Source organism: Marmota flaviventris, chromosome 17 (assembly GCF_047511675.1).
Source record: "Marmota flaviventris isolate mMarFla1 chromosome 17, mMarFla1.hap1, whole genome shotgun sequence".
In the NCBI taxonomy this organism is placed as follows: domain Eukaryota; kingdom Metazoa; phylum Chordata; class Mammalia; order Rodentia; family Sciuridae; genus Marmota; species Marmota flaviventris.
Window position 1 is genome coordinate 14,049,019 of NC_092514.1, and position 144,179 is coordinate 14,193,197.

Genomic DNA, 144,179 nt, shown 5'->3' on the forward strand with positions numbered 1-144,179 from the left:
ATGTTTTACAAACAGAAAAGGAAGTAAGGAAACAAGCTCTGTGGAAAATACTTTCTAGAGGGAAGAAGCAGAGAGTACAAAGGCCCTGAGGTCAGAGTGTTCCTGGCATGTTTAAGGACAGCACGGAGGCTAGTGTGGCCAGTGAACCAAGTGAGCAAGGAGGAGATAACTGGAGATGAAGTGGGGAGGCACAGGAACAGATCTTGTAGGGCTCAGTGGGTCAGGATAGGGACCAGGACCTTTCTCAGGGGGAGATGGGACCCCATCAGAGTTTTGAATAGAAGAAAAAGCTCCCTCTGGAGCTGGGTGTGATGGGACATACCTGTAATCCCACTGCCTCTGCAGGCTGAGGCAGAGGATTGCAAGTTGGAGGCCAGCCTCCGCAGCTTAGTGAGACCCTGTCTCAAAATTTAAAAGGGCTGGGGGTGGGGGTGGGGGCTGGAGCTGTGGCTCAGTGGTAGAGCGCTTGCCTAGCATGCCGGAGGCACTGCGTTCTATTCCAAGCACCACATAAAAATAAATAAATAAAATGAAGGTCCATCAACAACTAAAGAAAAAAATTATAAAAAAGGGCTAGGGGTATAGCTTAATGGTAGAGCACCCCTGGTACAATCCCTAGCCCCCCCACCCCCCAGAAGATGTTCCTCTGGCTTCTATGCTAAGACTAGACTGGGAGCAAGGACTAGAGCAGGGAAACCAGTTGACTGCTACAGTAACACACATGAGAGAATGGTGGCAACAATGGCGGTGATGAGAGGTGGTTCGATTTCACAGAGCCACCAAGTTGTCCTGTTGAACAGAGGTAGAGTTTGAGATAAAGAGGAGTGAAGAATAAGACCAAGGCTTAGCCTAAGCACCTAGAAGTAGCATAGCCATTGTCTTTCTGCAAGAAGACTATGGATAGAAGTCTAATGATTCTTGGGAATCATCACCATATGACCACAGTGAAAGCCATTAAACCAAGGAGATCACCATGTACAGGTAAAGGAGCAGTCAAAGATGTAGCTCAGGACACTGTGACATTATAGAGGGACCACCAGGTTGACTGATCAGGAGCCACCATGAATTACAAAGCCCTATAGGTGATGGCACAGTGATGGACTCTGTAATCCTAATGACTCAGGGGGCTGATGCAGGAGGACTGCAAGTTTGAGGCCAGCCTCAGCAACTTAGTGAGACCCTGTCTCAAAATAAAAATAAAAAGGTCTTGGGATATAGCTCAGTGGTAAAGTACCCCGGGTTTAATCCCCAGTACAAAAAAAGAAAGAGCCAAAAAACAAAGCCCCATGACACTATGGTGCCTCCAGAAACCAAGGGAAGAAAAAATATCAAGAAGCACATTGGTCAGTTATGGTGACACCAACTACTCAAAATATTCCTAGAGGTCCTAGGCCAAAGGTCTGACTCCGGGGGTCCCAACAAATCAGGCCTGGCCACTCACCCATTACAAAAAGTAATGATGAATAGCAGGAAGGAAACTTGACTCAATATGGCCATATTGGGGAGATAAGTGAGATGAAGCATCTTAACCCAGGGGTACTGCCATGAGCTTCCAGATTATATAGGTAAGGGAGCCAAAAGTAGGTCTAGTCAAGCAGCTTGAGTCAAATGGTGGTCCAGTTGATCATTATCTCAGGATTGGGGGTGGGAAGCTTGTGGGGATAAGAAAGTTGCTGTTAACAGGGGAGTAGTTTCTACTTATTGGAAGATGTTTCCCAACCAGGCCTGTTCCTGGAATCCAGGGTGACTCAGGGAGGAGACAGATGCAAAATGGGGGCAGAGATACATTTGCAGGCACAAATGAGGAGTCCAGTGTTTTTTGGCAAAAGCAGCCTCTGAGTCCTCATGATCGGAAGACTGAGGCAGGAGGATCATTTGAGCCCAGGAATTTGGGCCAGTTCTGGGCAACATAGCAAGACTCCACCTCAAAAACAAACTAACAACCAAAAAAAAAAAAAAAACATGGAGGAGAAGGAGAGAAAGAGGAAGAAGATCAACAACTTCCAGAATCACTAGTTCTGTCAAATGCTGCTAATGGGTCAAGTAGAATGAGGACAGAAAAATGACTTGGAGACAGCAATGTCAAGGCCACTGTTGTTATTCATAAAAACCCCTTTGGTACAGTGATGGAGCCAGACTGGAACAGGTTCCTGTAAGAATGGCCAGTAACTCCCAGCAGAGGACAGACTGCAGCCAGTGAGGGCAACAGCTCTTTCTTTCAAGGAGTTTGCTGTATGGGAAGCAAAAAATGGGTAGGTAGAGGGGAAAGTAGAGTCAAAAGACTGTGGTGGAAAAATAATGCACATATATGGGAATGACCTAGGAGGACTAGTGCTATAGGAGTGAGAGTACAAACACTGCCACTGCCACTTCCTGCCATAGCAAGAGTAGATCAAGTACCTGGTGAAGGGCTGGCCTCTGGGGTCACCACATCCTGATGGGGGACTCTGCATAAAGTTTCCAGGCCTAGGAGGCTCTCCATTCCCTCTGGAGGTTCAGGTTTGGGTAGAAGGTAGATGAAAAAGCAGTCCTTCTGACTGCCTGCCCGAGATAAGGGGTGGGAGCTGTGTGATGCCTTCATCTCAGGCCAGCTGTCACTGTCATTGTCCCCACAGGGTCTAGAAGAGGGGATCTCACAGATCACATCCAAGAGCCAAGATGTGCGGAGAGTGCTTGTGTGGAACTTCCCCATCGATGTCACCTTTAAGAGCACCAACCCCTATGGCTGTGAGTCTGGGGGGCCCTGCAGTGACGGGGGGGTGGGGTGGGGGGGTGGTGGCTGGAGCTGTTACACGTTGCCCCAGGACAGCCTCTGCGTCACCTTGCACACCACTGTCCACGTCAGATCCTCACTCCTGTCATCTGGGCACCAGCTTTTGATGCACTTGCCCATTTAGTGCCACTTCTTCCTTACTCCCCCTTCTGAGTTTATTTGCTGCATGTTGTGCTGTGACTTCTGAAAGTTCAGAGGTGGGTCAGGTTAGGCCAACTTGAGAGGAAACCTTAAAGAGCTGCCCTGTTGTAAGGAGAGATGGAAACTGAGCTACCTCAGGATTGCAGCCCCTGATTTGGGATTAAAGTTCAAGACTATTACAGCCCAGCACCTAGAAAAAGCAAATAAGAAATCTCTTTGGAAATTACTTCCATGTTGTTGTTGTTTTTTTTTCAAAAATAGTTTTTGGTATTCAATAAAGAGGCACACAGGAATCAAGACAATATGAATGATAACTAGCAAAAATAAGATAGTATCTCCAGATACTGGAAGGTCAAGTACATTCTTAACATGATCAAAAGAGATAAAACACAGTACTTTCATGCTCTGCATAATGATACTTCTGTCAGCAATGGACTGCTTAAATGATGGTGGTCCCAGAAGATTACATTGGAGCTGTAAAACTTTGCCTAGTATTTTTACTGTACCTTTTCTATGTTTAGACTTTTTTTTAAATTGGATCCAGGGACACTTTACCCCTGAGCTACATCCCCAGCCCTTTTTTTAAATTATTATTATTATCATTATTATTTTGATACTGGGTGATGAACCCAGAGGCACTCAACCATTGAGCCATATCTCCAGCCCTCTTGTATCTTATTTACAGACAGGGTCTCACTGAGTTGCTTAGGGCCTTGCTAAATTGCTGCAGCTAGCTTTGAACTCTTGATCCTCCTGCTTTAGATTCCCAAGCCACTGGGATTATAGGCATGCGCCACTGCACCTGGCTTATTTTATTTTCAGACAGGGTCTCACTAACTGCCAAAGCTAGCCTTGAATTTGTGATCCTCCTATGACTGCAGCCTCCTGAGTTCCTGGGATTACAGTCATGTGCCACCACGCCCAGACTGTTTTACACAAACTCATACAAGAGAATTGAAAATCCCAGAGGCTAGGGAGGCTGAGGCCAGAAGATTGTGAGTTCAAAGCCAGCCTCAGCAACTTAGCAAGGCCCTAAGCAACTCAGCAAGACCCTGTCTCTAATAAAATACAAAGACACTGGGAATGTGGCTCAATGGTTAAGTGCCCCTGGGTTCAATACCCGGTACGCCCCCCACCCCCCCAAAATTTGATTTCTGTGTGCTAGCAATAAATTTTAAAATGGTATTTAAAAAATATATTCTTTACAGGGCTGGGGATGTAACTCAGTGATAGCATGCCTGCATAGCATGCATGAGGCCCTGGGTTTACTCCCCAGTACATACCAAAAACAACAAAGATTATGTAATTTATAATAATATCAAAGTTAACTGGTTCTACCAGATATCAAACGTCAACTATAAAGCAGTTATACTATTACAATAATAAGATAGTGTAAATGGTTTGGGCATGGGAAGAGATAAGCATATTCCTAGAGAGCACCAGGACAGACTTAAGTTTATGTAGAGTTGATTCACAACTAAGGTGGCATTGCAGAGTGGGAAGGAAAAGAGGACCTTTTCAATAAATGGTGGTGAGACAGTTCGATACACATAGAAAAGATGAATACTGACCTCAGGTGAATCTAACCATGAAAGCAAAACAAGCTTTGGGAGGATAGCCAGTGGCCATGATACTAAAGTAAGGGAAGGTGTTCCAGGAGCATTCTGTAATGGAGGAACCAATGAAGTTGACCATATTAAAATTAAGAGCTTCTGTTCATCAAAAGACATTAAAAGTGCATAGGTAAAAGTAAAGGTGTGGTTTCTACCACTCTCAGTGGTAGAGCGCTCACCTAGCACGTGTAAGGCCCTGGGTTCAATCCTCAGCACCACATAAAAATAAATAAATAGATAGATAAATAAATAAATAGAATTAGGACTCACACACATCCGTACTATAAATCAGTAAGAAAGCGGCCATCTAGTAGAAAACTGGGCAAGAGATTTGAACAGGGTTAGCTTTTTTGTTGTTGTGACCAAAATACCTGACAAGAACAACTTTGAGAACAAAAAGTTTATGTTGAACTCACATGCATGGGATTAATTAAACTCAATTGCTCTGGACCCAAAAGGGCCACAGGGAAGATGCCCCTTTCCAGAAGATGCCCCTAGTCATCCACCCCCTCCAGCCACGCCCCACGTGCCTACATTTACCACCCACAGTCCATTTCAAACTAGGATGCACTGATTAGGTTACAGCTCTCACAGTCCATCCATCTTACCTGGGAATATTTCTGCATTAACACAGGAGCTTTGGGATCCACCAGATATCCAAACTACAAAAAGCAGGTTCTTTACAAAAGAAGACATTCAAGTGAACAAGAAACAGGGGAAAGTCTCAACCTTATTAAGAAAATCTTTAAAATACTTGGGGGCAGGAAATGTAGCTCACTATTAGAGCACTTGCCTTACCTGTGGGGCCCTGGGTTTGATCCCAGGTGGACGGCCACTTTCTTGCTGATTATACTATGGATGCATGTGAATCCTGTGACTTGTCTTTGCACTTTTAATGTCTTCTGATGAACAGAAGCTCTTAATTAATGCCTGTAATCCCATGAGCAAGAAGAGATAACAAAAAAGAAAGAAAATGTAAATTAAAGCCACAGTGACCTCCCACTGTTCACTCCCCAGAGTAGCTAAAGTTTAAAGAAAGATATGCCAAGACCAGTGAGGGTGTTGAGTAGTAAGGACTCAGCAAGCACTGCTGGTGAGCGGGACATGTTGACACCATCCTGTTGGAAAACAGATATGCAGGCCTGCTCTGTGCAATTCCCTTCTTGGGTTTATACCCAACAGAAGGGTGCACAGAGCCTGTGCAAATATGGTTAGCACCTCACTGCTTATAACAGCCCCCAAAGAAGAACTAGCATGAACAGTTAATGCCTTATATTCCAATGGTGGAATATTATACAGCATCAGAAATGAACAAACCCCTGTAAATGAAACCATTGGGTGAATCTCACAAATATAACCTTGAATTAAGGAGTCTGGGTATAAAAATGTATATACTGTATGATTCTTTTTATATAAAATTAAACAGTGGGTAAAACTGAAGTACTGTGTTTGGAATACATTCTTTGGCAGGGAAAGCTTAAAGAAAAGTGAAGGTGTGGTTTCATAAAATTCAGAATTGCAGTCATCTTTGGTGCAGGAGCAATGATAGGAAGAGAACAAACACCTCTGTAATAATAATCGAGGGCTTTCTATGCACTAGAAACTATTCCAAGGGATTTGTTGTTGTGGCTGTACTGGGGACTAAAGTCAGGGGCATTCTACCACTGAGCTACCTCCCTTTTCATTTTATAGAGACAGGGTCTCACTAAGTTGCCTCCAACTTGCTATCCCCCTGTTCTAGCCTTCTGAGTAGCTGAGATTACAGGCACGTGCCACCAGTCCCAGCTACCAATGATTTAGAGATAAGCCAAGGAGCTGAGAGGTTAGATAACTTGCCTGAGGTTGCTCAGTAGTAGCTGCAGGTTGTAAACTTGGCCAGCCCATACACATAGAGACAGAGGAACTAATTAGGTGAAGGCACTTGATGGACCTTCTTTGGTGTCAACAGGATACAGAGGAAAGAACATTCTAAGTGTAACTTAGTATAAAGGGAGATACTTGCAAGTCCTCTGTCTTAGACATCTCCAAGAGAGCGCCCTCCACCAGGGCCAATCAGAGCAACAGAGGGCCAGTTTCTCTTACGCTGGGAGCTTCATCTCTGATGGAGGTGGTCACACTCAGGTATAATCTAATGGGCTCCTGGGTTCTGAAGCATTTCTGTATCCATCAAGTGTCAGAGCTGGGACAGCATTTTGGCTTCATCTCCCCATGCCCAAGTACCAGCAGAGGCACGGGAAATAGCAGGGTGGGCAGAAGCCCTCAGTGCAGTTGAGGTTTTCATATCCCTTCCTCAAGCAATCTCCTGTCCCCAAGGCTTTGAGTGCCATCCTCTGACTCAGCTGGACACACTCTGTTGCCTGCCTTGCACCTCTCCTGATTCCCACCTGCTGACCCTGGTCTTGTCTTTCCCAAGGGCCTCAGATCGTGCTCAGTGTGTATGGACCAGACGTGTTCGGGAATGATGTGGTCCGTGGCTATGGGGCGGTGCACGTGCCTTTCTCTCCTGGCCGGTAGGTCCTAGAATCCCTGGGCCACAGCCTGTACCTCATGGGTCCTTCATTCCTACTCTTCAGGTTTGTCCTGAGGCAGCCATCCCTGCCTTTTCCATCTTGAGCTCAGACTGGGTCTCCAGCGCCTGGGCAGCTCAGCATGGAATGTGGTTGGTGTGGCCTTTCTGGAAAGAGGCCATAGTGTGAGGCTCGCACTGTCAGCAGACACAGGTGGGGAGGGGAGGAAATGGGTCCTGAAAAGAAAAGGACTCTGACCTCTATAAGGCTGCAGCCACGCAGCCTGATCTGTGAGGATTCCCACTCACGGCCTGGTGGAGGCTCTGGAAGGGCCTTTACTTTCCTGTTCCTCAATATATCCATGTGGGAACATATTCGTTACAGGCACAAAAGGACCATCCCCATGTTTGTGCCAGAGTCTACGTCTAAACTGCAGAAGTTCACAAGGTGAGTTCTCTACCTGTAGTTAGATCACCTCCTGTTCTAGTGGGTCAGTGGCTGTCATAATCCATCCCTGGTGATGTGCCTGGAAACCTGCCAGGCCTTCGGGCTGCCCCATATACTGGGGACAAATGGGTACAGGTCCCCAGGATTTGGGGGCTGCTCAGTTACCAATAACTTTTTTGGCAGCATAAGGCTGTGCACTTTGATGTTGTTTGTTTTGCTGTTTATTTTATTTTTTGGTACTGGGAATTGAACCCAGGAGCGTTCTTCCACTGAGCAGCATCCCAGGCCTTTTAACTTTGAGACAGGTTCTCACTAAATTGCTGAGGCTAGCCTGCAACTTGCAAACCTCCCTGCCTCAGCCTCCCTCATAGCTGGGATCACAGGCATGTGCCACCACAGTGACAAGCAGTGCATTTTTACTCTGTGCTCTGTTAAAACTTTGTGTCAGATGGAGCAGAGGAAAAACTCGTGTCTGAAGGGAAAATGCTCACTCCAGAGTGTGACACCAGGTACAATCCAGCAGTGGGAGTCTTCCTTCCTAAAACAGTAACAATAATCCCCGGAAGCTTTTATCAGTCAGCTACTAAATCCTTTATGTGTGGGAGCCTCAGGGAGAAGGAAGCATTTGAGCAAAGACAAGTGGAGCCAAGCGGCCACCCTGGGAAGACATGGGGGCAGAATGTTTCAGGCACAAGGAACAGCAAGCACTGGCTGTTCCCTGAGGAGAGCGTGGGCTTAGTGCATTAGGAGCAGCCAGGTTGCTATGGCCAGTAAGTGTCAAGGTGGCGGAGTGTTGGGGAGACATCAGGAAGGCAGGGAGGGTCTTGTGGAGAGAGCCCAGGGGACAGATGCTGGAGGAAGCCCAGTGGGAAAGACTCTTATCCCCTACCACATGTAGGTAGGCACTTAGAAGGCGAACCAGGCCTCAGCTGACTGCCTGGGGATTGCAGATGGAAGTGCCCCTCTGCTCACATGGGTACAAGCCACCACTGCTTCCCGGCAGGTTGACAAGAAATGAAGGACCACCAGGGTCCCCAAGCAGCAACCAGCAAGTGGCCTCCTGCAACCTGGCCAGGAGTTGAGTGGGACCTGGTCAAACCCTGCCGGGAAGAGGGACAGCTCAGAGCAGAGGAAGCCATGCTGAGCTTTGAGGTCTGTAGGGAGGAGGAACAATGTTCTCCACTAGCCTCAGGTCAAGGATTGGGAGCCCACTGCCCCTAGGATCCCCTCTGGGAGTCTACCAGGTGGGAAAGGGCTGCTTAGCTAGATGCCCTGGGTCAGTGTCAGTTGGAGGTGCAATACCCACCCCCAGGGGTGTCCAGAAAACCTGGGAATGTCATCAGGCTTGGGGAAGGGCTTTGAGAGTCCTCATAGCCATCCTGCCACAGTGTTGCTCTGCTCCGCAGCCTCCAAAGGGAGAGTTTGGGCCTCCTGATGAGGTCCCTGAGGAATGTGTTCCATGCTGAGGAGGGAGGCCTGACAGCCAGCAGAGCAAGTGATCATCTTGCCTCTACCTGAGGGATGGCAGCTCAGTGCAGTGCCATTTCCTGCCCTTTGCACAGGCTCTCAACTGTTCAAGGCAGTGTGTGCTGCATTACGAAAACAGTGCAGTATAGGGGCACATGCCTGTAACCCAGCAGCTTGGCAGGAGGACCGCAGGTCTGAAGTCAACCTCAGCAACTTAGTGAGGCTGTAAGCAACGGAGCAAGACCCTGTCTCAAAATAAAAAGGGCTGGGATGTGGCTCAGTGGTTAAGCACCTCTGGGTTCAATCCCCAGTGACAAAATTTTTAAAAAAAATTTACATAAACAGGAGGTTCTGGTTAGTGAAGTATGATGACAGAATCTTCTTGGATGTAGTATCCATGGAGATGCAGTCCATCGGTCGGTCCCTCAGGAGCATCCTCCAGAAGCTCCCTTCTCTGCTGTTCTACTACCCTCCCCCATCCAGCTTCCTTCAGCTGCTGATTGGTCCTCAGGGTGGGACTGGTCCCCCTGGCTCAGCCCTCAGCCACCTGTGAGGTGCATGCTGTTAGAGCCTTGTTCTGTGATGAAGATAGGCACAGAGGGGTGGGGCCCCACCCATCCAGTCTCCTGGAATGGACAGCTGCCGGCAGGAACTCTGGCTTCCCTGTACCACTCTGTCCCTCTCCTCAGAGCCTGGAGTCAGTGAGCAACGCTCCCTTGCTCTGGTCTCCACACAACCTCCTGTCCTGCAGCCTTGTAGAACCTGCAGACAGAGCTCTGAGCCCCAAGAACAGAGCCATGCTGGCACCAGGGAAGGGGGTGGGCAGTGGTGTGGCTCGTCACCGTTACCAGGGGGCCTGCCTGGCACTGCTCGTGGTGAGGACAGAGGCTCGAAGGCACGTGAGTTGTTCTCGGGTGACCAAGCTGGGAAGAATCTGCGTCTGCCTGACCCACCCAGCTGGGAATAATGCACCTTGTTTGGCTGAGTGGGTGTGGCTGTGTCCGAGGTGCAGCCTTCATGCTCAGTCCTGAGGCCCTGGAGCTGCCAGGGGAGAGGCAAGTGGTTCCTAGCTACCCTGTCCCTGCCCTGCCACTGCAGAACTGTGGCCTGGAGAGTCACCGGGCATTTGTAGAGCAAAGCTCCTGTGAGGGGAAACTTGACTGCTGGGGCCAGAACCTGTGGCTGAGTGCTGCCCTTAGCAGGGCCTGCCTGCGGAGTCACTACCATGGCTGCCGCTCAGAGCATCCCAGGGCCAGTTCCTACCAAGGAAGGGTAATGTTCAGATGGCAGTTGACAGAGTGCCCTCACCTCACAACCCCAAGAGGAAGGTACCAATATTATCCTCATTTTACACTTGACGAAATTGAGATGAGAAGTGACTTGTCCTAGGATCCCACACTACTCAGGGATGAAACTGAGGAGTAGATCTGGCCCCTCTTTCAAGTGGGGCCCTCCTTCCCAGGGATACTGGAGTTATGCTGTCCTCTCCCCCAAAGTTAGCTGTCAGCTTTCAGGGATTTCCACCTGGGTTCAGGCTCTACCTAGCCCAGCCCAGCCTCACCCCTCAGCTTTCGTCCCTCGTGACTGTGACTTAGACCCACGGAAGACTGAGCCAGAAAAGCCTAACACCAGGCATGGGGCTGCAGAACACCTGAGACCTGGCAGAAGCCCTAGTAGGCTTCCAGTGGCCCTGAGGCCCAGACAAGAGACACCACCACTCTTGGTGTCCAGTTGGACAGAGGGAGGTTGGGCCCAGGGAGATTCTGCCCAGGTCCTGGCTCATAGGGGATACATTGGAGGAGAGATACTGGGTTTTGAAGCCTAGAGAGCCCATTGCCGGTATCTGAGACCAGAATTCCCAGGCAGGGCCCTGCTCACCCATGTTTTCCTGTGTTCCCAGCTGGTTCATGGGACGGCGACCCGAATACACAGACCCCAAGGTGGTGGCTCAGGGTGAAGGCCGGGAAGGTAAAGCTTGGTGCCCTCCACCCCCATCCCCAGCCCGGAGGCAGGTTGGAGCCTGGGGAGGGACTAGGTGGGTCTCGAGCCCAGGATACTTGGAAAGAGATTGGGGATGAAGGCCAGGGATCTGCCAGGCACCTGCAACCTGGTACTTGCAGGAGCTAGCCTGAGAATTTTCCAAGAGCACCTCCCAGATGAGCGCCTGGTTGGAGCAGAGGGCTTGCCATGTCATTTACCCCACTGCAGCCCTTTGAATCCCCATGAGCACTGCCATCCTCATTTTACAGAAGAGAATATTAAGGCTGAGAGAGAAACTCAAAGTATCCTGGGCTTGTCTGCCCCAGCCCAGCCTGGTTGATGTTGCCCCTCTGTTTCCAGTGACCCGGGTCCGTTCTCAGGGCTTTGTTACCCTCCTCTTCAATGTGGTGACCAAGGACATGAGAAAGCTGGGCTACGACACTGGACCTGTGGACACACAGGGGCCCAGCCTGCCATAGGACATCCCCCTGGAGAAGGCATCTTCCACCTGCCCACCCCAAGTCTGGCCTGGTCGGCCCTCAAATGACCAAGAGCTTCTTTTCAGAGTTAGCCACAGCCTAAAGTGCAGCCTGGTGCTGTCGGGGGTTTGGGGACAATAAGATTGTTTTGTATAATAAAGTATTACATTTTCAGAAAGCCTAGCTGCCTTCTCTCCCTTTTAGTACCTCCTGCCATGGGAGTAGGTCACTGGGCTGTGGCCTCCAGACCTCTCTCCTCCCCAGTCCTTCAGGGCACTGTGAGAGGTGAAAACTGCAGTGTGAGAGGTGAAAACACCAGGATGGCCAGTCAGGACCAGAGCTTTGATGTAACACTGGCTCTGCTGCTTACAGCCAGGGTGTGGCCTTTTTGACACCTCAGTACTCATCTCTAAAATGGACACGTCACCCACCTCAGGTATGAAGTAGAGTCACTTGCTCAATGCCTGACGCTGTGCCAATTGCACCCCATGACTACCTGCCTCCTTGGGCAAGGAGAAAGTCCTGTTGGCAGGAGTTTGATGGCAAGATACCCTGAGGACAGTGACCCCCAGCCTGCCCTCTTCCTGCCTCCCCCACACAGCCTGAGGACAGAGTCTGGAAACCTTCCAAAGGTGGGAGGCTGCTCACTGAAATGCAACTTTCTGGAAAATCCCGCAGCCCAACACCCCTGGCATCCATGGGGTCCTGGGCCACCTGCAACAGGTCTCTGTGACCATAGCAGGAATGCCAAAGACTGAGCCTCCTCACCCCCACGCGCATGTCCTGGCATATCATGAGGCAGCATCTCCTGCCGCCTCAGGTGAGCCTCCAGAGATGAGCAGTAGAACTGTCCCTGCCCAGTCCCTGAGCTCTCCTTAGCATGCACACTGCTCTGGCCTGGACACTACCCTCAGCAGGATGTAGGACAGCTCCCATCTCCCCACCTGCAGACTGCGAGACTCACAGCTGCATGTGGCCCCGGACCATCATTGGCACTTGCCCAAAGACCCTCTTCCCCGACCCTTTCTCTCTCAGGACACACCTGTCTCCTTCCCCCAACTCACTGTGCATTCTGGAACTCCGTATCTGTCAACAAATATTCCTGGCACCAAACATCATCTCTGAATGGAAAGCGTCCTGCCTTCCAAAACCTGCCCTGCCCCCATAGCCCCCCTGAACGGTATCTTTCTCTTTTCACCACTGGCCCAGAGATAGAATGTGTCTTTGCTCTTCAGCATTCCAGACCACCACCTCCTTCCTGAAGGCCAAGCCATCAGACCACATCACCATCAGTGTCCACCAAGGTGTGCCTACATGGATCACTTACTCTGCAGCTATTCTTAGTGGCATCATGGTCTTTGAGGATGATCCCTCAAACACTTTTGGCCACTTCTTCAACCTCCTCACTTACAGTGATCTTTTCCTCTATGCCTCAGTTCCCATTTCTGTGGTCAGAGCTGCTTGGTACCAACAACTGCATCACCTGCAAAACCTGGATCTGAGCTTCCCTTTCTTAGACAACTGTTTCCATTGTGGTCCTTCCCTGGGGCTCTCAAGCCAACAGCCCTTCATCCCATTCAGGACCTCCAAGCCACTTGCCAGCCAGCTGCCTTTTGCCAGCTGTCAGCCCCTCTTTCCTTTTGTCTGTCCTATCCACTACAGAACTTGTGGTCATCACTTACATACACTCACCGTATTTCCCCTCAACACCTGTGCCCCTTCTTCCTTTCTGTACACTCACCCAACAAAACCTCAGCCCCAGTGGGGGCTCCCCATCCATCCACCCAATCATGGAGCCTATTGACTGCCCACCTCTGCCCACAACTCAGCCCTCCACAGTGCTCACTGTGCCCAGAGACCCACTGCATTTCCTCAGACCACTCCCTCTTGCAGTCTCTGAGAAAACTCTTTCATACCTTCTGTCTCCAAACTTCCAGGACCCTCTCCATCCCTTCCACCAAATAGTTTCCTCCTGGTCCTGCCACAGCATCCCACACTCCCAGAGACACGATCTTCGTAGTCCTTCCAGAGGCTGCCCCTTGGGAACACACAAAAGCCTGTGCCCTCTGGTTTTTCACAGGTGTCATATCCACAAGGGGGCTCTCCTCCATCCTCAACACAATGATTCCCCTCAGCCTCCACTCAAGAACGACTCAGAGAAACCACAAGAAACAAAACCCCAGGCCCCTCTACCTCACTTCTTTTTTCTTTTTTTCATAGTGGGGATTGAACCCAGGGCACTTTATCACTAAGCTACATTCCTGGTCCTTTTATTTTGTGTTTTGAGACAGGGTCTTGATAAGTTGCTGAGTATCTTGCTAAGCTGCTAAAGCTGGCCTCCAACATGCATTCTTCCTGCCTCAGCTCACAAGTCCCTGGGACACTGCCAGCTGCCCACCAACTTCTTGGCCTTATTTTATTGCAGCTCCTAAAGATGCTGTCTCCTCTGACTACAGCCTCACCCCCACCTAGGCCAGCCAACTTTTCCTGTCATTGCCTGAGACCTCTACCCTCTCAAATCCATGTTCAATCCTAAAGGCTAGTTTGCCCCATCTGTCAGCAGCTTTGACATGGTGGGCCACCGTTAGTTTAATTGTCCATTTCTGCCCCCCAAGATTATCAAATTGTTTAAACAAAGAAAAGTTATAACTTTATAGTGAATACCTCATACCCACCACCTAGATTCTACCAGGACCATTTTCCTACTCTCTATCTGTAGGTTGCACTTACCACAGATCAAAAAAAAATCAGAAAAACAAATCATGTCTGTCCTGAACAGATAGACTTTTTTCTTTCATCATTTCCTAAATAATACAGTATAACTATTTTTAAAATATTTTTTAGTTGTAAATGGACACAATACCTTTATTTATTTACTTTCTATGTGATGCTGAGGATCGAACCCAGTGCCTCACACATGCAAGGTAAGCACTCTATCATTGAGCCACAACCCCAGCCCCATAACAACTATTTGTATATCATCTACATATATAATAAATAATCTAGAGATGATTTAAAGAATATGGGATAATGTGCAATTACTAAACCACTTATGTAAGAGTATTTGTGGGTTAGGGAGTGGCTGGAACACATCCTCCACGGATACTGAGGGGCAATGACTATACTTGAATTTTCTTGTCTGTCCAACTGTTTGTCTTTCCTTCAGTCCATCTTGGTTTTAGTGTACTTCAAAATAAACTGCAGACTTCAGTATACCAGCTGCTTTCTATTTTAGCATGCTTATCATTAACTAGAGTTCAATATTGTTCTTTCTTTTTAAAATGTTTATTTGGTTATTGATGAACACACAGTATCTTAATTTATTTTTATGTGTTGCTGAGGATTGAACCCAGTACCTCACACATAGGAGGCAGGCAATTTACCACTAAGCTACAGCCCCAGCCCTTGTTCTTTCTTTCTTAAAAAAAATTTTTAGTTGACACAATACCTTTATTTTATTTTTTTATGTGGTGCTGAGGATCAAACCCAGTGCCTCACACATGCTAGGCAAGTGCTCTACCACTGAGCTACAGCCCCAGCCCATTTTGTTCTTTCTTTTGAAGATTTATATCCAACAAAATACATAAATCCTAAGTGTGCTACATCTGAGTTTTTACAAATGCATACCCCGGTGCTGAGGCAAAGAACATCACCATCAGCTAGGAGAGTCCTTTGTGCCCCTGCTAGTCACTGAGAACTATGCAATGGGGAACTTGGAGATTGACAGCTTGAATATGTGCCTGGGACATGGGAAGCAAGATGGATGAGTAACCATCTACACGAAGAGCAGTTGAGGCATATGGCTCCTTGGTTCACTCCTGTCACAATGATGTGCTCACCAGACCATTTCCATTTTCTCCTGGGCACACTTTGGAAGACATTGCCCAGGCCCCTTGTAGATCCAAACAAGTGGTTCTGACCAAAAAAATGCTCACTTCTTAGAGGTCTGACCTACTTAACTGCCTGAGTAATCCTTCTTGTTCCTGTCAACAGAGTGAGCCCTTTGAACTATGTGTTGAAGATGGCAGCATCATGAAGGAGAGCTGCGTGTAGTAACCTGTGGCTCTGGAGGCTAAGGCAGGAGATTGCTATTTCAAAGCAAACCTCAGCAATTTAGTGAGGCCCTAAGCAATTCAATGAGACTCTGTCTCAATAAAATACAAAAAAGGGCTGGGGATGTGGCTCAGTAGTTAAGTGCCTGTGGGTTCAATCCCCGGTGCAAACAAACAAAAACACGAATCTCACAGTTCCCAGCTGTTGGGCATTTTGTGAGAAAAACACTTTTATTGTGTTTAGCCTCAAGCAGTTTGAGATGTGTTTGTTCCTACATAGCCTAGGCATGATAATTGCTATTAGGGGTAGATTTCTGTTGTAACCCAAAACAAAAACTACTTTAAGGGGCACCAATTGGGCAGTCAGGAACTGAGCACAGATAACTGGATGGACAGCAGGAAACTCATACCACACAAGCAGATGATGTCACCCAAGATGAAAGTCGGTTTGTGCCAAATCAACAACTCTAGGAGACAGAGACAGATAGTAGAATATACAGTGGGAGCTAGCTGCTGTCAATGATGTTTGTACTCAGGAAAGAACTGACCACTTAGCAAGCAGAAGTGAAAGGGAACAAAAACAATCTCAAGTTTTGGGTCAAAATGTTGAAAAAGGAGACTGTATCTAGAACCAATGGGGAGGCAAGATTGAAAATTGCTCTGAATAATAAATTCCTAATAAAAATTACTACTCATTTGAACAAAATAACTAGTCTTTCATTCAGTTGGATGAGGGGGTGGCCCTCCCATGGTGATCCCATAGACCCGTGAGGACTACCATTAAGTTGAGGGAAGAGAGGGGGAAGGGCAGCAAGGGGATTTGGCAGCTCCTGAGAAAGAACTTCGTATGCTCCTGTAATCTATTGCTGTGTTAACAAATTACCCCCAAACTCTACAATTTAAGACAACTTATTATTGTTGTTCATAGTGGTACTGTGCTCACTCCTAGGTGCTATTATCTGACAGCTTATCTGGGGTCACTGCCCAGAGCACCTCAGTTCTCCACCACTTGGCCTCTCCACGCATTTGAACTTCTCATAGCCCACTAGCCAGGCTGCCAGTAGGTCATACCATGAGGACCAGCCACACGCAGGCCCTGCTTACCTCTTGCCTGCTCTCATGTCCCACTGGCCACTCCAAGTCTGTGTAGGAGAAGACCATACTGGGAGATGCAACCACTGGAGGATCAAAAGTAATTCTCTAACCAAAATAATGCAATTATTTGTATGTGGAACTGATGGGAAGCAGAGAGCTCAGAACACTGCCAAGCAAGACCCACGAGCCTGGTACACTACCTTTGACATGACAGGTCTTGACCAGGAATGTCTACCCGCAGGCAGGGAGCCAAGCCCCCCAGCAGCACACACTGATGCCCACCTTGGCTATAGCAGGCGGAGTACAAAAAGGATGGGCTATTCCTAGAGGACAGAGCCTGGAGTCACGGAGGAAACTGGTCAGGAGACTCTTCCCCTACTACCTCCCTGCCAAAAGAGACACAACTTTATCAGGTCCTTTCCTGTCTTCTAGACAGGTGACCTCACAGGTCACTGCCAAGGACCAGCAGCTGCCAGTGTCCAACTGGAGCCTACTATGGTCACTTACCCCTGCTGCACCATTTGCTGCTGACAGCGGGGAGGGCACAGTGACAGTCCTGCCTTGCTGGAGAATGTGCTCCACCCCCCAGAGATCCTTGACTTCTGAGCTGGATGCAGAGATGGAGGGAACCTTCTGGTCTATGTATGGGAAAAAGAGTAAAGTATTTGATGACACATTAACCAAACCAGTTCCCCACTCCCCTGGGCTCAAAACAAGTCTACCCCAAATGATGAGGTAGCAGCTTCTTCTGGGAGGCCTCTAAGGTAGACGGAAGCCAGGCCTTGGAAAAGGCACACTTGCTGCCGTCTCCTTCAAAACAGGCCTCCACTGGAACACCACTGCAAAGGGGCAGGCAAAGGAAGGGGCAGAGGACTTGAGACCACACTTAACTGCACCCCAAGATGGCAGGCCTCCCCCCGAAGAACACTTGGGCTGGGTGATAACCTCATTGATGGTAAGCCAGGCTGTTTATGGGCAGGAATGTGCTCCCTAGCCTGCCCAACCCTCTGTGGCACAGGATGGACAATATGGAAGGCAGAAGGACACAGCCAGAAACCGCATCATGATACAAATGATAAATTATATTTATACAGTAAATAAGTATCAACAGTCAACACAAGTTCAAAACCAGCCACCGGCCCACAGGGAAATGGCTGGGTGACTTCCTCCACCATGATGCTCATCAGGAGGGGGCACAGTAGCATGTGTGCAACACACGTGGCAGCAACTGGTGGCTTCATGATCAGTGCAGTGGGCAACAGGGACAACGTGCACTCAGGATGACCTGTAACAGGAGCTGGGCGGAGGGAGGGCTGCTCTTGGGTGGCCCAGAGGCTTGTTAGGTTGGGGCCTCAGTCACATAAGGAAGGACTCTTGTCTATTACAAAAGAATCACTGACCCCAAGCAGTCTGGTATACCACCCTATACGCTGGCCCAGGCCCTGCACCTTTTGAGGGAGAGCACCATCCTGGGCAGGCGCCCTGCCTCGGCATCCCATGGTGCCCCCCACCCTCCCCAAGCAAGAGAAACCCAGCCACCTGCCTTCCTGGGCGGCAAATGCACCAAGGCTGGCCTCAGGCCTCCAGTTCTGGGAGGAGTGGCCCAAGCAGGCAGTCCTCACTCAGAGCTCGAGTGGCCTCCTGGCAGCCCAGAAACCATTGTGGATCCCTCCCATGCTGGTGCTGAGGTGGGATCTCTTCCTGGAACAGAGAGGAGCTGGCAGGTGGTCGGCTGCCTTTAGAGCTGGGGGTGAGAAGTCCAAGCTGGGACTCGATTTCAGAAATATCTGCCAGGCAAGTTGCCAGGACACAGGATTCAGGGGACTGTCCCTTCCCTGGGGAAAAGCAAGTCTTTTCTAATTTATAATCTGGGACTTAATACTTTTCTTTACAGTGGTGGATGGGGTAAGAACAGCAGGAGGTTGGGAGTGGGAGATATTAGTGCATGTTAAAACTCGATCCTATGTGAGAATGATTTTTTTTTTTTTTTTCATCTCGAAAATAAGAGACGATTACTTCTCAAACTGCAACCTGTGCCTAGAGCTGGCAGGTAGATGGATCAGGGCCAGCCCTGGTTCCCTGCCTCTGTCTCAGCCTGGGGACCATCCTCCAGGGACCTCTGGGACCCGATCCTGTCGTTAACCTGAGCATAGACCGAGTCAGAGGAGAGCATGGACAAAAGGCTAAGGGAAATTCCACCACTTCAGATTCCCACTGTAAACAGAAGTCCCTAAATCCCTGCATGACATTAATTAAAAAAGGAATTAGTTGGTAAAAACTGGTGAGTCACATTCATAAGTTAGTTTTTTTCAATTTTCAAGATGGCATATTGTTAAGAAATAAAAGCCTCTCTCATGAACTAGCCTTAAAAAGGCTGAGAGTCAACTGGTTTTTGTAAATCACCAAAATAGAGAAAGGAAAAGGCAACTGGAGGCTGTGAGTTTTTGTTGCTGTTGGAGGTTTTTTTGTTTTTTTGTTTTTTTAAATAAACATCATCTTTTTTGTGTAATCAAATTTTCATACTTTCCCCTATAAAGAATTTGCTTTTCGTTTTTCCATAAGGCATATTTTTGTCATCCAAACATCTCTTCCTTTTTAAATTTTCTTACAGTTAAAACCATAAATAAGAGGATTTAAACCACTAAAATGACACGTGCCAAGATCTTAAGTCAGCCTGACCTGGTAAATTCTATCAAAACTAGACAGTTAAATAAGAACCACGTTATAAAAATATTAGCCAAAAAAAGACTATTAGATAATTCTGCAAACTCAAATATGAAACTGTACTAAACAAAATATGTGCAAACGTGTACAAGCATAGAGCCACGTGGCAGGGTTATGCTCAGGTTAGTTTTAAAGCTTGCTCTAGTGGATTTAATTCAAGAGTTGTCCACGGTGGTATTTACTTTGAACTCACACACGAGTCAAAGAAAAAGAAAAATATGCACAACCACTCTCCCACAGGTCAGTGTTGGATGGGAAGGGTGCTTCATCCCATCCACCTTGGGGACAGCCTGCAGTGCCCCTAGGGCTGCGGGGTGGGAGTAAAGACGAGGCGACTGTCCCAAGTTTGGGGCTAGGCAGTAAGCCAGAGACCCTTGGGCTGAGGCTGGGGCCAGAGCAACACTGATGACTTTGCTTCCTTGTCCAAGGCCTCAGAGGAGCTTGGGAGCTGACCACTTGGGAGGCGGCGGCAAGGGCAGGCCTACCCCACACAGCGTGGACAGCTATGTGCTGCTCAGTCTAAGGGTCAGGGCCATAGGACAACCCTTCACCAGGAAGCTGGAACTGAAAAGCCCTAACACTCCACACTCTCAGCCGCCACCCCACAAACGAGAGTCCCTGCTACGAGTCCTCTGACATTGGTACTCCAGGCATTCACTCAGGGAGGTCGAAGCCTGGGGCACTAGAGAAGGAAAGGGTTGGTTGTGCCGGTGGCCTGAGCTGCTGATGGGGGAATGCCCACACTGCCCACCATGTTCATCGCTGCAGGGCCCAGTGATGTCAAAGAGGAGCCACCAGCCCCCACAGCTGGATGTGGGGCTGCTGAGGTCATAGGGGCCACAGCCACGGGCTCTACTCCTGAGCCAGGCCCAAAGGATGCGCTGCTCCCCAGGACTGGGCTCCCCCGCAGCTGGTTCAATGTGAGCGGCTGGGGCTGGTTCACCTGGAAGGGGTTGACTGGGGCCGAGGCAGCAGCTGCACCTGGAGAGAGAGCAAGAGGAACAAGGACTGAGCTTTTCGGAGAATACTATCCAGCACAGCCACCCTCCACAGTCAGCTCTTGTCTAGATTTTGAGCTCCAGGTCAGGGTTTGTATTCTGTTCCTTGCTATGCCCATTACAGTACTGGCTGAGTCCAAAGGAGGCACTAACAAACATCCGATGACCACAGGAATCACACAGGGTAAGAAGACGACAGCTGTGAGAAGCTGTGACTTATCTGGGGTCACAAAGCTAAACAAGGCACTTCTAGGACACACCAGGCTCAGAGATTCTAGCTCCTCTGTAGGGCTGGCACCCAGGACACCATCAGCAGTAAACAGCTGCCTGCTCCCTCATTCTGTCTCCCCAGCTGTGACCACAGATGTCTGGGAGAGAGGAGGGTGAGTGGTGGGGAGATGCGGGGAGCAGTACAGGAACTGCAGCACATGACCTTCAGTGAATACACGACACCGTGGGCCCTGTCCACTGGCACTCTGAAGGCTCAGGGAAGTCCTGACATCAAGAAGCTGAAGTCCCCAAACCTCCCTCACACCAGAAAGTCTCTTCTGCTGCTAGCAAAACATCTAGTGATTCTTTGCTGAGAGACATAGCACTACCAGCTCTGAGTGTCCAGCCTGGCTGTGTCCAGAAGGCATGCCTGTCAAAGGACAGCCTGAGTCACCACCATGGACACAAGGCTGCTACTCTCTGACCCATACTGGGGGAGATGAGCTCCTCCTCCTCGAGCCTGCAATGAGGGCTTTGTAAGTCAACCCTGATTCACGGTAGAGAAAACAAAAGACTGCGGAGCAGTAGACCCTCACTAAGTGTAGAGCCCAGGACCATGTCTCTGGTCCATGTAACTACAAAAATGACAGCCAGGACTACCTGCATGGCCTGGATAATGGGCCTGGAGAATCGCCCTGGATTCCAATAGGGCTGCCCAAACCTGTCTATCTTGTCGAAAGCTCCCAGACCCTGGATGGGTTTCAGATGGCCAAGCTGCCTCAAGGCCCCAACAAGGTGCTCTCAGAGAACTGATGGACAAGGTCAGCTCCTCTAGGCCTCTAGGGGCTCCCTGGCAGAAGGGGACAGGAGATTTTCTGGACAGAGAGACACTCCAGGATGGCTGAGGAGCTCATGTCCTAATCTAGCTTCACCTAAGGGGCCACCCTCCCCTGTGACCACATCCTCATTCATGAGGACCTCAAGCTGGGTAGGTCCCAGGAACTCCAAGTATAGGTCAGTCTGTGCAGCAGGGAAGAAATTCCTAGAAGAGCAAGTCATTTGAGCTAGGTGCTGGAGGAAACGAGGATCTAGGCTGAGGGAGTGGTGAATCACAGCATGGAGGTAATGAGGGGTCCTAGTACAGAGTTCAGTGGAGCCAAGGGCATGTGGTCCACAAGAGAAAAGAGGGTGGGGCTAGGCTAGGGAGACCATCGCCCAGACCTCAGTGACCCTGGATGCTGGATGAAGCAGCTCGAAGCCTGTTCTGCAACTAATGCAGAGCCCCTAAGAGGACGAGAGCAGAATCCTGCACCAGGGTCTGTGGTGAGGGTCTCTGGATCCCAAGGCTGGCTTATACTAGAGGGCCAAGTTAAGTTCCCCCTCAAGGAGGGATACTGTGCAGCAAACTTTGGTTGTTCTTTGCCCCAGCACCCTGCCTACTTCTATCTGACCTCATAATGGCCCCTGCCGGAGGGTCCTCTGCCAGGGGCACTGAGTAGGAAGAGCTTCTGCTCAGTGCTCTAAACTAAGAGGAGGAGCCGTTTCCCCCATACTCTCCCTGCTTTAAACAGCAGCTTCCATGCCCCACCCCATGTGGCCCTGGAGAGAGGAGACAGCACAGGTTCTGGAGTTCCACTTCCTCCTGGCCACAGGCCATGCAGCCCTAGGTGGGGCACAGCAGGAAGAGTCCCCAAGGTGGGAGAGTCAGGTTTAGAGACCTGCAGTACACCCACTCTCAGGCAGAACAGCTGGATATTGCCCAGACATGTGCCTACCTGGGGCCAGGAAGGGGTTGAGGGACTGGGCCGCTGGGGCGGGCCTGGTCACCAGTGAGTCCAAGTTCACCAAGGCCGCGTTGGGGCCCAGGAAAGACTCGGGTGTTTTCCGGGCACTGCTGGGCTTGCTTGAGGCAACAGTCAGGGGCTGAGACTCAAAGGGGTCAGGGCTTGCAGTTCCATTGTTCTGGGATGGCAGAGAGGCCACAGACTCAGCTGCAAGACAGGGACACAAGTGGCAAAATGAGTGTAGGGGTCTAAGACCATGCACCTAATGCTCTCACCCCCATAAGCATCAATGCCCAATGCCTTGACTCCCAGGATACATGCAGCTGTGTTCCCTGCAGTCCCTTTCCAGCATCCCCAAATGGAGACAGCCAGCCACGGGCAGTTAAAGAAACCACATATCCATATAACCCAATAGGGACAGAATGATACATAACGAGGAACAAAGAAAACTATCAAAATGGTTAAGTGGAAAAAGCAAGATACAAAAAAGTACATACAGCACAATCCTCGAAAAATATTAAGATGTTATTTGGGGTTAGTGATAAGGCCCAGATAACTTAATTTTTAATATATCATGTTACATTTTCATTTTCTAAATTTTCTACAGTGAAACATTATGTTCTTGATAGCAAGAAGAAAATAAACTATGTTTTGAAATTCAGCCGGAAGAGGGTGTGCTGAGACAGGCCAGAGGACATGACTGCTTGCTGCCCAAGGGCTTGGGTTCTCCAAAATGGTCATGCTCAGGCATCCCACTTGTAGGGATCCAGCCCAAGGAAAAAATGCAAAATGTGAACCAGGACTTAAGTAGACAGGTGTTCACCACAGAATTATTTGCATTAGCACAATTTGAACTCAACCTAAAATTTTCTCCCCCAAATTGATAACTAAAAATATTGCTGAGCCATAGAGGCAAAAACATATATAAATATATACATATATGTATATGTTTTATTTCTATTTCTAATACATTTTAAAGTCATGAAAAAATGTTTCCAATTGGTTATTCCATAAAACTCAGGAAAGCAGGGGCAGAACTCAACTCTGATAGCAGATCTGAACAAAAAAGACCAATAAGAGTTCAGAAAGATACTGGAGGGAAATATAGTGGCTGAGAAAAAGATGATTTTAAAAAGATGATTTTCATTTTCTTTCATAAACTTTTCCAAATTTTCTACAATAGGAATACTTCTCTAATTGGGAACAAATATTTATAAGTCAACACTTAACAATGGCCAAGCTGCCTTTTCAGAAGCTCAGAGGGAGAGGGTGGGCAAGGACAGATTAGGTTGCACTATGACCTGCATGGATTGTACCCAGGGGCGCTTAACAACTGAGTCACATCTCCAGCCCTCTTTTTAAAATATTTATTTAGAGACAGGGTCTTGCTGAATTGCTTAGAGCCTAAGTTGCTGAGGCTGGCTTTGAACTCACAATCTTCCTGCCTCAGCCTCCCAAGCCACTGGGATTACAGGCATGTGCCACCACACCCAGCACAATCTTGTTGTTTTAATGTAGCAAAAGAAAAAAGGTGAAAACAGCAGGGTTGTTTTTGTTTTGCTTTTTGGGTACCGGGGATTGAATCTAGGGGCACTCGACCACTGAGCCCCATCCCCAGCCCTATTTTGTATTTTATTTAGAGATAGGGTCTCACTGAGTTGCTTTGCACCTCACTTTTGCTGGGGTTGGCTTTGAACTCGTGATCCTCCTGCCTCAGCCTCTCAAGCTGCTGGGAATATAGGCATGTCCCACCCCAAGCCTGGCAAGCAGCAGGGTTTTAAAGCTGCCTCTGGACCTTGGCTGGGAGCCCCTGAGCCCAGGGGCAGAGGATAAGATGGGGATAGGATCGGGCTGCTGTTCCTTTTATCAGGCCAGGGATTGCAGCTGAAGGGGGGCTTAAACAGAAGGGAGAGGCTCAGAAGGGTAGGAAGGAGTAGGATGGGCAAGTGGGAAGGACAAGGGGAAAGCCAAGGACAGAAGTTGCTGTATGGAGCTTGGAGATAAGGACCAAGATGGACAGAGGCTGCCTAGCTCTGTCCTCAGTCTACACAGGGTACATGAGAGTACACCCCAGGACTTCCCTACTACAGCTTCCAGCCAAGCTCAACCCCCATGCCCTCCCAGCCCAGCTGGGTCTGGAATGGATCAGGGTCTCCTGGGCAGAAACTGCCATCTGAGGGAAGTAGACACAGACCATCCCCATTTATACCCAAGGAAACACCTCTAGGAAGCAGGAGGTTGGTGGAAGGAAGGTAACAAGATGTATCAGACCTGGGATGAGCCCACCCTGGCAGGGAGGCCAGAGTGAACACCTGCATGCAGCCTGGGGCTCTGGCCGACATGGATCACAGCCCTGGGAGAAAGGCAACCAGACACAGAACACGGGACTCACCTTGAGGAAAAGTTGAGAAAAACCTCAACCTCTCATGACTTTCCAGCGTCAATGTATGAGTTCATGAAACTACAAGCTTCAGGCTCTTAAGATCAAAGTACTGAGAAAAGGCATAAAGTTGCTGGGTTTCAAGAGCTATTATTTCTGCAATAATGAAGCTAGTCAAATGCACAGAACAGTACAGAAACCACCTTTACCTACCTGATTTTTTTGAAGTTCGGAGGTTGTCAAATTCAGAAAAGTCGTCTTTAATTGTACCATTGAAATTACTGAACAGCTCAAAGGATCCTGGGGGGACAGAAGCCAGTGACTGTGGGGACTTCACAAGACCCTGCAGCACTGCAGTCACCCAGTTTACATCCCGAGGATGGGAAGGCCAGGGGGGCTTCTCCCTCTTTACCCTATCTCACAGGGCAGAACTAGAACTAAGAGCTAAAGACAGCAGATAGGCTCCAGTCACCTGGCTGGGAAGGTGACAGCAGGGAGAAGGGAGCCTGTCCACTTGCCACTGTCTCGATGGTCCTTACCCCAAACATAAGGACAAAGGTACATTTAAGCTGTGGCTGGACGCTGGATGCAGATCTGTAGAAGTGACCTGAAGGAGTGCCCAGGGTCAAGAGTACCCATGGCTGGGACCAGTCCAGACCTCTCAACACCCTCGTGGGTGGCACACCTGGAGTAAGCTGTGGAGCACAGAGAGGGGCCTGTGAACTCTCATTCGTACTGGGGTGTTTGGATCTGGGGATCGGGACCCGAGGTCAGTGTAAGGCAAGCAGAGAAGCAAATGCAGCAAACCAATGGGCAGCTGCCAAGGAGCCAGATGGAGCTGCTGGGTGGAGGCTTTCAGAGCTCGAGCAGGGAGGCGCTCACCCGAAGCAGGTATGGGCTTGGTAGCTGAGGCTACACCCCAGGCATCTGTTGTTTTCCCAGCATTGGGGGCAGGCTGTTGCGGAGCTGCCCAGGGATCTGAGGTCTTGGGGACTGTTTGTGTGCTGGCTGTGGTGGGCACTCCCCACGGGTCCACAGAGGCAGCTGGCTTGGCACCTGTAAAAAGGTGGGGTCAGAACTCAGAGATACCTTCAGAAAGTTCTGAGCAGCTGGGGTTAAGTGGAAAAGGATACTGTGGGCCACAACTGGGTCAGTGCCCTGTGCCAGGTGAGGTAGCCACCAAAAGGGTGCTCTCTCAGACTAGCCAGGCTGGCGGCCAGGGCCCAGCACCTGGAGAGAGAAAGTGCTGGGTGGGGAAATCTAGGACAGACCCTCTGGTAAGGATTGGAGAGGAAACAGCTGAGAGATTCTCTGCACATTCTCTTGCCACATGGGGGCAAGCAAGGGGCTCTCTGAGACAATGCCAATCTCAACAGACTATGGGGAACCACAGGAGCCTGTCTCCCCAGAACCCAGGCTCCCCTTCAGTCAAAGAGCCCCAGAGCCACCCACTCTGTCCTGCCTCTCCAAAGGCACCTGAAGGTATCCTCTCCCAGTGCTTTGAGTGGTTTCTGCTTCCTAAAAGGTATGAATACTGAATTAAGAGGAACAACAAAACAGCGAGATACCACCAGCTTAAGCCATTAGACATTTTCAGATTGTGAGTGACAAAACTGATTTAATGGGTCACAAGTGCCCGGCATGCATCTAATGCTCAGCATCAGTCCTGTCGTGCAGCCACCATGCAAGCACACATGTGAACTAGACCCAGCGTCCCCTTATACTGGAACACCACGACAAACATTCAGACACTGCTGTCACCAAAGCATTACACCCACACCTCACTCACTGTGAACTGTGTATTAGCCACTCTCTTTCCCTTCTAGTTTATAATTAGGGATACTTTTAAATGCTATGCTGCTTAATTGTGCCTACTTTCTAAACTTTATATAAATAGAAATTGATTATGCTTTTTCGTGGCTGGCTTTTGTTCATTCCACATTTAGGACATTTATCTGTGTTGAGGTGTAGCTGGGATTTGTCATCTGAGTGCTGTGTAGTATCCCTTTCTTTAAAAAAAAAAAAAAAAGCCACAGTTAATAATTCTGTTAATAAAGCCACTGGCTCATTTTGTTTTGGTTCTCATTCACATCCTCTGGAACAGGTGCATACACGATGACTGTGGGGCCACAGGTCCCTTCTCCTTCACTTGGTAATGCTGAAGGCACCTCCACAATGGTTGTTCAAATCTACACCCCTCATCAGGGAATGCAAGTCTCGTTGCCCTGGCAGTTGCCTCATAGCCTCTCTGGTGCTTATCATCTTACTTTTTCATTTGTGTTAATCTGGTAGATGAGAAATATTTTATAGTAGGGTTTTCTGTTTGTTCTGTGGTGCTGGTGCTGGGGACTGAATCCAGGACCTCGAGCATACTAGGAAAGTGCTCTCCCAAACTGAGCTACATCCCAAGCCCTTAAGGTGGTTTTGATTTGCGCTTCTTTATCGCTTCATGAAGTTGTGCATCCATCCATATGTTCATGTGTCATTCACGAGTCCTCTAATAAGGTGCTTGTTCAAGTCTTTCCTCTACCTTCCTTTGCTTTATTGACTCATCCCAGCAACATGGATTAAAATCTGCTTGGGACTTTGACCAGAATTGCACTGAATTACAGATCAATTTGGGGAGAAGTGTTATAATAATAAAGGTTTTTTTTTAAAAAAAAAAAAAGATCACAGGATTGATTTGTTTACTTAAATCTTTAATATCTTTTCATGAAACTTAATTTTTTTAAATTTTTATCCTCTATCTCCATAAGGGGTTTATATGATCTTTGTAAGATTTATTTCTAGGAACTTGGTATCATCCCTGGGAAGTAATCTCTTTTAAAATTTTGTCCTTGAATCTAGCAATCTTGCTGAACTCTAACAATTTTATAAGCCATTTTAATTTCTAACTCTAATAATTCTAATAATTTAACCTAATTATCTACCAAATTTTTTATATTACCTGCAAATTTTGACTGTCTAGCACCTTCTTTCTTGTCCTTTACAAATTTTCTCTTTGTTTTACTGCACTGAGTAGAAACCACCAGTTACAAAGTTACAACATAAAGTAGAGGGGCAGATCCCTGATATCCTTGGTCTTACTCTTGATCTTACAGGATCAATTTCAACATTTTGGCATTAAGTATAATGTTTGTTATAGTTTTTTCTCCTTTTAGAAGTGCTTAATCAAGTTGTGAAGCTCCCCAATGTTCCGTTTGCCAAGAATTTTTCAATGAATAGCTAATAAAATGTTGTTACATTGTTTCTGCTTCTTTTAAGATCATCACATGATTTTTCTTTTTTAATCTGCTAATATGGAATATCAGTAAGTTTTCTGATGACTCAATTCTTTTTTGGGTACCAGGGATAGCACTCAGGGGCACTTAACCATTGAGCCACACTGCAACCCTTTTCTGATTATTTGAGACAGGGTCTTGCTAAATTGCTTAAGGCCTCCCTAATTTGCTGAGGCTGTCCTTGAATTTGCAATCCTCCTGTCTCAGCCTCCCAATTAGAGGTGTGTACCACCACACTCAGTGTTGACTCAGTTCTTACAAACCAAGTTTTTCATGATATACTTCATCTTTTTGTACATTTTTCTGGTTTCACAATCTTTCCTTAGAATTTGTGCATCAATATTCATAAGTGAAAGTGGACTAAAATGTTTGTTCTCACACTACTGTCTTTGTCTGGTTTTGTTAAGGTTATGCTAGTCTCATAAAATGAGCAGGAACATTCCTTATTTTCCTGTTCTCTCATGATGTTAGATACAGCTCTCTGGTTAAATCTGGGGATGTGGGTTTTAAGTACTGATTCAATTACTTTCTTGATGATAGGACTATTTTCTACTTATAGGTTTTCTATTATTCTTCAGTCTGTTCTGCCACGTTTTCTATTTTATCCATATCTAAGTTTTTTGATTTGTAAGCACAGAGTTGGATCGGATAGACTCCTGCTATGTATTAACTTTTGGCAGTGGCAGTTATGTTGTTTCATTCCTGTTTGTGCCTTTTCTATTTTTATAAAATTAATCCTACCAGAGATTGACCTATTTTATTACTCTTCAATTGCCAACTCATTTCTGGATACTATTATGTGTTTATGATCTATTTCATTAATTTCTGTTCTTCTCTTTGAAGCCCCCTTCCTTCTGCTTTATTTTGGTGCAATGTCACTATATCCTCATTTATTTTGCAACTTTCTTTATTATTAATGTGAACACTTAAAGATGTAATTTTTTTCTCTTGTTAATTCTTAAACTGTCCCCAAAATTGTTATGAAAATATATAAATTATTTGGTTCTAAATATTTCTGATTTTCATTACAGTTTCTTCTTTCAGTCAAAAATGTAGAAGTGTTTAAGATTTCATCTCACTGCAGTCAGAATGACAATCATCAAGAACACCAGACAGTAATAAATTCTGGTGGATCTCAAAAGAAAAGTACACTCATACACTGCTGATGGGACCGCAGACTAGTACAACCATTCTGGAAAGCAGTATGGAGGTTCCTCAAAAAAACAGGAATAGAACCACCATCTAACCCAGCTGTTCCACTCCTTGGTATTTACCCAAAAGAACTAAAATCAGCATACTATAGCAATACAGCCCCCTCAATGTATATAGCAGCACATCACAATAATCAAATTATGGAATCAACCCAGATGCCTAACAGTAGATGAATGTATTGCAAAAAATGTGGTTGTATATACACAATGGAGTTTTACTCAGCCAAAGAAAGAATGAAATTATGGCATTTGCTGGTAAGTGGATGGAAATGGAGAGCATCATGCTAAGTGAAATAAGCCAACCTCAGAAAATCAAGGCTCAAATGTTCTCTCATGTGTGGAAGCTAGAGCAACATAAAGGAAAGCAGGAGGGGAAGATCAGATATCATAAAGACATAGGGAAGGTCAGTAAAATAGAAAACTGAGAGGAAGAAAGGAGAGATGGAAAAGGGGAGGAAATGTGGGGTGCGTTTTTAAAAATCATGCTATATGCATATATAAATATAACAGAAAATTGCACCTTTATGTATAAGTAGAAAGAACCAATCAAAAATAAATAAATAGACTAATGAAAGGAAAATCAGTAGAGTAGAAGTATAAATTTAATATTTGGGGAACAGTGTTAATAAAGTTTTCTCAAAAAAAAGAATTACAAGTGTTTTTAAAATTTCAAGCACATGGTGTTTTCTATACTTATCTTTTTGTTATAAATTTTTAACATGTAAGTGCTTTGTGATCAAAAAATGTTTCTTACATGATCCCAATTTTCAAAAATTTGTTGAAGCTAGCTTTTTTTTTTTTTGCAAGTTATCTTGCATATAACTACAAAAAATATGTATTCGCCAATTATGGGGAACAACAAATTCATCAATTTATAAGATGTGCCACTCAAAAATTTTTTTTTTGTTTTTACTGTACTGACTTTATTTTTGGAACTGCAGATTGAACCCAGGTATACTTTACCACTGAACTACATCCCCAGCCCTTTTGAGACAGGATCCTGCTAAATTGTTGGGGCTGTAAACCTCCTGCTTCAGTCTCCCTAGTAGCTGAGATTATAGGTATGTGTCACTGTGCCGGCTACAATTTGGGGGTGAGGGAGTGGAACTGGGGATTGAACCTAGTGGTGCCCAACCACTGAGCTATATTCCCTTTTTATTTTCAGACAGGGTTTTGCCAAGTTTCCCAGGCTGGCCTCAAATTTGTGATCTTCCTGCCCAGCCTCCTGAGAAGCTGGGATTACAGGTGTGCTGTTTCCAGCACATTTTTTTATTACTTTTGAAATATTCTCCTGCATTATTTCCCGTTTCCAACACTCTTCATTCTATCCTGAAGATCTGAGTTTCTAATCTGGTTGTTTTTTTTTGTTGTTGTTTTTGTTTTTTTCCTGTTAGCCTGAAGAACTCTCCTCAGAGTCTCTGTGCTAAGGGTAGGAAATTTACTCTAAATTTTCTTAGAGTTCTGTCACCAGGAGGTGCCATCATTTCACCTTCATCGAATACAGAATTCTGGAGGCTGACTTTTTTGTAACTGTTTCCAAATAGAAATGGCCTTTTTCACTACCATCCTCAGAACAATGATTTTGCTAGGAATGGATGTCTAGGTAAACAGTGTTTTTATTCAAACACACTGAAGACACTTCCACTGTCCTCTGTGTCTGTCATGGTCTGGCTGTTATTTAACTATGCTCCTTCCTACTAGATGGCCAACTCTCTGGGTAACTTAGGTACTCTCTTTCCTTACAGTTTCCAATGATAAGGCTAGGTGGGTATCCAATAGGCTTTCTGAATCTGAGTAGCCCTTTCCATAATTCTTGAAAGCCTCAGTTATTATCTTCTCAAACATGATCTCTTATGGAACTCCAAACAGATGCAAGTTAAGACATCCTCATTTCCTCCACCGCCTGCCCCAGTCCCACTGCTCCCCAAGATAATAAAGGCAGCTCTCTGCCTGCTCTTCTGTCTTCCCTCGCCCTTCACCTTCTACCTTCTCTTCCTGTGTTCCTGACTTCTCCGGAATCTTCCACCTCCTTCTTTTAGACTATCACAGAGCACCAAATCTACTCATTTACCTATGGGCCTCCGATCAACTGTGAACTTCTTGGAGTAAAGGGCAACTCCAGCCTGTGACAACCTGGCTAAGCTGAGGCTCAGGGAGGGCCAACAGAAGAAGGCACAGACTACACCCCGTGTTAGGAGCAGGGAAATATTCCCCTGAGCTCAGAGAGCTCCCTGAACTCCCATCTCTACACATGCCCCTTATCAGCCCTAGCATTACTGCTCCTGCATGGCAAAGAGACTCCCTGGCTTTCATGAAGATGAACCCACTACTAATCATCTTACCAAGTTTTCAAGTTTCTAAAATGCCAAGGGGCTTTTCTCTGGGCCTATGAAACCATCCCAAGACACTGTCCTACTGCCTCTTTAACTTTTGGCTGGATCAACTGGCAAACCACGGAGTAGTGCAAGGAGAGTGAGGAAGAGAATGCTGCCTTCACTCCTCCCCAGGCTTGCTGTCGTGACCACACCCAGGAGCTTGAGACAGCCAAGGGGAGGGTACCTCCATCTGCAAGCTTCCCTCCCAACACTCCATGGTCAACTTTCATTTTTTCATTGCCTGACAACTCCTGCTTCACTTGCTCCTGCCCTAGGGCCCATCACCTTTTCCAGAGGCTCCAGAAACACCTGTTTCCCCCCTAGAAGTTCCTTCTGAACCTTCACAAAAAAGTCTTCCAGCATCTCATGCAGAACCACCTCCCCCAGGGCTGAAATTGCTCTCCAAAGTCCACTTCTGCCTCACATAATGAACACCTTTTCAGGAAACTGAATCTGGCCCTTGCTGGAACCACACTGATGGGACTGGCCCTCACTCTACTCCCAAAGAAGGCAACTAGCTCTACCGTGGCTCTCCTTACTGACTGGAGAGAGGTAATGTGGTAGAAAGGGCTCACTGAGGAGAGAGTTGGGATGCAAGCCAGAAGAGCTGTGTGAAGTGTCTTCAGAACTGCCTGTGATACAACGGAGAGGACAAAGAATGCCACCTGTGAGCCATGGGAACATCAGCACGACTTGCTCCTCTTCACTGCTCACCGGCACCTAAAGAACCACAGGAGCAGGAGAGAGCCTGCTGTGAGCCCCACATTCTCTCAGCTGGGCTGCCAATGGAGATCATAGGTGAGAGCCTCAGCTGCCCCTGCAGCCCTGACCACACTGGGCACATCCCCTGTGCAACCAGACAGTTGCTGTCCTTCCCTTATTCTTGCCTGTCAGGGGATGTGCCCAGATTACTTCTAGCCCCCACACCCTCATCTCCTGTGAGGAGACCCTAATAATCCTTGGGAGAACTTTCCCTCACCTACTCCCAGTCTGAGGGGAAGACACACTACACTGGCAACTGGGGAGGGTTCTTGGGGGCTCAAGTTAACCCCAATCCCGTAAGTAGTACATGAGCTGCAGAGAGATCTTTATTTTCTATGCTGTGTGGCCAAGAGGGCACTCAAGATGGCCACTATGCTTGCAGCAGAGCAGAACTTGAGCTCCTAAGGCCACATATGGGCAGAGGAGAAAAGTGGGTTTTGGGGGACAGCGGAGTCAAGCGGATCTGAATCTGGATGAGCATGACGGCCTGAAGACACAGCCACCTGGCTCCTGTCTCCTAAAGCTGACTGCCTCTCCTGACACATACCAAGTGGGTAACTGGCAAGGAAGGCAGGGCACCACCACGCAGCCTCCATGCCATCCCATCACATGCCACCCTAAACATTTGGAGCCCTCTTTTTGTGTGTATATGTTCAGTACTGAGGATGGAACCCAGGACCTCATTCATGCTAGGCAAGAGCTCTACCACAGAGCTATATCCCCACCCCAACACTCATTCCTGCTTAGAGAAGGGTGCTACTGTCTGCCTTAGAATGTGCACTCCACAAGAACAGGGGCTGGGGCTGCTTTGCATACACTCAGAACTGTGTGAACACCAGGTCTATCAAGATTTGGAGGGAAATAACAAAGAACTGAGAAAAGTCAGGGTCTCAGCAGTTCATCTGCTCTAACCCTCAGTGACCAACAGTGACTACTTCTAGCAGGTTCTGATTATATACCTGATGAGAGCTGCTCCTCATCTCTGTCCTGGCAGTCTAAATGGGGAGTTAACAAAGGTCTCAGATTGAGTGACGTTCACTAACATGGTGCTTGGGGGCACTAAACCAGTGTTTCTCAACCATGGCTGTCCTCGAGAATCTTTTGGGGGATTTTAGTCCCCTCCCCAAATAGTGAACTGTTCTATTCAAGCCATATTTGTTCAGCATTCCCCAACCCCAGCCCCAGCCCAGCCCCAGGACAGTCCTGTCTGTGAGAGAAATAACAGACACAAGCCATTGCACCAGCCTGCAGACCCTGGGCAGCCCGTAACCAGTGAACAGGACAGAAGCGGGCCAGAAGACAAGGTGACCCTGTCTTCCTGGGGAGGAACACCTAAGCCACATCTTCAAGAATAAACAGAAGTTTTCCAGGCAGACAATGAGACAAAGATTAAGCAGTGAGGGACCCAGACTGTTGCTAGGCCCAGACTGGCCTTGCAACTCTCCTAGGCCATGCCCACCAGCCTGGGCCCTTAGTTCCACCTTGAGCCCTCAGCAGGTATGCATGTGCAAAAGTAGGATTTTTTTTTTTTCCATCTGGACACACTCTTGCACAATGATGATATGAACATACAGTTTCCCCCAAACTGATAGGCTTGTATCTTTAAGAGTTAAAACAAAGTGTTTTAACATTTCTAGAAAAACTCTTTCCACCCTGAATGCTATGACGCATAGCTGCACCAAAAGGACGTTGTGCTCTCTCCATGAGTCAGCAGGATGTGGAGCCCCTGCCCACCTGGACTCAGAGGCAAGGCTTCCACGTGGAGGGCCCACTCTGCCATGCAGTCCACGTTGTAATTTTTCTAGAGCCTCCTCTGACACTTGCAGTTAGTTCTCATGGCTCGGTCTGCTTTAGAACCTACTGCTGAAATGGCCAAATTTTAAGGTTCAGTAACCTGTGCAATGCATACTGTTGAATTCAACAAGCTCAGCCTCAGAAGGAACTCCCACTCCACTGCTTGCAGGAACAAAGTCTGTCATAAGTCAGAGGGTTTCAGACACAGAATGATATATGTGCTCAGTTCAGATCCTGGCCACCCCCAAATCACCAGATCACCATGGATAAGCTGCTTAGCCTGGATGAGCTCTATCAGGCTTCCATTCTGCAAATGACACAAGAGACACAGAAATACTGAATTCTATGAAAGTTTCTGGGTTGAATTTATACAAAATGAACAAAGTACAGTTGACACAGGTAAATGGTTCTGTGGCCAGACAGACTTTCTTCAAAGGTGGCAAGGGGACAGATAACACACCCTCCTCCTTCCAAGGGAAAGCAGCCAGCATGGAGGCCAGGGTTCAGCTGGTCCCCAGGGAACACTGCTGGCTTGGGGAGGCTCCTCCTCCATGAATGGACAGTAGAGCCATTGCAAGGCTCCTCTGTGCTCTCAGCCTCACAGCCTCCATGGGGTTCAGGCAATGCCACACACCCAATAAATAAATGCTTGTTGAAAGCTCCAGTGAATGAAAGGAGGATGGAACACAGGTCTGAAAGATCAAGCTGTTTCCGGCCTCCTCCTCTGTGGGGTCCATTCACAGGAGCAACATCCCACCAGCCCGGTGCATCTCGCAGATGAATATTCATGTGCACAGGGAGGCAGTTATAGCCATGCAGAGGTCACCAAGAAGCCAGCAGCACCACCTGCTGCTGCTGGGGCGGAAGACAGGGCTCTGTCCTAGTCAGGATGGTGGGCAGAGAGGAGGCCCGGGCTGGCCAAGCCTTCTGAATCACCAGGCTGTGAGGCCTCCTCAGACCAGGTGGCTGCTTTGTGTGTCTAGAAGAAAGGAGGAAGTGCCCTGCTGACCTGGCAGGCTCCAATTTCCCTCCTCTTGGCCATTAGCATTTCCTCCCAAGGCCACTTGGCCCAGCAGCCCCCTGTACTGCTTTTGGAAAAAACTGGTAATGACAGGGCCAACTACAAATGGTGGCTTTGAAGGGGCCAGGGAGCTAGCTCAGTGGTACAGTGCCTGCCTGGCATACACGAGGCTCTGGTTTTGATCCCTAGTACAGCAAAGGAAAGGAAAAACAAAAAAAAAGATGGACAAGTGGTGATTTTAAAAGTGTTTCTTTCATGCTGAGGGTGCGGCTCACAGTGCTATGGGAACAAGAATCTAATCTTTCTAATTTATGAATGCATCTCAGGACTGAGGGGTGGCCATGAAAAGGCACACGATTGGATTTTACCAGAAGGTGAATGGTAAATCCAACCACACTTCTGCTCTGGAGCTGGGGAGATGGCATAAGGAGCAAAGTGCCTGAGAACATGCAGCCCTGAACCTGGAGCTGGCTGAGGCTGTTCTGCTCCGGTAGCACTGCCTCTGAGAAGTCCTCCAAGAATGCTGTGTTATAGCATCTTTTCCTGTTGAAAGCAGAGAGTTGGGACTGTAAAACCGGCTCTGCACAACACTGAGAGAATGATGGCACAGCTATGAAATGCCTTATTAGTGCCACATTATTTGGATTTTTCTAAAGGCCTGGAAATGCTCACGACACACAGCACAAGCTGTAGAAAAATACATGTGTGCATAAATATATACACGCACACATGCAAAATCATACTGACAACATGGCCTCAGCTGTGTAAAAACATAATACCAGAAAAAAAAAAAACAGGAAGCAAATAAGCTCACATTCTAACCATGGCTCTCTCTTGATGCTGGAATTGGGGGTGACTTTTCCAGGACATGCCAGGGCCACAGAAGGACTTTGTGGCAATCCAGGATGAGGTGATAGGGCCAGGATGTGATACCATAAGCATTTAGCCTGCATCTAATTTACTGTGGGACCCTGGAGAAATGAATAGCCTTTCTGGGCTTTGATGGTCTGTTTCCTTTTCCAGTCACTGGTTAGAATGCCAAGTATATCAGAACCAAGAAGGCCCTGAGTGGGCAAGTAGCAAGAAATGGCAAACAAGCAGACAAAAGCCCCATGAGGCCATACTCAGAGAGATTTTGATTAACCAACCAGCTGATTTTTTAAAATCACTGACAACATTGAAATATTAATAGATTCCAAAATTTTGGATTTCAATCTTCTCTTTCAAATCTGGATTCACAATTACCAGAAAGCAGAAGCAGCCCAAATATCCATCAGTTCCTGAATGGTTCAACAAAAAGTGGCACAGTCATCCCATGGAATATTATTCAACCACAAAAAGGAATAAAGAACTACCATCTGCTACAACATGGATGAACTTCAAAAGCATGCTAAATAAAAGAAGCAAGTCACAAAAGAGCACATGTTGTATGATTCTATTCATATGAAATGTCCAGAAGAGGCAAATCCATAAAGACAGAAACCAGTTTGCTGGCTGACAGAGGCTGGATATGAGGTTTCTTTCTGGTGATATGAACATTCTAGAATTAGAGAGTAGTGGTAAGTATACAACATTGTGAGTGTATTAAAAGCTACTGGGTTGTCTACTTTAAAATGATTTAAATGGTGAATTTTATCTCTCTTTTTTAGAAACTGAAAAGCAAGCCCCAGGTACATTCCCACAGGATACTCAGTGCCTCTCCTCAGTGGCCCGTCCTCCTCCAGCATATGGCAGCCTGACATTCTTCTAGCTTCCCACCCTGGAGGTGGTACTGTCCACACCCACCAGGGAGACTCCACAGTTGGACCTCAAGGATCCAGTCCAGGACCCAGACCTCTTCACCAGCCAACAAAAGGACACGACATAAATTGGTCCTTTAAAAATTACTATTGTTCTGTCTCCCCCGACCAGTAGAACTCATCCCTGGTAAACAAATCAACAGAATGCACAAGTAAAGTGTGAAAGCCAAGTCTCCCTCCTACTCCACCACCATGGAGTGCAACCTTCCTCAACCTCCCTGGCTCTTGGTCGCCGTACTTTCTTCCAGGCCGATAAGCTCCTCCTCAATGAGCCATCACACAACCCTGAAAGATACTACACAGTCTTTCCCCAAAACATCCCATCCATGACAAAGTGGCCATTGTTTGACAGAAGAATCATTTTTCAAATTAATAAAGAAAGTCAAAGAAACTCTCTGGAAGGGCCTACTGTCCCTGGGACACATTGTGTATAGCTCCAGCTGACCTGCCTCACACTGTCATGTGTGCTCAGCAAGACCACAACCACCACAGGCTCCCTAGTGCACAAGCACACAGGCCACGGACTGTGAAAACCAACTTCTAAGCAACCCTGGAATTGGTTCAGTGAGTGAGAACTCTGGATAATTCTGCCTACCAAAGTGGGTGTGGGGCTCTGTGTGGTCACCAGGACCAACAGCAATGCCAAAGGGCTGACACCACCTTCTGGACCAAATTCAAGCACTCAGCAAGGCTGAGGTCTGAGTGACCTAGATGCCCCCCTCTCCCCTCAAACCTCCCCTGCTGCCCACTTCACACAGCATAGGTTCCTGCACCTGTAAGACTCTAACATACCTCGCCCCGGGCCTTCTGATGAACAGAAAACAGCTGTCTCTTACCACCTGTCACCTGTTCTTTACTGGAGACTCTTGGAAACAGCCCTCCTCCAAGATCTTTGCTGCTGCACACCCTCAGGCCTTCTGGGATGCCTCCCACCCCTGAATGCCCTCAAAAAACCTCTGTGGAAGCCTGACTCCACAGAACAGCTCTTCTGCTGTGTTTCCATTCTACCCGTACCTGACTGGAACCTGAAAGAAGGGACCATTCATTACCTGTTCGTCTCAGGGTCGTCACATGGCAAGACAGAGCCTGGCACTTGGCACACTTTAGCAAACATCCAGGGAACTGAGCTGAATACAAAAGATGGTTCTAGTTTGGGAAAACAAGGACTCTCAAGAGATACAGGCAAGATGCCACAAAATATGCAGTTCAGGGTTCCTAGAAAGAAAGCCCCCAGATCAGCTGTGGCCAGCACAGTTCAGAGCACCAGGAAGTTCCCAGAACACCAGGCTAGGAAACCCCCTTGAAGCCTGCAAGGCCAAGCCCCTGCCCAGCAATTAAAAAATTCATGTGCCAGAATCATCACCGAGAGCAAACTAAATCTGTCATGTTCCTGTTTAAAATCTCCTGCCAGATATTCTCTTATACTTAACATTAAGCAAAAACTTAGAAATTCACTTACTCTATTATATTGATTCACTATTCCCTTAAATAACAAGTAAGAGCTATAGCAAATGTATCCCCTCTTCATTAGCAGCAGTTTTACTTACAGCAACTTGATCTAGATGGTTCATGCTCTGTATTGCTGCTTCTTAAGCTGGGTGCTAGGTGTGATTCTGAAGCAGAGAGAGCTGATATGTGTCCCACAGTAGGGACAAGTCACTTCTAGTGTGTGTGAGGCAGGGAAGAAGCCAGCATTTCTTGTACCCAAGCAGAAAACCATTCAAAACACCAAGAAAGAGTGCAGTGCCTTGATCCCCAGGGAAGAGGGCAAGGGCTTCCTGGGCATCACTGCTAGGAACTGTACAGCCTGTACCCCCACCACAATGGACTGGGACAGGTGAAAGACAGCACAAAGCCCTGCCTGTTCCCCTCACCCATCCAGCAGGCAAACACAGGAGACCAAGGATGGAGTCTTTACCAAATGATGGCCAGGGGTCCGAAGTGCTCGAGGGAGCCGCCGAACCACCCCAGGGGTTGGTCTGGTTAGCAGAGGCTGCTGGGCCCCAGGGCTCTGCTTTCTGGGCAACAGGGCCTGAACTGGGGAGAGCATCCATTAAATCCAACAGCGTGGTCTGCGGTGGGTGGGAGCCGTGCTTTTGAGACAAAAAGAAGGGGACAGTTTTATTTTGTTACAGTCACATCAAGTACCCATGCATTAGCCATAAATCTCACCAGTCCCTCTTACTATATACAGTAGAGCCCCTTCAAGAGGGGCCCAGCAGGATTGGGAAATTAAGCCATTTCCTCTCCTGCCCCATCCTCACCAGCTCTTCAATATTACTACTTCCTAGGACAGCTCGGTTCCAGACACACCAAACTATTTCCTGTTTGCCAAATTCCTCACAGGCTTTCAGGGTCCTAGGGGCTCTGAAAACTTCCCCCCAAGATGGCACTGGCTTTTTCCAGGGCTTTGACCTACCCCAAGAATAACATCCCTCTCTGCTCAACTTGCGTCTCAGTTGCCAGCCACCACTCTGGCCCAATGACGCTCTCTCCTGGGGGGAGGGGATGCTCCCCCCACTCCCATGAGTACCACATCCATCATCCCCATCCCTGTTATGACAGGGAAGGCCACTAGAGCCCCCATCCTTGTGGTGGCAGTGGTGGGGTCTGTATCCTTACTGGACAACATTGATGATGAGCTTGTCAAAAGCAAAGCCATGTCCTGGTCATCTCTATGTCAAAGTGTGGAAGCCTGGCACAGACCATCATAGTGGCAATGATGGAGACCAGTACTACTCCAGGGCTTATCCTGGCCCAGGAGTGCCCCAAAGTACTGCCATTAAATTAATTTAACAGCTACCTTAACTTCAGGAGGCAGGCACCATTGTCATCCTCATTTTATAGATGAGAGTACTCAGGCACTGGGACACTAAATGTCTTCTCTTAATTTGGGTATTTTTCAGTATCTCTTACTTTGCTCTTGCCTGCCACAGACATGCAGGTTATTTGTGGAATCTGGAGAACCCACTGTGCGTCCCACTCACCTGCAGGGTTCAGGGATATTTAGGGCAACAACTTGCACATCTCAAATATTTATCTCCCAGCAAGCTTTTACCTCTTTTTTTTTTGGAACTTTGACTGTGTCTCTTCGGCTTTCTTCTAGGGCCATCTGTAATCTGAGGTCATCACCCCGTCTGAGGCGTTCTTCCTGTAGAGGGACAATGAGACCTTGAAGTTGATGGTAATGATAATAACATCACAAGAGAGAACAAAGCCACCCTGGCCAGCAACAGGAAATGCATACTGTAGTCTGTGTCATTTCAAAGGACTATGTAAAATCAACCGGTAAAACATAATTACTTTCCAATCCCAAGTGTTTGTACTTAGCAGGCTCTTCCATTACTGTACCAGTGTGACTTCAACCTCCTTGAGGTCCCATCAAACTGGGGAAAAAGAAGGCTTAATCTAAAATATTTTTTCTCAAAATGAAAACGGCTTTATAATTCTTAATACTTACAGAAGCAGTAGGTCTTCTTATAAGCCATACATCTGACTACCCAGGAATGAGTCAGAAAGAGAATGAAAATCATACATCATTCCATTTCCCACTGCAGATGCTCCCAGAAAATTAGTGCATAATTCTGTGACTAATTTTAACAGAAATGATTCACTATATTTATTTAAGGAAAAGTCATTACATGCATAAGACAGGGTTGCCCTAGCTTTATTTGTTTGTTTTCAGTATAGGAGATTGAACCCAGGGATATTTTGCCACTAAGCTACATTTCCAGTCCTTTTTAATAGTTAATGAGACTGGTCTCACTTGCTATTCTCCTGCTTCAGCCTCCTGAGTTGCTGGGATTATAGGCATACACCACTACATCCAGCTTGCCTTTGCTTTTATATATTATAATCATTAATTCTATCATATTCCCTATATTTTACTTGTTAAAATAGTAACTAAAAATGGATCCAACTATCTGCCCATCCCTGTGCTTCTCAGTGAGCACTTCTGAGCACCTTTCTTCCAGGGTGTGGGCTAGAGAGCCACGTGCCTCTACATGGATAGACCACTGTGAGGACACAGGCCATGAATGAAAAGGTCTATTGTTGTTGAGCTTGAGGATATTTCAGTTACAGACACACAAAAAAGGCCAGACAACCATCCCAACATTTTCTCTGAAAGCCAGCTTCTAAATGAGAGGTATCCCTGAGCTACCCTGGCTCTATCTACACTTTTTTGAAAACTGCAACCAAAGTGATAACTTCTAATGTTACTTTAACTGCTTCTTCCCCTTTTCCCCCATCTTATAGTAATGCATGCTTATTAAAGAAAAAGGGGTACTGGGGGAAAAAAAAATCCTAAAACTACAACATGGGACTGGAAGTGTGCCTCAGAGGTAGACCGTTTGCCTAACATATGAAAGGATTTGGGTTCCATCCCCAATACCACCAAACAACAAAAATAAATAAATAATACATATTTCTGTCATTGAAAATATGAGCACTTTCATTTCCAGGAAAACTTACTTCTAGCCTTCCCCCAACCCCGCCGGGCACCTGCCATTTGCCTAACTGCCTCCACAGGGGCTAGGCCTTCCTTTCTCTACAGCCTGCATCTCCGCGCCTGACCTGCCCGACCCTGGAGGCTATGTTCACTCAAGGGACCCTGGACACTGACTGTGTCTGCATATTTGAGTTTGGGAAGCACTTTTTCTTATTTTCTCCTTTGGCAATGTCATTCCTGAAAACCTTTCCTAAATGTAACTTTGCACAGGCCTCTTTCTGCACTGGGGTCAATGGATAACAGGAACACACTTGTAGCCATATGAAGTAAACTCACCAAGCACATCAGAAAGTCTTGAAGAAGGACTCCCTGGGAACCACCAGGAGTCCATGCCCCATCCCCTGTCCAGAAATCACTGCAGTGAAGGCACACCTGGGGCACTAACCTGCTCAGCCACTTCTCTGCTCATGGCAAGTGCCAGCTGCAGCTGCAGCTCCTCTTCTCCACTCGTCTGTGGTCGAGCCTGCTCCAGCTCAGAAGACACCCGGGGGGAGGTGGCTGTGGAAGAAGGCAGAGTTACCACAAGCAAAGACAGGGCTGTCCCTCTCAAGCCTAGCAGTCCCCTATTCAGAGCACATCCCATTCTCAAACCTTCATGGTTTGGCAAGAGCCCAATGATACAGGAGGAGGATAGAAATGGACTACGGATATTCCAAGGTTAAAATCAAGTGATCATCATCAAAACTGGCATCACAACTACTCAAGCCACATGGCACCCATGGAGAGAAGAGGCTCTGGGCTGTAAGCCCCAGCTGGCAGTCAGGTCTCAGGAAAATCAGAACTTTGGTCTTCACTGCTCCAAAGAGAGGGACTAACTCAAACAGAGACCACGATAGTATTCTGGAAGTGCTGACCTTAAAAATCTCCTGCAGTCAGGAACTGGGCACTGGGCACTAAGGCTCCCTTCAAGTTGTAACAAGGTTTGAGAGCTGTACTTCCCATCTTATAGTCTTAAGGACTGGTGAAAATACAGCCCACCTATTTCTGTGGTGACCCTGAACATTTTTGTTTTGAAACACTGTACACAGACTAGAAATGAACACAGGTGCAGGCATTTTTGTGGAAGGTACTCAGCTAGTTTGAACACTTAAAAGCAGCTCTGGAAAGACAGTTTTTACTAAAGGGATGAGATGTGAATTTCTAGCAGATATAACAAACCCCCAATGAAGGAGTCTTTACAATCACAAGACCCAGGCAGGGACTCCCTGGGAACATGCCCGCACTCCACAGGATGCTTGTGGATCAGGGAATGTAGATGCCTCCAGGAACTGATGTAGAGCTTAGGGAACATGAGTCTAAGTGTTCCATCCTCTGCTCCATCCCAGCTCTTCTAAAGTTCTCAGAGCAAGGCCTGAGACAATGTGGGACTGGAAGTGTGATGGAGCTACTGGCTCAGCAGGTTCCTGGCTCTGGCCTCCCCTGGATTCTGTGTAGCTCAATGTACCCACCTCCACCTCCTGCTCCTGGGTTTGCAGATTTAGCCTCCCTCCAGGATATATCAGCCCTCAGGCTGGGCAAACTCTCTCCATCCCTCAGTGCACTTACCCCAGACTGGCAAATACCTACCTGCTGAATGATAGGCGGATGGACAAAGAATTCAATTTCATGGCTTAGGGGTAGTTAGTTGAAAATGTTGTAATTGTGTATTAGTTTACTTCCCTCTTTCATAATATGCATACTAGCAAACCTAACCATCAGGATTTGCTAACCTAAATATTGCTTCTACATTTCCATTCTAAACGTGCTTCCTAGGATCTGCTTTCTTTGGGGGAAAGTAAAAGGTCAGGAATGACTCATGACAAAGGCAGTTTCTAGATGGCCAGGCCCTGGCTACAGTGAATGAAACAGGAGAAGAGGCCTAAATGCAGTTTGGGCCACAGAGTTAATCCACAGAATGATCAGGCCAGGTAGCCAGAGAATGCCTCAGGCAGAGGGCTGGGGTGGGATGGGAGACTGTAAACTTTTCTCTACTGTAATATTGCTAAGCAATTTTACTTAATTTTTTAAAAACATACATCAATAAGATTTAACATGGAATAATACTGGGCATGAAGCATGGTGTATTTGTTGTGATTTATTGTCATCCCCTGGACCCCCCAAAAAATGTCAGCAAGCAATTACCTCATGTCTCCACTAATCAGTACCAACAAGCAAATAAATAAATAAATAGGCAAAAAAGCAAGAAGCTGCAGTTTAAAAAAAAAAAAAAGTTATTTCTCTAAATAAAATAAAGTCAAACCCCATCCTAGTACATTACTTCAATTACATTTTCCACTATTCTTCTTTAGAAAACAGCTAGATAGTTCTGGAAAGTCCTTTGAATACATCTAAATAATTAGATTTCTTAACAATACACTGAAACAGTTTGGGTTCATTTTGTTTCCAAAGTCGCAATGCCAGCTCAGGTACTGGCTTTCCTATGTTCAAGAAACAAAGATGATGCTGCCACCTTGACTGAAGGGAAAAGGCAGCCAGATGTGCTGGGGATACTTCTGGGGGGACTCCCATCCACTAAGCTCTGTTCATGTCCTTCATACCCAGCAGCTTCTTGGCGGCCTCTCTGATGATAAAGAATCTAAAGTGTGATTCACAAAACCCTAGATTTATATAAGACACAGCATCTGACATGCCCCATTTTTGAACAAATGAAGATCATGAGTGAATAAAGGAGAATGCCCCTTACCAACCTACAACCCAGAAAGAGTACTGTGGAAAATTAGCATCACCCTGGCAGGAAAAGCTGCTCCTTGCCCACATGGTCAGAGTCAGCTTGTGGTTCTGAGCAAGACCTGGTCCAGCAAGGAGGCCTCCCTTGCCCCTGAGCTGTGAAGCACACCTGCAAGGCCAGATTCAAATGCAAATGTCTAAGCTGGTTTCTACCATCACCACCACTGGAGCAGTGAGCATAATGCAAAGCCGGCAAATTCGGAAATAGTTCACCACATCAATGTGGAGAATCAAGACAAAGGGTATTCCCCCTCCACACTGTGGTTTTTATAAACGGATGCAGAGCTCTCAGCTCCACAGGTGGCAGAATTCACAGCCACCAAACCCTAAATATCAGCTGCACACAGCGGGTCTCCAGCAGAGATGCCACTGCCTTAGTGACAGCATCTCAGTCCACAAAGAGCCTCTTGTGCCTGGGCACATGACAGGGAACACAGATGTCATTGTGAAACAGGCCTGAATGGACCCTTCTGACCACCTGAGCCTGGCCCTGCTATGAGGATCTGAAGGCTCACAACTCACAGGGACCCAAGGAAAGAGCAAGAGCCACTCTCTATATGCTGACTGCTTCCTCCCCATCACTCTTTGGAGGGAAGAACAGGAATTGTTAGTTTATGTTAATCATACCACCAAATGCATCATGGACCTTCTCCCATCTAAGACAGGCTTCTGTATTACCAGTTCCACCTGGAATAGCTTCAATGTGGCCAAGAATTGTAACCACGGGTGGGACCACTTTTATTTTTTCCAGTCTGTTACAGAATATTTTCCTCAAAATTCAGTCTGGCAAGGAAGATACAAGAAACACCCTGTTCAGATGGGCCAGGATCTCCCAGATTCAATTCCACCCTGCCTAATCCCAGGATACCCAGGTGGGACCTGGGTGCCTGGTACCCTGTGCTGTGGGAAGGTTTTCCTTTCCCTCATGTGCTCCTAAAACTGAAGTCAAGAGATTTCGTACTGAAGATGATTCAGTTGGCTAACTTCAGGTACTTTTGAAAGAAGTGAAGTCAAATTGATTGAAAAAAAAACAGGAAATCGCTTCTTATCAGCTATATTTTGCAAATTTTCCTAGAAAGTACTGAAGCCACTCACATAATATTAAATAAAGGGAATAGATACTGTGTGGGGGACAGGAGCTGTGAGGTCCCCAGCATGACTCTGTGAGCCTCACACAGACCCCAGGGGAGGCAGAGGAAGGGACCTGACCCTGTGTGTTCTGGGTTTGGTCTGGTGATGGTAGGCACACAGGTGTTTTGGGCAAGACTGCAAGGTTGTCAGGCCTCAAAGACCCAAGAAGATCCATGTGTGTCCAAGTGATGCTGAAATCCCTTCTGCCCCCATGCATGTTAGCTGGGGAAAGACCAGCTAGTAGAAAGAGTACTATCTGGACAAATCTTGTTTCTACCATTGACCAACAGTGGAACCACATCCAAATGGCTGACCTCTCTGAGCTTCTGCTCCTACTTCTGTGAAATAGAGACCAACACTGTTTATGGGAGGGGTTAGGAGTACTCAGGACCCAGCTAGACCTTTCCCCAGGATCTGAAGTTTACCCCAAGCTGGTACCCTCTTCTCCAACCCAGGATCCAGAGCACTGTCAGGCACCCACATACTCCACCTCACACAGCAGAAAACCTGCCTTCCTGGCCTCTATGGGAACAATTTGGGCTCTAGCCTGGCTGGTCTCTGACCTTCTCTTTCTGCATGGATGGTGTCCCTTAGAGGAAGGGAAGGAGGAGCCCATATTGAACCCAGGACCAGCTTCCTCCATTGGATGAACCAGTCTCCAGTCCAAATTCCTTCCTCATTACTGAACTGCAGGGGAATCCATACTCAGTCTTCCTCAATGTTGTGACATCTTCCTGTGATCCCCATGTTACTCCTAAGTCAGTGATGACTTCAGCCACTGAGGATACTCCCATCCAGCAGCTCTTGCCTGAGCTGAGGCTTCTAAACACAGGGGATCTTCCAGAGCCCTCACTTTGTCTAATCACAGGGAGGAGCAGAAAGGATTGCTTTTAATTAAAAGAGATATGAGAAAATAATGTTACTGCCTACCCCCAGTAACATTAAATTAAAAAAAAAAAGAAAGAAAGAAAAAGGAGGAGGAGGAATATAAATACATGGGGAAAAAACCAAGGAGGTATAAAATGAGAAGCACCCTAAAGCTGGACCCAGCCAGATCAGTGGCTAGCCGTAGGGCAGATGTAAGTTACAACAAAGGGACAGGCCATGACCGCCTCCTGCCATGTGGCCAACCCAGGACCCCCAGTGGTACGATGGCTGCCTATCAGGTGATGTCACATCACCACCTAGGGCTGCCCCAGCAAAATGCTGATGTGAGTGGAATTAAGGCTCTATATCTGATTTCCAGATCACAGGAAGTTCAGGGTGAGAATCAAACTAAGCAAGGCAAGAGGCAGCAGACAAGAGACTCAGGCCAGGACTAGACCATAAGCCTGTCAGGGCCCTGAAAAAAACTAGGATGAGCTGAAGAGGCAGGACAACCGAGAAACTCATAACCCTAGGTGTTCTTGCTTTGGGCAAACCAGTGGCAAGACACTTTAAGGACAACTACGAGATCTAAATTTGGCCTGGGGAGTAGGATATTACCAATTCCTGACTTTTTGAGGTGTGAAGTGATTTTGTGACTCTTCTGGAATAGACATCCTCAAATTTTATGGGTGGGGAGTGACGATGCCCATAACTTATTTTTTAATACTTCAGCATAAAAGGCAATGAGGGCCGCTCCTCTCACCCTGCACCCACAGCGCTGCCCACAGGAAGCAGCTATTCATTTTCCTGTGATTCCAGAACAGCTTTTTACCACATGCTCTGTATGTGGATGGGTGGGGTGCACTTCCATTCCTGACATTCACTCACATAGAAGGAACTGCATCTATTCTTCAGTGGTAGGGGAGCTGCCAATCAGGAGACATCACAACACTGCTTTAGGACTGTTCCAGTGAAGTGCAGAAATGACTATAATCCAGGCCATAGATGTGATTCCCTTATCTGTGTTCTGCATTTCCTCCTCAGATCTGACCTAGGCTGAGCACTGTCAGAGATAGTACTTATTAGCATGGTAGTTGAGTGGAGATGCTCAGGCCCCAACACCTGGGTTTGGATCTGGGCTCTGCTACTTCTTAACATTTGGTCTAGGAGATTAAATTCTCTGTGCCTCAGTTTTCTCATCTGCAGAATGGAGACAGAGTACCCATCTCCTGGGGTTATTGTGAGGATCAAACAAATTACTATGTGAAAAGCAAGTGACATTCCTACAATGTTCATGGTTCTCTTACTGAACTCTCACTCTATACAGACCAGGGCTGAGGCTTAGGGGCCAGTGACTTGCCCAAAGTTACCCAGCTGGGGAGCAATGGAGTCTGACCCTGAAAGGCTCACTCTTGGGGTTTTTTGTTGTGTTTTGTTTTTGTCTTTTTTGGTAGTTTTAGGAATAGAACCCTGGGCCTCATGCACGCTAAGTACATGCTCTACCACTGAGCAACACCCCCAGCCCTACCCCCTATTAACCCTTTTTACAGATGAAGAAACTAGGGTTCAAAAGGATAAAATGGCTTGCACATAGCTGACCAGTGGCAGAATAAGAACTCAAAGCCAAATTTTAAGACCTGAATCCCACACCTGTTTCCAGCACCCTGAAGGAGATTTAAGGCCCTCAAGTTGGTGCCACTGAGGTATACTACACCATGCCAGACCCTTCTCAAGCCTGAAGAAAGGCCCTGTTCCCATGAGGCTTGTGTTCCAGTAAGGCAAGATCAGAAACAAACAAAAAACAAAGCAAAAGAGAAGAAGCAGCAGCCGGGGAGAAAGTCTAGGAGAAGACTCCGAGACAGAGACCTGGGGGTCAAGGGGTAGGGGTACTTCTGCTCTGACTCTGGTGTAAGCAGAGGGATCCCCAGGGCACATGAGGGAAGAGTCTGGGAGCTTCCACCTTCAGAGGGGCTGTTGGAGGCTCTAAGCAGAGCAGCAATGCCATCTGACTAGTTTTGGGGGCAGTGATGAGAGCCTGGGCCAGAAGTGGCTTTTAAGGAGTTGCAACAGGAAGCTGGATACATTTAATTGAGATTCCCCCAATACCTGCAAATGGTCTGAACAAATGGTCGAGCAAGCCCACAAGAGACTGTCCAGAGTCCTGCCTGGTCCAGCTCAGTTCCTGGTCCAGTAGTCTGCTCCATGTGGTGCTACTGTACGGAGCCGACTCAGCACTTAAAGCGCTTGCTTCTGACCATGTTTTGGGGGGCAGAACTGGGCCTCCCACGGAAAATATGTTGAAGTCCTGACTCCCAGTACCTCAGAACATGAACCAATTTGTAAACAGGGTTGTTGCCAGTGTAATTAGTTAAAATGAGGCTACAATGAAGCAGAGTAGATCCTATATTCTGTATGATTGGTATCCTTATAAGAGACACAGAGGTGCAGACAATGAGGGGAGGATGCCACAGGCGATGAAGGCAGAGACAGGAGTGATGCACCAGCCACCACCAGAAGCTAGGAAGGAAAGAAGGGGTGACCCTGCTGATATCTTGATCTTGGACTTCCAGCCTCCAGAACAGTGAGATAATCCATTTCTGTTATATCAGGCTACACTTAAGTGGAATTTTGTCAAAGCACACCTAAGAAGGCAACCAAAGTCCTTTCCAATACTCATCTCAAGGCGTTCCCACTGTCTCATACTGATATGAGCATCCTTGACATGCAGGGAACAGACTGTCTTGTCCCCTGGCGCCAGAACTATAGCTGCCCATGGGGTTGGGGATGTGGCTCAAGCGGTAGTGCGCTCGCCTGGCATGCATGCGGCCCAGGTTTGATCCTCAGCACCACATACCAACAAAGATGTTGTGTCCGCTGAAAACTAAAAAATAAATAAATATAAAAAAAAAAAAAAAAAAAAAAAAAGAACTATAGCTGCCCACCTCATGGTTACCTTCCCATGCTCCCCAAACACCTGTCACACTATGCTCTTTCCTGCCTTGAGCCCTGTGCCTGCCTGGGCCGCTTCCTTAAGACTATATATTCTCATGATGGTCCCACAATGGGAAAGAGAAGCACATCCTCATCCCTAAAATCCCTAAATGCCACCTCCATTGTTACCTTCTCTGGCTGTGCTACTAAGATGGTCTCTCACCAGACCAGGGCCTCCACAGGGCAGGAGGTCATCAGCTGTAGTCACCACTGGCATAGGCCCTGGTGGGCTTGGAGGGTTGGCTGGCTGGTGCCCATGCAGTGATAGCTCTGTAGTCTTCATTTCCAACTGTGCATTTCACACTGCCCCCAGACACCCACCTTCCCACGTGACTGTCAGCTCTGAGAAGGCAGGGGCTGCACTGACTCGTTCCTGCACAGAGCAGCACCCAACTGTCTATCAGCTGAACTTCAAGTTTAGTTTCTGCTGAAAACTAATAATGGCTGTTACTTTCGCATTACTACCCTGGGATGTTGGCACTGCCACCTCAGTTTATAGACAAGAAAGCTGAAACCCCAGGAGAAAAAAGGCAGATCCCAAACAATGGCCACGTTTAGTCCCCAGTGTGAGGGAGACGGGGGAGGGGAGACCAGAGACAAAAGGCAATCCTAATGTCTGCATGATTCAAAACCCATCCTCAGTCTGAATAAAAAACAAGTCTGTGCTGTTCTCTCTGAGCTACAGATTAAACTCTCTCCCTTACAGATCACCAGCTTGTTGGGTAGGAAAGGAAGGGCTTGTCCAAAACATCAAGCACTTTTTCTCAGTGCTCATTACCCAAGGGTCTCTATGCTATGGCTTCTGCCCACAGTAAAAGTAACAAAGGCACAGTGTGTACCTCCTTGGGTGGCGCGCTGGGATATGGGCCTCATGGTGGCTGGGAACCAGTGGCAGGGAAAAGAGACCCTTCATGCCTTGCCTTAGGGGCCCAGCTCTCCTGATAGGAGCCAGGGTGGGAAAAGGGTCACTGGGCATATTCAGCACTAAGCAAGAATAGGCACCCAAGCTTATGAACACACATCAGGTGCAGCAAGAACTTCAACAACACAACTTATCTCTCTTTTTTTTTTTTTTAACTACAATCATAATCTTAAAGAAATTAAATGCCTATAGCACTTTCTTAGAGTAATATAGGTTGAGCGTTCCAAATCCAAAACTCTAAAATCCAAAACATTCTGAGCACTGACATTAGGCCCCAAGTGGAAATTTTCACATCTGACCTCATAGGAGACAGACAGGTCCTGGTCAAAACCACAGGTGCACAAAAAATACTGTACAGAATTACCTTTGGGCTATGTATATAAGGTGTCTATGAAATATTTTTATAAATGAGTTTCATGTTTAGAGTTAGGTCTGATGCATTTGGATAAGGGATATTCAACCTGGGCTTCAAAACAGGAAATTCATTTTTTAAAATCAGGGTTTTTTTATTTTGATAATAATTTCCATCTATTAAAATGGTAATCATTTTAAAAATTATAGTACTTAGCCAGGCATGGTGACACACACCTGTAATCTCAGTGACACAGGAGGCTGAAGCAGGAGGATCACAAGTTCAAGGTCAGCCTCAGCAACGCAGTGAGACCCTCAGCAACCTTGTGAGACCCTATTTCAAAATAAAAAATAAGAAGAACTGGGGATGTAGCTCAGTGGTGAAGCAATCCTGGGTTCAATTCCCAATACCAAAATTAAGTAATTAATTAAAATTTTAAAAATATATTAAAAATTATAGTATCCACTGTGGGTTCTGGGACAGTCAATAAGCACTCCCATCTGCTACTGGAGACATAATCTACTAAGAAAGCATTTGCAATATTTCAAGAAAGAATTTTGTTTATATACTTCTCCTATTAATTTCACTGATAAGAATTCTACATAGAAGAAATAATTAGAAGAATCCTTAAAGCTAGATGTTGTGGTGCATGTCTATATTCCCAACTACTCAGGAAACAGAGGCAGGAGAATTTCAAGTCCAAGGCCAGCCCAGGCAATTTAGGAAGACTCCATCTCAAAACAAAATAAAAAAGGCTGGGTAGCTCAGTGATAGAGTACTTGCCTAGCATACATGAGGCCTTGGATTTGATCCCCACTTACACACACACACACACACACACAGAGAGAGACAGACAAGGGTGAGAACAGCTCAGTGGTTGCAGACATTCTGCACCACCTGTCCCAATATCCCACACAGCCCTAGGCTGAATCTGGAGAAGAACCAAAGGCTGACCTGGGCTGGGGCTGAGCTCTGGCAGGTGTCTTCCAGTAGCCCTGGGCACCTGAGTACACTATTGATTGCCTGCCTGTCCTACACTGAGTCCACCCAAGGCAAGATCTGTTACCTGCTGCAAACCCCAAGGTAAGATTTCAATTACCAGCTGCAAGCCCCTCAAAGCTTAGAGCTGGAGCCAAGCATAGTGGAACACACCTGTAATCCCAGTTACTCAGGAGGTTGAGGCAGAAAGATTGCAAGTTTGAGGCCAGCCTGGGCAACATAGTAAGACTGTATCTTGAAATAGAAAGCTGGGGGATGTACCTCAGTGGTAGAACACTCCCTGGGTCCAATCCCCAGTTCCACAAAAATGAAACAATAAAATTTTTAAAAAGCTTAGGGGTGGCCCTGAAAAACCCAAATTAATATTTTGGGAAATGTCCTTTAAAAATAACACAAATACTGTCATTTTATCTGTGTAATATACATTTTAGATTTGTTTTTGTAGAACACTCTTCCAAACTGTTGTTCAGATGGGTCAGTACAGCTGATTTTAGGGGTGCAGACCCTGACCTGGCCTTTGGTTCTTCTCCAGATTCAGGACCTGCTAGCTGATGGGTATGACAAAACTGCACAGCCTAGTCCGGACATGGAGGCACACACCTGTAATCCCAGCAGCTCAGCAGACTAAGGCAAGAGGATCAAAAGTTCAAGGCCAGTCTCAGAAACTTAGTGAGGCTCTAAGTAACACAGTGAGAACCTGTGTGAAAATAAAATAAAAAAGGGCTAGGGATGTGGCTCAGTGATTAATGTCCTTAGGTTCAATCCCCAGTATTTAAAAAAAAAAACCCTGCAACCTGGAAGCTCCCAAAAGCCCTGGGTTACAGTTCAGGCACCTGGGACCCTATCACTGAAACCTGCTGTCTAGTATGAACATGAGGAGTGACCAACATTTGCACATCAGAGCAAGGACAAGTTAGGAACCTTCACCCAGTGGAATACAGCTGGCATTCTGCATCCACAGGTTCCCCATCAGTGGATTCAACCAAACTTAGATTGGAAATTTCGGAAAAAGAAATTGTATAGACTTTCTTTCTTGTCATAATTCTCTAAACAATAAAGTAAAACAACTATATAAATAACATTTATATCCTATTAGGTGTTATAAGTCATCTGGAGTTGATTTGAAGTACACGGAAGTATGTGCATAGGTTACATGCAAATACTATGCCATTTATATAAGGGACTTAAGCATCTATAGGTTTTGGTGTCCACTGGGGGTGGATAAGCCAACCTTAGCAAAAATGATGTGCTTGTATATACATTGTGTGCAGCTGTAAAATGTTCACAGGGTAATGATGTTGGATTCATTCTACTGTCTTTCCTATCCCCAGACCCCCTCCCCTCCCTTCACTCCTTTCCAAATCCAAAGTAACTCAATTCTTCCCTAGCCACCCCCACTATTGTGAATTAACATCCACATATCAGAGAAAACATTTTTTGGCCTTTGGGTTTTTTGGGGGATGGCTTATTTCACATAACATGATATTGTCAAGCTCCATCCATTTACCAGCAGATGCCATCATTTCATTCTTCTTCAAGGCTGAGTAATATTCCATTGTGTATATATACCACATTTTCTTTATCCATTCATCTATTGAGGGACACCTAGGTTAGTTCCATAGTTCAGCTACTGTAAGTTGACCAGTGTGATTCTACATCACATACAACCAGAAGAATGAGAAGTTATGCTCCATTTATGTATGATGTGTCAAAGTGGATTCTACTGTCATGTATAACTAATTAGAACAAATTTTAAAAATTGCAATAAAGAAATGCAATATCAACAAATTGAACACATAATAGAATATGGGGAAAAAATGTTTACAGGGTTATGTAGGAAACAGAAAAAAAATGCTTCTGTTACAATGTCATGAGACAAAAAGCAGGGATGCAAAGTTACACTCACAGTGCAACAGCAAGGGTAGAAAAGAACAGGCTCAGGCCTGGCGCAGACACCGTGGCACACACCTGTAATCCCAGCAGCTCACTCGGGAGGCTGAGGCCAGAGGATGGTGAGTTCAAAGCCAACCTTAGCAAAAGTGATGTGTTAAGCAACTCAGTGAGACCCTGTCTTTAAATAAAATACAAAAGCTGGGTGTGGTTGTGCTCTCCTGTAATCCCAGCCTCTCAGGAGGCTGAAGCAGGGGGGATCACGAGTTCAAAGCAAACCTCAGCAAAAAGCAAGGCACTAGGCAACTCAGTAAGACCCTGTCTCTAAATAAAATACAAAAAAGGACTGGGGCTGTTCAGTGGTTCAGTGCCCCTGAATTCAATCCCTGGTACCAAAAAAAAAAAAAAAAAGAATATGCTTAGAAAAAAATACACCAACAAGTAATAGCAGCTGCCTATGTAATAAGATTACAAGGATACTTTGTATTTTTTCCCTGATTTTTCTACACTATCATGAATGCACGTACATTAATTTTATAATGAAAAGTGAGAATTACTTCATGTCCACACCAGGCTTACCAGTTAGAAATGAAGAGGTGGTAACTGGGTGAATACATTTTAAGGGTGCTGGGCTGAGCTCTCATTAGGAGTCAGCAAGAGGGCTGACTCCAATTTGTAATGCCAATCTCCAAGCTGCTGAGAATTGAATATTGTCTGCAGCCTAAAACTTTTTGAAATGGTCCTAAGCTGAAGTGAGAGGCGAGGAAGACTGCTCCAACTAAATATGGCATGACATGGACTCTATCTCTGGAGCTATTTTCCAAAGCCTCAGTGGAACACTGTAGTCACCTGCCACTGTGATGGGCGTGGGAGGTAAGTCTGATTTGAAAGGTGTAGCCAGAGGTGAGGTTCATGCTTCGGAACCATTTAAAAGCTCCTGGGCAGCCAACTTGAGAGCCAGTAGTATAGGGAAAAAAGGAAGGGCAAAATAAAGAACAGTATTTTTATTCCTAAATGATAATAAGTACAAAACGTGCAGGGGTGCTGCACTTGAACTTAAAGCACTTAAAAACCACACAAATATGGCAGTGTACTACTCAACTATGGGAACACCTTCTGAGAGATGTATCCCCATGTTGGCATCACAGAGTGAACTTACACAAACCCGGATGGATGGTACAGCCCTATCCACACCTCAGCTACATGGGCTACTGTTCCTCAGCAACAAACCTGTACAGTATGTTTCTGTACTGAACACTGTAGGCAACTGAAACGCAGCATAAGTATTTGTACACCTAAACATACCTAAGTATAGAAAGGACCTGGCAAAGACACTAGGTGAGGGCAGGGTATACCTCAGTAGCAGGGTGCATGCTTAGCAGGTGCAGGGCACTGGATTCAATCTCCAGCACAAAGTTAAAAAGAAACAAAATATACTAGATGATAGAAATTTTTCAGCTCCATTGTAATCTACAGGTCCACTATCATATATGTGGTCTGTCATTAACCAGTATATGTCTGTATAGAAAATGTTTCTGTATTTCTGGAAAAGCTCTTAAATGCATTTTCAAAAGAATAACACTCATGCCTGGGACTTACAGCAACAGAAATAAGCATAGCATATAAAAGGATCACCACAAAAAAAGAAAACAACTAAGATTTATTTGCAGTCATCATTCAGGATGTATTTACTAAGCACCTCTCTGGCTCAGGCACGATGCTGGGATGCTAAAGGTACAGCATGGGCATGCAGGGTCCCACTTCAACAGTCAGCTTGTGCAGGAGACAGAAAACAAAATTAACGAGAGAATTTAAAACAGTGAAAAGCACTCTGAAGACATTAACAGAGGAAAACATGAGAGATTATATTCAAATTTTATTTTATTATATTCAAAATATGACCTACCTATGCATGCAAAAAGAAATGTCTTTACAATTTCCCTCCTATTTTTATTCACATAACTGTAAATATTCTCTTAAAATTTACTTCTAGCTGGGGCTGGGGTTGTGGCTCAGTGGTAGAGCGCAAGACTTGCGCTATGAGGCACTGGGTTCGATCCTCGGTACTACATAAAAATAAATAAAGTTATTGTGTCCATCTACATCTAAAAAAAATATTTTTTTTTAAAAAAATTTACTACTAGCAAAACTGCTATTCTGCCAAGTCCATGGCAGTCAGGGGCTGTGTGACCATGTTGTCCACTGGCTAAAAATACTTCCTTATTCCCTACCATACTTATTCAGTTTATTAACAATGGTTTGTTACCTATACTACAAAGAATGCTTAGAAGAAATGTAGATGAATATTATATCAATGATTTCAATTTTCCATGGAACAAGTCAATGTCAATCATATTATTAATAATACCCAATCTGCAATTTTGATGGCCATGTTTTAACTGAAAATAATGCCATCCTCTGACCATTAGAGAGCACCATAAACTCTAGGTCCAGATTAAGAAGCAGTTTAAATTGTACTCCAGCTCTTAAAAAACTATAAAAACAAGAAATAAAAGCATTACATGAGATAGACCACAATCCTGAATTTTTTTTCTTTTTTTTTTAAAGAGAGAGAGAGAGAGAGAGAATTTTTTTAATATTTATTTTTTAGTTCTCAGCGGACACAACATCTTTGTTGGCATGTGGTGCTGAGGATCGAACACGGGCCGCACGCACGCGAGGCGAGCGCGCCACCAGTTGAGCCACATCCCCAGCCCACAATCCTGAAATTTTAACAGATATATATTAATCTCCCTATTTTGTAGAAATTTTTTTTTTTTAATGTAATGAAAGGAAAGGGAACTGGTATTCTCCAAAACCCCAGTTGAAATTCTGGCTTTTATCACTTTAGACTTAGTGGTTATGGAAGTGATTTCATCTGAGTTTCTGCATTAACCACACCTGCTCTCTCTGCCTCCTTAAGGAAGGGTGTGAATGGACTCTTCCTGAGGGAAAAGAGAGGCCCAGGCAAAGGTGATCCAAGGGCCTTCTGGCTCTCAGGAAATGATGACTCAGCAACTCACAACATCACACATTCAAGTCCCACTTAAGGCCCAAGCCCTTGTGGTAAAAATTAGCATTTTGTATCTGATGTATGGATAGATGTATCAATAAAACCATTACCTCAAGGGCATATACATGTTACTGACCAGCATCCTCTGTGATTCCATTTTCCACTTGAAGAGATCAAATCTTTATAGCACAACGATGCCCTGCCCCTGCCTCTACCCCAGGACTACCTGCTCCAAAAGATGCAGGACTCCCAGCACATTTATTCCAACAAAATGAATGTCAAATGAGTCTCAATTCCCACCAAATTTCTGGTCCATTCCCAAAGGACCCTGAAGTCTAGGTACCTTTCCCACTGGCAGCTGTCCCTCTTCCTGGCTGGTACCACCTACTGCTTCTCAGTTCCATGTTCCTCTCTACCCTCAGCCCTTACCTTGGAGCTTCTCTATCCACCCTTCCTCTCTCCTCCGATCCCTGGACTGGCCCAGACTCCTTCCAAGATCCACCTCGGGAGCACATCTGAGGGAATATGCTGGCTGGGTTTTTCTAACAATTACTATGCTTTTTTTCCCATATCCTCAGGTTTTTCAACAACAGGCCTATATAAGACTTCCTTTCTCATATACCTACTTACTGAGCACTCTTGTATGTGAACAAGCTCCAGCTCTACTCCCAGAGTTTCACCAACAGGTGGATACCAGGATGTCAGAGGACCTGCTGCCCCTGGAGACTTGCCATACACACACACACGAAACACTGTACAAGAAGCCTTCAGATTCTCCAAAGGTACTTCCTATGGGGTTTAAGAACAGCTGTTCACCATGGAAGAAACACAATGGCCATGCCACCCTTCCACTTTCAGAGAGATGTGGAAATCCCCTTGGCATTCCTATCAAGCCACCAAAGAGTAAGACACAGACTGCAAGACTCCAGGCTCAGGTCTGGATGCAAGGGCAGCAGATTTGGGGCAACCAGAGGAAAATACCCATCACAGCCGCTATGCATGCTGTCCTGAGGGGCTGCTCAGACCCTGCCCCTCCCACCTGCACAGTAAACACCTGCCCTCCTATACCTCCATCTAGACCCTGAACACTTGTCCAGAAACCACAGAGAATATGTCCTCTTTGGTGTTTGTGGCTAAGAAGTTCAAAGTCAAATTTGGATCCATTTCTAACAACTGTGTATGACTCTAGCTGTTTTATTTTCTCACCTTGTTTCAGGCTGTTAGGACAATAAGGATTTCTCTTTCTTTCTTTCTTTTTTTTTTTTTGTACCAGGGAACAAATCCAGAGGTGCTTTACCACTGAGCTACATCCTCAGTCCTATCGGTTTGTTTTGGGGGAGGGAGGTGGCTGGAGACTGAACTCAGGGGGCACTCGACCACTGAGCCACATCCCCAGCCCTATTATATATACATTTTTTTTATCTTTTGCCCCACTTTCTTCTGGTATGTATTTAATCCTATGGCACTGAATGTGTTTTATAAGCCAACTCAAATCTTTCTGAAGTGAAGCAGGGCAAATACATTAAATGACCATAATCTCCAGTAATCACTTGGTAAGTACTGCCGGGAGGTGTGAGGGGTGCAGCCTTGGCATGAGGAGCCCGAGGGTCTGAAAGATTCCCTGACATTTCCCTACAACACCAGAAACACACAGCTGGCTGAATGCACCAGCTAGAGTGCCAAAAGCATCACCCCAGACAGAAGGGGCTGTCACACAATTTCCAGATGACAAGAAGCAGGTGGCAATTCCCACATGGGGCAAAGCCCACCATCATCACTTTGATTGTAGGATTTCAAGCTGTTCTAGTTCACTCTAGGACAATAAGGATTTCTACTTTTTTTTTTTTTTTGATACCTGGTACAAATCCAGAGGTGCTTTACCACTGAGCTACATCCTCAGTCCTATTTGTTTGTTGTTTTTGGGAAGGGGGGTGGCTGGAGACTGAACTCAGGGGACACTCGACCACTGAGCCACATCCCCAGCCCTATTTTATATATATATATATATATAATTTTTTTTTTTTAATCTACAGACAGAGTCTCACTGAGTTGCTTAGTGCCTCCAAGTTGCTGAGGCTGGCTTTGAACTTGAGATCCTCTTGCCTCAGGCTCCCAAGCCTCTGGGATTACAGGCATGTGCCACCATGACCAGCTAGTCCTTTTTATTTTGCTTCTTGCTAAGTTGCTTAAGGCCTTTCCAAGTTGCTGAGGTCTCCAATTTGTGACACCCATAACTCAGCCTCTGGAGTCACTGAGATTATAAGCAAGTACCACCACACCCGGCCTTTATCTTTTCTTTACCCTTTTAAAGAACAGGAATGCTGGAGGTTAAAACTCCCACCAAAAACTCCAAAGCATTAGGCTGGTTCCTGATGCATCCGGACAACTGTGGCTCTTGGCTCCAGAGAATGACTCAGGGAGCCCAGCCAAAGGGGGATGCAATTATCAAGCTGGGATCTGCTTCATTCTACCAGTTTTTAGCAGAAGCCAAGACAGGCAGGAGGAGGAAGCGATCTCTGACTTGACAGCATTCTTAATCAGAAATAGCAGAGATCTTTTTTCTCCCCAAGCCTTCATCTTGACTCACAGGAAAGATTCCTCCATTCAGCTCTACCGTCTTTGAGGTAGGTTCCTACTACCACAAGAACTTCCACAACTTCTTCATGGCCTGCTGAGTGCTATGGCCAGTCCTACAGAACATGAGAGGGTAGCCAGAACCATGGGTGGGGAACAGGTGTATTGTTCACAGCCAGGCTCCAGTTCAAGCCAGATGCCATCTCTGTGATCTTGGACAAATCCCTTCAACTCTCTAGGCCTGAGTAGCCTCCTCTGCACACATCCTGAAAAACCAACTGCATACCAGAATCATGTGTGAGGGGCAGCCAACATAGGCAAGCTGAGGCCAGTGTACCCTAAGCCTTCAAGTAAACATGAGTGCCAGAAGTGGCCAAAGAGCTAAAGACCAGAAACACCATTCAAGTACCAATAACTCCCTACCTGCATCTCCATCCCAGAATTTTCTACCAAACCCTAAGCCTCCTGCCATCTCCTCTTGCATGTTAAGATACTTCAAGGGACTGGGGTGGTGACTCAGTGGTAAAGTGCTTGCCTAGCACGTGTGAGGCACTGGTTCAATCCTCAGCACCATATAAAATATAAATAAATACAATAAAGGTATTGTGCCCATCTACAACTAAAATAAATTCTTAAAAAAAAAAGAAGAAGAAGAAGAAGACACTTCAGCATATTTCTCCCTATGCCGGCCCCCCTCCCCCACAAAAAAACCTGCCACAACCACAGCCATCTTTACTCCCAGACACTCTGTCCAAGGGTCTCAGAGCTGCCCCCAGCAAGTCCTCTTGGATATTCTTTATAACATACCCAAGGCCTGAACACTTCCCAGACTTCTGCCATCCACTGGACTATAGGCACCATCATCTCCCACATGGATGAGGCCAGTGACCTCCTTACCAATCTCCTACAGTTGCCCTGCCACACACCCCGCTAGAGGGATACTCCTAAACCTTGTCACTCAATTCAGACCAAGCCTCCCTGAGTTTCAAAGCCCTCCCCTGGCTCCTGATGTAGTAGACTCTTAAAGGCCCCATATCAGTCCACCAAGCTGGACTATGTGGTCTGTGACAAGGAAAGTACAGTGAAAGTATTTAGCAATTTTATAGCCACTTGACATTGCTACAATATACAAACAATAACACACACACACAAAAAAATCCTAAGCTGAAATGGACTGAGAATTTAAGGAATGTTTCCTACCAATGTAATCACTTGGTAAGCACTGCAGTGGTAGTTAGAGAGGCCCCACCCTACTACACTCCCTGCAGGCCTGAGGGCCAGGGTCTATCCTGACCCAATCCACCACCAATCCACCACTCTCCCTTACTCAGCTTGTCTCCATGGCTACCTTCCTGTTCTTCAAATACCCTGAGTACACTTCTGCCTCAAGGCTTTTGCACTGCTGCCCCCCTTCCCCAATGTTCTTCCACAAAGCTAACTCCTCCTCCTTCGATGCTTGTGCATACTGCAAACTATCTTCCCTGCTCCCCATAAAAACTTTAAAACATTCCCAGAGTTTTTTTATTGCTGTTTTTTGTTTGTTTGGGGGGGGGGGGGGTTTGTTTGCTTTTGCTATTTTCCAAGCATGCATCATCATGTAATAGGCTATTTAATTTATTTATGTTGTGTTTTCTTTTCCAATACCATGTAAGTGCCATTAGGGGCTAGGGGCTCTGCTCTGTGCTTGGCACATGGTGCCTGGCAGAATGGAAATGCAATAAACATTGCAATGAAAGAATGTTGGGGCCAGAGTGCAGGGTTGGCCAGCAGAAAGACAGAACACAAAGCCTTGTGTTCAAGTAAACCTGAGGTCTGAGGTGCTTCTGTGGTAAGACAAGGACCTGCACAGACTTGGGGAGTTGAATAGGCAGAGCTGAAGGACAGTGACCGCAGTTTACCAGGGAAGGCTTTGTCTGCCACAGCAAAAGCTTAGAGATGATCCTGCAGGGAACCCAGCATGTAAAGGGGCATCTGGCCCCAGGGCCAGAGTAGTATTTATTTATTTGCTTGCTTGTTTGCTTATTTTTGGTACTGGGGACTGAACTTAGAGCATTTTACACTGAGTTTCATCCCCAGTCCTTTTTTTCTTTTTCCTTTTTTGAGACAGGGTCTCATTAAGTTGCTGAGATTGGCCTCAAACTTTCAATCCTCTTGTCTCAGTCTCCCAAGCTCCTGGCTTTATAGGCATGCACAACCACACAACCTCAGAGTATCATTTATAAAAATGAGGGATGGATTGGGGGGAAGGGGGGCAAGGAAACCACTTAGAAGGCTACACTGGACTGAGGCCAAGGAATGAGATTGAGGGACAGAATTTGAGAGATTTCCAAGGTCAGATCTACAGATGTGTGAGGGCAGTGAAGGACAGGGAGGATGAAATGAGATCTGGCTAAAGAAAGCTGTCCTCAAACACCATCACATCACCGTCCATTAGGGTAACAATCCAAGGCTTGAGAGGCCTTCCAGCTGTGGCTGTAGTACAAGGTGGGCTTCTCAGCAATCTGCCTCCTCTGCTCCTATACCCCTCACAAATCCAGAGTCAAATCCCCTGTTTTTCATAAGACCTTTTTCTGAATAGTTTGTATTACTCTGACTTCTCCACTGCTAGACTTCAAGTGGATGTGCTCCAAGGAAATTCATAAGTACACATATCTTAAGCACCTACCTTACTCTCAACACTTTAGGAGGCTCCAAAAGAGAACAGAAAAGAAACATGGGACAAGGCCCCATCCCCCACCCATGACAAGGTAGGTGAGAGATGTGGACAGAACCAAACAGTTAAGGATGGACTGCAATTCCACATAACACTTTTTGCCCAAAATTCATCTGGTGCATGAAAAAGAAAAACATACTCATTTTTATCTTTAATTCATACCAGAGATGAAGAAGAGGAGACATCCCATGGGCTATATACCTTGAGCAACTCACCAGATTTGGGGGGTGACTATCCAAACACAGAGAACCACACAGGAGACTGGAGGTACCCAGAAGAGGAGACAGCAGGCCTGATCTTAGTATGCAAATGTCCCAAGAAAGCCAGCTGACCAAAGGGAAAGCCAGAGGGCAGCTGAACCAAAAACTAATCATCAGGGCTCAAAACAGACCTTATTGATTATTGAATGGGTAGAACATAGAAAATCAGAGGAGCTCCATGGAGTTCTGCGGGAATCTGCCAGAACAGTCCCTTAATCAATAAGGAAGAAATGGACCTATAACCCATGGGCCTTTGAGTAACTCTTCCAAACAAGCTTTGATCCTGACATTCTTGATGGTACAAACCTAGTCCTCCTTACATTGTCTAACATCATTTTAAGAGAAGCCAAAATCATGGCAAAGCCAAACTCCTATATAAACTGTTAGGGGAAGCCAGGGGCATGAAGGAAAACATTCCAGAATTAAATACAGTGATCACACAATCCAAGTCAAACAAGCTATTGCATTAATGAGGCATGAAGGAACAGTAACTATCTCCAGGGCTAAATAAAGCATGGCCACCTTATCAGGGAAGGTGCATAAAGGCTTGCTATCAGTACCCTCTACTAAGTAGAAGAGATTTTTTTTTTTTTTCCCAAGTGGGAACCCCCGTCGGGAGTAAAGGGAGCTCAGACAGAGCATTTTCTTGTGGATGACAATGCAAATCTCTTTCCAGTTTAACCCACAACAGGGTGAGCTCTGACCAGGATACATTATTAATCAATCAAAAGAGAAGCCCCATTTTTAGTTACCCATTGAATTCAGTATCTTCAAATACCTTGACCTAGAATTGACAGTACAGCTAACTCTCTGTTTACCATGATAATGGGGATTTCAGGAATGACAGCAGTTCACTGGGAAGCAAAAACAAGCCCACTGGATGCTTAGCAAGGCATCTTTTAGCACATTAAAGATGCTTCCAATACCATCAAGTGAGGATCTGGTATTTGCTCAGCACTGTGAGGTTTAAATCATACATTTCCACATCAATAAACCAAGTGGTTTGATCCACCACTACTAGTGGCCATCCAGTTTGTCAGAGTGTGGGGCGCAGGGAGAACAGGAGCCATCACCCCATGCCTACCCCTCCTAAGTGAGTGACATGTGAGCAGATGAGGTGAAGCATGAGCTCCTGAGGAGACAGGCAGGACAGGAGTCAAGAGAGAGTTGGCTGTACTGGATCAACAAGCACCCCCCAGCAAGCCGCCCGGCATTTCTAGGAAGGAGAAAAGCAAACCGCCGTCCCACCTCGGGCTGCGCGGTCACAAGTGAGGCAGGGCTGGGACCAGTCGCCATTTGGGCGGGAGGCCAGCCCCAGGTGCGGCAGGAAAGGGTGGCGCTGGCTCAGTGGCTGCAGCTCCTCACTCTGACCCAGCGGGGCCGCTGTGCGGTGCTGGGGGCACAGCGAGGCCTCAGGCGCTGTTGGGCAGGGACACACACACATACACACAGAGAGAGACACACCATTAGAGGATGCGCAGCAGCCCTGCAGGGGGTGTAAGACAAGACCATCCAGGGTCCCAATCACCACACGGTGGTCCCCTCTGCTCAGAAGCTGTGAAGAGCCCACTGACCACATTCTAACCCTAAATATGTAGCTGAAGCTCAAGGTTTGAGGAAACAGGAAAAATTTAGACCTGGAACATTATTTAGTTTGGTAGGGCCTGTGGTTGGAGACCCAGGGTTTAGTTTAAGGAGAGGCCCAATCAAATGACCAGGCTCCTATGCCGCCATCTCACCCCTGCCCGTGGAATGTTCCACAAACTGTTCATTAAACGTGACACTGTTTCAGCTCTGCTTTGTATCCTTTGGCTTCTTAAGAATACTGGCTGTGAGAGGCACAGAAAAGAAGAGGGCCATTGCCCCTCGGTCATGCATCTCAACCACAACCTCTTTTGACAGAGGAAACCAAAGGACTTTCTTTTTATTTATTTATTTTTGTATATACGTGCAAATTTAACCCGAAAGGAAACTTCTGTACATTATAAACCATTTATTTTCTAGTGGTTTCATGAAGGTTACAACCATTGCTTAAAAAGAACAGTTTAAACCAAGAGAAAATGACAATAACTAAAAATGGGACAAGAAAACTCTAACTGCTCCAAGTTTGATGATAACTTAGAATTCCTAGAGGCAGAAAAATCTGACTTTGATATGCAAATTTCTCATTTGACACACTTCTTAAAATGCTGTGGTAAGGGGACAAAGTCAAACTGAAACCTGCAAAAGCAGGAAATGTTGGCAAGTGGTCTGATGACAGAACCACTGACTAAGCAAGAGTTGACCGGCTTGCCAAACTACAAATAACTCTTCAAAAAAAATGTTTACTGTTATGCTGATATAGTGTTACTAATTCCAGAAAGCATGAGCATAAAAATCTGCATTTTTGTTTTTGTAGTCAGAAAATACAATTTCTGCACTCCCCCAGCTCTATACCTCCCTATCCTTATATAAAGCCACCAAAGCCAACTATCTCAATGTGGGGTTCGCACCATGGCCACAGAGCACTGGAAGGGTGGAGAAGGGGCACTATTCCTAAGACCTTGGCCAGGATGCCAAATGTGGTTCAGGACATTAGCTTCTAACAGGCCTTAAACTCTACTTCTGCTCCCTGAAATCACTTCCGAACACAGGACAAATACCCAAAGTGAACTGACAAGCAAAACCAGAAAAAAGACCAGCCCTGTCCAGTGCAGAGCCAACCACACAACCAAATCACAGAGCACTCCTTTTGCATGTTTGGAAAAGAAGCCTTGCTCACATTAACAACCTGTGGAGGTTTTTTAGCAATTTTCCCTCTCTACACAAAACAGAAACACCCAATTTCCATGCTCTGTGATGCTGAAGTAGAATACACTGAGCCACTCAAGAGACCTACAGCTCAGTCAACAGAAAAAAAATTTAATACCAGATTAAGGAAACAAGATTACCAAAAAAGAGCATTCATTTCCCCCTAGTTATCAATCAGCTCCCCATTACTTGAGTAGTAGTAGGCAATTCCTATGCTGGCAAACCTTCTCAGAAGAAAAAGCTAATGAGACCTGCCTTGGTGCCCATCTTCTCCTGAGAACACAGGAGCCACCCTGCCCAGATGCACAGAATGAAACCCACAGAGCAGCCAAGGGACTGAAAGCCCTTTTGTGAACATAACTCAACCCAGACTAGGGCACTGTTGTCTAGTATGCAAAAGCTGAGAACTGAGGACAGAATCAAGTCCTAGAGTGGCTGCCACATCCTCAGCCCCAGGCAACCCAGGCTACCTGCTGCCCTGGGTACTGCATCTACATAAGGTGCCCATTTAAGTCAGGGTAGGAAGGGCTTAGATTACTCACAGCCATGATAGGAGGCTGGTGACCCCCCAGCCTTGCCATACTCCTGCTCTGAGTAGCTGGTGGAGAGATTGGGCTGGCTGGAGCCGCGGCCAAAGGTAATCTGGTTGCTGCCCATGCCAGTGGCCACCTGGGCCATGCGCTCTTTGGTTTTGAGAGCCTGGGCCCTCTCAGCCTTCAGTCGCTCCTCATCCTTGAGAAGGGCCACCAGCTGCTTAGACTTTTCACGCACATTGATGCCCTGGTCCTTGCCGTCACGGTCAATATACTGGAAGTCCTTCAAGGTCTGGATTGCAAAGATGTTCTCACGGCACTGCTGGGCCACACGCTCAGAGCCTGTCTTAATGAGGTAGTCCAGCAGGGTCAGTGCCTTATACACGTGCCTCCAGTTCTTGCCATGGTCATTGAGCCGTTTCCACACCATACTCATGATCTCCGAGAAGGCAACCACGTTATAAGTCAGGTCAGCAATCTCGGTCATCAGAGAGCTGGATGGTCCCCATGGGTCATTGGAGGTGGCTTCCCGGACTTTGATTTCAGCCTCTGAGTAATTGTTCACAATGTTTTTCATCTGTCGTCTGATAGATGAAGTCGTCATTTTTATTTTCTTTGTTACAAATTTAAAGCCCTTCAAAGAGAAACTTTCCTGTTCTCTCTGTAAGTCCACACCCTATGAAGGTCCAGTTTCCGTAACTGAGCTGGAGCAAGAGCCCGGAACAGTCATTTCCTCCTCTGGAGCCTCAGGTCCAAGAAGCTGGAAGCCATGACCTAGAGAGACAGAAAAAGCACCCTGTGACGGTGATCTGGTTGCTGATATGAGCACCCTGTGACGGTGGGAGATCCTTGCCCAGACACTTCTATAAACTGCAGGTATTAGGTAAGAATGGGCAGGTTGTGTATATAGTTAACATATTCTTGCCTCCTTACGATGTGAGAGAGTCCATTTTGCTTTCAAAACTAAGATAAAATCAATAGTGCCAGTAATAATAAGTAAAATTGATAATGTCAGCTAATAATGAGTAAAACCTAAACTCAAGTAAACATTGTAACTATTGTTCCATTTCCAAGAAAGTCTTCCACTAAAATGGCTATTTGGTGGGTTCTATTTTCACTGCTGGGTACTGTGAAAGAATCAGGATGCTGGGGAAATTGGTCCTGATATGTGTATTTTATATTTTACACTGGGGCTTTAATACAGGGCCTCACACTCAGTTACCACTGAGTTATACCCCAAGCTCAATTCTGATAGTTTTAAAATTATATGTAGCCTCTCAATTTAGGGCTATCTTAATCCAAAATGCTCGTTTATACCTCTAAAACTGCTGAACATTTGGCCTTGGTCCCCTGGCCTTCTTCCTCAAGAGCTACTTCTTTTCTGACCTTCCCTGCTCGAGAACTAATGAGGGTTATCTCTGGTCTTCTAGAGCAAGGATGACAACCAACTTTCCCTCCGCCACTTTCAAGACCCTAGGCATCTGACCCAGCTAACACAGCCTTAAAACTTCTTAGTTGGAGCCCAACCCCCTCAACTCAATAGAGGAGAAAACTGAGGCCCAGAGATATGCATTCCATGAACTCCAAACACACCCATCCCCTCTTCCTCCAGATGAGAAACACTTACGGAGTTAAAGCGGGGTCCACATCTCCGACACAAGGCTCTGGTCCTCAAGTTTGGTGACCCCCATCTGCCTCGTTCACAGTGAGTACCCAGCACCTAGCAAGCACTGTGCCCAACACGAAATAACACTGTTGAATAAATAATATTAGAGATTAGAAAGTGTCCTTATCCTCAAGAAGGCCATAATCCTGCAGAGGATAAAGGTTCCTCATCTACAAAATGAGGATTCTAAGGCCCAGAAGACTTCAGAGATGGCCACAGATTAAGCAGAACAGCTGGAGACTAGACAGAAAGTGAGGGGCTCCAATCATCACTACCACTTTCTTGGCCATTTGGGTTCCTTCAGGCCAGGATCTCTGTCTTGCTTGTTATCAAGCTTGTGAAAACTACTGTCTCATAAATAATCTGTTTCTATAACAAAAAAAAAAAAAAAAGAAAAAGAAAATCACTGTCAACTGTCTGGCAGAAAAAGTCACCCAGCTGGGCCAGCATCCTTCTCTAGATATATCCCCTGTGTAGTCCAGGACCTGCCACCTCCTCTTGAAATGGCCTTTCCTCTCCACCATGCTGCTGTGCTATTTCTACTAGAGAAACAAAGACAGTCTCCGTTTTCTCATCTAAAGCTCAGATGGGCAATGAACCTATCAAAATAAACAAGTAAACAAAAGGATGGCACAGGAAATATAATGGCCACTTTTCATATCACCACACAAGAAAGGGACAGCTCACAAAGTTTCATCCACCATCTCATGACCTCAAGTACGCTCAGGATTCTGTCTCTGACTCTGTCTATGGCCACAGAACTGACTTTGGTTGAAGGCAGGCATGTTCTGCCTCTCTGCCCACTTGGCCAGCTCTTGTGAATCCTCCAAAGCCTATCAGAGGACCAGAGATAAAAATATTTTTTTATAGTGACCTGCATATTTGCTTTAAGTAGGCTTTTCATTCATAGGGCAACATATACTGCTGGCAGAAATGGGACGGGTCTGACAAAGGGAAAAAGAACACTCTGATTTATAGTGAGTATCTCCCAGCTTACAGAGTACATATTGTGTTGATGAGTATGGTAACACATACCTGTAATTCCAGCAACTGGAGAGGCTGAGGCAGGAGGATGGCTAGTTTGAGGCCAGCCTCAGCAACTTAACAAGATCCTGTCTCAAAATAAAAATTAAAAGGACTGGGGATGTAGCTCAGTGGTAAAATGTCCCTGCCCCTAGGTTCAGTCCCCAGTATCAACAAAAGGGGTGGGGGGAGGGGTGATAGCTATGTGTCAAAATCAGTAGTAATGTTCAGATGCACTTATAGGGGCCCTACTATATGCAAGGGACCCTAACACTTCTCAGCTGGGCGGGATGACTGCCTCCACTCCAAGAGAAGTGGGCCGAGCTGGGATTCTCCCTTGCAGAGGCCTCAACACCTCTCTCCATAATTCAATTAAGCACTAGAGCAAATAATGTTGGTAAAAAGACCTTGAATGGTTGAGAATATCTTAGGAAAAAAGAATACTTCCCCAAGGGAGAAACATACCCTGGGTTCTGCTACCCTCCTCTAGTCCCACCATCTTACAGAGTGCCACGTGGCAGAAGTCTAACAGCTGGGCCCAGCATCCTCCAGCAGACTGGGGTAAACTGTGAAGCCCCATCAGGGCTTCCACTGGGCCTAGTAAGCCTGTGACAAAGAAAAGACAGTGACTCCTGTGAGCAAGAGCCAGAGTGCCTGTTTCCTTGACACTGACCAAGGAAGGAATGCTGAACAATTCAGACGTCAGGTCTGTTGACCAAGGTGGGGGTCTTTCTTTAACAGGTTCAAATTGCACAGACACCTGTTGGTGGTCTCTGAAATATTCAAGCTTCCTAAGGAAAAAGCTAATAAAATATGCACTGCAGTCTGAAAAATAAAGACCATATAATTGACATAACTTTCTGCTATCTTCTTAAAGCTTATAGAAAGAGCAGCCTTCAGAATTAGCAGATGCTAAGAAGGGAGAGATCTGGGGATAAGAAATGCCCACTAGTTGAAAAGACACCAGAGGTGCCTCAGGGACCGTGTTTCCAGGTCAACAGGGCTATGCACCTTATCCAAGCAAGATGCTGCAAACTGAAACTTCCAATTCCAACTTAGGGTGACCTAAGCCAAGCTGCAGGACCCTGGCAATGACCACAGGCACAGAACACCTGAACCTCCATGACTTTGGCAAACTGAGCCATGTACACCCCAGACTCTAATTTTCCCATTTCAAACTTCTCCTCTTCAACCCCAGGACTGTATTGTAAATACTTAGTGGTTCTTCTTCAGCAAATATCTGCCAAGACACCTTCCCAAAAGCAAGCTCCCACCCTCCAACACGTGTTCCTCTACCTCCCAAGGACATATCCTATTATTCCAAAACCTGAGTTTTTGGTTTTGTTCTCTCTTCTCAATAGTTTGCTTGCTCTACTTTCCATCCCAGTTTGCCAGTTCTTCCATTTCCAGCCTGCTGAGCACATGCAAAAGCCACTAGAACAGGAATTTGTTACCTCCTGGGATCCTTATTTGATTTAAACCTAGGAATTATGACCAGTTCACAAATGTGAACCACATCTTCAGGACTCCAGGCCAGATATGGGGAAGACAGCGGGACAAGGAGGAGTTGTGAAAACGGGAGAAAAATAAAACTTTGTTAAAAATTCACATAAAAGAGAACTCCCCCACTGAAAGGTGGGAGAACTTCTTTTTATAAATTACATACTGAAAAGTAAAGGGACAATGTCACTGTGTGAATTTGTACAATTCTGTTATACATACATACATTTATTTATGGTACCAGGGACTGAATTCAGGGGCACTCTAATACTGCACTATATTCCCAGTCCTGTTTATTTTTTTATTTTGAGACAAGGCCTCATTAAGTTGCCCAGGCTAGCCTCAAACTTGTGATCCTCCTGCCTCTGACTTCCAAGTAGCTGGGATTACAGGCGTGTGCCACCATACCAGGCTGAGATAGCCACTCTTAATCACTGTGAGTCAATAAAATTCCAACCAACAGCAAAGAAACTGAACATCCTAGCTGGCCTGGGGATGTTGCAGGGGGAGATAAGTTAGAATTTGGCCCAGAGCTGGTGGTAAAGATCACTGGCAGAGCATTTGCCTGGTGTACTGGGTGGCCCTGCATTTAATTCCTAGCACCACAAACAAACAAAAAGAATGATTTGTTAGCCTTTTTGGAAGTCCTTGAGAGTTTTAAGGACTCCACCATCAAAATCCACAATATTTTCAGTATGGAAAGAAAGACTCATTTCTCTACATTTTGTCTCCAGAACGAAAAGCCTTCTTCTAAGCCAAATATTTAATTTTCAGCCTGTTAATGGAATCTGCTGGTTTTACCTGTGCAACAAACATCTCCAATTGTCTTGGAAAGGGTGCCTCAGTCATTCTCAGGGATTGGCCAGAAGAGGCTCTGGTCTCAGGCAGGGTCAATTAAAGCACCAAAGTACCCCAGCCTGGTGGTATATTGACAATCCAGATTAGGCCACCTGGAACCCTCTCTGGATGGGACCTGAGACAAATGGGAAGCCAGGAGGTTGCTAAGCTGCTAGAAGCCACCACAAGGCCAGGGTCAGAGGTTACCTAAAACTGAAATAAGTACAGGAGAAAGCAAGAAGAGGGTGAAAGAAAGGGTGAAAGACATCGCATCATTTGTACCTCTAGGTTCATCTATATCTGAAGCCATTCATCCCTTCTCATGTAACTGAGAAGTCATTTGTAACTTTCAGTGGGGTTTTTGTCACTTGCAACTGCATGTCCTATGCAACAAGTGCTTGAGAGGACAAGAGGAGGAAAGCCAGCAACAGCCAAAGAGAGCATGGTTGTTCCTTCAGCTCCCAGTGGGCTTCAAGCAGAAGTGTAAAGACAATGCCAGGCTCCCCGGCAGCAGACTGACATAGAGGGCTGTGTATTCCCAGGGATTCTCAGCACTCCCCAGTGATGAAGCATCCCCAAAGTTTGGGATCATCTACTTTTTCACGAGAGCAATGTATGATGGGAACCATAAAGTAACTGAATTAAACAACTAATAGGGGAATAACAACCCAAGGCTGATATGCCCCTGGAGGCAAGAAGTCTATAAAAATGTGCTCCAAGGACATGTAGAGTTGAATAGGGAAATTCCTTTCAAATCTGGTACTCCTGATCATGAGGGACAGATTCTTCTAGGTTCTGAATCACCCAGGTAGGACACTGTCAAAACATGGTGACTTCACCTGTGCTTCCTAAGGAAATTCTGGGCAGTTACTTTTCAGTTCCATTATCAAGGATAAAGCCCTGCTGTGAAGAAATAGCAACATCTGTCCCTCAATACCCTCTCCCTAAACCTAACAGTCACAGGACTCAACAGTGACTGTAGCAAATCAGTCCCAATCAATACATATGATTGAGTGGATTGACTGAACATCCCACATCAGATGGCAGCTCCTATGACTTCACACATACTTCATCCTTCTAAAAGCAGATGAGAGTGAGCTTGAGAACGGACATGTCCATGTTTCCCCCAGTGTCACATCTGTATAGTCCACAGCCCATATTTATCAGAACACCCTAGGAGCCTGTTTGAAAATCCAGAGATAGAAAAGAGGTAGAACCAAGAGGATGCTGCATTCTTAACAAGCTCCCCAGATGATTTTAGGCACACTGAAGCGGGGCTAGGGGTCCGGGGTATGATGCACAGGAACCGGAAATGTGGGTGACATTCTGCAATCCTTGATTAACTGGCTCTGATCCCTTTATGTGCCATCTATGAGAAAGCAAACACTTCCATCTTCCTCCTGGGGAAAAGGGTACAAGGCCCTTTACAAGGAGGCCCAGTCAGGGGTAGCTGAGACAGCAGCTCACATGACAGACCCTCCAGAAGACAACAGCCCAGTCAGGACAATATGGACAGTACCACATTCTTTTCAACAGTAATCATTTCAGCCTAAAGAGAAAGGACTATTATGGTTCTGCTTCAGCCACGTTAGCATTAACTTAAAGCCTAAGAACTGTGGCTCATGTAGAAGCAGGGAGAAATTCCTTTATTTCCCTCACCAGGAAAAACAATGAGCTTCAGCCCAAATGCAACACCTTCTTCACTAATGGAACCTGAGCATCTTCATTCCAATGGCTTTATGTTGATTAGAGAAACCAAAACCAAACTTTATATTAGTGTCCGAAAATTGGAATGGAACCACACCATTTGCCCCAGCTATCCCACTCCTTGGTTTATACCCAAAGGACTTAAAACCAGCACACTATAGTGACACAACAACATCAATATTTATAGCAGCTCAACTCACAATAGCTAAACTATGGAAGCAACCTAGGTGCCCTTCAACAGAAGAATGAAGAAAAAAAATGTGACATATATACAAAATGGAATATTACTCAGCCTTAAAGAAGAATGAAATGATGGCATTTGCATGGAGCTAGAGAATATCATGCTAAGTGAAATAAGTCAATCCTAAAAAACCAAAGGCCAAATGTTTTCTCTGATATGCAGATGTCAATTCACAATAAGGGGGTATGTGTGCTAGGGAATAATATTAGATAGGGAATGGATTAGGTAGAGGGGAATGAAGAGAAGGGAGGGAAGGGGGTGTGGAGTAGGAAGGATAGTACAATGAATCAGACTTTATCAATCTATGTACATATATGACTACATAACCAGTGTGACTCTACATCATGAGCAACCAAAAGAATAAGAAGTTATACTGCATTTATGTATGATGTGTCAAAAATGCATTCTACTGTCATATATAACTAATTGGAACAACAAAAAAAAAAAACCTTTGCATTCATATACTTAAAAATTTTTTAGGGAAAACAAACATTTGACTTTGCCTTCTATATGGTAGGCCAGGTAAAGTTAAACTGCCCACACTCATTTCTCTGGAGTATAAGTCCACCTATATCAAGGTAGAGATGTAAAGGGCTGACTGTGTAGGGACAGCCAAGCCCCATGCTAATCAACATCATCTTTCAGGTAAGTAGAAGGCCTTCTAACAAGAAGCCACCTGGGCAGCTTCTCCCAAGATCCGTCAGTCATTCCAACAAGCACAAGAGAGCTCAAGTATATATCAGATGGCCTCCTGAAACTTTAAGTGACCTTAATTTTCCTAAAAGCAGCAATCAAGTGCCAAAAAACATGCCAAAGAATTTCACTGTTCTTTACCAACCGTTTTGTCTCTGGGAAGAGCCACCCATGAATACAGATTATATTAGTGGTGAAATGTGGGGGTTTTTTGTTTGTTTTTTTGTTTTTCTGGAGGGTTTTTTGTTTGTTTGTTTGTTTGTTTTGGTACTAAGGCCTGAACTCGGGGCACTCAACCACTGAGCCACATCCCTAGCCCTATTTTGTATTTTATTTAGAGACAGGGTCTCACTGAGTTGCTTAGCGCCTCGACATTGCTGAGGATGGCTTTGAACTCACGATCCTCCTGTCTCAGCCTCCCGAGCTACTGCGATTACAGGCATGCACCACCGTGCCCTGCAAAATGTGGTTATTTTTAAAGACTGTGTGAAGCAAGGGCAGGGTCAAGAGACCTGGTTCTGGTTGTTGCTGCTGACCCAGGGAATGGGGCATGATGAGCTGCAACCTCCTGAGTCGAGGATCAAACACCCTGACAACTGCACAAAGGGGACACCTAAAGCAGACATTCAAGGAAAACAAGCAAACTTTTAATATTCCTCTACCTCCCTTCCACCCTTCACCCTTATTCAACAGTTTTACAAATGACCAAATCAAGGACAATATTCTTTTAAAATCATGAAAAAGGTGCTAGGGGTGAAGCTTAGTGGCAGAGTGCTTGTCTAGCATGAAGGACACCCTAGGTTCTCCCCAGCACTGGGAGGGGAGAATAAATCATGCAAAAAAGCAAATGATGTGCAGTGGTACAGAGACCAGATTTAGGAGAAACAGGGAAATATGCGGACCAAGATGCGATGCTATAACTGCTCTGCAGCATCAAGGAAGCCAGTGACCAGGTCCTTGCTTCTAAAATGACAGAGGTAAACCAGATGTTCTTCCCAAACCTTTCAGTTCTAAAAGCCACGGTTCTGACCAGTGGCCCTGTTCCCTGCCATCTCCATGGTATCATGGGGAGCTCAGCCACAAGTCATAGTCTAAGGGACTAAAATTCAGGCCACGAGCCAATCAGACAGATGTTTCTGTAGGCCTACAGGGCTCCGTGGGAGGGCAAAGGAGGGCTTCCCTTTGGGCTTTGGAAGTGTGAAGAGCAGCCCTCAGAATTCCTCTCCTCTCCCAGGAAAGCAGCATGCGACCCCCAAAGAAATTTCCGTTTTTAATACACAGTGACTCTGCCACTGGAAACATCACTGATGAAAGACAATGGGGCCACACACACCCAGAGACTGGGTCCCCTCCCCAAAGCAGGCCATGCTATGGATTACCATTGCTAGGCAGTACAACTTTCCAGCCTGAGATGTTTGAAAAAAAAATGACAAGCTGCATGGGAAATTTTCAAGTTCCCATGATTTTGTGCTTAATTTAGACCTGGCTAGTGGTTGTGGTGGTGCTAAGTGCTGGGCTGTCACCATCTCCAGAAGCCAGAGAATGTGGAAGTACAGGGGGGTGAGCCACAGGGCCCTCAGCCAGACGTCCACTGTCTCTGGGTTTCCAACAACACTGTGACTTCACTCTTCTCAGAGGGAGCACAGGATTCGAGCCAAGAAGGAATCTGCCAAGGAGCAGGTGTTTTCACCCTGTGCGCACAAGACCACAGCTCAAGAAAAGTGAATGGTCAGCTCACCTCTACCCTGCAACCAGTACTTATGGGAAGGGCTTGGATTCCCCACAGCAGCTGTGGAGAAGCCAGAAGGAGCCAGGTAGATTTCTGCAGGCAGCAAAGGGAGCTACTTCCTCAGACTTCTGGTAATGATGGCTAATGTCCCCGAGTCTCACAAGCTGACCTTGGTTCCCAACTCATCTCACCATCACTGGGGCTGGAGGGATGAGCCAGAACCTCAGAGATCAAAAGTACAGGCTCATCTCAGATATGCTCAAATGAGCCAAACCATCCTAACTTTGGGCCCCTGGGGTTCCCTGAGGAAGGGCCGGTCCTGAAAGTTAACTCTTTCTGTGCCACCTGTGTGCTATACTCTCTTTTCCAGTCACTTTACTTTTTTTTTTTTTTTGGTACTGAGAATTAAACCCAGGGGTGCTTTACCACTGAACCACATCCCAAGCTCTTTTTATTTTGAAACAGGATCTTACTAAGTTGCTTAGGGCCTTGCTAAATTGTTGAGGCTGGTATCAAACTTGTGATTCTCCTGCCTCCGCCTCCCAAGTTGCTGGGATCACAGGGTGTGTGCCACTGCACCCTGCTCCAGTCACTTTTCTTATTATTGGAACAATATGCTGCTGTCACTCCAAAGAAACCTGCCTGCCAGTCAGGTTTCTGTCTTGACTTCTACCACACCTCCTTTTTCTTCTGCCAGTCCTTGTCCTTCCTGTGACTGTCACGGCCTGGCTCCTTGTCACTCAGATGTCAGCTTAAACACTGCCTCCTCAGAGGCAGTCGTATTCACCAGTTCACATTTTCAGCAGAGCCCCTCCTCTATCTGACATTTTCTTGCTTATGTGCCTATTTATCTGTTCATGTCACTCTGGCTCTACCTGCCTTCATGAGGGCAGAGCCCTACCTGCCTCTTTACCACTGTCTCTCCAATGCCTAGAAGAGCATCTGGCACACAGTAAGTGCTCAATAAGCACCTACCATATGAATGACACAGTAGCCAAAGATTAAAAAAAAAAAAAATACATTATCCCACCTACTCAGGTACACCTTGATGCTATGCTCCTAGTTCTGCTTTCCTTTGGTCTCTCTCTCTCAAGTAAGAAAATAGCTGCTATAATGCCTGCCCAGTAATACACCACCAGGAAACAGGCATGGTCACACCTGGTACTTAATAAGTGCTGACTACAAAATGAACAGCTGCTGAAGCCTGCACCCAACAAGGTTGGGGCACCAAGGAGCAGCCACCCACTGCCCTTCCCAGCCTGCACTCGGAAGCAACACCAGCTGGCCTGGACAGCATCCAAGGACTCAAATGGGTAGTCTTTCCTCCCACTACAGGGACCAGCATCCTGCCTTTCCAGCTGTGTGGCCTGAGGCTAGAGGATGCACTCTTCTGAGCTTCTATCTCTACATCTGGAAAGCAGAAGCAATGAACATCAGCTGCTGTGCCAGATGCTGTGGGACTGACAAATGATAGGCATCCAAATATCTGCTTCCTCTTCTCTGGCCTGTCCAGGTACATATGTCTATAGGGTTGCTTCTCAGCAGGTCCCTGAGGCCAATTTGGCAGGACTTGAAGCCCACAGAGGCTTCTCCCTGACAAGAAGCAAGGTGGAACTGGCCTGGCAGCACAGTAGATTTACCATGCGAGTCTCTCCTTCCAGACATGCACGCAACCTGCTAACCACCCTCAGTGGTCCTGCCTGGTCTTCTCTGCAGCTGGCATTCCCAAAGTCTCAAGTGTGCTAGCTCTCTGATATTAGTAACAGATCAGAACTAGAAGAGTACTAGAAAATAGAAGGGGTTCTCCAAGTAGAAATAGCAAATTCTCTGGCTGTGGCGGCACACACCTATAATCCTAGTGGCTTGGAAGGCTAAAAAGGAGGATCATGAGTTCTAAGCCAGCCTCAGCAACGTAGAGAGACCTGTCTCAAAATAAAACATAAAAAAAGGGCTGGGGATATGGCTCAGTGGTAAAGCATCCTGGGTTCAATACTTAGTACAAAAAAAAAGCAGCAGCAAGCAAATTCTAACTAAACCCTTACTATGCACTTCACAGGTATTTACTCTTTGGCTCTTCATAACAATTCTACAGGAAGTTATTCTTATCTGCATTTTACAGAAAAGGAAATTAACAGAAAGGTTAAGCAACTGGCCCAAGGCTGCACTGCCAGCAAATGGTGGACCAGGATCTGATCCCACCTCTGTGGCTTCTGGTCTCACCCTCTTAACCCTTATTCTTTTTTCTTTTTTAGTTTTTGTTTGTTTGTTTCCAGTACTGGAAATTGAATCCAGGGCATATACTAGGAAAACAGGCTACCACTGAACAATATCCCCAGCCCAAATCCTATTCTTATTCTTTCTGGCTTTAAATAAATCCAGCAATGAAAACTGTAAGAGCCAGATAGAATGGAGCACATTTGTAATCCCAGCAATTCAAGCAGCTAAGGCAGGAGATCAGAAGATTGAGGCCACGTTAGTGAGACCCTGGTGCCCCAGGATTCAATGCCCAGTACCCAAAAAAAGAAAAAAAAAAAAAGTCGCAAAAAACAACAAATTTTTCCTTGCTAAATCTTCAAGCCTGAAAAGGCCCCTCTTATCTAGATGTTTGGAGCCAGAAGATGTCAGGGAAGCATAAAGTTTTCCTAGTCTGTTCAACAAGCCACAGGAGATTCTTTCCCCAGCTAGCTCACCAAGTCCAGAAAACAGAAGCAAACCTCTGCAGTGGGCTGGGCCTCAGGACTCACCATGTACAGACAACAAGGCCCAGGGCTGATTAGTGCCAGACCAGGATCAGAACCTGGCATTCCCAGCTCCTTCCAGGGCAGCTGCAAAGGTGAAGGGGCTGTGACATTCTTCAAAGAAGGCTCTCCCTCAAAATACGTAAGGTCCATAGACTGGCAATACTGTGGTCTCAGTTAGGAAGAGTCTGAGACACCACCATACAGACTCCAAAATGGTTCTTAAAAATGTATTTCTCTAAGCTTCCATTCTTCAATAAATTATGTCCCTTTGGCTATAATAATGTCTTCTACTAGATCAGGCACATCAAATTTAGTGACCTAAAAAGTCTGCATTGCTCCTTTGAAATGGTCCTTGTCACTCAGAATAAAAAGAAAAAAAAAATGGTCCTTTTTATGCTACAAGGTAAACTTCCTTTTTTGGTACAGGATAAAAATATTACTTCCCTCATTCCTCTGCTGCTGGAGACATTCCCAGTGTTTTATTTACTCTGCAACACTGACTGGCTACATTGGGAGGAAATGTTCCTTCCTAAGTCTTAAACGTCAGAGTTGGCCCCAGAAAAGGCGGGAGTCAGCCCTAATGTTTTCTTGTTGCTCTTCTGTTTGCTTAAATGTTTTACTAGGTACTATTGGGTAATTTAAGAGCACATGTGTAGCCAGGCACAATGTCGCATGCCTATAATCCCAGCTTCTCAGGAGGCTGGAGCAGGAGATCAAGACCCTGTCTCAAAATTTTTAAAAGAGAGGAGGTGGGGCTGGGGATGTAGCTCAGTGGGAGTACTTAACCCCCAACACGGAAAAAGAGAGGGAGAGAGAGAATAAGTGCAAGCCACATATGAAGCACAAATGAAAAGAGCCCACAACCCTCAAGATCTAGAATACCAACCAGCGTTCACATGGGGCCCCCTTCTCTCCTCACCTCCTCTGGGGGGCAGAGAGCAAACAGTCTGAGTTCTAGGTTTTCACTCTTGCTATTTACTTATTATTTTTATTATTTTGAGGTGGGAGTCTAGCTATGTTGCCCAAGATGGTTCCTGTCTCAGCCTCCTGAATAGCTGGAACTAGAGGCATGCGCAACCATGCCCAGTTAGTCCTTTGCTTTTAAGGAAAAAAAAAAAGCTGGGGGTGGTGGCACACTCCTGTAATTCCAGCAACTCCGGAGGCTGAGGCAGGACTATCACGAGTTCAAAGTCAGCCTCGGCAACTTACTGAGGCCTTAAGTAACTTAGCAAGACCCCGTGTTAAAACAAAAAGGGCTGGGGATATAGGCACCCCTGGGCTCAATCCCCAGTACCAAAGAAAGAAAAGAAAAGAATAACTGGATCACAAACATTATAAACCTAAACATCATATGGTCTTTCGCCACTTTCTTGTGTTTCTTCCCTATTGCTCCATATAGAAGCTGCAGCTCATCCACTTTCACGCTGTAGAATATGACTGTGTTACTATTTAATGATGTGCCTCTCCTGCTACTATGGATGACATCTCCGTTACCTACAGATTTTTACAATCACAAATACCTCTGTAATATACAGGTGTGTCTCCTGGGATACCTGTAACAAGGTTTTCTAGGAGTATGTTCCTAAGAGGAGAACTGCTCATTCACAGAGGACAAAATGCTCTCTATACTGTTATCTTTTTCTTCTGGTATTAGGAATTGAGCCCAAAAGTGCTCTACCACTGAGCTACACCCTAGTAGTCACTGGGGGGATTACACCACCCCACAAGGCTCTGCACTGCATCTTTTTAAAATAGATTGTTAACCTTTATTTTTTGTTTATTTGGGGGGGGGTGTTTTTTATTTTTTAACGTGGTGCTGAGGATGGAACTCAGTGCCTCACCCATGGTAGGCAAGCGCTCCACCACTATCATAGCCTCAGCCCCTGCACCCTATCTTCAAATTATCTTTGCAGTCCTATTTTATAACATTGTTTTGTCATCACAAAGATGTATCAATAGTTAAGATGATACTAGATATGACTTTACACACACTCAAAGAAGTGTGTTAAGAAGGCAACATCAGCAGGCTCAGGGTATTTACAGAAGCACAAGATGTGAACTCCAATTTGGGTAGGGAACAGCAACCCCTCAAAGGACAACAAAAAGAGACTCCAAACTGGGTGCTCCAGGCAGCTCATGAGAAGACCTGGATAGACATGGGGCCATCAAGTGCACCTGTGGCAATACTATGGACGAATGAGAAGAATAAAAGAGGAGGCAGAGCAGAAGCCCTCAGGGAGTGACACAGAGAAAGCAGAATGGGACAGACACACCAAGATATAGGCCAAGGTTGCATGGCCAGGGCCTCCTCACCAGAGATGCTAAGAAATGTAGACTTGCCAACTCTGGTTATTCACCTTCAAGATTCTTGCCTTCTGGGCTGGGCTGGGGCTCAGCAGTAGAGCACTCGCCTGGCATGTGCAAGACCCTAGGTTCAATCCTCAGCACCACATAAAAATAAATAAGTGAAATAAAGGTATTGTGTCCAACTACGACTAAAAAATTCACACACAAAAAAAAGATTCTTGCCTTCTCCTCCAGAGAATTAAACAGCTACCATTGATAAAGCATTTACTGCATGCCCTACACTCTTGGGAATCATTGTCAGTGAATCATTACTACAAGCCATACCACTGTCTGCTGAATATTTTTAAGTTAATATGCTTTTAAATTTAAATACTCATTTGAATGACAACATCTGACATCAGGTATCACTACTATGATATTAGGAGGTATCTTTTTGTTTTTATTGAGACATAACCCTGCATAAAATTCAATAAAGGTGTGCATAATTCAGTGTTTTCCCTCTCTTTCTCCCTCCACACCCTCCCCTCTCTTTAGTATATCCACAATGTTGTGCAAGCATCATGACTTTTTGATTTTTTAATTCTCCTTGTGGTACTGGGGATTGAACACAGGGGCACTTTACCACTGAACTGTACTCCCAGCCCTTTTTTTATTTTTTTGAGACAGGGTCTCACTGAATTGCTCAGGTTGGCTCAAACTTGCTATCCTTCTGCCTCAGCCTCCCAAGTCGCTGGGATTACAGCATGCATGACCATCATTACTAATTCCAGAACATTTTCATCATCCCCAATAGAAACCCATGTGCTTTATCAGGCACTAGTCACTGCCCACTCCCAGATTCCCTGGCAACTACAAGTCTACTTTCTGAAACTATGGATTTGCCTATTCTGAATATTTCATTTATATAAATGGAATCAAATAATATATGGTCTTCTGTGTGCAGCTTCTTTCACTTAGTATCATGTTTTGTTATTTGTTTTTTGTTATTGGTGTTAATGATTGAACTCAAGGCCTCACACATGCCAGGCAAACACTCTACTGCTGAGTTACATTCCAAGCCTCTGGAATCATCTTTTAAAGGTTCATCCATGTAGCATTATGTATCAGTACTCCATATTTCTTTTAATGACAAAATAATTTTCCATTGCATGGATATATCACATTTTGTTCATCCATTCTTTAGTTGATGGACATTGGGTTATTTCCAGTTTTTTATCTGTTTTGGTGGTGCTGAGGATGGATATATGTGTTTTCAGCAATCCTGGGTATATATATATACTGCAATTGCTGTATTCTATGTTAACTAGATGTGTAATTCTTTGAGGAATTGCCAAAGTACCTTGGCATTTTCAAGATAAAGAACTATTAAAACTAACAACATTCAATTGCATGCCACTTAAAATTATGTTGGGAAATACTGCTGAAGGCAAAGCTACTAAAGCTGGTTTTTGTTTTGTTTGGGAGCAGGGAACTGACGTGGTCAGAACGGTATTTCTGAAATCCTCATCAAGCAATGGGGGAGAAAGGACAGGGGGAGGAGTGAAGTCAGGAAGACACTTAGTCGCCAGAACAGAAAGAGAAGACACTGGGGCCTGAATCTGGGTGTGGCAAAGGAATGAGAAAGAGCAGGAGATAGCCAAAAACACAGAGTAGGAGAAAGAGCACTGACAACCAAAAGTCAGGATGGGTGGAGTGAAGGGAAGGGAGTGGCAAGGAGGACAAAAAGTTCCCTTAACAGAAAGTAAAGGTGGAGAGGTTTCAGGGGAAGGGAAGAGGCAGACTATTTAGCGTTTATTTCAGACAAATGTAGCTGGAGGTGCTGGCAAAACAGACAAGGAGAATGAAGACAGCTGGCACCTAAGAGGTGCAGGAGGGGAAATGGGGCCAGCATGTTTATCCAGGTGGATCATGTTGAGGGCCAGGGGAGGGAGCATAGGAAACCTGGGACAAGGAAACAAATCAGGAAAGAGTGAGTGATAGCAAAGCCCAAGAAGGGACAGGAACAAGGTGGACACAGGAGATCCATTCATGGCCAGGGAAGCAGAAGGCAAGAGGATCACCGCTTTTTGCACCTGTGCAGAGTAGTGCAAGGCTCCGGAGGACCATGCCTTCTCCTACTAATGAACACCAAGAATGGTTCAGATGCCATTGTACACATCTCTGCGTCATGCAAGTCTCAGAAGGAAACTGAACCCACCACCCCTGACTACTATGCAGCCCATCCACCCATTTCCTATCCCTCTAGGGGGCCCAGGATCCACCATCTGCTGTCCAGCTGACAGAGTCAGAAGCCTTGGAGCTAGCCTGAACTTCTGGCTCTCCATCCACACTCCCTCCTTCCTTCCACAACCTGTGAACTGCAGGCTCCTGGGGGACAGCGTCCCCGTCCCCGACTATCTCCTCACCGCTACATGCTGGGCCTAGCACAATGCCTGGCACACATCTGCTATAGGAATGAATGACTCTGCAGTGCCCAAAGCCCCTACCTCCTCACTTTACTCTCCCTCCTCTGAGCTCTCTGAGCCTCCACACCTTCACCAAACCTCCAAAGCAAGGACCCTTCAAGTGCCCACACTAAATATAAGACATGTGCTATCAACACTGTTATAGCCCTAAAAAAACAAATCAGTGGAAAGATCACAGGTCTGCCCACCACCACTTTTTTAGTCACCTCCATGAACCTCAGTGTCCTCATCCGTAAAGTAGGAATGGCAGCCTGTGAGCATCATCAAGATAAAGGACCAGAGAGAGCTGTAGGAAATAAGGCTAAATGTTTTTACTTCTGCTATAGGGGTTCCCATGTGCCCCCACAGGTTTTTGATTGGTCTCTTACATCCCACTAGTCCCTTGACCACACAGCTTTACAAGAAAAACAAAACAGAGCAAGCTGACATGGAATAGGAGAGGAATCTTTAGTCTATTTCACACTAAATTTAACAAGCATAAACAAACAGAAGTTTGCATACCATATAATTTTTTTAATTCTTAAAAGATTAGAAGTATGCTGCCAAATGTCAAAACACAAAAACCAAAAGGAAATGAAAGTTGTTATTTTCCTTCTGGTTTTATCTCCATTAGCCAAATGCTTTTATTCAATCAGTGTTTTCACTGCCATTGACCTGCTTTGTTTGGAAAATAATAATTGAGGGGTGCATTTCCAACACTGACAACTGAGTACATCATGGGGATCTGCCCAGTTGTTCCCATGCCCAGAAAATGTTCTCCTTTAGAAACTTCTTGTGCTGAGAGATTGAGGAAGAACTGTTCATTTGCCCTTGAAATATGCACTGGCCACATGGCTGCCACCAACACAACACCCCACCCCACCTCAGGCACCTCCAGCTGTCCCCTCCTCCTTCGGCCACCAAGGAGATAACCAGGCCAAAAGAACCAGACTGTCCAGGCCTAGTCATGCAGTGCCCAAAGGCTCCACTGTGGCTGGTGAAATATACCAAGATTAGAGCTGTAATCCTCTGAGTGGTCAGCACTGGCCCAGGTGGCTCACAGCATCAGTCTTGCTATAGTTCTGTTGGTGAAGCATTTTATAAGTGAAGAGAGAAGAGACAAACTACAGAGCTAGGATGAGGTTCTGGGCTCCACTAAGTCACATGGCCTCCAATAAAAATGCAAAATGGCCCAACCCTCAACCTCAGTCCAGTATAGTATTACTTCCATGTGGCTGCCCTTCTCTGCTCCCAGATCATCATACTCACCTAGGATGAACCTTGGCAGATATAAAGTCTTCTCACCAAGCAGCTTTCAAGGTCAGTCAACCCATGTAATATCTGTCCTGGAACCCCAATTTTACTAATGAACCTTTTTCAGAGTGACCTGTGTACACAGAACAAGTCATTCTGGGCCTGGAAATGTCCCTTCTCTTCTAGAATATTAGTTCTCTTTCTTTTTGGGGGAGTGTCTGTGTGTGTGTGTATACATATATATATTTTTAGTGGTAGGTGGACACAATGCCTTTTTATTTATTTATTTATTTTTTATGCTGAGGATCAAACCCAGTGCTTCACCAGCGCTAGGTAAGGACCCTACCCAAGCCACAACCCCAGCCCCAAGTATAAGTTCTTTTTTTTTTTAGTTGTAGATGGACACAATATCTTTATTTTTATTTATTTATTTTGATGTGGTGCTGAGGTTCAAACTCGGGGCCTCACATATGGGAGGCGTGTGCTCTACCACTGAGCTACAGCCCCAGCCTGTATTAGTTCTCTTCACCATGAATTTCCAGCTCACTTCCTTTAGGGCCATCAACAGTTTTCCCAACCCCTCTGAAGTCAGTCATGGCACTGGACTAGACAATAAGATGAGAGAGAAGTAAGGTGTGTCATTCTCTATCAAACATAAAAGGCAAGGTGCCATTCTCCACATTCCCTTCCCACCATGGAGGTGACAGTGGATGCCTGTGTCAACATGGGGCTTCCTCATCTGGCCAGAGAAAGGAAGGCACAACCACACACAGACTTGTTCACCATGTACATAAACAACTATACAACTCACAATAGCCAGAATGGAGACAACTTTGTCTACCCACAGAGGAATGAATAAACAAAAGTGGTCTAGCCTTATGGTGGATTACTATTTAGCTTTAAGAAAGGAATGAAGTCCTGACACCTGCTACAACATGGATGAACGCTGAAATGTGATGCTGAGTAGAAGAAGTCAAACCTGAAAGGCCACATATTATGAGTCTACTTACATGGAACATTCAGAAAAGACAAATCCACAGGAACACAAAGTAGCCTGACAGTTGCCAAGAGACAGGGAGAGGTGGAAGGAAGAATGACTGCTTACGAGATACAAGGTTTCTTTTTTGGAGTGATGAAATATTCTACAATAAAATTATGCTAATGGTTGCACAACTCTATACTAAAACCACTGAACCATTTACACTACTAAATACCATTTGCACGCTTCAAATGGGTGAACTTTATTGCATGAAACATAAATCATGTACCAATAAAACACTTAACCAAAAAAAGAAAAAACAGAATGAAAGAAGCTTACATCTCCATCATCATAGAGCAAAGTATCCTAAACACACGGCACCAGGGAGAAATGATCCATACTGTGCCAGGCCACTAGTTAGTTTGCTTGTTTCACATATTGGAGATTAAACACAGGAGTGCCCTACAACTGAGTAACAGCCCCAGTTTTTTTTTTATTTTTTTGATTTTGTGACAGGGTCTCACTAAATTGCTGAGGCTGGCCTCAAACTTGTGATCCTGAATTTGTGATCCTCCTGCCTCAGCCTCCACAGTGGCTGGAATTAGTCATGCACCACCATGTCCCACAACTAGAAACTGATATTCTTTCTCTCAGGGTTATGAAATCCAGCCAGACCTGACTCAAGCATGCCTATACTATCATATGTTCATATTCAAAATGAGCCTGTAGCTGATTAACATAAATTTCTGGAAGGAAGCCAAGACTGTGGTTCTGTCCCAATAGGAACCAACTAGGCTCTGTCCCAAAGCCATGGTCTGATTTAAACCCAAGGAGATGGGGAGGAAGGTATTACAAAAAGAATTTTGGCTCAAGCCCGAAAAAATATTTACAACTCATAATACAATGAACCAACCTTCCAAAATTATAAAGAGAACCCAAGAGAAAAATGGGAACAGAGCTGTTCACAAAAAAATATAAATGGTCCTTAAACACATGACAGCATGATCAGTTCACACTTAAGAAAATGCAAATTAAAATTATATTGAGATACTATTTACCTGTCAGATTAGCAGGAATCCAAACATTTGAGTACACCTGCTGTTAGCAAGACTGTGGGGAGACAGTCATCTACATTGCTGGTAAGAGGGCAACATGGAGCACTATGGAGGGGAAAATCTGCCAAAATGACAAACTGTCTTCCCTCTGACTCTTTAATGTCCCTGTGGAACACCTGTACACATGAGAAATGACTGTACATGGGAAGACAATGCACTGCAGGTATGTCATGAAACAGCATGCTGAAAATGACCCGGACACCTTTATTTATTTATATTAACTTTTTAAAAATTTCAAAAAGAAACAACTTCATGATATTATATTGAAGAGAATGACAATGATCCTTCATATTCTGATGAGAAAATCTGTAGTATACAGAGAAAATATTTAAAAAAAACATAGAAGTGTATGCACTATATATAGGTGAGCCTGTATTTTATTTATTAAATAAAAGCTATCTTATGTTTGCATTTGTATTAGCAAAGAAACACTGGAAGGATATTCAAACTGCAAAGATGATTATTAAGAAGAAAGGGAGACAGAGCAGACAAGATCAAGAGTGAAGGGCAAGGGGGGGCTGGGTTATGACTCAGTGGTAGAGCACTTGCCTAGCATGCGTGAGGCACTGGGTGCGATCCTCAGCACCACATTAAAATAAAGGTATTGTGTTCACCTATAACCAAAATATATGTGTGTGTGTGTGTGTACACACACACACACATAAAGGTGAAGGGCAATATTTTCCAATGTAAATTTTAAGATCCTTTCATTTTACTTAATTTTTTGATTTATTAGAGATTGAACCCAGGGGTGCTCTACCACTGAGCTACCTCCCCAGATCCTTCCCTCGCCTCTTTTTTTTTTTTATATGTATTTTTTAGTTGGACACAAAACCTTTGTTTTATTTATTTATTTTTATGTGGTGCTGAGGATCAAACCCAGGGCCTCGCACGCGCTAGGCAAGTGCTCTACCACTTAGCCACAACCCCAGCACTCCCCTCCTCTTTTTTTTTTTTAATACATTTATTTTATTTGTGTATTTTTATGTGGTGCCGGGGATCGAACTCAGGGCCTCATGCATGCTAGGCAAGCACTCTGCCCTCTGAGCCACAACCCTGGCCTCCCCCCCCTCCTCTTTTTTAAAAAATTTTTTTGTAGTTGTAAATGGACAGGATGCCTTCATTTGTTTATTTTTATGTGGTGCTAGGAAGAGAACCCAGTGCCTCACACATGAGAGGCAAGTGCTCTGCCACTGAGCTACAGCCCCAGCCCACTCCCCTGTTTTTTTGAAACAGGGTCTCATTAAGTTGTCCAGACTGGTCTTGAACTTTCCATCCTCCTGTCTCAGCCACCCAAGGAGCTGAGGTTATGGATATGCGTACCAAGCCTAATATCTTGCCTATTCAAATGAGCTTTTCATCTTTAAAAAAAAAATCAATCCTTACAGTATATATATATATATTTATTTATATATATGTATATATATTATATATTTATATTTATATATTATAAATATACATATTTATATATAAATACATAAATATAAATATTTATATTTATATCTATTCCAAAATCACGAAAGCCTTTTTGGCCAACAGCAGCCCACGAGTGAACACCAGCCAAAGCCCACCTGTATCCTTCTGTATTCACCTGTGTGACAGCCAAGAAACCAACCACTGTCAACCAGAAGAGAAAGACCCCAGGTTTTCCTGCAGCTGTCCCTTTCTTTCTAGGACTCCCCTCCATGTTTCCCATCTCAGTGACTTCCCCCACTATCAACATCCACATCCAACCTACCATCCACTCTGATATGAGCTTTTCCTCTCCCATGGGCCACCCAGTGTGGCCCTGAGCAAGTCTGTGCCTCCACCATAAGGTGGCAAGGTCAAGCCAGGCAATAAAGCCCTCCAAGAAGCCACTCATGCAGCAGTCCCTTCCCCAGCACCAGTCCTGCCAGGCTCTGGGCATGATGCTGGAGGATGCAGATTCATGAGACACAGCCTATATCTGAAGAGCTCAAGTGACACCACACACAGCAAGTGAAACAGATGATAACAAGGACATGGGACAGCAGCTGGCCAGCATTTGTGTGGAGCATTTGAGGAGCCCAACAATGTAGGTGAGCCATGGGCAAAGCACATTCCAAACAAAATAGGTGGCTCAGGACATGGCTTGGCTGGGGAAAAAGTGAAAAGAAAAAGGCAGCAAGAGGTAAAGCTGAAAGGGAAGAGAGATCAAATCAGAATAAGCCCTGAATGCCTATGACAGAGGACTTGGGCCTTTCCCCTGGGTATGCAGGGATGAGGGGTCACCATTCCATGATTTTCCCACCCCTCTGACTCAGTTTTTCCCCCAGAGCCTTGCAAACCTGGCCTTCATTAAATCAGGTAATAAGAAAAGTGCAGAAGAGGAAAAACAAAAGCTGTAAAGATAAAAGGCTTTGGTTGGCCCTTGGAATGAGATTTTCTGGAACTTTCTCTCTGAAATGACCCAAGGCTCCAAGATACCAGATCAGCCAGTAACTACTTTTCACATTCAACAAAAACAACAGCAAAACTGTATTTCCACATCATCCACCAGAAGGAGAAAACCTCAGACCAACCAATTCCAAATTGTATTTCCATGGGCCTCACAAAAAGGGCAGTTTTTAAAATCTCAAATTTCTAAGAGCTTGATTCACTAGCCAGTGTGTTACAGATTGTTTTTCTTTTAAGATAGACAACATTTTTCCCACTCCTTTCCAAGTTTTAAACTGATTTTCTTCTAATTTAATAATAAAAAAAAAAGGTCAAGCATGGTGGTACACGTCTACAATCTCAGAAAAAATCAGAAATTTAAAACCAATCTTAGCAACTCAATGAGACCCCTCAACTCAAAATAAAAAATAAAAAGGGCTGGAGATGTAGCTCAGTGGTAGAATGCCCCTTCCCTTTCCTTCCATGGTGCTGGGGTCAGAATCCAGTGACTCACATGCTTTAGCAAATACTCTACCACTGAGCTATACCCCCAGCCTTGTAAAAAAAAAAAATTCTTAAATCTCCACCAGTTGGTCATGTAATGTGGCATATAAATAAATGCACACTTGTGCTAAACACAAAGCACACAGAAGAGCTTGCTGCCACCCTCCTGGTGGCCACAGCCTTTTGGAAAGATTCATATCTTCTAATGGGATTGGCTCTGTGACTCATTGGCAAGGTAGGCCTGACCCCTTTGGGCAGTGCACCTACCCTTTCCAATATGGAAGACCTGCTTGCAGGGACTCTCAATCTGTTCAACTACCCACATACAGTGTCAATGCCAAGGGCCCCAAAAGAAAATTTCTAGATGAGAGCATATCACAGGTCTCTCTGATGTGACCTGGTTGACTAAGGTTCTGCTCCTGCTCTCTGGGTTGCCTCAGACTTATCTGTTGAGCCCCAAGCAAACACATTTTCTGAGAAACTAGCCTGTTTTCTCTTCTGCAGGCTCCTGAACAGTGAGACAATAAACTGTGTGGAAAGAACATGCTGATCCATCATCAACATCTCATCATCAATCCAATCCAACCTTAACAAAGTGAAAATATATTGCCAGAAACCAGATAGCTGTCAGCTGGAATGCTGCCCTTATCTAGGAATGGAAGGTCTTCAGAGACATAGACCACAGCCTGTTGGTATTGAGAAGGATGTGGGAAGGACTATTCATTCTTTTATATCAAATATGGGTAAACTGAGGCCCAGAGAACATTAAATGACTTTGACCAAGGAGTTGGTCTGCCCCATTCTGAAAGCCTTCAAAGTGCAGACAGTGCTGGCACTTTTTTGGTTCCACTGTCCAGCCCTGAAATCATCTTCTCCACCAGACAGGCTCTTCCTCCACACTCCCTGTCTCTGCACAGTACCAACACCCACCCAGGTCAGTGTTTATTCCTCCACCCTCCCCCACCTGCATGCAGGTACTTATCAAACTCTCTCAGTCCAGCAAAGCCTCACCCCTACTAGACAGCTTCCCCCAGGCCTCCTGAAGAAGAATGCAGATCCCCCAGCACCTGGAGCATGGGAGGTGGGGAGCAATAGCTTCCTTGGAAAGAACACAAATCACAAAAGATGACAGACCTCTCCCAGCATGGCCATTCAAGGGAAACTCTGAGCCTTGCCATGACAGTTAAACAGATCACAAGACCTCGGGGTAGTAAAAAACAAACACCAATAATGTAAAGGAAATAAACCAAAATAGCAATAGTAATTACAGTGATAAGATCAAGTTGTAGTTTAGTCCTTTCTACTTACATGTACTTCTAAATTTTCTGGTGACCATCACTGGGCTCAAAGAATGATACCCCAAAATATAGCACTTTGGCATGCTGGGTACTTTGAACCAAAAGACAATGGAAAGCCTCAGAACCAAAATCTCTCTGACCTTTTCCTATCTTCCTGTCATCCCTCTTTTTCCCCCAGAATGAGTTATGGAAATCAGGATTCCTCTTCCCCAAGTCAGGTTGCAGAAACTAGAGAGCCTTTTTCCCCAAAGCCAACCATAAAAACTAGAAAGATTAGCCTCCTCCCCAGTGAACACATCCCTCTGTCTAGTGATTATAAGATGCTGGCCATAAAGAATTATCTGGCCAGAAATAATGGCACACACCTGTAATCCCAGCAACTCAGAAGGCTGAAACAGAGAACCACAAGTTCTAGGCCAGCCTGCGCAACTTAGCAGAATCAAAATTTAAAAAAAATTAAAAAATTTTAAAAAGCAGGGGTACTTGAGGATGCAGCTCAGGGATAGAGTGCCCTTACATTCAATTCCTTGTGGTAGATGGGGGGAGAGAAATTCTCTGACCTATTTTGTCCAGTAATAGATCACAACACCCTTATTCCAAAGGTCTCATCCCAAACGTGAAGGAAAGAATACTACAACTGAGAGGACAAGAATAATCTGAATCTTGTCAGGTTTCCCAGCTCAATCTATTACTATTGGGATCTACCCTTTTTGTCCAATCACATTTCTCATAGCTGTTTCTGCTTCACAGAACCTATGCATGAAATAGACATTTTCCCCATTTCCCCCCGGTCATTATGAAGGCTCCCTTGTCACTTAAAACACTGATTATAGAAAGGAGTTGTTTTTCTCTTGTAAGCCTGTCTTTTGTTATGGCATGACAGTAGTGACCCTTATGATAAGGAGGGAAGCTAAAGCTCCTCCCTGCCTCTCCACCATTAAAACAGATATCCTTAACAATCTCAGGGCATTTTGCACAAAAAAAAATGAAATCTGCCTAGAAATACTATACTGCATATCATCTATTTTAGTACAGCTGACTTTAACTAGTCTTTAGAAACTAGTGATTATAAGATGGTGGGGAAGAAATAAAGTTAGCAAGATGTTTCTTCAAAGGCAAAAGAACTAAATGAAAATGGAGATTGGAGGAGAGAGGAATTAGGGACTTAGTTTGTTTAAAGAACACCTACTCAATACTTTGCAATCAGGTTACATAGTAATTTGTTGTGCTACCTGCCTTTTTTTAATACTGATAAAATACATTCTTTTAAATGAACAAAGAAAAAACACATTATTTCATAATTTCTTATTTTTCTTTAAAAGAGGGATAACAGGATTTTTTTCTTCCTTTTTTAAAGCATAGGAGGAATTAGATTAGATGCAAAGACCGTGTTTTAAATGTTCTCTTTAAAAGGTCTTCTTTATAATTACAACCTATACTAAATGATATAAAGCATAAATTAGGCTCCAAGCAAGGGAAGTGGGTCCTGAATGGCCCAAAAGATCTTGTTTAAAAAGCCATACCACTGGAAGACAGGCCCAAAGGCTTTGGAGCTGAATCTCAAGAATTGCTCCTACCCAATATGCTGTGAGCTGAGCCTCCAGCAGTTATAGACAAGGAGAAGAGTATCTCAGCATTGTCCTGCAGTGCCATAGGCAGGACACCACTGGAAATTATATAATCCTCTTTATTCAGCATCTCTGAGGCTCAGACTACTATCCTTTGATTTGGCTATTCTCCCAGACTCCACCCTTTTCAAAATAACCTAAAAGGAACAGTTCAAAACAAGGCCAGATGAGTGAACTTTGAGAACTTTGGAAGCATACTTATACTCAGCCCCCATTCTAGAATGATCAAAACAGGAGGAGGTAGGGACCAAGCATTAGTCATTGATGCTTAAAAAAAAAAAAAAAACTCCCCAGGTCATGCTGATTAAAATACAACCATAGTTGGCAATCACTGGCTTAAAGAAATTCAGAGAACATAAGCAAGAGTAAATGAAGAACCCAAGCAACAGGGAAGTGGGGAAAAGACAAAAGTTGGGCCAGAAAGCCAAACTGCAGGTCACACTACAGCTGGAATAAATAAATGACTGGTTCGGAGTTGAGGTTCCTGGTATTTAAAGTGAAAAGGATTCACTTTGTCTACAACGGATAAACCAGATTCAAGAGATTTCCCTTGTCTGGGACCATAGATGAATGCTCCCTCAGGCCCTCCAAAAAGAGAACATACAGCATGGTATAGCAGAGTATGCCCCACCCCAGTTCCATAACTATAACTACCAAAGTTGTGGCATGGGCCACTTTTACCATGTCTCTCAAAATATAGATGGTTCCACAAAACCAGCCTTGAGAAGGGTATCCACCTGTCAGCATCCAGCTACTATTAACAGCTGCCCACTAACTCTCCTGAAATCAATGCCCTGAATAGAAAACACCAAACCCAGTTCTGTTCCATGACGGTAACAATCCCTCCTGGACTCCGGTATGTAATGAAAACTCAAAACTTCAGGCAGACAATGACTATTTTACTGCAGTGCCTGTTAGATGACTAACAGCACTGACTCCATATCCAGGAAAACAAGCTCTTCTATCAATGGCTCTTCTGAAAACACAAATCTATTCCCATAACTCAGGAGGAAGGCAAAGTCCCAGAGACTGACAAGCATTTCCTCTACACCACTGCCCATGAGGGCCACTGTCCACCCTCACACCTGCAGCTATGGCTGCTCAAGTCACCAAGAAGGGTAGGACTTGTGCATCAGACAAGCAGGCCTAATGGTCACCAAATTAAACAACAAAAAGACAGAAGAGGCCTCTGAACCAGGCACATGCCTGTAATCCCAGCAGCTCAGGTGGCTGCAGCAGGAGGATTACAAGTTCAAAACCAGCCTCAGCAACTAAATGAGCTCCTGTCTCACAATAAAAAATAAAAAGGGCTGGGGACTTAGCTCAGTGGTTAAGCATTTCTGGGTTCAATTCCTAGTACCTTAAAAAAAAAAAAAGCCTGAGTCTCTTAGATACTGATGTTACATATCCAGGAGTGGACTTTTCTGTCACATACACTAAACTAGTTCTTTGTAAATGTGATTGCTTAAATAAATGGAAAACTGCTCTCCTGCCCTTTCACACATTACATTTTCTTTATGATCCACACCCCATCACCAATTTCAAAATAAGCAATGAATAGTTAAGTTAAAATAGCAACTATTCACAATAGCCACAGGTAAAAACAACCCAAATGACCACCAACAGATGGATTAAAAAAAAACTGTGGTCCATAAATAGAAATAAAATGATGATTACGTGGTAAAAGGTAACCAAGGGCTGGGGTTGTGGCTCAGTGGGAGAACGCTCTCCTAGCAGGTGCAAGGCTCTGGGTTTGATCCTCAGCACCACATAAAAATAAATAAAAATAAAGGTATTGTGTCTAACCACAACTAAAACAAAATATTAGGGGCTGGGGTTGTGGCTCAGTGGCAGAGCACTTGCCTGACACATGTGAGGCACTGGGTTTGATCCTCAGCACCACATAAAAATAAATACACAAAATAAAGATAACTAAAAATTTATCCGTGTATAACTAAAAATTTTTTTAAAAGCTCTACAATTTTTTTATATTTATTTTTTAGTTTTCGGTGGATACAACATCTTTATTTTATTTTTATGTGGTGCTAAGGATCGAACTCAGCGCCCTGCGCACGCCAGGCGAGCGTGCTACCGCTTGAGCCACATCCCCAGCCCATAACTAAAAATTTTTAAATAAATAAATAAATTATTTTAAAAGAGGAAACTAAAAGGCTACAATGAGATTCCATGTATATGAATGTCCAGATTAGACAAACCCATAGAGATAAAAAGTAGATTAGTTACCAGGGGTCGGGGAAGACTGAACTGGGGAATAACTAATGAATGTGGATTTTTTTTTAAGGGGGGAGTGATGAGAATTGGGGCAAGAAACCCTAAACTGTTGAAGCTGGCCAGACAAGAAAAGTGAAAAGCCAAAGAGTTTGGCTCACTCGATGCAGATCCCTCCACAGGAGATCATACAAAGGGTTCCTTATAACCAGAACCCTAGTTCATACCACCAAACAGCAGTTCTGAGAGTTTGGCTTGGAACTTCACACTGCAAACTAACCTGATACCCAGGCCTCTGAGATGCCTGCTGAAAATTCAACTATCAGCTGGGTCCAGGCAATGTCTAGAAAGGACATTGGATCTTTCAACAAAATATCTTTAACCCAGTGCAAACAGAGTTTACCTCCAGACTCAGGACTGAAAGAAGCAGAGACTCCTAGATGCAACAGGAAGTAGACAATGTACTTGCCATTTCACTTGGTTCTCCCTATCCCTCTAGTAGGACCAGACTTGCAGAGGAGCCAGACAGGGAGTCTCTACCTTGTTTTCTGTTGCATTCCCAGTGTCCAGGAGAGTGCATGCAGAGAGATGTTTAACTACATGCTTGTTATGTCATTCTTTTGATGGATTTGGCTCTAAAGTTAATTTAAAGACTTGCTTGTTATGTAAATCAATGGATGTGTAACTGATGTGATTCTGCAATCTGTATATGGGGTAAAAATGGGAGCTCATAACCCACTTGAATCAAATTGTGAAATATGATATATCAAGAACTATGTAATGTTTTGAACAGCCAACAATAAAAAATTAAAAAAAAAAAAAAAAAAGACTTGCTTGTTACAAACTCCAATGCAAGACAGAGCAGAAGGTACCAGAATGTACTAGAGTTGGATGCCAAAAAAGGAGAGAACCAGGAGACCAGGAGTCATGGCACAAACAATACTACCTAAAATAGCATCAGAAATGCTGTGGAGCATAAAGCCCTTGGTCAAGAGAGGAGATGGTATTGCCAGGCAGAGGCAGAAGAAGGGGCATCAGTAGGGATGAGATACTGGGGAAGAGAAGGAGGGCACAAAACAGGAAGGTGGAGAACTCAATTGTCCTGAACATGGGACCCTACCACAACTGAACTCTATAAGTTCCTTTATCCCCAGAGTGAAGACCAGAAAACTAAAGGAAATGAGTGGGCACCAGGAGGAGAGTTGGGGCCCACAGAGAACTAGCACACATATAGACCCATCTAGAAATGGCGCCAACACTGGCTCCAACCCACTGTTACCAGGCAACAGTGCAGCCCCCAGCTGCCAAGGGTTCTGATTTGTCTATGAAACCGCAAGTGTGGATAGCTATGCGAGATCTCCTGATTTTCATGTTGGCAAGTACAGTAGGCAAATGATGACCTCTCAAAGATGTCCACATCCTAATCCTGGAAGCTGAGGATATTTTAGGTTACAAGGCAAAGGAGGAACTAAGGTAGCAGACAGAATTACAAATTTCTAATCAGCTGACTTGAAAATAGGGAAAGTATCCTGGATAACCCAGTGGACCCAATGTAATCCCGAGAGAATTTCAAAGTGGAACTGGGAGACAGAAGAATCAGAGTGATGCCATGAGAAAGACAGGACAGTAAAAATGAGCTGTGAGGACAAAAGGGGCATAAACCAAGAAATACAGAAGGCCTAGAAGCTGGAAAAGGCAAGGAGATAGATTCTCCCCTAGAACCTCCAGAAGGAATACAGCCATTGATGACAGCATGATCTTAGCTTCCTCTACCCTATACAAAAGCATGTTACAGTAGCCATAGGAAATGAATATAGCACCCAGGGTTAATGTTTAAAAAGAGATACAGTACATACAGGCAAACAAGACACCTCTGTGGTCTAGATTCACCAAAAGACACCTTTTTTTCCAATCCAGACAGAGGAAAGTTAAGGGCTGGGACCATCTCCTCAGCACAAGCAGGAACAGTGGCTCTCTGACATGCTTTCCCTTATCTTTACCTTAGTCACAAAATTCTCCAGGGAGTTCTGGAAAACAGAGCTGTTTAACCACAGGAGTTTTAGTCCCAAGGGTCTGGTTCACTGAAGCACCAGCAAATCACAGAGGCGTCACCTGGCCCAGAGAAACTGGCCCCGAGGAGAGGGTGGGACAGGAACTTCTCTCAACTCCACCCTTCTCACTGCACAAGCACTGTTCAGGTCTTCTGAAAGAAGCCTCAGCACCTCCCTCCCAGCCACCCAAAGGGCACTCTGCTCATCCTGGCTCCCCAGTACCCTCAGCAAGGAGGCCACTTTGGCTGTTTTCAAACCATACAGAAACACTTTCCAAAGCTCTTTTGAGTTCCCCACTTTCATCAGAGCAGAGCTGCTCTGCTTAGGAGTCGGGTGGAGGACCTGCAACTCTGCCCGTTCACCACAAAATGACCGTGTGAAAACATGGCCCACAAGTCAAATCTCACCCAGCTCTCACCAGTCCTGCCTGAACAGCCTGGTCAGCCCACACCTGGGCCTCTGTCACATGTCCAGCCCTTTCTCCTCCTAAATCAGCCCAGGCTGGATAGCAGGCCTCCAGGTCTCTGCACCACACAACACCAATGACCTGGGTTCCTCTATTCTCATTTCAAATTTCTCCTCCACTTTTCCTTCAAGATTTCTTTTTTTGCGGGGGGAGGGCAGGGATGTATGAGGGATTGAACCCAGGGGAGCTTAACCACTGAGCAATATCCCCAGCCCTTTTCATTTTTTTAATTTTGAGACAGGTTCTTACTAAATTGCTTAGGGCCTTGTTAAATTGCTGAAACTGGCCTCGAATTTACAATGCTCCTGCCTCAGCCTCACAGTCCCTGGGATTACAGGCATGCACCACTGCGCATAGCTTTCCTTCAAGATTCAACTTCCAGATCATTTCCCCTGAAGCCTTCTCTGATTCCCAGACTCCATCCTTAGTGTCAGATACCAGTTCCTAAACTTCTCTACAAGCTAGGGATAATGTTACCTGTCCTACATCAGGAGACACCCTCTTACAGACCCAAAGCTATCTGAAGGCAGTATTTACATCTTATTCATTCACATATCCCAACCTGGTACACATAATATATATGTGCTCAATAAGCATAAAATAGTGAATAACCTGAATTGGACTATGAATGATTTTTTTCCCCAAAAATCCCATGCATGACCTTATTACATGTATTAAATGTACCAGGTAGAACCTCACTTCCAACCTTTATCTAGTAAAGTGAATCTATCTGAATTAAGAACTCTATAATAGGGCTGGGGATGTGGCTCAAGAGGTAGCGCGCTCGCCTGGCTATGCGTGCGGCCCGGGTTCGATCCTCAGCACCACATACAAACAAAGATGTTGTGTCTGCCAAAAACTAAAAAATAATGTTAAAATTCTCTCTCTTAAAAAAAAAAAAAGAACTCTATAATACAACCATCTTTAATAAAATTACCTTAAAGAAACACAGTTTTTTAATTTTACAAGCATTGCTTGCTACGGTCATTATAATTCAGGGTGTGGGAAGGAACCTGGCTGGCAAGCTTGAAGGAACAGATAAGAACCTGCTCTGCCTGCTCCATGCCTAGGGCTCAGGTAGAAAGGATTACCAAACAGGTGGCTCACAATCTCTCCTCCTGCTCGCTCTCTCTCTCTCTCTCTCTCTCTCTCTCTCTCTCTCTCTCTCGCCTTCTTTACACACCACTAAACTAACCCCCTCCTCCAAAGCTGGCTCAGAGTTGGCTCAAAGTCTGGGATTTGACTGCAAGTTCAAGGCCAGTCTCAGTAGTTTAAGGAGGCCCTAAGCAATTTAGTAAGAACCTGTCTCAAAATAAAAAAAATGAGGGCTGGGGTTGCAGCTCAGTAGTAGAGCGTTTGCCTAGCATGTGTGAGGCACTGCGGAAATAAACAAAATAAAGGTATTATGTCCATCTACAAGTAAATTTTTAAAAAATGAAAAGGGCTAGGGATATGGCTCAGTGGTTAAGCTCCCCTGGGTTCAATCCCTCAAAGTTGGCTCAAAGTCTGGCTCTAGCCAGATCCCACCTCCTTGGTGGCCTTCCCTCCTCCTTTCTGGACCCATCACAGTTACTCCAAGACAACTCAGAGCCCCAGCACCCACAACTCATTACTGCAAAAGCTTCCTCCTCTCTGGCTCCATTTACTCCCACATTCCAATCTCTGACATTCCCAGAGGCTCCCCTGAGCACACAGATCTGCTTCTCAACCCACACAGACCATTAGATTTGTCTGGGGCACTTCTAAAAATTACTGGCTCCACCTTGATTGGTCTGGGGTGGGGCTCCATGGGGCATTTTTAAAAAGCTTTCCAGGCCATGTGGTTTGCAGGTGAAATCAGAGATAAGATCTACAGGCTCCCAATGTGTCAAATCCAAATTTCCCAGCCTGCACTGAGGCCCTCACCTCTCCCCAAACAAAGCTGGATTCTGGCCTCCCTGCACACCCTATCTTGGAATCTGAATATAGCCAGACTCTCACTCAGGAAGTATTCCACTCCACTGGGCCTGCCAGAGGACCCTTCCTCAAACACTAGAGGTGGCACACACTCAAGAACTACCAAACTATCTACTGCCAACAAAACAAAACCCCCAAGGCTGCTGCCTCATCAGAGCTGGTGGCCATCTCAGTCAGTCTTCACTGCACTCAGAAGGCATACTACCAGGCAGAGCTGCTTCAGGAGCTTGCACACATGCAGGTGGATGGATAGAGAAACACACCACCACCTGCACCATGCGCAGGCTCACCTCAAGCTTTGCCTCCTGCTGTTCCTGGATCTGAAATGCCTTCCTATCTGACTCTTTCCCTTTCCTTGTCCTTCAAGACTCAACTTAAATCCTACCTTCTCCCTTACTCTTCCAGATTTTTTCTCCTTTCTTGGCCTCCTGACAAAGAATCAAACTCACAGCTCAACACATTGCTAGTTTCTGTCTCACAAATGTTAATTTTGTCTTCTCAATTAGACTAAGCTCCTAGTGGCCAGAAACATGGTTCTTCATTTACACCCAGCAATTTGACTCCAAAGGCCATGTATTACACTGACCTCAGATATCCTGCCCTATTGTCACAAAACTGTCTTTGAAATGCCTATACTTCTACGTCTCCTGGCTACCTCTTGTAAAGTAGTATAAAAATTCTTTCTCTGACATGGTTTCCCAAATTTTTGATCCAAAGTAGAGTCACTATATCCCAGGACAGCTCTGGTATCAAACAGGCACACAGGGAGGACCTGCTTTCAAGAAAAAAATGTGAATCGCATTTAGCTTGTCAGCATTCCTTTACTGCTATGACTGCTGGAGTGGGGGATGGGGCTATCATTTAACAGCAACATTCTGCTCACACTGATTTATTCACTTCAGAGTCCTAAAGAGTTTACAAAACAAACTAATCCAAATCTCCAGAGCCTCTCACAAGTGCAGGACAGGCACCAACATAAAGCTATTTACCATCCTTGGATCAAGAGCTGCAGGCAGTTTTCAAATCTTGGAAAAGTGCCCACACCACAGCCTCCTTAGGACACTGCTGAGAAAACTACCCACTGGCTAGAACACACGTGGTAACTACCTACCAAGGAAGGGGATTCTTTATATTTTTATTTACATGGAACTTTTTAAGCACACCAAGTTCTTCTGCATGAATTTGATCACCTTTTTAACAACAGCATTACCAAAGCATTATTTTAGTCCTTTGGTACCCATGTGTAATGTTTACAGAACCAGTGTACAGAGCTTCAGGCTTACCAAGAAAAAAGAAAAGTCCCCTTCCCTCAAACAGCAATTTAGACAATTATTTTAACACAGCTTTGCAAACACAAAACCCTTACCAGCCCACACAGAGTTCCTCCCAGTCAACCCAGCTGGATTACCCCCAGGTCCCTGTTGCACACATCCAGGCTGCTGAGCATCTCTGAATTTACTTCTGTGATCCTAGACAGGGAGGTGAGCTATTGTCATAGAAATGACTTCATAAAGCTCCAAAATGAGACAGGTATAGGACTGAATTCAGGTCCTGTGAGTCACTTGGGTAGGTGCACATGGCCAAACTCACCCCCTCGAAATCTCAGCAGGCTCACCTGTGAAATTCCTACTTATGAAGGCTGCTATGAGGGTGAAGTGAGATAATGGGAGCACAATACAGAGTGAAGGAGTGGAAATGATGTGGTTCTGAGTCTGACACAGGTAGGGCACTGATACTAACTGGAGCACTCAAAGGCTGTGTGGCCTCGGGCCACAAATGCAAAAAGAGAAACTTGATAGGCTTTACAGGACAGGCAGGGATAATTAAATCAGATACTGTGCATAAAAGGCATAACTAGGGCCTAGCACACAGAAGACATTAAAAAACCAACAGAGCTCACACGCATACCACCCCCAATGTTTGTTTTTGAAGGATAAGCTAACTACTACTAGGCAAAAGGTATATTTTTTCCCAAACTCTAAACATCAAAAAATATGAAATCAATCTGAATTGTTAGGAGGAGTGACTTTCCATTAAACACCAATAGCCCATCACTAATGGCCCCATGAGATTCTGCTCAGAAGCATCACCACCACCATTTTCCCCAACCTCTCTCCAAGCTGCATTTCTAAAAAGCCTCAATAGCGAACATCTTGCCAGATGTGTAGGTTTGATGAACCTGCTTTTCCAACAGAAAGGCTAACTGCCTTTTGGTAGGCCACCGACATTCCCTTCTTTAAGGAAAACGTTCCAACTAATGTACATAATGCTTAATAATGCCTGTGACCACAGTCCCAAGTTACAATCAAGAAATAACAAAGTGAAAACATCTCTCTGAGAACCCAAATTTCCTTTCCAAGTCACACCACCATCTTCAGAGTGAATATTTAGAAGCATTTCAGAAGTAGAAAAGTGTCATTTTGCATTTCCTCTGCACTACTAGTTGGTGCTAGACACCTAACGTGCCTGCTTCGTCAGTCCTCAGGCCAGAGTTCCCAAGTCTGATCCTTTCCAAGGATCAGAAGCACTTGGAAACTAGTTAAAAACACACACTCCAAGGCATCACATACTATATGGAAACACTGCAGTAGAGCCCAGCAATGTGTTGACCCAGCCAGCCTTTGGGTGATTCTGATGCACACTACAGTCTGAGAAACATAGCATGTCTATTCCATGAAGTGGTCATTGCCAGCCTCACTTTATAGATGAGGAAACCAAAGCTCAATGATCGAAGTGCCACAAGTCACCTAGCCAAGAGGCCCCCTAGTACCCATATCTGATTTCAAAGCCATCTCCCAAATTGGCCTTTGTAGACAAACTATGGGTGCCATTTGGTGCTCTCAGATACAAAACTGCCACGTTGTGACAATGACAATACCAAAAAGCAGTGGGAGCAAGAGGAAAGATGCAGTCTTGCACTTAGAAGCGATTAATTATAAATGACTTTAAATCTACACCATGCATTAGCCCTAGATGGCCAGCCATTCCCCAGGATGAGCCTATTTTTCCCTGTTCTATTGATCAACTGGGCTACATGAACAGGAGATAGGAGTCCCTTATATTTCAGCCCTCTGTGTGCCCAATTCCTTACACTGCTTTGAATAGAATTAAGTTACCTGTTCTGTGTCTAGAATAGGCTTAAAAGTGCTGCTATACACACTGCCTAGACCAGGACCAACAGGAAATGGAAACAGCTAAAGGCCTTTGCGCCCAGCAACAAAGCAGGCTCCAGTACCTGGAAGCACTGGGGATGAGTCACCCAAAGAATCCAATGCATATAGAGAACATTGTAACAATGCTGCAAATCTGGTTCAAAAAAGGAGGCTCCCCCCCCCAATCAAATTCTAATCTAGAGTCTGTCTGATAAAGTGGCCCATTAAATTACTGACATTCAAACTGCAGTGCTTTCATATATCCTAACGTTAGGAGAAAGCCAGAAATCTCATTCACAATTCCCAATCTTCTGAGAAAATATGATGGTGATTTCCAGATCACAGATTTACCCTATAATATAAATGAACAGTCATTATTCTATGGCAGTTTCTACAGGAACTACTAGAATAGAAGGGACCCAGGTCTGGGAATCATACAGACCTCATTTGAATCCTTGATTATGCCCAGCAGATCTTCCTACATTACTTAATCTTTCTGAGTCTCAGTTTTGCCACTCACAGATGGATGGTAATATCTATGCTAAATGCTGATGTGAAATCATAGGTAGTTTTTTTGTTTGTTTTGCTGTTGCTTTCTTTTAAAGGCTGCTGAAACAGCTTTGAAGACTTTTACAACGCAAGAAGACTTAATCACTTATCTGGAAATAAGTATGAGCAAACACATCCATAGATGAAAGCAATATTCAATACACACTTACTTTCACATACACTCATGTCAAAGTATTTGTTTTTCTAAATTTCTCTTTTAGACACCATGGAACAAGCTATTTAAGAAATAAAATTCTGCTGGGCACAGTGGCACATAAATGTCTGCAATCTCCACAACTCAGGAGTGAGGCAGAAGGATCACAAGTTTGAGGCCAGTCTCAGCAACTACTGTCTCAAAAAATAAAAATAAAAAGGGCTAGAGATATAGCTCAGCAGTACAGCACCCTGGGTTTTATCCTCAGTACCAAAAAAAGAAAAAGGAAAAAAAGAGAGAGAGAGAGAGAGAGAAAGAAAGAAAACTCCACAGACTATCAAAAAGCTTGTCAATTTTTAAAAACACAACAGATGGACATGGTCATTTCACGAATGCATCTGACAAAAACAAAATGTGAGAATTTCAATTATAACATCCTGCATTACTTGCAGTACATCTCTTCTTCCCTGAGACTGGGTTTCTCAATTGAGGGCACAGGTATAATAATATTCTTGAGTCCAACACACCTGTTCGAATGCCAGTCCTGTCACTGGCCATGTGATCTAGGGCACATGACTTAAGCCCACTGGGTCTCAGTTAACTCATCTGTAGAAGGGGAATGTGTGACTGATACATGACTGCTGGACCAACTGTAGTGGTTTATGCAAAAGCAAAACAACAGTGGAGCCTGCAGAAGGGATTAATAAAAATGTGTTTCCCTGCCCCAAGGACTACTTGTAACAGACTTTTACTAAGCACTTGCCATATGTCACAGGCTGATCCAGACCCTAGAGAAGTAAGGAAAGAAAGGGCAACCACTGGCTTCAAAGATGTCACAGTATCACAAATGCCTCAGACACAAAGGTGCAAAGTGCTCCAACACTATGTGGGGTGAGGAGTCTAGGAGAGCAGAGGAGAGAGACCCAAACACCAGTGGAGTTCACTGGCAAAGGCTTGACAGAGAGGTTTGTTTGAACTGAACGTATGAGTTAAAAGTTCAACAGACAAATGGGAGTAGAACTACAATTCCTCACATCCTCTCCAATCTCAAACCGCTAAATCCACGCTCTTTGACTTCCCCAAGGCTCAGGATCACCAGGTATTGATGGCACTAAATAATTATTCATACCCCATCAACATGAGAGAAAGGCTCTGGGAAGGAGTGAGAACAACTGCCAAAACACTTAGAAACATTTCTGGCGCATCCCAAAAGCATGACAATGACAATTCCATGGTTCTTCATGGAATTCACTCTCTTAGCACTTTAGTCCACAAAGAACTGAAAGTTACAAGTCCTCCTAATATATTTTCAAAAAAAAAACAAAAGACCCTTTAACTTCAGAAAAGCCAAAACATCAAAATAAATCAGTGTCCCAACAACTTTTCAACTACTTTTGCAGGAATCTTCATTCTTGGGAAATCCATGTCTCGTTATGAAAGAAAGTTACATAAGAGGCAACCATATTTCTACACTTTCTAAAGGATGGGTCACTTTTCAAGACTGCTAACCATGCTAGGTATTATCACATAAAAGTTTCACATTTCCTCACACCTCAAATGCTTGGTGGAAGAGAGTGCCCACAGAGCTACTCATCCCTCCAGCTCAGGGTTCAGGGAGGCAAAAAGCCTCAGGAGAGACAGGTACATCCCATAGGACTTGCTCTGGATCCAGGGACTTGTAGGATGCAGGCAGCCTGAATCATGCCTTAGAATAATTTATACTTTACCAAACTCTTCATAGATTGTAGTTGTTGTTGTTGTTCTGGGGATTAAACCCAGAGGCACTCTCTACCACTAGCTACATCCCCACCCCTTCTTAATTTTTTTATTTTGAGACAAGGTCTTGCTAAATTGCTGAGGCTGGCCTCAAACTTGTGATCCTTACTACCTCAGCCTCCCCAGTAGCAGGTGTACATCAATTTGCCCAGCTTACCAAACTTTTTAATAGCCAATGACCAGGCAGACTGATAAAGATAACCAGCCCACTTTTAAAATAAGGAAACAAACTTTGACAATGTCAAAGTAAAAATGCTGACAAGTAAAAGCTGACATCTAGTTGTATTTCACCAACACAATCATTTGTCCCAAACACAAGCAACTGTACAAGTACCATTCAGAAACAAATTGTAGTTCGTTTTGATGTTTATTTAAATACAGATGAAAACTTAATTATCAGTGCAAACTCAATCACTACTGTGCAGGATTCAGTATACGATTCTGTCAGTACCTATCATTCCATCTCTAGAACTACAAGATGCCAAATCTTCATTACATTATATAATGGAGGGGTGTAGATAATTAAAATTCACCTTTTTCAAACATTTCAATCCCCTCTTCCAATCTCTTCTTTCACAGGGTATTTTCTGCAAGTGGAAAGAAAGCATTCATACCTCTCTGTCTTTTCCTGCACATTTTCTTGTGTGAATGTTAAAAATAAAAGGCAGGCGGTGGGATGCGGGGGGGGGGGGGGGGGGGGGAGTCTAAACATCTCTAAAATTTTCTTAATTGTCATGAGGAGCTAGCTTCGAGCTCTGGCACTGACACAGCATCGCTGTGTGCCCTTGGGCAAATCACTGTATATCTGGGCCTCAGTTTCTTCTATCAGAAACCCAGTGAGGGTTTTTAAGCCCTCTCTTCTTTTAAAACACAGATTTCAAATGCGTCCCCAAGGCAGCACACAGTGAAGGGACCTGCCGGACTCAGTCACGGGTCACGGAATGAACTTTCACAGGCTCCGCTGGGGTATCTAGGGAGCTTAAGCTCCCCCCCTGCAAAGCCACTGGGCCAACTTCAGGTCGCAAACAAAAACCTGTTGGCATGGACTCCTCTAGGAAAGGCCTGCCTCTCCCAACGCACTGGACTCCTGCTCCCAGGGAGCCGCCCCAAGGGAAAAGAGATGGCTGGCCCCCACGCACCACCATTCACCCACCCTGATTAGCCGAGTAAGACCGCCGAGGCCAGGTCTCTGCCATCCCACGCGGAACAAAAGGCAGCTGGAGCTTGGCTCTGCCGCCCCCGTCCCCTCTGTGCTGTGCGAGTGGGGGCTGGGGTGGGGGAACCTAGTCCTCCGGGAAGGAAAGGGGGCCCCCCCGCTCCAGCCTGCAAGAGAAGGATATGAGCCGGGATCCTGGACAGAGAAGGGGACCCTCCCCCGATTCCTAGAGGGAGGCCGGGCTGTGCTCTGCCTGGGGGCGGGAGGGAGACCTGGCTGGGCTCCGGAGGAAGGGACTTGCCTGGCCCCAGAGAGGAGAGGAATGTGCTCTGGGGAGAGGGGCGGGGTTGTTCCAAACCCAAGGGAGCTCCCAGATCTGAAGAGAAGGGAAGGAAGCCCTGGACTCCCAAGAATATAAAAGGAAGAGCTTCCAGATAGGGAACCGGGGTGGAGGGGAGGGGGGGGGCTGCAGCGGAAAGAGGGATCCAGATGAGGAGGGGTCCACGCTCCAGCCTGTGGTGCGGGCCTACTTAGAAAGACGGTCCCGCCCGAAGTGGTGTCAAGAAGCCGGGGCGGCGGCAGCGGTGCATGCTTCGAAGGGGTCTTGCTAGCTTGAGGAGAGCCTGCGCTCTGGGGGCGTCCGCGCCCTGGGCGGGGGAGGGCCCGTACCCTGTGGTCCCGCTCCAGCTCACGAGTCCCTCAGGTCCCACTCACCTCCGCTCTTCCCGGCCGCTGCGAATACGCGGCTGGAGCTGTGGCAGCGCTGGAGAGGCGGGAACCACCGGAACCCGCGGAGCCACCGCTGCCGCCGCGTCTGGCTCCGTTTGACACCCACACACCAGCCAACATGGCGGCCGGGAGGGGGCGCGCCGGCGGCGTGCGCGCGCCCGGCGGCCCCGCCCCTCCGAGCCCGCCGAGGCCCCGCCCCTGAGACCCCGCCGGCGTCCCCACCGAGAGGCCCCACCCGCTCGCTCCGAGGGCGAAGCCCACGTGTGGCCGGGCGTGCCAGAGCCCGGGCGGAGGTCCCGCCCACTCACGCGCCACCCCTTGTTTTGTGCTCACAGAACCCACCACGGCCCGCCCCACACTCCCACGGCGCCCCACTACTTTCGCCCGAATCCCATAGACGACCCCCCCCAAACCCTGACTCGCACGCAAGCCCCGGCAAATTCCTACCCAGACCTAAATCCTCTGCAGTCTTCACTGAGAACCTTGTAAGTCCCGCCGCCCCGGTAGGTCCCCTCAACGCCACACACGCATGACCGACACCCACACGCATAGACCCTTGCCCCACCAAATACTCTTAAAAACTCTTCTTATCCTTGCAATTGAAAGTATTGTAAGGGTTCAGCCTTCTCTGGGGAGGCGGAGACTGAAAGGGGAGCCTCCCGGGGCACCCTGGTCATGGATGATTTCTTGAGTTTACAAGTTGTGTTCGCTTTGTGAAAATTCACTCATCGGCCCTTTCGATTTGTATACTTCTAAACGTGTCTGATATTTCAATAAAATATACTAAAAACTACTCTGGGAAGGGGTCCATAGGCTTCAGTAGACTGCCAAAGGGGTTTCCCAGAGGTTTACAGACACCCCTCTTGCAGGCCCGCCTGGGGTGTGTGTGTGTCTGTGTGTGTACACGTACACACGGGTGCACAAGAACAGCAAACCACCTTTCCTCCTTGGTTCCACCAGCACCCAACAAGGCTCCTGCTACGTGCCCAACCAGTGTACTGGGACTCAGGAAGGGACAACCTCAAATGCCTGGAATGAGAGGGAGCCTGAGAAAGGCTACTGGGGGGAGGCTCTTAGAGGGGTGGAGCTGGAGGCTGCACTTTAAAGCTGACTAACCTGCTCCAGCCTAGGTGGGAGTCAGCAGAGACCCCCTCTCAGGCGGATCTGGGACATGAATCAGGGCTTTTAAGGGAGTAGAGGACACCATCCCTGCTACCAAGGTGACATCACACTTTACCAAGCTCAGACTAAAGGGAAACTGTGCCCAGAAGGCTCATTCTGCCCTTGCTCACTAAGGCAAGTCACTGGACTTTTCTGAGCGACACACTTATTTTTCCTATAAAGAAGTCACATGGACAATTGTACCCCTTATGGGTCTTATAAGTTGAGATTTAGAAATATTTTCTTTAGCAAAAATACAATAAAAAAATGGGGATGGAGGGATCCTAACACATCTGCAAACCCACATGCCCACTTTTCCTTTGAAAAATCCCAACACTGGGAAGTTTTAGATGCTAGACATCCCTCCCTAGGATTAGCTGTGGCTCCCACTGTTCAGTGTCCCTTCTTCACCAGAACAGTGAATCACACTTCATATCACTGCCTTGCAGTGGGAACTGTCACTCCATTTTAAACTTGATCTACCAGGTAGGGACAGAGAAGTATACATGGCTTTCCCTCCCCATCATAAGTTCATAGTCAATGCTCCAAAAGACAGGTTAACAAGAGAAAAGTATAACAAATTTATTTAATCAATGTCTTACGTGACATGATAGCCTTCAGAATAAAAACTGCAAGGCCCAGGGAAAGCTGTTTATTTTTATGCTTAAGTTTGATAAAGAATGAGCAGCCCTGTAAAAATGTGACCCTGTAGAAATGACCTAATGTAATCGACTGAGTGCAGCAAGTAGCAAAGGCTGTCCAGGTTCTTCTTGGTCTCTGAGTAGCATTCCTTCCTCCAAGGTATAGGACAGGATGCCCTCTAGAATGAGGGTTTTATGACCTACTGTCAGATAAGATAGGTTAGAAAATTTCTCAATAGCCAGCTCTTACACACGAAAGAGAAAGTTAGAGTAGTGGGTCTGGGGTTTATGGCTGGCTTTGGTGGAGAGGGGTACTAATTCCTATGACCTGCCTTGGAGGGTGGAAGAGGAAGGAGCTGGTGAAAGAAAGGCAGAAAAAGTTCAGAGAGAGAGAGAGACTGCTTATGAGTCTCTCCAATATCCTTCAGTTCAAAGTACTCAGGATGCCAAAGTGCCATCCTTCAGGGTATCACTTTCTAAGCCCCCAAAACCCATATCCAGGAAGAATGCCCCCATCCAGCCCAACATTCCTTATGAGCCCCTGGTCTTTGCTAGAACTTCAAGGAGTGCAGAACTGTGCACAGAAATCACAGAGCTGCCTCATTTTACAACTTTGAATGAGTTATAACACATAACTGATGTGTGGTCCGGAGTCCACATGTATTATCCCAAACCAGCACTCTGTGATCTGTATGACAGAGCTCCCCCACCAGCCAACTTGGTAGTGTTGGGGATGAAACCCAGGGCCCCCTGCACACGCTAGGCAGAGGCTATACCACAGAGCCACACCCCATCCCTAGAACATCCTTCCATGATGAAACTATACCCTCTCTGTGCCATCCAGTGGGGTGATCAAATAAGCACCGAATTTGTCATGTGTGATTAAGCTGAGTTTTTTTTAAACTTTAGTTAATTTTCATTTAAATTAGTCACCTGTAGCTAGATGCTATCATACTGAACAATGCTGGTGGAAAAACAAAAAACAAAAACCTTATGGGATTCTATAAGGTGCACATTCTTATTGTCCACATTTTAAGAAACCAAAAAAAAAAAAAGGGAGGGGGAGGGTGTTTGAAGAGCTGTTGGCCACAGGGATAGATTTTTCTCTATACACCACCCCCGGCAAGCAAGTAGCAAGTGTGTGTAGCCACAAAGATAAGCTGTGTGCTTTGGAAACAGAACTGGATACAGATAAAGAGGTGATGGACTAACATACAGGATAGGAAAGTGAGTTGGAGAGAAAAGGATTGGGCCAGCCTGAGGAGGTGGGGGGAGGGATTCCTGCATCCAGCCAGAAGGCCACCACCCTCCCACAAGGTCAGAGGCAACATTCCTACATTCCTCCAAGTCATTCCCCTTTCCCAATCCCCCATTGGAAGCACATCACCTTTCCTCTTGTTCCCTTTCTCAATTCATCCCCATAAAAATTCCTTGAGGTTAATAGCCTTTTGGCCAGGTGAGAAAACTGAGGCAGCACATGACAGTCCTGGGATTCAAATTCAGTTTCTGCCAAGTCCAGAGAGTAGAAGCATTCTTGGAGATAAGGGTACGGGATAAGCCAGATGTTTTGCCTGTGCCTAAAACATTCAAGCCTACAAGGGCTTTCAAGAATTTGGAGGTTTGTTCAGATGAAGAATGAGGTGGAATGGCTGGGACTGGCCAGAGGGGTGAAGAAGAAGATATAGGCCAGAGATTTCTCTGAGATTAAGGAGGGAGGACTTCAAGGAGGGAGAGACTTGGAAGAAAGATTGGCAGACAGCAGGGAAAGGCTGCTTGCCCCGCGGAAAGCATTGCCTGGTGAAGCAGGGGGTCTCAACCCCGGTGTGGAAGTGTAATTCCAGCCACTTAGAACCTGAGGCAGGAGGACTGCAAGTTCAAGGGCAGCCTGGGCATCTTAGTGAGACCTTGTCTCAAAAAAAAAAAAAAAAAGGATATTTTGTGGCAAAATGCCTCTGGGTTCAGTCCTCAGCACCAATAAATAAATAAATGATTTTTTTTTTTAAGTGTGGGAGACTGAACCCAGGGCCAAGACCATGCTAACCACCTGCTTTACCACTGAGCTACATTCCTAGGCCCACTAAACCCATAATTCTGCTTGAATTTACACAATGCTTTTTTTCCAGAGCATTCATCACACCTGATAAACAAGTGTCAATGATCTTCATCAGTTTTCCTCCCTAGAGTATAATGTGTAATTATAAAAATAGCATCCACATAAGACATACTTTCTGATTTTATGGTGCACCTTTTCTGTTTCTTTCTGACCATTAATCTTCAGGCTTTTTTTCCCTACAGAGAAGATTCCAAACAAGACAGATCATTTTTTAAACTTTTTTTTTTTCCAAGATCTACCTTGAACTATTACATGGACTAAACATCTTATGACCATTATTTCACAAACACCCTATGGAAAAGGCACACTTACCCCATATTACAGATGAGCAAAGTGAGATGCAGACAGGGGCCATTAGCTGGTGGCCCTGCTAATGATTGCGAGGTTGAGATTTTCACAAAAGTCAGTTCAAGGGGCTGGGGTTGTGGCTCAGTGGTAGAAAGCATGCCTAGCAAGTGTCAGGAAATGGGTTTGATCCTCAGCACCATATAAAAATAAATAAAATAAAGGTATTTTTAAAAAGTCAGTTTGAGTTTCTCCCCAATATGCACTATTGTGAACCCCTTCTTTGGAAACGCACATACATGGGAACTATCTGCTAGAGACTCGAGGTATGATCTGAGAAGACCATAGTTCCTTTCTGGCTTCAGAAAGGTACTGTGCGTGCTTTCTCAGAAAATTTGCAGACAAACTGAACACACTTCTTAAAGCTTCCAGTTTGGGTAGAGTTAAAACATAGCCACCCAAAACTATGACCCAAAGAAGTCTTCTCAGAAGAGTAGGTTGGAAGCCAAGTATGGTGGTGCATGACTATAATCCCAATCACTGGAGAGGCTGAGGCAGGAGGAGCTCAAGTTAGAAGCCAGCCTCAGCAATTTAGTGAGACCCTGTCTCAAAATGAAAAGTAATAACAGGCTGGAGGTGTGATTCAGTGGTAGAGTGCCACTGGGTTCAAACCCCAGTACCTTAAAAAAAAAGGATTTGAGCTGAGCCTTTAAGGGTGGCTAATTATTAGCTAAGCAGAGAGGAGGAAGCAATTTAGGCAGAGGGAACAGGCTGAGCGGGAGACCAGGAGGCACAAAATCATGAACCAGTGATGCAGTGTAGGGGACTGTGGGATGGATAGGAGAAGGAAGTGAAACTCAGGAGAGATGGACTGAAGTTGCAGCTTTTGAGGGCACCTTTCTTTTTATCATTCCCAGGTGGACATAGTCCTGGCAGAGAATGCCCCATCTCTCTGGCTATAGTGGTCTGGGGACGGGCATGTGACCAAAGTCCAGCCAATAAGAGCTTTCTCTAAGATATTAGCAAAAATCATTGGGAAAGAGGCCCTTTCTGCTTCTGAGATTGTGGGCAACAAAGACCCTGGACGCCTGGAGCTACCAGCAATCCTCTTCATCACTGCACAGAAATAATTCTCCACACCTCCTGTTCAAATAAGCCCAGGAACCAGGGGACCAGAGCCAGCAGGGTCAGGCTAGTGTCACTGAAGACTTCTTTCTTTCTTCCTTTTATTTATTTATTTTTGTCCTGGGATTGAACCCAGGAGCACTTTACCAATGAGCTACACGACAAACCCTTTTTAAATTTTGAGACAGGGTCTCACTAAATTTTCCAAACTGGGCTTGAATTTGTAATCCTCCTGCTTCAGCTTCCTGAGTAACAAGGATCACAGGTGTGTATGTACCACTACACCCAGCACGAATCCAAGATATCTTTGAAGGAAAATAGGAAGAATATTGTCTGATATGTTGGGAAAAATTGCTTGACAGGGGCTGGGATTGTGGCTCAGCAGTGGAGCACTCGCCTAGCATGGGCGGGACCCGGGTTCGATCCTCAGCACCACATAAAAATAAAGACATTGTGTTGTGTCCATCTACACCTAAAAAATAAATATTAAAAAAAAAATTCTTGAGTTCTCCAGCCTCCTGATTTGGATGCTTATCTATGCAGACACTGCCGTAATCTGGTTCCTTATAGATGGTTGAACATTCGGGTCCTCAGAACCAAGAGGTCTCTGGGTTCAGATCTAGACTAGTGTCACCCACTTCCCAGCTGTGTGACCAAGATCACACAGGTCATCGTTCCCCTCTGAGCCTCGAGCTACCCTTTTCACTCCACTGAGATGATGGACAGAGAATCAATGCAGAGAAGGCACTTATAAATTTATGAGTCAGGGTGGTAAGAGGTTTGCCAAGAGGGCTAGACTTTTTGTGCTGCAAGAGGCTTGAGAAAAAGGCTGGTAGAGTGGAGTGTCAGACTACCAGTCAAGCCAGAAGCCATGAAACATTTCTCCAGGCCAGCCCTCCCTGCTTCCTTTGTGTCTCTGCTCATGTATGCAACCACCCCTACCTGAGCTTCTTTTCTTCAATGCTGGGGACCTGGAGCTGAAGCCACAGGTCTGTCCCAGGGGCCATCAGGCTTTAGGAAAGCTTGAGACAAACATGGATGCTTAAAGACTAACATTTAGGAGTCCAGAAAGAGGGCAGGAGGCCAATGACTCACAAGGTGAGAAAATGCACCTATTGGGACTATTTCAACCTAGACAATTTTTTTTTTTTTTAAACCAGATCTTTTCCTTTCTTTTGCCTCTTGGTCCCCTTTCTGATTTCTTCTCTCCCTCCCTTTCTCCTTCCCTACTCGTCTCCCTTTCTTCTTCCCTTATCTTCATTTCTTTCTTTAATCCAAAAGAAATCCAAGTTGAAGACACATAAAGCAAATGCTGTTATTAATTTTTTGTAAAAGTGCTTCGCTGAGAGGCTCTGAGCAGAAAGATAAGAACGAAATTACACCTCCATCCTCTCCATCTGGGCTGCTAGATATGAGCCTCCCACACACCCAGGCAAAGGCAGAAGGGACAGGCCAGCCAGCTGGCACCTGTCCCCCCCCCTCCCCCGCCAGCCCCTTCCAGTCCCTGGTTTCAAGTGTTCCTCACGACTACCCATTGAATAGATGGGGAAACCGAGCTCCAGGGTGAGCCTCTCTGGCTCATCTGTTTCCCGGATGTTCTGCACCAGTCCTAGGACCCCTGAGACAGCCCACCTCTGAGCTCTCATGTGTGCTAGTCCCTCTGCCTGGAACAACCTCTCTACTCCCTCATTTGACCTGGGTGATGGCTAACAGGGTTTAGGGTTCAGGCAGGCATCCCGCCCAGGGAGCCTCACCCCCACCCACCAATGGTGACACGCTGTTTAGATTCTGTCACCCTGGGATCTGGAAGGTCTGTGAGGGAGGGTGGCGGCTGGCTCTTAGTTATCTGCTTTTCTGAGCCCTGCAGATTTCTGGTCACTGAGAATAATGCCTGAGTATGTGTGTGGAGTCAAGGGAGAGGACAAGACAGCCCCGGTGGGAGCTACTCTGTGAGCCACAGGTTAACTGGATGTAGTTGGGGGCTGCACCTGGCACCCCACAGCCTGTCACTGCAGGCTGGAGACAGAGGGATTCCAGAACTGAGTTCCAGTCTCAGCCTCACTGCTAGTGACGCTGAATCTCAGGCACAAGAGCTGGAATGTGCTCTGAGCCTCAGTTTCCTCGTTTTGAATCTGGGGCCCCCCTCTCTGGCTGGCAGGGCTTACAAGAAAGAGCAAATGAGATCATGTTGGCCCCTCCCAATCCCTGATGGCAGTCAGAATCAGACCCACCTCCCTTCCATGGCCAGAAAACTCCCTGTCCTTCCCACCTCACGCTCTCTCCTCCCTTCTTCCCCTTGCAAACTATTTCCCCTACATGACCCTCTGCTTGAAATGCCTTTCTCTTAGACATCTCAGTGCCCATCCTCCACCCTTCAGGCCATGACCACTAAGACGGTGTCGCCCCATCCTAGCCTGCCCCCCTCTCCAGCCCCTCCCTTGCATTAGAGCATCCATCCACACCCCATATCCTGTCATATACGGATCTTTTCACTTTCTCCTCTCCAGGAGGCAGGGGCTTGATTTGTCTTATTCCTGGTGGTGTCCCCCAAAACCTAAATGAAGGCTCAGTATACAGTGGGTGCTCACTCAAAATTTAGCGAGCAATTCAGTAAGTGAATGGCCCAGAGAGGAGCTCAGGAACTGCATTCTCAGCCTCCCCACTGAGACTGTATTCTTCAGGAGTCTAGGTTCTGGCTGCTGGATAGAGTCAGGACCTGGAGCAGCAAAATGCCCCATCCATAGGACAGATGGACCAAGACAACTAACTACCCTTTGCTCATGGTATGCAGGGCTGGGTTTAGGGATGAGCCTCTAGTTCTCATAGGAGAGTGTGGTTATATCTTGCATTCCTTTGCTGATAGTTACAGGATGCCCTGCTAACTGGTAGCCCAAGTCCTCTGGTTTCTCCCCAGAGCCCTCCAAAATCTGAATCCACTGACAGGTCTCTGGGCAGTAAAGGACCAGGAGAGGCCTACTCACCCAAGTAACTTGTCTCTTCTTTAGTACCAGAGCCCAGAGAGGTCCATGACTGGGCCTGAAGTTACACAGCAAGTTGGGGCAGAGCTGGAGAGGACTTGGAACTCCTATACCGTCAGGGGTGTCCCTATGTGCCCTGGGGTTGACCTCCAAATTGCAGCTGTGTCTAAGCCAAGGCATCAGAACCCCAGCAGCCATCCAGTTGTTGATGCAGAGGGCAGAAGATTCCGTGGGACCTTGTTAATGTGCTGTGTGAAAAAAAAATTTCTAGGCTCCGTCACCGACTGCTTCTCGGTTCGGCCAGCCCCAACCACGTCGAAGACAGGCCTCACTCCCATTTCTGAGAAAATGGAAGTCATGGCTTCCCCTCAGCTCACCCTAACCTCCTCCTCTTCCTGCAAACTTGAGTCACAGCTGCCTTGTCAACTCTGGGGATGTCTGAGTCAGCCTGGCCGGGGTTCCAATCCCAGCACCACCCCTACCAGCTGTCACACTCTGGGCAGCCTCCAAACCTTGCTGAACCTCCGTTTGCACATCAATGGAATGAAGGCGTGAAAGTGCCTACCTCATTTGTTGGGTGACGCCAGGACTGAGTGGGCTATGAAGGCTGGCTTCCCTGTGTGGGGCCATGGCATGCAGTAGGTACCCAATAACAAGAGGGACACCAACAGAGACCACTAGAAGAGCGCCTTGCTGGGCACTTCCATATGCAGTCCTCTTTACCCTTCACAACAATCCAATGAGGAAGGAGTACCGTCACGATCCCATTTTACAGATGAGCAAACTGAGACGTGGAAAGGTGAAGTCCTGTGACCCTAGTCACAAATGGGCTGGTCACTGATAGGCTGGGGATTTGAGCCCAGAGATTGTGCTTTGCCCCACTTCCTCTATAAATGGGGAGACCCTTGGAGCCTTTCCCCTGTGCCCCATGGTGTACTGAGAACTTCAGTCTTTGATGAGGCCAATCTTTAGAATTACCTTATACAATGGAGATGACGAGGAGGCTCCATTTTACAAATGGGTGGGTGCTAGGGTTTGAACATGGTTTGTCCCCTCTGAAACCCATGCTGACATCTGACTGCCATCGCATGCTGTCGGGGGACAGGGGGTGGGGGATGAGGACTTTGAGAAGTGATTGGAGGGGCTGGAGATGTAGCTCAGTCGTGGAGCTTGGCCCTGGGTTTGACCCCCACCACTGCAAAAAATAAAAAAGTTTGAGGATGACTTAAGGTTGAGGCAGGAGGATTGCAAGTTTGAGGCCAGCCTTGGCAACTTAGTGAGAACCCATATCAAAATAAAAAAATAAAAAGGGCAAGGGCTATAGCTTAACAGCAGAGAACCCCTGGGGTTGATTCCCAGTACCAAAAATTTTTTAAAAATAGAAAATAAAGGAAGTGATTTGATCATTTAAAAAAAAATTAATGCTTTTCCCACAGGACTGGGTCAGCCCTCCTGGCTGCATGTTCTCACTCTCATAGCACTAGATAAGTTACCAAGAGAGCAGATTGCCATGTGACACAGCCCCTTACGTTTGCCTCTTCTGTACCTGCCTATTTGCTTTTCTGCTTTCTGCCCGGAGGAAGCCCTCATGATGCCTGCACTGTGACCTTGGACTTTCCAGCCTCCAGAACCAGGAGTCAATAAACCTCTCTTCTTTAAAAATTACCTAGTCTCTAGTATCTTGTTATAGCAATGGAAAGCAAAGATAGTAAGTTGAGTCACAGAGAAAGGATGTGACTTGCCACAGATCACATAGCTACTGAGTATTAGAGCCAAGATTAAACCTGTTTGCCTTCCTAGCCCAGAATAACCCTCTTGTTCTCTAATTTCCCTGAAGAAGCCACACTTACCTCTGTCCCTGGCTGTGACTTGGGCTGCTTGCCCCTTCTCTGCCTCCATCCCCTGGCTGTGCTGGGGAGAGAAGGTGGCCCCTGGAGCCCTCCAATCTCTGAGAAACAGGGCCATGGGGCAATTTAGAAGATGGGGTTAAAAACCAGAGAAGCCCAGTTTCTAACCCAGTGCTTCTACTTCCTACCCATGGGACCTTAGTTGAGGTCCTACATTATGCCTCAGTTTCCCCATTTATAAAGAGGTGCCTTGCTTAGGTGAAGGGACCCAATGAATGAAGTGTTCAGCACATTAGCAAGAGTTCCATGTATGTTGAGGCTGCTATCCAGGGTGGGCTCCCCTCATTCTCTGGGGGTTCCAAGGAAGGAAGGGAGAAAGCTAAACCTCTAGAACTTTCCAAAAAAAAAAAAAAATAGATTTTCTAAAATCGAGTCCTGCCCTTGCTCAGAAACCTTCAGTGGTGGTTCCCCATGACCAGGAAACTCGCTGAGAACCTCCCCACTCAACTCCAAGTCCACCCAGTGAGTCTGACTCCACCCACAATTCTAGGGCCAAGACAAGACGTCAATCAGTCCCTCCTTGATGCTGCTCACAGACTCTGCTGCATGCTTCTCTCCCCACACCCAACCCCCCATCCTGCTGGGAAATGCCTCCTGGTCCTTCAAAGTGGGGAACATCTGAGCTGTTTGACCTCCCAGCAGAAGTGGCCACTCTCCCTGGAGGGACTGGTTGGTCTCAGCGTGAACCACATTGGGTTACAGTCTTCTGCTCCTGTTCCTGCCCTGCCTCTCCTACCAGGAAAGGAGTCTGGAGGCCACAGAAGACTTCTGAGTCATGCCCACATCCCCGGAGTGCAGTTGCAGGGCCGGGCTCAGGGTAGGAGCACATCCCGTGGGAAAAGCAATGAAATGAATGGGACATTTTTACTGAGCACCCACAGAAGCCCACTCTGGAACAAAGATGCCAGTGGAAGGCTTTTGTTGTTGTTGTTGGATGTGATCTTAGAAGTGACTTTTAAGGAATGAGGGCGAGGAGACAGGGAAAGGAAGGAATCAACAAAGGGCGTGTGAATAGTCAGGCATGGTGGTGCACACCCGCAATCCCAGCGCCCCAAAGCCTGAGGGAGAACAGGAGCACAAGTTCAAGGCCAGCCTTGACAACTCAGTAAAACCCTGTCTAAAAAATAAAAAAATAAAATAAAATGAAAAGGATTGGGAATGTAGCTCAGAAGGCAGGAAAAAGAAAAGTGAGTAGCCAGGGGATCCATGCATCTTTCAGTGAATGAATGAATGCAAGAATGAATGGAGTATTGTGGAAAGAGCTACAAATCTCCAAACCTTGAGCAGACAAAGCCCTTCTGCTGTAGGACCCTGGACTAGCCACTGTCCCTCTCTGAACCTGCTTTCTTCTTCAATAAAGCTGCAAGGTCAGCCCTAGCCATTCAGGAGATAAAGGGTAGGAGGTCTCCAGAAAGTGAGAAGTGTCCCACGTTATCTCCCAGCTCCAGCTCCAGGAGGCAGGGCATGCAAAGACCAACCAGGGCTCTCTGTGGGTGAAGAAGCCACACCAGATAGGCACAGTGCCCAGGTTCGAACCACAGGGGCCCAGGAGAAACCACATCATGGCTACCACAGCCTCCACCATCCCATGGGGACTTCTGCTGCTACTCAGGGCAGGGTCTCCCACTATTACTGGCTTCCCCTGCACCAGCACCTGCCCCTGCAGGCCCTGTAGCCTGGAGATGGCTGCACAAGGGCAGGCTGACAGCTGTCTCTGCATGCAGCAGTGGTGCTTTCCAAAGCCACAGGAATTCCTGTGGTTAGGTGCTCCTGTTTCTGTATCATAGGATCAAATCCCACTGGCACTACTTATGACCTTGGGCAAGTTACTGCACCTCTGGATCCTCTCTGACCTCAGGAATCTAAAGGAACTAACATTCCCTTGTCCATTCACCTGAATGGACATCTCCTGCAGCAGGGCCTTCCTGTGCCCTCCTGACACCAGGCCTTTGATTTGCTATTGCTCTATCAAGAACTCCTTTCCACTGGGTGTCTTTGCTTTAGTAACCTCTCAGCAGTTGCTTCCTTGCTCTCTCAAGGCAGGGAAGCCCTGACTGACCACCTTCCCTAGACTGGTGCAGGCCCCTTAGATATCCTCTTCTCTCCAGTAACTCTGAGTCTGTAGGATGGTAGTTATTGTAATCCCTGACTCAGGAGATTGAGTCAGGAGGATCACAAGTTCGAGGCCAGCATCAGCAATTTAGCAAGGCTCCCATCTCAAATTTATAAAATAAAAGGTGCTGGGGATGTAGTTTAGTGGTAGAGCCCCACTGGGTTCTATACCCAGTACCTCAAAAACAATTAATTCATTCATTAAAAAGAGACGGTCATCTTTTTGTTGTTGTTGTTTTTAAAGAAGGGTTCATATTTATTCCTGCATCATTTAATTGACATTTTCAAGATGTGAAGAGATGGTAATCTTTTGCTTTGTTTTTTTGTCTCATCCACTGCAAAACTCACAAGGACACTGGCATATCTTACCTCAAGTCCAAACCTCTGGGCCAAGAGCAGGGTTTGGCACACAGTAAGGGCTCAATAAAAGCTTGTCAATAAGTGAATTATTTTCTAAAACATTTATCCCTGGTTAACTTCTTGCTCTTCTGGTTTAGACTTAAACGCCACCTCTTCCAAGCAGCCTTCCTGATTGCTTCCCTGCTTTGTATTCTGGATTCTCAAGATCTTCCCCGTGTCCTTGCTCTTTCCTCCTTCACCAGAGCTTCCCGGATACTGGTTGTCCAGTAGCTGTCCAGTTATGGGGTCCCCAGACTGCCCCTGCCCCCCCATTCTGCTTTTCCAAGCTTGTCCAGACCAGCCTGCAGCGAGGGAATGAAAGTCCGAAAGGAAGAGGAAGGGTAAGGAGGCCCAGAAGCATCTAGAAGGCTCCTGGTAGTAGCGGGAGATGCGCCACGATCTGGCCTTAGAGGCCAGATCATTGCCACGGGTGGAGAAGGGAGCTGAGGCCTGGAGGCCGGAAGGAGGAGGGCCGGGCGTGGCGCTGGACTGCAGCTCTGGGTTGGTGACGCCAGGCCCCGCAGGGACAGCGAGGGGCGCGGAGGGGGGAGGGGGAGGAGAAGGGAGGCGGGTCTGGTATTTCCTGAGGTCTGGCAGGAAATGCTTGGGGCCCGCGATGGGGCGGGATCGGTGGATGGGATCCGCTTGGGAGGGACCCAGACGCTGCGCCCAGCGCTCCCCTCCACGCGCTGCTTGGGGACTCCGAGCGTCCGCATCGCGCTGGGCTTTCCAATCATCTTTGCGAACCCTGGTCACCGGCCAGGAGATGCTGTGCAATCCTCATTTTACCGAGGAGACTGGAAACTCAGAGGTGGCCACCGAGCTTCCCGGTCACAGTGGCTCTGGCACACTCCAGCTGACTTAGCTTCGGGACCGGGCTGCGCGCTCCAGGTCCGTGGTCCCTGCAGAGGCCGCCTCATCTAAGCTCATCTACAATCCACCCCGCCTCTAGGAGCGCGCCCCCAGTCCATCCCCGCAGGTGGCTTCGCAGGCTGGGCTCCCTCCCACCAGGAGAAGGGAAGTGGAGACTCGGAGCCAGAGCGAGAGGCGGTTGCGGGGCTGGACGCCCACACACCAGACAGCGCCGCCCCCCGGCCTGCTGGGACAGCAGGTACCAGCCGGCAGCGTGGGTACAGAGCCATCTGCGGGCGCGCACTCACACGCCCGCGTCGGTGCTAGCCTCGCCTGCCTCGGCTCTCACAGCAAGGCGGGCTCCCCAGAGACGCATCACTGAAGCCCGGAGAAGGCAGGTGCACTCATTTATTCGCATTCATTCATCTTCCTTTGAAGAGTCAAAGAATCTATCGTGGGCTGAGTTTCACCTGCCGGTTCAAATTCGGCTTGCACTGCCTATTTAGCTACAGAACCTCCAGACCACTTTGCTTCTCTGGGCATCAGTTGCCTCTGAATCACGGGGATAAAGCTGAGCTGTCTCAGAAGGTTGTGATGAGAATTAAATTTGGAGTTGATCCCTGTAAGTTGATCCTGCAACCTGGTATGTGATCAATAAATGTCAGCTATTATGACAGAACGATGCTGAGAACTCTCCCATTTTCAAACCAGTCTCTCTCCTTGGCCTTTATCCTCCACTGACTCCTGCCCAGCCTCTCTTCTTCCCATTTCATCTGAATTTTATCAAATATCCATCTTCTGTAAAAGATTCTGCAAAACAACAACAACAACAACAAAAACAGATCACAATAGTTTAGACAACTAAGGGTTTATTTTCCCCTATCACAGTGAGCCAGGACACCAACCAGGGTCAACATTGTTTCACCAGCCCAGTGACGTCAGAAGAGCCCATCCCCAATGGAATCGAATGAAACTCCTTAGATGTTGTTGACCAGAATTGTCACATGGCCACTCCTAGCTGCTAGGAAGGCTGAGAAAGTTTTTTATTTTTTCAGTCCCCAGTGGAAGGAAGCTTGGTGAGAGAGGGATTGAAAATGGCAGTTAGATCAATCAGCCGTTGGTTTCTGCCATACTTTATCCCTGTATCTCCCTGCAGCCCCACCACTTCCCAGGCCCTTCTCTGCCATCACCCCTGATCTCTTCCTTCATCCAATGGCTTCCTGTTCCAACCTCTTTGGAAGTCAGAAGTTGACAACTCTGGGCCTGTGCTCCCACAGGGCAGCCATCTGTGGATGCTGAGGAGGGCTGCCTATTTATTTATTTTTGGTACCAGGGATTGAACCCAGGGGTGCTTAACCACTGAGCAACATCCTCAGCCCTTTTTTATTTTTTATTTTGAGACAGGATCCTTGCTAAGTTTTTAGGGCATCACTACATTGCTGAGACTGGACTTAAACTTGCAATTCTCCTGCCTCAGCCTCCCGAGTTGAGTTGCTGGGATTATTGGCAAGCTCCACTGAGCCCAGAAGGGCTGCCCCTTTAGATAAACGGGTTGCCTCTGTTTCTACCACGCCCCATGAGTGAAGCATTCATTTACTTTCCCATCTAGCCCTGGTTGGTGTTAGAATTTGAATCCCTGCATTAATGAATTTGTTTTCCCCTCTTGCTTCATTTCAGGGATTTAACACATGAAAAATACCCCTTTTAGGTTTTTCATAAGCAAAAATTTTTCTTCAGTCATTGAGCCCAGTCACCCAATTCCCCTGCTGTATGTCAGTTTTTCCTGACTATGATAAAATACTTGAGACAGTCAACTTGACCTGTTATGTCCCATTTATGGAACACCTAACAAAGTTGAGCAACAAACTGAGTGACAAATAGACTCATTTACTTTCCTACCTAGCTGTCATTGGTGTTAGAATTTGGTAACTTTTAAGTAAATATTTGTTTTCAGAGTTCTATTTTTTTTTGAGAAAAATAAAAGGTGAATGATAAAAGGTGTGTGATCATATTCATTTATTAATGACATTAATATTATTAATGACAATAAAGTATGTAGTAAGCTCTTGATGATGATTTCCAACCTATTTTAATGCTCTTGTGTCAGTTTCTTTGAAATATTTGCATAATTGAAAACTTGTTTTTTGTTGTTGTTGTTTTGTTTTTTTTTTGTTGTTGTTTGTTTTGTACCAGGGATTTAACCCAGGATGCTTTACCACTAAGCTATATCCCCGGTCCTTTTTCTTTCTTTCTTTCTTTTTTTTTTTTTTTTTTGGATACAAGGTCTCACTAAGTTGCTGAGACTGTTCTTAAACTTGTGATCCTCCTTTCTTAGCTTCCCAAATGGCTGGGAATACAGGTATATACCACCACACCCAGCTGAAAATTTGGGATTTAATGGGTTAAAAAGAGGAAAGGTTTATTTTGGCTCACAGTTTTGGAGGCTTTAGTCATGGTAGATAGGCCGCACTGCTTTGGGGCCTGTAGCAGGGCAGTGCGTCATGGCAGGAAGGTGTGGTTGAGGAACCTGCCATATGGCAGTTGCAAAGCTAAGAGAGAGTGCAAGAGGAGGGGCCCTGGTCCTCCAAGCTCTTTCAAGGGCACACCCCAATGACCTAACTTCCTCCCATCAGGCCACCACTTGAAGGTTCCAGCACCTCCTGATAGCACCATAGGCTAGTGACTAAGTCTTTAGCATATAGGTCTTTGGGGGACATTTAAGATCTGAACCGTAGGGCTGGGGTTGTGGCTCAGTGGTAGAGTGCTGGCCTAGCACGTGCAAGGCCCTGGGTTGGATCCTCAGCACCACCTAAAATAAATAAATAAAATAAATGTATGGTGTCCAACTATGACTAAACATAAATAAATATTTTAAAAAAGGGATAGATCCAAGCCGTAAACAAGCCACAGTGGAGCCTGTAATCCCAGCACTCAAGAAGTTGAGGCAGGATGATTACAAGTTTGAGGACAGATTCAGCAACTTATCAAAACGTTGTTTAAAATTAGAAAATAAAAATAAAAAGCATTGGGATGTAGCTCAGTTGTAGAGCATACTTGGATTCAATTCCCAGTACCCACCCCCCACACTCCAAACCATAGCACATACCTATGAATAAATGATATAACAAATCCCGTGTTAGTCTTTAGACATATTTTATGCACATATAGGAAAATTTACCTATACATGTAATTTATCTATCTCCTTTATTTACTTGTTTATTTATTTATGTACTGGGGATTGAACCCAGGGATGCTTTGCCTTTGAGATATATCCCCAGCACTTCTTATTTTTTCTTTTCTTTTTTTTTTCTGTGGTGCTGGGGATTGAACCCAGGGCCTTGTGCATGTGAGGCAAGTACTCTACCAACTGAGCTATATCCCCAACCCCCCTTATTTTTTTTTATTTTTTGACAGGGTCTTGCTAAATTGCCCAGGTCAGCCTTAGAACTTATGATTCTCCTGCCGAAATCTCTCAAGTAGCTGGGATGATAGGCATATACCACCATGCCCAGCTGTCTGGTTGCTTTTGGTCTATCCTTTTTGACTTGTTCTATCGTTTTATTATGATATGTCCAGCTGTGAATTTCTTTCTGTTTATCTTGCTTGGGATTCATTGCATTTCTAGAATCAATGGAATTGGTGGTTCACCAAAAGATATAAAATCAGTCTTTTTTTTTTCTTTACATATTGTCTTTGTCTCATTCTTTCTCCTCCAACTGAAACTACTGTCTGCATTAGATCTTTCTCCTCCATCTTCCCTGGCTCTCAACCAACCAACCCCACCCTGCTTCCGCATTTGTGTGTGTGTGGGCGGGGGAGGAGGGGTTACTGGGGATTGAACTTAGAGGTGCTCTACCACTGAGCTACATCCCCTTTTAATTTTTTTTTTTTTTTTTGAGACAGAGTCTCACTACATTGCCCAGGCTGGTCTTGAATTTGTGATCTTCCTTCCTCGGTCTCTTGAGTTGCTAGGATTACAGGTGTGCACACTGCGTCCAAATTAACCTTTTTTTTTTTCCAAAAATGCTTTTATTTATTTATTTATTTGGTTTTCAGGATTGCACTCTGGATAATTTCTTTAAACTCATCTTCCAGATCACTGATTCTCTGATGAACTTTGTCTAATCTGCTATTAAAACTACCCTCTGAGTTTTTCATTTCAGAGACTCTGTTAGCTTCTAGATGTCCTAACTGGTTCTCTTTCACATATTTAGTTCTCATCTCACAGCCTTCTGGCTAATTCGTATACAATCCATTCGTTTCCACTTCCAGGAATGCTCCCCCTGACCTCCAGGCTGGATTAATGGCTTTCTCTAACCCTTCTCAGTCCCTTGGGACCTCTTTTTCACAGTAGTGATCATTTGGGGCCATGATTAGCTACATCTAGATCTTCCTCTCTCATTGAATCTGTGTCCTCATAAGCAGGAGCCATGTCTGCAACGTTTTGCCAGGCCCAGCACACAGTTGGTATTCAATAAATTTACATAAAATACCTGGGCACAGTGGTGCACACCTGTAAGTTCCAGAGACTCCAGAAGCTGAGGCAGGAAAATTGCAAGCTTGCAGCAAGCCTCTGTTTCAAAAAAAAAAAAAAGGGATGTAGCTCAGTGGTAAAGCACCCTGTGTTCAACTCCAAGTACTGAAAATTTTAATGAAAAAAAAAAAAAAAAATGCTGGGCTGGGGGTGTGGCCCAGTGGTAGAGTGCTTGCCTCACATGTGTGAGGCATTGGGTTCAATTCTCAGCACCACATATAAATAATTGAATAAAATAAAGGTCCATCAACACTCAAAAATATTAAAAAAAGCTTATGTAAAATAAAAACAATTGTCTTTTCGTGTTTTTTTTTTTTGTTGTTGTTGTTGTTTATTTATTTTTTTATTTTTATTTTTTGCAGTGTCAGGGATGAACCCAGGGCCTTGCATATGCTGTGCAAGCACTTACACTGGGTTACACCCCCAGCCCTTTTCCTAAGTTTTCACACTTAGCCTATCCATCAATTCCTGTTATTTGTTGATTCATTTACTTGTTTTTTTTTTTCTTTTCTGGGGTGCTGAGGAAGTGACCCAGGGTTTAGCAGGCTAGGCAAATAACTCTCCCACTGAGCCACACCCCAGATCCATTTACTTGCTTTTAAATTCATTAAGTCACTTCCCCTTCTGTTAACTCAATTCCTTACTCATTCACTCATTCACTCCATAAGCCTTTTCTAATTCCTGTGGATGTGGAAAAACTAATAAATCTCCAACAATGAATGGCCAAGGCAAGATGCTGTCAAAAAGATTAACAGCTAGATCTAGGTTTGTGCTCAGTGGTAGAGCATTCGCCTAGCATGTGCAAGGCCCTGGGTTTGATCCTCAGCACCACATAAAAATAATACATAAAATAAAGGCATTGTGTACAAATAATATATATGTATATATTTTTAAATCTAACAGCTAGAAGCCTTCTGGTTGAAGTGACAGTGGAGTAGGACCTGGAAGGAGGGAAGTGGGGAGGAACCTGTGTTAGGAGCACAGGGCAGTGTGAAAGGGGCCCCAGGACAGCCTTGCAGCCTCTGGGATTGAGTTCATGCCATCTAACTGCTCCAGCACACAAGCAATTTATCTTCTTTCTCTTTTTTCCTCAGCTGCCAAGAAACTCAGAGCTCAGCTTGGTGCACAACTGTAGCAACTCCTCTTGACCTCAATGTGTGTGTGTGTGCGTGCGTGTGCACATGCAGGTGGGTATTAGGGATTGAACCCAGGAACCCAGGGATGTTCTACCACTGGGCTACATCCGCAGCCCTTTTTAGTTTTATTTTTATTGAGACAGGATCTCAAGAAGTTGCTGAGGCTGACCAAGAGCGGTGGTACAAACCTGTAATCCCAGCGGTTTAGGAGGCTAAAACAGGAGGACTGCACATTCAAAACTAGCCTCAGCAATTTAGTGAGGCCCTAAGCAATTTAGTAATACCTTGTTTCTAAATAATATATTAAAAATAATTAAATAATATATTAAATATATTAATATATTAAAAATAATTTTTAAAAATGGCTCAGTGGTTAAGTGCCCCTGGGTTCAAGCCCCGGTACCAAATTAAATATTTTTAATCCCTAAAAAACAAATGCCAAATGTCTTCTTTGATATAAGGAGAGCAACTAAGAACAGAGTAGGGAGGAAGAGCATGAGAAGAAGATTAACATTAAACAGGGACAGGAAGTGGGAGGGAAAGGGAGAGAAAAGGGAAATTGCATGAAAATGGAAGGAGACCCTCATGGTTATACAAAATTACATACAAGAGGAAGTGAGGGGAAAGGGGAAAAAAAAGGGGGAGAAATGAATTACAGTAGATGGGGAAGAGAGAGAAGATGGGAGGGGAGGGGAGGGGAGGGGGATAGTAGAGGATAGGAAAGGCAGCAGAACACAACAGACACTAGTATGGCAATATGTAAATCAATGGATGTGTAACTGATGTGATTCTGCAGTCTGTATACGGGGTAAAAATGGGAGTTCATAACCCACTTGAATCAAAGTGTGAAAAATGATATGTCAAGAACTATGTAATGTTTTGAACAACCAACAATAAAAATTAAAAAAAAAAAAAAGGTGCTGATACTGGCCTTGATACAGCTGGGTGCAGTGATATACACCTGTAATCCCAGAAACTCAAGAGAATGAAGCAGGAGGATCACAAGTTCAAGGCCAACCTGGGCAATTTAGTGAGATCTCAGCAACTTATCAAGACCCTGTCTGTCTCAAAACTTAGAAACACACACAAAATGGATGGAGAATGCAGCTCAGTGGTAGAGCACCTTTGGGTTCAGTCCCCAGTAACATACACACATACACACACACACACACACACACACACACATGATGGATTCAGGACTTAAGAGCTTAAGAATAATATAAGGTTCGTTTCAGCCAGCTATGGCTGCAATAACACCTTGTAACATCCCCAACTCAGAAGCTTAACACCATAATCACGTGATTCTGTCTGATGCCCCTGCAGGTTGGCTGAGGTCTGCTGAACTTGACTGGACATGGTTGAACACCTCTGCAACAGGCTTGGCTTGGGCTCTGGCTGCTCAATGTGTCTCATTCTGGGGCAGGGCTGAATGGTTGGCAGCTGTGCAGATGATCTTACAGCAGAAGCAAAGGAAGCACCCACGCGAGCACATCTTAAGCCTTTGGTCTTGTCATATCTGTTGCCATTTCATGCCAATGACCAAAGCAAGTCACCTGGTTGAGCCCAGCATCAAGAGATTGGGAGTGCACTGTGATCACCCCGAGGTCATGGCCTCAGTACCACATACCCTCCACTCTCATCACCTACCCCCATTTCTTAGAAGGGTGCCCTGGTGTCCAAGGAGTGGTCACCCACAGCGGGTCAGACTGGGATCTAGCAGAGAGTCCTGACTTCTCTTCCCCTTTTCCACAGACAGGCCGTCTGTCCAACAGCCTGACTGATTCCCCTGGACCTGCGGGTAGAAGGACCTGGGTTCTCTCTTGGCTCCTTCATGGCCAGCAGTGGAGTCTTGAGCAAGTTCCCCTCTTTCTCTGAGCCTCAGTTTTCTTCTCTGTAGACTAGATTAATTATAATAACACACCCAGCAGAATGTGTTGGCTCATACTTGTAGTCTCAGCTACTCTGGAGGCTGAGGCAGGAGGATGGCTTGAACCCAGAAATTCAAGACCAGCTTGGGCAACATAGTGAGACTATCTCAACCAACCAACCAATCAACCCACGAAGACCAATAGGAGGACTAGGAGGATTCAACAGCATTTGTGTGTGTGTGTGGGTGTGTGCATGTGCGCCTGTGTACAGTACTGGGGATTGAACCCAGAACTTAACCACTGAGCTACATCCCAGTCCTGTTGATTTATTTATTTTAATTTTTTTTTTTCAGTTGCAGATGAACACAATATCTTCATTTTATTTATCTATTTTTATGTGGTGAGAGGATCGAACCCAGTACCTCACACAAGCTAGGCAAACGCTCTACCACAACCCCAGCCCTATTTATTTTTTAATGTTGGAGACAGGATCTCTAAATTCCCCTGTTGGACTTAAAATTGACCAGTCTCAGACTTCTGGAGAGCTGGGATTACAGGTGTGCAACACTGTACTCGGCTGTTTTTTTGTGTTTTTGTTTTTGCAGTGCTGGGACTTGAATCCGGGTCCTTGTGTGTGCTAGTCAAACTCTACTGTTGATGGGCTGGGGTTGTAGCTCAGTGGTAGAGCGCTCACCTAGCACATGTGAGGCACTGGGCTTGATCCTCAGCACCACATAAAAATCAATAAACAAAATAAAGGTATTGTGTCCATGTACAACTGCAAATTAAAAAAAAAAAATCTACCACTGAGCTACAACCCCAGCCCTGTATTGTTTTTATCTAATCCTCGCCACAGCCTTAGAAAGCAGGTGCTACTATTATCTTCATTCTACCGAATAGGAAACTGAGGCACAGTGCAGTTAGGTAACATTTCAAATCACACAGCAGAGATTGGTATAACTGGGATTTTAACTCGTAGTGGTCACTCCAGTGCCAGCACTCAGGGCTTGGCAGTCCTCAGGCCAAAGGAGCTCCGTCTCTGAGCCCTCCAAGTTAAGTCTGTCTGGAGGTGACCCCTGGAGCCAATGGAAGGTCTCTATGCTCAGAGCAGAGCCAAGAGCTGGGGGTTCTTTCTCCCTGATATGGATCACTGGAGTGATCTCAGGGACCCAGAGGCTCAGGAGTCAGGCTGCTCTTTCCCAGCCGTGTGGATTTGGGCAAGTCATGTCCCCTCTCTGAGACTCATTTTCTTCATCTGTAAAAGATTATCATTAAATGCCTCTCACCCATGAGGTTGTGGAGGATTAAGTGGTTAAACGTATATATGAATCATTTCAGAACATTCCTGAAATATAAAACAAAAATAGAAGGTAGAAGAGAAGGAGGAAGAGGAGGAGGAGGAGGTGACAGAGGCTGCCGCAGCAGCATGACATTTACTGACAGCATTGTTCCTGGAAGCTCTTATAACAGGAGACAATTTGCTGGGGAGGGGACCCTAGGAACCAGCCCTTCCTGCTGACCTGGGACTCAGAACATTGCAGCCGGAAGGGGCCTCACATCACCCCCTAAAACCCCCCTTTGCAGGCGACGAGATAGAGATCTAGGGAGAGACAGCCCCTTGGTCTGGGTCACTTGGCAAAGCAGTCCAGGTGTCCACACTCCTGCTCCCCATGGATCCCCACAGTCCCCAGCCCTGGTTGCTCTAGTCTCTCAGGATGAGGTCATCTCTGCTTCTCCAGCACTGCAGTGACCAGAGGATTTTCAGAAGTGCAAATAGTCCCACCAGACTTCACTTGGGACCTTCAGATACTCCATGACCTCCGTGGGTGACAGTGTCATTGATTCTGCCATTATAGCTGCTTCATGGGGGAAAGAGCATGTGGCCCTGGGGAGCGCTTTCTAGGAGAGGATGAACCTTTTGTCTAGGATCCTGTGCTCAAATAGGCTCAGAGCTGGGGTGAAAGGGACAGGGAGGAGGGATGCAGTTGGGCAGACTTCCCTGTGGGAGGCATCACTGACCCTCACACAGCCTCCTGTTCTGAGGCCAGGAAGTGTCTGGCTCTCTCTCTCCTCCTCCGGGGAGTCGAGAGTGGCTGCCAGAGGCATCTATGTAAAAGGACTCAATCTCTGAGCCTTCTTGCCCCCTGTAACAAGTAAGGACTCAGAAAAGCACCCCGGAAATGGCATCAGAAGTCCAGAAAGATTGAATACGATGCACCCAGAAATTGCTGCGGGTCTCAGTGTCTGGAAGAGGCGGTGGGAGCCCATCTAGCCCTTAACCCTCCTCACCTCCTCCACCTTTGCCTGATGACCATCAGGGATGCCATTGTACGTCTCTGGGGGCTCCTTCACACTATGCTGACTAGATTATGGCCCTTGACCAAGTCATACACTCAAACAGTCCCAGAAACCTGCTCTGGGTCTTTGCACCCTCTGTTCCCGCCACCAGAAACAGCACCCTCTACCTCCCATCTATTTTTCGGGGTACAGTTAAAACCTCAACTTCTGGGAAGACTTCCTTCATGCTGCTGGCCAAGGTCCTCCTACCGGCTCCAAGAGCCTCCCTCTGGCCGCAATCTCCCCATCCTGTCACCTGCACCCAATGCTCCCTTTTCTTCCAGAGGTTCCTGAGGTTTTCGACCCATCTCTTCTTGGGCGCGGTCGCGCATCGCCAGCGCCTTCTACTGGCGACTCCCGAATAGCAGCGCAGCCTACTCATGCCTGGGACCCACCCCTGCCCCAGCTTGGGGTCCAGGTCCCAACCCTGTTGGAATTCCTGGAACAGTGTCATCCCCAGAGGGACTTCAGTCTTAGAGCTAAAAGATGCCCCGCCCAAATCCCTATCCTTTCTTCTCTTTTTCCTGTGACCTCAGACAAAAACCACCTTTCCTCCTGTAACTCCTGCAACTTTGCTTTGAACATAGTCCTTGCTGCTCAGCAATTTATTTTTAAAACGAACATGTTTCTTTTTTTTTTTTAATAATTTTTATTTTTTAATTTTGGGCGGACACAACATCTTTGTGTGTATGTGGTGCTGAGGATCGAACCCGGGCCGCTCGCATACCAGGCGAGCGCGCTACCGCTTGAGGCACATCCCCAGCCCCACGAACATGTTTCTTTGTCTTCCTCTCTCTTTCTCTCTCTCTCTGCTCCTCCCTAGTCTCTCCTCCTCCCCAATCTCAGGGGAAACAGGATTACATTTCTTCCCCATCCTAGACTGAATTATCTGTCCTTGAGTACACACCCACCATAGGAATAAAGTAATCCAGACTTTGGGGATGGTACCAGAAGATCTCAGTTAATATCTGGCTAATAGATTTCTGAGCCAGCCCTGGGCCAGTCTCTAGCATGAGCAGAAAGATGCTGCTTGTTTTCCACTCTTCTACCAATACCTCTAAGGTCAGCCTTGAGCCAGTCCAAGGCTGGGCAGGGGGGGGACCCAGTCCTGACGCAGGCAGGGATCCTGCCTTCAGGGATCAGTGTGTGATCAAATGAGGGGAGGCACCCAGGAGGCTATAGGAGGCCAAAGGAGCCTGACCTGCCCAGGGGTGGGTGCAAGGTGGGCCTTTTAGTGCTTGCTGACCCAAGACTTGGAAAGTGGATGTGACAAGAAGGAAAGCTGTTCAAGGCAGAAAGAACAGCAATGAAAGACAAGGTGACTGGACAAGGGGGTGCAAGTAGTGGGGGTGACCAGGTCAGGGAAGGTAGTGGATGGATTTCAGCTTGCAGTTTAGAGAAGCAGTGCAGTCTCGTGTTAATGAGTGGGTCTGAGCCCCTCTTCCTTCATGTGGATTCTGCTTCTGTTGCTTGGCAGCAATGCGATGTCGAGTAAGTCACTTCACCTCTCTGTGCCTCAGTTTCCATGTGTGTAAAATTGTAACAGTGGTCCCCTTTATGCTTTGAATATAACCCTTGCTGTTCTGCCACTGCAATTTATTTTAAAATGTGTTTCTTTCTCTTCCTCTCTCTCTGCTCCTCTCTAATCTCTCCTCCTCCCTAATCTTAGGGGAAATGGGATTTTAACCTTCTTCCCCATCCTAGGCAGAGTCATCTGTCCCCGAGTTCACACCCAAGTGAACAAGTTCTAAGCCAGCCTCAGCAAGTTAGCAAGGCCCTAAGCAATTCAGCAAGACCCTGTCTCTGAATAAAACACAAAATAGGGCTGGGGATGTGGCTCAGTGGTCGAGTGCCCTTGAGGTCAATCCCTGGCACTCCCCCCTCCCCCACCAAATTAAAAATAAAAAGGGGTGGGGATGTCATTTAGTGATAAAGCACTTCTGGTTTAGTCCCCAGCAGACACATACACACATACACAAAAAAGATTGTTCACAAGAAGTAAGTCTCTTTATCTGGAGCATGTATCCAGCAAGTGCTCAATAAATGCTAACTTTGACTATTACAGCTGGGACTCAAGATAATCAGAATTGCCGCAGTCTGGCTGGGCACAATTCAGGAGCCACTTGTCAAAAGAAACGAACTTTATTTTTAGAACACACACGCCACACCACAGGAACTCTTCAGGAAAACCTTCAGAGCCCAACTACCACCACCGGCTTCCCACAAGCCTCTCAACCTCCCCGACTCTTCCTGCTCTTGAGGCCATTGGCTGGGTCCCGTGGGGGGAGCCAAAAAAAGTCCCCCAATGAGCAGCTCCGGGGTCTGAAAGGGCGGGGAAACAGCCCAATGAGCATCACAGCAGAGGAGCCAATCAGTTGGCAGCTAGAAGTTTGCTGGGGCCGCTGTGAGCCAATCATCATCTGGCAGCTGGAAGTTTGCTGGGGCCCCTTCGGCTGTGGCTCTCAACACAGAATATCATTAGAATTGATCAATTCTAATTTATCATTAGAATTGATCTTTCCTGACCTCTTAACTGTTTCCACTCAGGTTCTCCTGAAATAGACCCTGAGACAAGAATTTGGTGCAAGGAGTTTCATTGGGAGGTAGCACCAGTGGGGACATGGGAAAGCAAGACAAGAAAGCATTTTATGGGCTGGGATGTGGCTCAAGCGGTAGCGTGCTCGCCTGGCATGCGTGCGGCCGGGGTTCGGTCCTCAGCACCACCTACAAACAAAGATGCTGTGTCTGCCAAAAACTAATAAATAAATAAATAAATATTTTTTTTTTTTTTTTAAAAGAAAGCATTTTTAAAAGAAAAGGAGGAGCAGATAAACTTTGCAGAAAAGCTGCCTCATTGCCACGGTGTTGGGGAAGCTCAGACTGGGAAAGCAACCTGCCAAGAGTCCTCAGTCTTCATATGAGCCTTTTCATGTTGCTTTCTGGGCTTCCTCACAACATGGTGGCTAATTCCAGGAAGACAAGAATAGGCAAGTAGGAAAGAATCAAAAGTTACTAGTCCTCTAGAGGTCTTTTTTGGTCAAAATAGCCACAGGGCGAGCTGAAATTCAAGGGGAGAAGAAATAGGCTCTGTCTCTTGTTGCAGTTTGAATCTCCAGATCCCCCAAAGGAGGAGGCTTCATGTTGAAGGCTCTGTGTTGAGGGAGCTCAAACTGAGAATGCAACCTGAGAACTGGCCCCTTTGGGGATGTAGAGATGGCCACATAGTGGCACTATTGGGAGGTAGCCCAACTTTTAGGAGGTGGAGCCTAGTGGGAAGAAGTTAGGTCATTGGGAGCATGCCATTGAAAGGAATATTGGGAGCAAGCCCCTACCTGTTTCTCTTTGCTTCCTCCATTTGGTCCAAGAAAATGGTTTCTTCCATCATGATGTACGTGTGTGTGTGGGGGGGGGGGAGGTGGGGGTACTGGGGATTGAACCCAGGGGACTCTACCACTGAGCTATATCCCCATCACTTTCTATTTTTTATTTTGAGACAGAGTCTCACTAGATTGCCCAGGTTGGCCTCAAGCTTGCTTTCTGCCTCAGCCTCCTAAGGAGTCTCTCTACAGCCAGTCCCCCGCGGCAGTTCCATCCCCGCCTGGGTCTCTGCGTCTGTGGGAACTGGTGAGTAGATAGCAACAGCCCCCCCTATTGGGTTCAGATCTGACCACTGGGGGTCCCCGGGGTTAGCGCAGCTCTGGCTGCTGATCATAACCTCACAGAAGGGCTACCTGTAGTTCCAGAAGGCGCCGAAAGGGGGCAGAGGCGGCCGTCAAATAAGGGGTCGCGCTTTGGGGAGCCTCTGGCTGCTACCGGTTTCCGATGAGGAAACCGTGGAGTAAGTCCCCGGAAACCGCGCATCCGGGCGCTCCAGCTCCGGATTCGAACCCAGGCTCCTCCACTTGCCAGGCAACTCTTCTCCCCACCCTGCAAACGGGTCCCTGTAAGGAGTAAATAATATGAATCTAAGGTCCTTAGTTTCTGGACCTCAAGTGGAGAGCAGGAACCTCTCATAGGGACTGCGCCATTTACCTGAGCGAAAAGAATTTAAGGAATTTTTATTTAGCCACTGCCTGATACTGGAGTGCTGAGCAGGGGAATGGCATGATTAGAAAGTGGTGGAAAAGGTGGGGGGGGGGGGGGAAGAAAGAGAAAGGAAGGAAGGAAGGAAAGGGAGGGGGTTAGGATTAGGGTTAAGGCAAAACAAAGAAAAGAGAAAAAAAAGGAGAGTTAGGGTTTTAGGTCAGTGGTAGAGGTCCCCCCCCACACACACCAGCGTATGTGAGGCCCTGAGTTCCATTCCTGGTTTTGGGGGCTGGGGCTGGTAAAACCACCACCACCACCATCTACCTACAACCCTGTCTCTCATCAATAACCACAGGAGGTCTTGGCATGTGGACTTATAGTCTTTTTCTCACTGCAAATTCATACACACACACACACACACACACACACACACGAATATATGACTATTTGTCCACAAATTTAGAGGTGAAAGAAAGGTCACCTTATTAACTTTTTAAAAATTTTATGTAATGACTTTCTCTTTCTCCACCCCCCCCCCCCCAACTGGGGATTGAACCCAGGGGTGCTCTACCACTGAGCCACACCCTAGCATTTTTAATTTTTTATATTTATTTATTGAACTGGGGATTAAACTCAGGGCCTCATCACTGAGTTGTATCCCCATCCCTACTTCGGATTTTCCATTTAGAGGCATGTCTTACTGAGTTGCTTAGCACCTGGCCATTGATGAGACTGACTTGTACCACCACTCCCAGCTCCCTAGCAATTTTTATTTGGAGACAGGGTCTTGTTAAATTGCTGAGGGTGTCCTTGAACTTGTGATTCTCCTGTCTTGGCCTCCTGAGAAGCTGGGATTACAGATGTACACCACCAGGACTGGCATTATTGTTCTTTTTATAAAAATAATATATGCTTAACCAAAAAAAAAAAAAAAAACAAGAAATTTAGAAAGTATACAGGAAAAAAAAAGCAACACATCACTTAGTATATGTGGGAAAATCATTATGGAATTCTCTCTATACAGCCTCATTCCATCTGTACAGGATGAACAGATGGGTGGACAGATATGATTTCTAAGAATTGGGATCATAAGCATAGCCTAGTGGCATGTGCTTGTAATCCTATTCACTTGGAACTCTGAGACAGGGGGATCACAAATTCAAGTCCAGCCTCAGCAAAATAGAATGAGAGTTCTCACTAGACTGCCGGCTTGTCCGGTGAGAACAAGGAAATAGAACAAATAGAAGGAAACCCCAACTGGTTAATACCAGGTTACTTTTTTGAATAGGTTAAAGGGACTTCCTTATTATGCTGACTCAGGTTAGACTAGAATCTCCCTATTTTCATGAAAAAAAAAATCTTTCCAGATCTATTGCTTCCTTTAAGTTTTAATTCCATGAGGTGGCATTTACCAGGAGTGACACCATTGTGGCTTCATCTGGTCTGTTGGGGTCTAGTTCAGGAGCTCAGTCCAAATCAAGGGTCTTCTATCATTTTATTTAATAAGACTTTTCTTCAGGGAGAGGTTATAGGTTTCCAGAAAATTGGAGCAGAAAATACAGAGAATTCCATGTATCCCCCATCCCCCACCACATCCCATACCTATTTATCTATTATTGAGGTTTGCATAAAGTGATAACATTTGTTAGAACTGATGTGCTAATATCCAGAGATAATTATCAAATACAATTCTAGTTTATATTGGGGTTCATTCTTGCTGTAGTACATTCTGTGGGTTTGGACAAATGCATAATGACTCCTCATTATAATATCAGAGAGAGAATTTTTACTGTCTTAAGGATCTTCTGCGCTTTGTCCATCCTTCCCTCCTCCTAGCCCCTGGTGACTGCTGATTTTAAAAAGTTATTTTTTACTATTTTTAAGTGACACTTAGTGATTGTGCGTTTTTATGGGGTGCAGTGTGACATTCGAATACATGCAGACGGTGTGTAATGATCAGAGGATCGCTGGTCTTTTCACTGTCTCCACAGCTTCATCTTCAACAATGTCATATCGTTGGAATCATACAATATGCAGGCTTTCAGAGAGACTTCTTTCACTTGGCAACATGCATTTAACTTTTCTCCATCTCTTTTTGTGGTTTGGTAGCGCATATCTTTTTAGCACTGAATAATTTTCATTGTCTGGATGTGCCACAGTTTATGTTCATTCACCTACTGAGGGACATCTTGGTTGCTTCCACATTTTGGCAAATATGAAAAAAGCTGCTATAAACATCATGTGCTGGTTTTTGTGTGGACATACGTTTTAAGCTCATTTGGGTAGACACCAAGGGGCACGATTGCTGGACCATATGGTAAGAGTATGTTTAGTTTTGTAAGAAACTGTCTTAGCTCAGACTGCCATACAAAAATACTGTAGACTGGATGTTTTAGACAACAGAAATTTATTTCTCATAGTTCTGGAAGCTGGAAGTCTTAAGATTGAGGTACCTGCAAGGAAGTCGTATGTAGACTCTTGGCTTATAGATGACTGTCTTTTTGCTGTGTCCTTGCATGACAGAGAATTTTGAATTTTGATATAATTCTTATCCTTGTTTTTCTATAGGTAAAGTGGGACTAGTTTTGTTTGTTTTGATTTTGGCTTTTCTTATTTCTCTCTAGCTTCTTTTTAAAAAATATTTTCTAGTTGCCAATGGATTTTATTTTATTTTATTTTATTTTATTTGTTTATTCATATGCCATGCTGAGGATCGAACCCAGAGTCTCACACATGCGAGGCAAGTGCTCTACCACTGAGCTACAATTTCAATTCCTCCTCTCTATCTTCTTTTAAGATTTTTCTCTTTGTCTTTGATTTTTCTACCCTTTGAATATAGTGAACCTATATAAATATTTTATTATTTACCCTATTTGGTGTTTTATATGTATATATATATATATATATATATATATATAAACTTATTTTTTAGGTGTAGATGAACACAACACAATACCTTTATTTTTATGTGGTGGTGAGAATCGAACCCAGGTCTCGCCTGTGCTAGGCGAGCGCTCTACCGCTGAGCCACAATCCCAGCCCCTGATTGATATTTTTGTTTGTTTCTTTCTTTTAGAGGCAGGTGCTGGGGTTCAGACCCCGGGCCTCATGCATCTCATGCATGCCAGGCAAGTGCTCCTCTATTGAGCTACATCTCCAGTTGGTGGGTATTTCTGAGCATCCTGTGCCTGTGGCTTGTTTTCCATCGCTAATTTTGAGAAATTCTCAGTCACTGTTGCTTCAAGTATTTCTTCTTTTCTCTCTCTGTCTCTCTCTCTCTGTCTCTTTCTCTCTCTTGAAATAAAACTCATAAAAACATGCTCTCCCCTACTGGGTCTTCCTAGAATTTTTAACTCTCAAACTTATCTACACTGAATGTCCATCCATTTCTCAATTACAGTTCAGGTTTTTCTACCCAACTACTAGTACTGTCAGTTTCTGCTCTCAAGTTTTTGTTCTTTAAAGTTGTGATTCTCTGTATCTGTTCTTCTCCCCAATTTTGGGGACCATGTTTTGTCCTGTGACCTTAATTCTTGATGGATCTGAAAAGAAGTTATTGATTTTCAGTTGGTTCAGTTTTCTTTTTATTGCAAGATCAGGTGTGATAGAGACAACTGCCAAGATCTTTGCATGCTGGACCATAAACCAGAATCCAGAATCCAACCTATGCCATTTAAAGAATAAAAGCATTAAAAATCGATTAATTTTATCCGATGTTTTTCTAAGCTAGAGTTTCAAATCAGGAGCATTCTAACATGGAGCCAATCCCCTGCCCTTTTAATTTTTTTTTTTTTTTTTAATTTTGAAACCAAGTCTCACAAAGGTGCCCAGGCTAGCCTCAAATTTGTGATCCTCCTGCCTCAGCCTCCTGAATTGCTAGGATTATAGGTGTGTGCCACAGTACTGAGCAATTTTATTGGAATTTAGAAGATGAATAAGAAAAGTGAAATAGAATAAATCCTGTATTTGATATAAGTTTTGTTTTGGGAGGGGTTGTTTTGTTTGCTACAAGAAATATGAGTTCCTTTCAAAGAATCCCTGTGATTAATAGAGAGTTCATGAAACTCATTAACAAGTTGATAGGTTTTTTTTTGTGTTGTTGTTGTTGTTTGTTGTGTTTTTTGTTTTTTGGCACTGGGGATTGAACTCAGGGGCACTCAACCACTGAGCCACATCCCCAGCTCTAGTTTGTATTTTATTTAGAGACAGGGTCTTGCTGAGTTGCTTAGCACCTCGCTTTTGCTGAGACTGGCTTTGAACTCGCGGTCCTCCTGCCTCAGCCTCTCGAGCCGCAGGGATTACAGGCATGAGTCACTGTTCCCTGGCAAGTTGATGGTTTTTTAAAACCATTTTTTTAATTTTTAGTGTTTTATTTTATTTATTCTAATTTGTTATATATGACAGCAGAATGCAATTCAATTCATATTACAAAAACAGAGCACAATTTTTCATGTTTCTCGTTGAACACAAAGTAGAGTCACACCAGTCACGTTTTCATACATGTACTTAGGGTAATGATGTCTGTCTCATTCTACAATCTTTCTTGCCCCCATGCTCTCTCCCATCCCCTCCCTCCCCTTTGCCCTATCTAGAGTTTGTCTATTCCTCCCATGCTCCCCCTCCCTACCCCACTATGAATCAGCATCCTTATATCAGAGAAAACATTCGGCCTTTGGTTTTTGGGGATTGGCTTATTTCACATAGCATGATATTCTCCAACTCCATCCATTTACCTGCAAATGCCATGATTTTATTCTCTTTTAATGCTGAGTAATATTCCATTGTATGTATATACCACAGTTTCTTTATCCATTCATCTACTGAAGGGCATCTGGGTTGGTTCCACAATTTAGCTATTGTGAATTGTGCCACTGTAAACATTGATGTGGCTATGTCCCTGTAGTATGGTATTTTTAAGTCCTTTGGGTATAGACCGAGGAGAGAGATAGCTGGGTCAAATGGTGGTTCCATTCCCAGTTTTCTAAGGAAAACTGCAGGTAAATGTATACTGTTTTCCATATTGGCTGCACCAATCTGCCATCCCACCAGCAGTGTATGAGTGTGCCTTTTCCCCCACATCCTCGCCAACACTTATTGTTGTTTTATTCTTCATAGCTACCATTCTGACTGAAGTGAGATGAAATCTTAGAGAGATTAAGACCATATTTTTCTTTTTCTCTTTCTTTGGTACCATAGATTAAACCCAGAACGCTTTACCAATGAGCCACATCCCCTTTTTATTTTTTATTTTGAGAGAAGGACCCAGTTGCTTAGAGCCTCACTAAATTGCCCAGGCTGGCCTCAAACTTGTAATCCTCCTGTCTCAGCCTCCCAAGTTGCTAGGATCACAGGCTTGTGCCTCCACACCCAGTTTTAAATCATATTTCAAATTTAGATTATATGAACAACTACCTGAAGCAAAAGGGAGTGACAAAGTTTTAAAACTTAGGTCTTTTCAACTTTAGGTGTTTTTCACTTTGTTAACATTTAAAACATGGTCAGACAATGTTTTGCAAATATAAATCTTCCAAATGGGTTTTAGTTCTGTATGGGAAGGAATTCAATATTCACCTCCAATTCTTTTAACATGGCTTTTCTGTTTCTGTATTCTTTATTTGGGTTCATTGAAAAAATGGTTGGCCAAATTTTATTGTGTAAGTTTTTTAAGAAGGTCTGGGGAGTACACTATTTCCAGGGTGCAGAGTCTGGTCTAGATGGAGCACAATATGTTAAATGGGAATAATTATATATTATTATTATTATTATTATTTTTAAAGGGAGAGAGAGATAACTTTTTTTAATATTTATTTTCTTTTTAGTTTTCGGCAGACACACCTCTTTGTTGTATGTGGTGCTGAGGATCGAACCCGGGCCGCACGCATGCCAGGCGAGCACACTACCGCTTGAGCCACATCCCCAGCCCTATATATTATTATTAAGAATGGGGCTGGGGTTGTGGCTCAGAGGTAGAGCGCTCACCTAGCATGCATGAGGCACTGGGTTTGATCCTCAGCACCACATAAAGTAAAATAAAGACATTGTGTCCACCTAGAACTAAAAAATAAATATTAAAAAAAAAAAAAGAATGACCGACTGCCTGTGTAGCTCACTGGTAGAGTATGTCCGTATGTGTGAGACCTGGGTTCAATTCCTAGAACCCTGCCATTCCCCTGGTGGTGGTAGGGGGCTGAGAATGACCAGCTATGATAAAAGAGTGACTAGCTATAAGACATAAGAGAAATGTCATGGTACATGCCTGTAATCCTGGAGACTCAGGAGGCTGAGGCAGGAGGATTGCAAATTTAAGGCCAGCCTGGGCAACTTAGCAAGATACTGTTTAAAAGCCAAAAAATAAAAGGAACAAAAGATATAAGGGAATTCTCTATGGTGCTGAAGGAAAGAACCCAAGGAAGGGCAAACTTGGAACATGTTCAGATCTCTTTGGGGAAGGTGTTGGAAGTTCTAGTTCTCTAGAAATTCTCTAGTTTAGCCAGGCGGGAGCTGGCATTAAACTGCAGGGCAGATGTTCCAAGTGCAGGTCGGGATCAGGTGATTAGTAATTACAAGTGAAAAGCAGATGACCTCCCTCACAGGATGTGGTTCTCCTGTGGGGAGGACATGGCTTCTTGATGTGTGTGACCCTCTAGGCCACAGGCAACCAAGTACAGACCAGCATAGGGGCTTTAGTTTCCATGTTTGAGATGCTGCAGAGATTTCACCAGGATGAAGCTACAATAGGGTCACAGTTCTATAGCAAGATAGCAAGTCCTCATACCCACATAGCTCTTTCTCTTGTGCCAGAAATTGCAAGAAACTTCTACCTTCTGCAATGCCCCTTCAGACCTCCCTCCTGGGAAGGCTTAGTATTGCAGGCACTTCAAAGGAGAAAAAAAATGCTTAAAAGAATTCTTTTGGTTCTCAGAGAGCCTGTATTGAATGAATGGTGTATTTGGTGATGTAACTCAATAAATGGAGTCACACACTGAGATTCTGTTAGTCAGTTTTCTGTCACTATACCTGAGACAGTCAACTTATAAAGAGAAAAGGTATATTTTGACTCATGGTTTTGGAGGGTCCACTTCATGATCAGGTAGACCCATTGCTTTTAGACCTTGGTGGGGTGCTGGGTGGTAATGACGGGGGAGCATGTGGTAGAGTAAACTGCTCACCTTATGGCCAGGAAGCAAAGAGAGAAAGAAGAAGGGGTTGAAGTCCTGTTATTCCCTTTGAGGACACGTTCCCAATGACCTGAAGACCTCCCCCTAGGCCTTACCTCTTCAGGGTTCTACCAATTCTGGGGACCAAGTTTTTAGCCCATGAGCCTTTGGGGGCTATTCAATATCCAAGCCACAGAAGGTTCCTTCATGTTTGGGACCTTTGGGTGCCATTTGAATGCTTCATTGGTCTTTTGGAATATAACCTCTGGTTATAACTGAGAAGTATGGCTTCTGGTTAAAAACCTATGTGTGACCTTTGATCCCTGACCATGGCCAATGGCAGGCTTTCCCCGGGGGACCTCAAGGGCGTTCTGCCCTCTGCATACACACTTGTCCCACTGCACTGAAGGAGCTGTGGTCAGGACTCAGGTGCCCCACTTGGTCAGCCATGCTTTTTACACAAGAGCATCATTCCTTGGTCTCTTCCTCTTTATTGAGGAGAGGAGGAAGAAACTTTGGAAACACGTTCCCTTCTCTGACTTACTACCCAGGACTTTTTCACTCTTGAGTTTTCCTTCCTATACTCTGCATCCCTGGGTTCATAAAACTACTGGAGCCTTTTGTTAGGGATCCTTCCCCAGCGAGACACCCCACGACCATCTTGATCTACCTGACCTTTGATCATGTATCATTCCTTTAAGGACATGGAAGAAGTGGGAGTCAAAGCTTTCTCTGGTTTTAGCCACTTGTTTACACTGTTGGAGCAACGGATTATGGGCTTCCCTCTCCTGTTTGTGGTTTGCTGCTTTAAATCAGGAACTCGGACACTTAGCAGCTCACGTCTCTCCCAGCTCAGCTGAGTTTCTCACCATAACGTTCTTGGTCCACCCTAGTCCTCAGAACACTCTGGCTTTGTGGTAGGACCTCGTGACATGAAATGTGGCTATGAAGAGGACTAAGGGAAGCCTGTTTTTTTCCTCCCTTTGTACTGAATGTTTAGTTTGGAGAGGTGTGTTGTCAGCTTTTTTTTATTTCTGTGATCAAAATACCTGACAAGAGCCACTCGGAGGAGGAAAAGTTTATTTTGGCACACATTTTTACACTTGTCCACGGGGCTGACTTTGGGCCCAAGGTGAGGCAGAACATCATGGAGGCAGGGTGTGGCAGAGGGAAGGGGCTTGGTTCATGGTGACTCTGAAGCAGAGGCTGAGAGGGGAAGGCTCTGCTGAGAAGATGAATCCTTCTAGGGCAGGCCCCTAGTGACACACCCTACAGCCATGATGTTCCACCTGCCTGAAGTTACTACCCAGTCAGTCCATCAAACCAGGATGGACTGATTAGGTCACAGCTTCCGTGATTTAATCATTTCACTTCCAAACATTCCCACATTAACACAGGAGCATTCAGGGGACACCTCATATCCAAACCATAAAAATAGGTGAAAAAATTTTACCAGGCTCTGTTCCTGTTGTTATGTACAAATTTTCCATTCTAAATCTTTCTGGTGTGTGGTCTGCCCTTCACATCCACAATTCATTTGTTTCGAGGACTTTTCATGGAAAAATAATTTTTCATATCCACGGGGGCTTCTCTTTTTCAGAGACACCAATTGTCCTTATTTTGGATCATCCTTATCTTTATTCCTTACGTATCACTTCTTGCAGGTTACATGAATATCTTTTTTTTTTTTAAACCTTTGCATTCATTTTGATGTTTTCAAGTCATTCCTTCACATTTTTAATTTTATTTTTATTCTACACCTGTTCATCCTATTTCTTGGTAAATTTATTAGGACCCTAGTGGAGTTCTTTTTCTTCTCTCCCTCTCTCTCTCTCTTTCTATCAGGGATTGAACTCAGAGGTGCTTAATCACTGAGCCATGTCCCCAGCCATTTTTATTTTTTATTTTTGACGTGGGGTCTCACTAAGTTGCTTAAGGCCTTGCTAAATTGCTGAGTCTGGCCTTGAACTTGCAAACTTCCTGCCTCAGCTTTCTGAATTGCTGAGATTACAGGTATGTACCACCATGCCTGACTCTAATGGAGTTCTTTGGATGTCAATTATATCCATTCATCTCCTTTTCTGTTCTTCCTGTCACTTGATCCCTTATCATATTCTCTCTTTTTTTTTTAAACTTTATTTATTTTTTGGCAGTGCTGGGGATTGAACCCAGGGCTTTGTGCATGTAAGGCAGACACTCTATCAACTGAGCTACATCCCCAGCCCTCATTTATTTATTTATACATACTGGGAATGGAACCAGGGCCTGGCACATGCTAGACAAGTACTCTATATCACTGAACTACATCCACAGCCCTTTTAAAAATTAAATTAAGTTTGTTTGTTTGTTTATTTATTTATTCATTGGTACTGCAAATCGAACCCAAGGGCACTTTGCCATTGAGCTACATCCCCAATCCTTTTTATTTTTTGAGACAGGATCTTCCTAAATTGCTGAAGTTATTGCTAAAATGCTGAGGCTCGTTTTGAACTTGTGATCCTCTTGCCTCAGCCTCAATACGTCACTGAGCACAGCCCTTTTTATTTTGAGACACAGTCTCCCTAAGTTGCTGAGGCTGACTTTGGACTTCTGATCCTCCTGCCTTGGCCTCCTGAGTCACTGGGGTTAGAGGTGTGGGCCACTGTGCCTGGCTTTTTTTTTTTTTTCTAGTCAGAGCACTTTTGGGGAATTTTCTGCTCTTCATTGGTTTTTCTTCCAGACCAAGTAGGTTTTGTGTTTGTTTTAGTTTGTTTGAATTTTGAGGTTTGGGCCTAATCATACACAAGCCCCTGGACTGTGTGGCTGAGCCATTTCTCTTTCTCTTGCTCTAAGTTACTTTGGGCAACTTTCCAATTCATCTCTCCTGGGGCCTCCTGCCACATCCCCTTTCCTTCCACATGAGGGAGAGATTCTTTCAGCATCTTGAGCCCTGAGAGGGACGGCTGTAAGTCCTCCTTCCTCATGGCACCTCGGACTTCTGCGCCTCCCAAATATAGGAAGTCTTCCTCTCTCTCCCCCACTTCTCCCATTTATGCCCCTGAAATCCTGGGTTATTTAGCCTTTCGTCACTGTAACAAATACCTAAGATAATAAACTTATAAAGAGAAAAGGTTTTTTGGCTCCCGGTTCTAGAGGTCTCAGTTCAAGGCCCATTGGTTTCCATCTGTGGTGTGGTATCATGGCAGAGAGTGTGGGGTAGAGAAAGACCTCTTACCTCATGACCAGGAAACAAAAGAGAGAAAGAGGAAGGGGCTGGGGTCCCAACAAGCATACCTCCAGTGACCTGAAGACCTGCCACTAGGCCCCATCTCTTAAAAGATTCCATACCTCCCCATAGCACCACTCTGGGGACTAAGCCTTTAACACGTGGGCCTTTGGGAACATTCCAGATCCAAATATAGTGAGCCCTGACCTTCGTCCCCTGTAGATTCCTATCATAAGCTCCTACACGAGATTCATATGTCAACAAGAGAGCGCCCCTTCTAGCTCTGAGCCTCAGAAACTTCCCTGAGGGGATTCAAAGGGACTGGCTTCCCTCTAGGAAGTGTCTCGATGGGCAAACGTGCAACTTATGCAGTCGAGGGGGAGAAATAAAGAATGTCCACGTGCTTATGCTTTATTCACTCAAATCACCCAATACAATTTCACTCTGTAGGTCCTTAATCAAGAAAATGACAGGGGGCTGGAGATGTGGCTCAAGCGGTAGCGCGCTCGCCTGGCACGCGTGCGGCCCGGGTTCGATCCTCAACAAAGATGTTGTGTCCGCTGAAAAATAAATATTAAAAAATAAATATTAAAATTCTAAAAAAAAAAAAAGAAAATGACAATCTTTAATGCTAGGCACTGCAATAGACATAATTAATCCACAGCAAATAATTCTAAGCACTGCAAACACTCTTAATCATGACGGGCTCATGACAGACATTCCCTCTGTATGCTAAGCTCAAGTGTCAATCTCAAGTCTCAAGCCTTGGGTTCTAAGGCCAGCAGATGCACATTTGCTCAGACCGCAGTGATCAGGTCAGGGTCCAATGGAGGCTTCTCCTGGGGTGGAGCTGACGGCCAGTTGAGGAAAGGGAAACGTCACCATTCTCACTAAGGT

The 144,179-nt window shown here is 45.6% G+C and overlaps 2 protein-coding genes and 2 long non-coding RNA genes across 6 annotated transcripts in view; 3 read left to right on the plus strand and 1 right to left on the minus strand.

Annotated features, from left to right (window-relative positions):
- B9d1 (B9 domain containing 1) overlaps positions 1-11,590 on the plus strand; it is a 14,088-nt gene extending 2,498 nt beyond the window's left edge. The window contains exons 3-7 of the mRNA XM_027922301.3: positions 2,616-2,727; positions 6,941-7,037; positions 7,419-7,481; positions 10,849-10,916; positions 11,289-11,590. Coding sequence (XP_027778102.1) covers positions 2,616-2,727; positions 6,941-7,037; positions 7,419-7,481; positions 10,849-10,916; positions 11,289-11,407 — 459 coding nt within the window. The 3' untranslated portion in view covers positions 11,408-11,590. The remainder of the gene's footprint in view (positions 1-2,615; positions 2,728-6,940; positions 7,038-7,418; positions 7,482-10,848; positions 10,917-11,288) is intronic.
- Positions 11,591-17,615: 6,025 nt separating this feature from the next.
- Positions 17,616-105,576, minus strand: Epn2 (epsin 2). Of its 3 annotated transcripts, XM_071602969.1 has the most exons (13): positions 105,432-105,576; positions 104,095-104,148; positions 66,793-66,917; positions 65,175-65,939; positions 63,091-63,261; positions 62,298-62,300; positions 41,789-41,901; positions 39,952-40,044; positions 38,812-38,986; positions 25,533-25,706; positions 24,864-24,950; positions 22,262-22,477; positions 17,616-20,259 (listed from the first exon to the last, which is right to left on the minus strand). In XM_071602969.1, the coding sequence occupies exons 4-13, from the start codon at positions 65,767-65,769 to the stop codon at positions 19,961-19,963; spliced, it is 1,926 nt and encodes a 641-aa protein (XP_071459070.1). In that variant the 5' UTR covers positions 65,770-65,939; positions 66,793-66,917; positions 104,095-104,148; positions 105,432-105,576; the 3' UTR covers positions 17,616-19,960. The 3 variants fall into 3 exon arrangements, with proteins under 3 accessions (XP_071459070.1, XP_027778110.1, XP_027778109.1); XM_027922309.2 differs by lacking the exons at positions 62,298-62,300; positions 63,091-63,261; XM_027922308.2 differs by lacking the exons at positions 62,298-62,300; positions 63,091-63,261; positions 104,095-104,148.
- An 8,185-nt stretch (positions 105,577-113,761) lies between these two features.
- On the plus strand, positions 113,762-115,414 carry LOC139702363 (uncharacterized). The gene is made up of 2 exons (XR_011705001.1): positions 113,762-114,548; positions 115,186-115,414. It is a non-coding gene; the product is annotated as an uncharacterized lncRNA (long non-coding RNA).
- A 783-nt stretch (positions 115,415-116,197) lies between these two features.
- On the plus strand, positions 116,198-119,698 carry LOC139702362 (uncharacterized). The gene is made up of 3 exons (XR_011705000.1): positions 116,198-116,473; positions 118,371-118,508; positions 119,120-119,698. It is a non-coding gene; the product is annotated as an uncharacterized lncRNA (long non-coding RNA).
- The last annotated feature ends 24,481 nt before the right edge of the window (positions 119,699-144,179 follow it).

What these genes read in the sequence shown, in the direction of transcription:
- Epn2 (XM_071602969.1), bottom strand. Translation starts at nt 65,769, where the DNA reads ATGACGACTTCATCTATCAGACGACAGATGAAAAACATTGTGAACAAT. An exon ending in CAAGCCCATACCTGCTTCGG is followed by an intron (nt 24,951 to 25,532) that starts GTGAGCGCCTCC and finishes CTGTCCCCCCAG; the next exon opens with GATCCTTTGAGCTGTTCAGT. An exon ending in CAACCCCTTCCTGGCCCCAG is followed by an intron (nt 20,260 to 22,261) that starts GTAGGCACATGT and finishes CTCTCTCTCCAG; the next exon opens with GTGCAGCTGCTGCCTCGGCC.